Raw genomic sequence first — 144,179 nt, 5'->3', positions numbered from 1 at the left:
CTATATATTACATTCCCTCAGCGCGACCAATCAGATTTCAGATTTTAGATGGCAATTTTGCTTACTGAGGGAAAGCTGGTCAGTTGTGATTAGAAAATAAATGGCTGGCAGGGAGTTTTTTTTTTTTTTTCTTTCTATGCACAACGATGTTGGAAGTACAGCAGACTTTTCAGGTTAATGACATTTTTTAGTCTAGCATCACATTTATTTTATTGATGTTATTTGCATAGGCATAGAAACGTTGTCTGTAAAAAATACTGTCAATTTATGGTCCAATTACAAGCCTTTTCAATAGCGTTCAAGCATAAATTGTCATGGACATGGATCTGTTGATATGGAGGCTCAGTGACCAGTGGTCAGGTAATAGACACTGCTCTGTTACTCTCCTGTCAGTGTCTCAAACTGATGCACAAGGTGCTGTTTAGCGGCTGTATGAGACACACAGCCTATTTAACTCACTAAAAAAAGTGAAATGAACCCAGTTTGTGTAGGTTTAGGCACAAAAACTACTTGGTTTGGTTTTGGAAAAGACATCACATGAAACAACTCACAAGATGAAAGTCACAATGTCAATAAAGTAACTTTTTTGTGGGGGCTTTTATGCTTTTAATTTGTAGGACATGACAGGAAAAGGGGGAGAGAGAGTGGGGCAAAAGGTCACAGGTGGGAGTTTGAACCCACAGCCGCTGCAGAGGACTCACAGCCTCGGTGCACGGGGCAAATTCTCTACTGAAGTACCAGGCCAGAAGTAAAGTTCTTTCAATAACATATTGATTTCAAATGAGACACAAACTGCTGTCCCCTAGGACAAAGTCTTGTGTGTTTGACCCATCCTCATCAAACATTATCAGACACCTGACAACACACCTGGATGGTGAGTCGCTTTGTAAGTTAGCGCCTGTGGACTGTTAGCAAACACGTTTGGCTCAGTACGATCAATTATTTGACATTAGCTTGCTAGAGTCCTGTTTTTCCCACTCTACAGCGCGTAACCTTCGTCTTATCATCTGGCTCCTCTCATGCCAGTGCTAGCTCAACTGTGCGGTCTCAGTGCTTCCTTTCTTCTCATCCGCATTCGCTTAAATGGTCATTCTTGACCTTGGAAAATGCGGTTTCTCCAAACTCAACATCAGTAGCTTTTTTGCCCATTTAACCATGGTCGATTGTGTAATAAAGCTCAAAGCTCCTGGAGAAAACTAGCTCATGGACCTTGAGTTGAGTTTGCAATTATTTCCAAGGCCAAGAATGGACTGTTTGTTTAATAATTCTTGAGTCCATTCAGTGAGATTTAACTCAATTCTACCCCCCCCAAAATTCTTTTGGGCCAGAAATGAAATCTAATTAGTGAAAGTCATTAGCTAGCATGTATTACAGCACAGCTGATTAATATCAGGATGTTGATAAAGAGAGAAGCCAATACTTCATTAAAATGACTTCAGCTCCTGAAACAGAAGGATAAAAATCTGTTATTTCTGCACCAGCTTGCTTTTTTTTATTAAATTGTGTAGTTTTGGTGACTTAGCCAAGGCTACTTATAACCCTTTAAACAAAAACTGTCACTTGCTGACAGTGTAGCCTATCTCCTGAGATGAAGAAGAGTAGAAGATGAAGGGCACGTCTGAAATTGTTTGCACATTGTGTCATGTAGCAGTAGGTGTTTGTTCAATTCCACAGAGAGGAATATTGCTGTGACTGAACTTGGCAACCTTGTATACAGTATGTGTGACCGTGTGTTTGTATTGTGTTTGGTGTAGAGCCATTCTGGTGAATTGTGAGACTATAATGGCTCTTCACAAGACAGAAAAAATGCATTTTGATCTTTTATTAAAGTGGAAAACAGTATCTTCTAACCATTTGTAATAATAACTTCTTGTTTATGTAAGATTTTTCAAAATATTACAAGCGCTTCAGAGAAAAAGAAGCAGGATACTTTGAATAAAAAGATTATAAGAAATAAACTACTCCTGTCTATGTATACTTTACATTCCCCCAGGCAGTTTGCAGGATATGCAATTAGATTTCAAAGCTTGCTTAAAATTACTTGCTTCTTTATGTGGGTGTCAGGTGATTGATACCAAGCAGTGAGTAACATTATGCAGCACTGATATGAAAACACTGAAGCGAAATAGGGATAAAACAAACTTTCTCCTTGTTTGCCGTGATGGATTATCTCATTCTGTTGGAGCTGTGTTTCATGGTGAATATTTAAATATGTGAACAGCAGGAAATGGCTTCTTCTGAAAGGAGAAAAGTGTACAGTAACCTGAGACACTGGCACCAACTTCTCTCCCATAAAACCTCCTCTTGGCTGATTAGTTTTGCTTTATTTATCTGATGTGATCCCATAAGCCAGAGATTTCAATCAAGTGCTCCCGCCAACACACCATGGCGACATTATCCTCAACACAAAAGCGTGTAAACACTTTGAATCATTTACTCGTTCCTCGTGTTTTCACTTATTTGCATTCTCACGTTTGCAAGTTTGACAAAGTCAGATGTTGTTTAGCTAATTTGCAGATAGAAAATGGGTCTGCAGCTGCTGCTAATCACTCAGTTACTTGTCGTGAACAGCAGCAGCATTTTGTCTGTTGCTGATTTATTTGAAAAGCTCAGAAATACACTTACACTTAGCAGCAAAGATTTAAGATGTTACAGGAGGCAAACAGCCTGCCAGTTGCACCAATTTTTAATACAACATAGAGCTGATATACGTGGGCATATACACACCAAGGTTACTAACCATTCACACTCACAGCATAAGTGGAATTTTACCTTAAGTCAAGTAAAGAACTCACATCTCACCACGTGTCAGTTTTTTCCTCCTCGTGTGAAGGTGAATCTAAAACCGCTTTGAAAAAATAACCCTCACCTTTAACATCATCATGACAGGCATGTCTACATTTTCTGTGTACAAAATACATTCATGCAGCAAACATCTCATGTGCGTGTGTGAGTGCGTGATCAACAGACCTGCAGCTCGTCCGCGGCTGATCTCGAATACATCATCTAAATATTTGTGCACATTCATTACTCCATGCTGAAGGATGTCAGTGATTCACAATTTTTGAAAAACCTTGAACAAAGACGTGATGTTTTTGGGTCATTCTTGTGAAGGTGATGTATCTAAAGAGTGCCTCAAGGGAATTTCTTCAGGCTTGGCACAAATGTCCACTCAGACAGGTGAAATCAATCACTGTTTTCAAAAGGTGATGTCTTCAAATGTCTTGTTTTACTCACAATTCAAAAATATTCCGTTTATAGAATAGTAAAGACACCACGAAAAAAAAATCACATTTAAGAAGCTAAAATCAGAGACTTTTTAGTAATCATTTAATAATTTATTAATCAATAAATTGTTGCATCTCTGCTATCCATTATTTATCCAAACTGCATTAAGTATTTTACCTGTGTAATGTTTTGTTTGTCCAGAAATTTTAAATTAGCAGTTTAACATTCTGGGAAATGCTTCTTCGCTTTCTTTCCAAGAGTTAGATGAAAAGATTGATATCACTCTCATGTATGTGACATGGAGCGTGAGCCAGGAGGCCGTAAGCTTAGCTTAGCTTAGCCTGAAGTCAATAGCCTAATTACATCCAAAGTGGAGTCTGCACTCATTTTCTGGCAACCTCATGGTCATGTCTGCTACTGTAGGCTTATTTTTGAGGTTTAGGTAGATCTAAGTTCCCCCTGTTTCTATTCTTCACATAGAGCTAATCTAATCAGAAGTTACTGTGTGCAACTCGGAGTTGCTTACGGTAGCTTGTGCTTCAGTATCAGATGCTTGTTTTGGTGATAAACTGTCAGTATTTGACGAGTTGAAATGAGAATGGACTGATGTGACACATTCATCCACCCCGCCACCTCCATTCGGGGACTTTCTAACTCTTTATACAAAGTCACCTGACTTCAACCGCCCAAAACATAAAGCTAGAGGGGTGCCTCCAGAAATAAGGGGTTTAAATAGTACACTGTTAAAATTAAAAAGTTGAGAAACTCAGAATTTCAAGATAATGTACTGCCTTCTAATTCATTGAAGTTAAAGTGAATGATGATTAAAATTTTAATATCAAAACATTGAATTTTCAGGCACCAAAGTAATGACAAATAACAGCTCACTGTGACCAATTATTATTTTGTTTTTTGGTTTTTTTGTAAAACTCAAAGACTCAAGTGTCTTCAAGTTATCTGAAGAAGGAAAGTAATTATCTCAACTAAAGATTATAGGATGACAGAACAAGTTTGAGTTTGGCTCAAAACTCAAAAAATCTATTCTAGTACGTTTCCTTGAACTATTTTTTTTTTTTTACATCGCCCAAACTGTTGTATTCAGCTCATTGGGAGTGAGAACAGGCTGCTACAGAACGTACCTGTGCACTTAATGTTCTGTTTTCCTGGCATCTCTGGTCAATGTACAAATCAACTATTTATTCTTTAACTACATGGATTTTCATTTCCAAAGCTATATTTACTTTGTGAGCAGAAACACTAAATATAAAAGCAGCGGTAGGTTATGTCTTGCTAGAATTTTTTTTAAAAATCATGAGCTACAGGGTCACTTCATCCTAACCATTGGAAGTGAATAGAATTTGTTGCACCCAGCATTTTAAAATACCACCGAAAGTTTTTTGGGAAGAGTGTCCTTGTTACCCAGATTAACCAAAACACCTCACTGTGAATAGTTTTCTTTAGTAGAACACACAGCGATTTGAAAGAAAAATGTTGATAATGTGCGTGGATTATTTTATATCAAAGGTAAGAAACTGATTGAAGGTAAGAAAATATGTACTTCTGTAAGATGGGTGAACTGACCCTTTAAATAAATATGAACTATGTGTCATTTTTAGCCTGGCAAATAGAAATAGTGCATGATACAATCAGCCCATTTGTTTGCAGAAAGCAATAGATTCACTGTGCAGCCTTATTAGCTTCACATTCATGTTGCTTTCCAAAGATATCATTTACACTGTGTGTATGTGCACCATGATATAAATATATAGAATGAATTTTTATTGGAGGTGAGCTGTGTCTTTGGCTGATGATAAGCGCTGCAGCTCTACCTGTGGCCTCCTGTCACGGCTCTGCGCTGATATCGGCCGGGATGAAGGTGACTGAGGATGACAGGCACCCAAATGCCTTTTCACCTGCAGCTGATTTCCCGAACGCAAACGCCCCGGTTTAGACAAATGGGAACGGGACGCAGCAATTAGGCCTGACCTTCAGCTCTGTGATGGGGCTGTCACACGCTTCATGCTTGGCCCCTTTTACCTTTATCACATCCGCACTGTTTCCACGGTTATAACTAAAGAGTCCAAAGACAAAATATTTGCCTTGATACTTAGTCAAGTGATCGGAATCAGAGGCTTCATTTGGTGGAATTTTTCCCCTCAGAAAATGGCCACTTTGAGCTGATGATTCTTCTATTGTGTCCATCTGTAATGGGCAGAAAGGCTCTTCATCACTCTGCGCTTTGTGGGAAAATTACCGGGAAAATTTCCTCGACAGACAAGGGGAAAATGCAGCTAATAAATTCTGCATGTAATGATTAAATTTAAATACAGAGGTCAAGAGCTCTCATTATTTGCACTAAAATATTAAAATACTGTTAATATTTTATGTGGCCACATATGCGGCACTGAATTAATTTCCAAAGAAAAATGTTTGCCCAGAATGAAGAGCTTTTGGGGCCAAGCATGTAAGTGAGAAACTTTTATCCCGGAGCTGAATTTTTAATTTGTCCGTGCAGAGCATTGCTGTGTCCCCCCGTTGCTCCCACATGCTTCCTGTGCCAATGTGATGCATTGAATCATGGGTAAAAATAAATAAATAAATAAACAAGCAGTGTTACCCCATTTGTTTTCAACTGAATACCTCTACATAGACATATCATTCTTTATGTTGGGTTCAGATCAGGTCCTTTGGTGTTTATGTGCATATAATGATTAAAATGCCATCACTTTGAGTAGAAATCAATGTTTTTATACAAATGTATGTTCCTCTCCTCTCTCTATCAGATGCATAGTGCGGAGGTGATTCATTTTCAATTCATGTGAAATCAAATATTTTTTAGACGCTCATTACTTGCTAGTTGTTCTGGTTTATCTATATCTATTTTATCTTGCTAATGCTAGGACTGATTTCCACTCGATGTTACTTCAAAACTCAAAATTCATGAGTGGGATATTTACTGACATATTTTAAGTTCTAGAACAAAATACAAAAACCTCTTAAGCTTGTGTGAACCACAGACCTTTTTTTCAGGCATCTACAGGAAGAAGGAACTGGTGTGCTAATATTAATGACACTGTATAATGCATGAACACTCCCAAGTTGGAGGTTTTGCCTCTTCTGTTCACTCTGCTGACATTTTGTGAACACAGTATACTTTATTTATAGTTTTTCAACAATTGTGATGTGATGAGCAGTTCTTCCAAACCTAGCATTTGTTATACATTAAATAAACAAGGGGCTCTAACTAAGTCGACCAGCAACAGGTGACCTCAGCACTCTGAAATCATGACATGGAATAACTAATGTGTACGAAATCACAGAGTCATGTAGAGAGAGCTGAAAACACAGAGGGTACTAAGCAACGACTAACTGGGTTGGCCCCCAGCCAGTTAACCTTGTGCGGCTGTTAGAATTGAGACGGAATAATAAACTATTTTGGTGCACACAGAGATTGCACCAATCCAATTACCAGTACAGACATTGTTCGCTGGTACCACAATTTCACACTACCTGGAGGACACTGATGTAGGAGGTGTTGTCACAGCACAAAAATAAGTTACACTTTTTTTTAATCATTCCTGGTATAATTGCAATTTTGACCAAAAAGGAACAGAAGTGGGAACACCATGAATATTTTTATTTTTTATTCACTATTTTTATACTTTACTTCATTCACAGAAAATCAAAGGAAAATCCAGACTGTTTTTCCATCACATAAGACAACATGCTGGCTGACAGTCAGTATCTAATAGACTAATATATCAGTCTAAACCTGTTAATTACTATATAATTACCTCTTGATACACTCAATCACTCTTGCTGATCAATTACACAGAAGACAGATGAATTCTAACGGTGCGACAGATCGGCTTCCCATCAGCACATGGGAGAGGTTCTGGAAATAAAATCCAATTCTGCTGTGCTTCTGTTCGCCTCGTGCATACATTGGTAAGACAAGTCACGCATGGATAGCAGTGGGACAAGTCTCTTCTCCAGCCTGATTAGTTCTGCTCCAGAAATGTGGAGAGTGACAAGCTAATCGCAGCCGTGGCGGCGGTGAATGGAGGCCTCTGAAGGGCTGGAGGGACAGATCGATGATCCCCGGGATCGGCGACAGCAGGACATGCGCTGCGCCATCCAGTGCGATGTCAACACGAAGCTGGCAAGACATGCTGTGTGGAGGACGGGTTGTCAGTTTGGACGTTTTAACATGCTTCTGTATCCAATGACATGATTAAGTTGTAACAGTTTCATTACTTTTATAAAAAATAAACCATTTCACTGTTAAAACTAAAAAAAAAACTGGAATGTTGTGTAAAATGTAAATAAATACTGAATGTAATTCTTTCCAAACACTTTCAATTGATTGCAGTACAAAGACAAGATATTTAATGTTCAAACTTGATTGTTTTTTTGATTGTGTATATGTATACACTCATTTTGAATTTGATAAGGATGCTGAAGGGTACATGCAGGTTGTAGGATGTAGCCATTCAGACATTTTTATTTATATAGTTTACACTTTCAAAACTTGAACAGTTAGAGTCCTCAGTTCCCAAACACTTAGTGAGTGTTGTTAAAAGAAAAAGTGATTGAACACAGTGGTAAACATGCCTCGGTCACAACTTTTTTGGAGTATTCTGCAAGCATCAAATTCAAAATGTGTGTATATTTACAAAGAAAGTAAAGTTAATCAGTTTGGATATTAAATATATTGTTTTTGTACTGTATTCAATTAAATATAGGCCAAAAAGGCTTAGCAAATCATTGCATTCTGTCTTTATTTACAGTTCACACAGTGCAACAGTCGCAGCTTTTTTGAAATTGGGGTTTGTACATCCATTCAAAGCTTAAAACAAAGCCACTGGTATTTTGTGCCACTTGTCCACATAGTCCCACATATTGAGAAAATGTTCCAAATGTCCCAGTGCCTGTGGAAAATAGAGACACTGGTGTAAAGTCAACCTTGCCTCCTGACTGCGAGGGAACACTTACACAACTTAGACATTTGCATTTTACACCTTTATGGTCCCTAGACTCAAACTGGGTGCACCTGAACCTAGTCTGAGCTGTGAAACTCATTTGCTTATTGAGCCATATGATTTCATGGGCTCCAGGTCAAACTTGGATGATTTTTTTTTTAATATATCATATTTTATTTTGTTTATAAATTATGGTATCATGATACTTGAAAATGCTAAGTTGTTAGCACCAAATGCAGAGAATTTAGACTGAAAGAAATGGCTCAGATGTTGTTATTATTAATGCCTTATTGTTATAAATTAAATGATTATACTTTATCAAGGTGGAATTAAAGGAAAGTTTTGTTTTGGCCTTCATTTCTGTCAGTTATATTTTATTAAACAACTTCACTGCTTTGATCAGAAGCAACGGTGCTACTTTTAATTTGGTAATAGCAACTTCAAAAGGCTGAGAGGTCTTTTATTTTCTGGTGTCTTATGTGCTCATACAAATGTCTGCTGCAGTGCAGAAGAGGAAGTTGTGTGTGCGGAAAGGGGCATTGTTAAAGAAGAGAGCAGGGAACAGTGACCATGCATTGCACTGTATGATGTAATCCTTGTCAGACTTTAACTAAAACAAGTCTGCAAAAACACAGGTCAGTTAGGTGTGGAAGCCCATTTCCACCAATATTGACTTAGAAACTTAAAATAACAAGTTAGTATATCAAAATAATGTCAATATATTTCAAACTAATTACTTAGCATCTAGAAATAAAGACTTGGTATCTTAAAATAATAAGGAACTTTCTCAGAATAATGACTTAGAATATCAAAATAATGAGAAATATTGTAAAAATAATGACTTAGATATCAAGTCATTAAGTAGGGGCCAACCAATGCTGGATTTTGGGGAGCAATGCCAACACACATATTTATTAGGGAGTGAAAAATCCACTATTGATATATCAGCACATATTCTTGAGAATTAAATACACAGAATATAAAATATGTGCATAGACACTTTTTTTCAAAAGTGGGTGAAAAGGGATATTTTAAAGTGTAACAATAAACTTTATTGTCCAAAATGATTTCAGTGAAGCAGTAAAATTTCAGTGGTGTTTAATAAAGAAAAATAAATATTATGATAAATATTTACTACACACAGAATGCTGCCTATAAAGCTAACAAATAAAAAACAATCTCCATTATGTTCTATATATAAAACAAACAAACAAACAGACAAAAAAACAACTTTTCAGAACTTTTCATCAGATATGCCTGTGTTTTGTGTCCAATATTGGGCTGATAATACTTGTCAACTAAAATATCTGATATATTTGATTTTTAGATTATTTCAAGAAGGTTTCTCTTGTGGTTTTTTCATGATATTGGCAGAAATGGGCTTCTATAGATAAGAATATAGAATATAGCTCTAAAATCAAAGTGTAGTCTGCACCTGTAATGTTATCAGCATATATACCATGATCAAATGATTGTGAATTAGTTGACTTTAAATATTGAGACATATTAAGACACAGTCTGTGTTCTTATTGTCTATTACTGTACATTTAATTTAAAAAACAAAGATTTCCGTCAATATCCATTTTATTTCAATCTCAAGTGAGTGAAACAGCGCCCCTCTGGTTTATAATGGCTTTGTGGTCAAACGTGGTATTGCAGTCTGAGATTCCACTCAATCAAGAAGGCCGCAGGTGAAGCTGATTAAAAAGTCAGACGGAAATGGTCACTGTTGTCGTGCCTGTGAGAAACTGAATGGACGGGGGAAAAAAATTTGAATGGAAAGAAATTTTGCGCTATATTGTAACCCAAATTAGCTTTAATGTGGCCTCACAACATACAGCAGAAAGTTGCAACAAAGTTTAAGTGGAGATCTCGTTCTGCAGTATTGCTATTATCCGCCACAGCGTCAAGCTTGTTAGCTACCTGCCAGCAAGCTGAATTACCATCACAACAAGAGCAGCGGGACATTATATGAGATGGATATGGACCTCTTCACCTTCGCGAAAGAAAGAAGAATGGTCTTGAACGTCAAATCAAGTAAGTTAGATAAGCCCTCTGTCTTCCTGTCACTCTTTTTTCTGGTTCCTGTTGGTTAGATGTCTGTTTATGCCTGTCTGTCTCTTTGCAAGCTGGTGTCTCAGAGTATCAAACTGCTTGCTGTCCGGTCGGTTATGTATAGACATCGTGTTGTGTAACTAGTTTGTTTGGGCAGTAAAGCTGCTGTCCACAGTAGCAGAGATGGAGCCTGCAGGGCTTTGAATAATTAACCTCTTTCAGTCACCTGTAGGTTTGTGTGAGTTGTGAATAAACCTGTGCAAAATAGGTCTGCTAGTATCTTGGGAGATTTTGTTATCCTTGATTTGTTTGTAAATGTTTTAAGTGCTGTATAATGAATTATTAGCTTTGAAAGGACTGTGTAAGTCATGTATTTGATACATGCATTGATGCTGTGAACAGAACTTTTAAATCTGTGAAGCTAAGTCTTTTTAGCATGCAGCTTTGCAGTATGTTTTTGTATGCTAAGAAGATGATATGAGATCTTAAAGAGATAGTTCACCCAAAATCAAATCTAGCTAGTAGTGATTTATGTAGAAATTTCAGTAGCAATGAGTAGAGATCTGAGACTTAAACCTACTACATAATGACTATTTAAGTCACTGCATGATTAATACTTCATTAGTTCTGTCACACTATTAACTTTTGGTAAATGACTACAAAAAAACTAATCATTCCTTCACATTTATTATTTAATTATTACAAAGTGCCTACACATTTACTGCAGTGTCTTCACCCCTATTGGATTATTACTTCTGTCTGTCTGTGTAGTGTTGTGTCACTACTCATCACTATTGAATTTCTTTTAATTTCTACAAACGCTTTTGCCTTACTATTGAAAAAGGACACATTTATCACGCTTTGCCTATTCAGTGTTATGCTGTATTGTAGTGCATATAAATTATTCTTATGAAACAATAATGAGCTTAGACAAGCTTTACTGTATTTCAACATTTTTTATTAAATTGACCTTAGTGTCATCTAATTTATACGTGCACTTAAATCATAGCATTACATATCTTTTTTTCAAACAGATTCATCAAATATTTTTTGTTTCAAGTACACATGAAAATTATCATTATTATATTAGCCATAGAGATGTCTGCCTTCTCTTGAATATAATTAGTGCTCAGGTGACACAACAAAGCAAACATATAATTTTAGAGTGTAATATAAAATGACAGACATTTTTCTACCTTAATATGATATATATTATCTGCTGCCGTACCATCAGACAACAGAGCAGCTTCTTTCCTCAGGCTGTGAGGCTGCTAAATTCATCCTGCAACACTCCAGCATAAATAATAACTTTTCGCGTTGTGTGTAGCATAAAGGGACCACAGCTTGCATTTTGTTGTACAACCCTGTGTTGTAGAATGATAAATAAATGAACCTTGACCCTTGAGAGGGCCTTTTGGATGCGAAGCCAGAAAGTATCGGTAGGAAAAAAAAAGTTGTTTACTTGCCAGCACTATCCGGTGTGATCCTGCTTGAGAGTCTAGGCAGGCAACCTCTCCAAAACATGAAAATTTCACAGGAAAATAAATTTGACATGCATTCATTTTCCCAATATTACATGTCAGCTCATACCTTGGCTGTGACTGACAGCGTATGAGGAAAGTCTAATGAGATGCAGAGTGTGCTGCAGGACTCTCTGCCTGTGGACGTGCGCTGTAACAACAACTGTTTACTCCTCTCCAAGACGTAATTCCTGATATAAGGCAGGGACCTGCATTATGTAAGGTGCCACTTTGTCCTTCGCTGCCCGTCCTGCTTCAGATGAATTTACACGCTCAGAGTGATTTCCACACTAAACACTTTCTCGTCTCTTGTCAGGACGGATTTAGACAATGTTCCTCGACTATATTCATTTCTTTCTAATCGTCTTTCCTCACCTGTCCTTGTATTACCTGTCCCCTACTCACCTCCCCCTCCTTTCTCCTCCTCCCTCCCTCCCTCCCTCCTTCTCTCTCGGCTGAGTGACTCGTTGAGATGGACGTAATGAGACAGGTCCATGCAGGGAGGGAGATGGAGGCAGTGCCATGAAGGAGTGCAGCCGTAAACAAGGTGAAAAATAATCAGGTGAGGGTGGACTGTGGCTCTCTGAGGGCCCGCCGCAGCCATGGGCGCAGCAGGCGGCACAACCACGCAACAATACATCACTTTCTCCTTTTAGAAATGACTTTTTTACCTTCAGTCAGCTCTCATTAGCTCCCTTACAGTTCAACTTTCTTTTGTTTATTTGTTCTTATGCTGGTCCTGATTTAGCACTGACTTGCCTTATTACTTGTTTGCTCACAGTCGATTTGATTATTCCTATAAATCATTTTGTACATATGAGTCTGTGACCTTTGCAAGTGAAATTTAATGTTCAGTGTTTAAGATGGCAAGGTATCATTACCAACTGTTTTTTCTTCTGTACAATACTACTGAACACGGATGGATTTTTTTACTGTTTACCTTAAATTAACGAACAATAAATAATTAAGGTGGCTTCCATTCTTTGCCTTACCTGAACCTCAGATTTATCTCTTAAAAATTATGTAATCACAACTTGTTAGCAATCTGGAAAATGTCCTTATTATGGTGAACTATGGTGGACTATGAAACAGGATAAGTACTAGAACACGACCAATATATTGGTCAACAGATATTATCAGCCTGGTATTGGCCTATCATAGCTTTATTGATATCAGAATATGTGCTATACACCTATGTGAAAACTTTTTTCCCTAACCTATGCAGATTGATTTTATGTTTTAGCTTTATATGCAGCTTTTTATGTATATTTTATCCTTTTTCTTAATTCAGGTTTAATATATCAGGGCTCAACAATAAGGATTGCCCACTTGCCCATGGCAAGTAAAATGTCGTGTGTGGCTACTAAATCTACCAACTGACTTGGCCGACTGGACAAGTGGTGAAAAAGATTCAGCTATTTTGATTGAGGAGTTAATTAATGGTTTGAGTATTTTTTTGTGTAAAAATGACAGGAAATGCTGTTTTCAGCCTCTCAAATATGGGGATTCCCTGCTTCTCTTTGTTTAATATCATATTAAATTGAATATTTATGACTTTGAGAAACTGGATTGACCTTTTTCACTATTTTCTGATATATTTTATTGCAGCCCTAGATTAAATGTGATAATTAATTTCAGTCTTTGTTGTTATTTTATATCTGCTAAGAAATAGAGGCCTAACATTTTGTACAGGGGCAAGCAAAAATTTGCTTTGGCAAGTAGATATCTGACCCACTCACCAACCAAAGTTTATTGTTAAACTGTAAACTATCCTTCTTCCATTACATATTTGTCACAAGTGGTGACCACTTTGGAGAGACCATTTCAAAAAATGTGTGTTCATGTTATATTCTATATTGTGTATCTTCCAGAGCATCCAGAGTATTGATATGTCATTTTTTACTCTCTGGCATAATAACCATTCAGCATGTTGTAAAGAAAGCCATTTATTTAATTTTTTGTTGTGGGAGAAACCGGAGCACCCGGAGAAAACCACGTCAGATGAATGCGGTGTGTATCAAGATGTTAAAAGAAGTTGGGGGAGGGGGGGGGGGGGGGGGGATTGGCATAGATGGTCATTTAATCATGGCTCATGTGAAGAAGGGTGGCACAGTGAAAAAGGGGTTGATGTCTGCCATGTGAAGGGATTTCATTCATTTCTAAGGGGCCAGTGAAAAAGTGGTAGATGGTCATTTAATTGCCGCAGTTGCATTTTTTTTTGTTATGGGAGAAAACCGGAGCACCCGGAGAAAAACCCACGGCAACACGTTAAAGAGACGTTAAAGAGACTTGCTGTAAGGTGACGGTGCTGGTCAAGTCACTTCCCACCATGAGTAAGCACTGGAGTGGTGGTGGCTCTGAAAGTTGTGAGTTGTTGGATTAAGGGGGGATGGGGGGTGGAGGTTGACTTTGGGGATTGGTGGTTTGTGGCTGGTTCCGATGCTTCTTCAGAGTCTGGTATTTCAATGCAGACATCAGGAGGGGGGCTGTCGAAGTTGCAGTGTCTATTGGCTGGTCCTGCCGCATGATAGCCAGAATATTGTTGACTGAGTTCTGGTGTTTGCCCAGTGTCCTGTATCTCCATGCAGGTGTCAGGAGGGGGGCCATCGAAGTTGCAGTGTCTGTTGGCTGGTCCTGCCGTATGATAGCCAGAATATTGTTGACTGAGTTTTGGTGTTTGCCCAGTGTCCTGTATCTCAGTGCAGGTGTCTGGATGCGAGCCCCTGATGCTGCAGTGTCTGTTGGCTGGTCCTGCCGCATGATAGCCAGAATATTGTTGACTGAGTTCTGGTGTTTGCCCAGTGTCCTGTATCTCAGTGCAGATGTCAGGAGGGGGGCCATCGATGCTGCAGTGTCTGTTGGCTGGTCCTGCCACATGATAGCCAGAACACTGACTGGATTCTGGTGTTTGGTCAGTGTCCTGTATCTCAGTGCAGTTGTCAGGAGGGGGGCTGTCAACGCTGCATTGTCTGCTAGCGTGGCCTGCCATATGATAGCCAGAACACTGTTGACTGTGTTCTGGTGTCTCTTCTTCTGCTAGCTCTTTGCAGGTGTTGGAAGGGGGGTGCTCAACCCTGCATTGAAAATTCTCCGCTTCTACTGCCTCATCCGATGAAGACTGGCCACTGTGTTCCGATGTTCCTTCTTGGGGGTCTGGTGTCTCTATGCCTTTGTTGTGTCCTGCAGTCTCATGGTCAGAACACTGTTGATTGAGTTCACTTAGGGTGTCAGCAGGGGAGCTTTCAACCCTGCAGTGAACACGCAGTCTTAATATCTGATCAGATGAAGACCATTGACTGAGGTTAGACATTTCCTGATCACTGTGGTTTTCTGATCCTGTGCTCAGATACCCAGAGCCCTGCTGACTGGGTTCAGGTGTTTCCTCTTCACTGTCTTGAACTTCTTCAACATCTTCATTATTGTCCAAGTCGGCAGTATGAGAGCTCTGTGGGACACTTTCAGCAAAGAAAGGATGCTGCAAAACCTCCAGGGGTGTGATTCGATCATCAGGGTTCAGAGTCAGCATCCTTTTAATTAAGTCCACCAACAGATGTTGATCACTCTGGCTCTCTGTGTCCCACACCATGTGCTGCTTAAGTTCATCAAGACAGCTAAGAATGTCCCCCGATTCCATGCCATAGTAGCCTGTGTCCTCTGCAAACTCCTCTCGTGTCTTGAATCTCCAGCGCCGCTGGCTGTTTTTTTCTGATTTGAAATACAAGGGAGTTTGTCTTCCCAGGTCCAGCACCTCATCCTCTGGCTGGCCTTGAGTCTTTATTATGAAGTTTAGAACATCATAGTCTTTGTACCCAGGGTAGAGGGGTCTTCCTGTTGCCAGTTCTGCAATTGTTACGCCCAGAGACCATATGTCTATAGCCTCCCAAAAAGGAGCATGTAGCATTAATTCTGGCGCCTTGTACCAGGTGGTCCCCATATTGAGACCAGGCTTGAACTCTGATGATGGCAGCGCCAGGCCAAAGTCAATCAGCTTAACCCTCAATGGATGCTGTTGACGGTCCACAATCATAATATTGTCTGGTTTGAGGTCCGCATGAGCAATTCCCATTGAGTGCAGGTGGTAAAAGGCTGTTGTCAGCTGATGAACAATTGGTTTCAGCTCTGTCATAGGAAGTCCCCTGTAATTACGTTCGTGTGAGTAATCACGCAGACTTTCATCAAGGAGTTCAAAGTTGAGACATATTTGCTCCTTGTCAAAGAAAAATCCATTCCACTTGATAATATTACAAGTGTCGGGATCCAAACAGCGTAGCCGCCTTAGCATGGCAATTTCTTTTCTGGCAGTACGAACAACATTGGGGGCACTTTTGTTAACCTTGATGGCCACCCTCTCGCCTGTTTGAGTGTCGCGACATTGGGATACAAAACCAAAGCCGCCCTGTCCGAGGTAAGCCTCCACTTCAAAACGACGTCCAAGTGTAATGCCTATAGGCATAATATTTGCACCCTGCAATGCCATTTAGACAGATGTTTTATTATCTGTTTTTTTCTGTCTTTTAAGCTCTTATCCAAAAGTGATTATCCAAAGGTGATTATCCAGCAGTGATTATCCAAAGGTGATTATCCAAAAGTGATTATCCAAAGGTGATTATCCAAAGGTGATTATCCAAAAGTGAGTATCCAAAGGTGATTATCCAAAGGTGTGTGTCCAAAGGTGATTATCCAAAGGTGTGTGTCCACTTGCTGAGGCTATAATCAGTTTGAAGAGCTGATGTATGCTTAGTGATTATGTGAATTGTGATGTCATCAAAAGGAATGTGTGATGTCATCAAAGACATTCCTTTGGTGACATAGCAACCTGACATTTTTTTGTTAAACTTTATTGATCATTTTTGCATATCAATGACAACCTCAAAGTGAAAGTGAATATTTTTCAATATTTTAATTAAAACTGTTTTATTTCTGAGCACCCCAATAATGACAAATCAGTGCCACAGCTCACGGTGAACAATTTTTGAACCTCAAATTTGTTTTCTTCATGAGAGGAAATAAAAGCAATGAGTTAGCCTGTTAATTCAAACCAAATGCATTTATTTGTCTTTATTTCTCTCTCTTATTTAACACATGCGTATGTAACTGGGTATAATGATAGTGTATGAAAGTTCCTCATATGATTGATGGGCACATTTCACAAATGTTCAGCACGCAGTAAAAAGCTGCAGACAGGTCACCACCGTCAGCCTGGCTTTGATCCAGCATGGATAAATGAACAAAAACAGTGTTCCATTGCTAAAAAAAAAAATTGAACACAAATCAGTGTTAACTGTTTATTCAGGTCCAAATGCTCTGTAGTCATGCAAGGACCCCAATGACGGACGACAGTCCAGGCACCCCCTCCTCACAAAGCAAAAAAGTTAGGGGAAACACTGCACAGTGTTTACCATTTAGTCCATTTAGTCTCTAACTTTGTTTGTCTGGCATTTGGTGCTGAGCAGCTAGCGTGCACTTTGCTTGTCATAGCTTTTTGGCTGAAAACGGCTTCCTGCTGTAAATGGAAACAATGTGACTGAACCATAACCTGAAATTAAGTAAAATGGTCTGTAAGCACCTGTTTTACATTACACATAGTTGTTTGACCTGTAAAGCTGCTTTAACTAGAGAAGTGCACTGAGTAAAGTGCAGATCCCTGCTAGGCAACAGGGACCTGCACCTACTGCAGTGCCATCGCAACTGCTGGACACAGCCGGCATAGTCCAGAGATTTGCACAGTACCCCCTTCCTTAACATAACCCCCATATGTGTTGTTCCTAACTGAAACTAGGTTTCAACTAAGGCAGTTGTTGATCAATTAAGAAGAGCAGAAAGTCAACTGTCAGTGGTTGTCGCCATGACCTTGACTTCTGAAAATCAAAATCTAATAATTTCATCCTTATACCACGTTTGAAGAAACTCCTCACAAGTGTTTCTGGGATATTGCTTTTATGAGAAGGGGGTGGGCATGAGTTCACAGTGGCCTGGACCTTTGATTAAATTGGTAGAGTGCACAAATAATGATGTCTTTATATGGCTACATCATTGTTGTATAGTTATAGCAAAAATGATGTGTAACAACAACCTTTGCTTTTGTTTGTGGGACTAAAAGGGTCCTTTGCATGGAAACATGGCATTAGTAAAAAACATCTGAAAACAGGAAGTCCTAATTTGTCACTTCCTTGTGTTTCTTGTGTTGGAGGGCCGTGGTGGACTGACCAGACTGAGGTTCATTAAAGACGGTTTGATCCCGCAGAGAGCGATGTAGACGCAGCACTGAAACACAGTGACCGTCAACCTGCCCTAATTGCATCCAAAGGCAATTAAAAGGGTTTGGTGGGCGGCCTTTCAACTAGTAAACCCATGGAAATGTTAAACTTCAGAAATGTCTCCCAGAGGCACCATTTCCTCAGCACTGTGGCAGACTGTGAAGGTGGGGAGCTGTGTACAAAGAGGCCGGAAGATCCTCTGATGAGCCATGCAGGTGTTAAGTTTAACTTCAGAGTATTTGTTCTCATTTAAATTATCACATTTTTTATTCCACTGATCTGAAAAAGATCCAAGAAGACATTCAAGTTAAACTAATTTGAACAAAGTCTCATACCAAAGTGGGAACAAACTCTTGTTAGAGTTTCCCATTAGACTGTTAAACTAGACCCACAGTATGAAGCTGACTCTAAAGTCTGTCAAGGTTAAACTTAAAGGACGTTATTTTAAGGTCAGGGTAAGGTTTGTTAAAAATGTTTGTTTTAACAATCATCCACCACTGGGAAATAATTCTGTGAGCTAAATATAGAAATATCCAGTGAAGATAAATAGAAAAATGGATGTTCCTTGGTGTTGGCCAAGAGTCCCCTTTTAGGTAATTTAGCACCAAAAAGTGTTACTTTTTAATACAGACAGCTAGATATTGTAGTGATTTTCAGTGACCAGTCACCATCAGCATTAGTCAGTTGACACCTGTGGTGACTGAGCCCATAATAATAGTTATAAGAAGTGGCTGTTTTTGACTTGTAAACTGACAAACCTAATATAGGGTTGTGTCAGCCTTTGTGCAATTTGTAGGCTTATGCCCATATATGCTTTTTTCTTTAGAATATAATAATCATTAATCAAGCTTATGAATATCTTCTATTTGTGTGTGTGTGTGTGTGTGTGTGTGTGTGTGTGTGTGTGTGTGTGTGTGTGTGTCCAGAGGCAAATCATGTGAATTTCTTGAGGTCTGAGCTCTAAACACTACACTCATGAATTATGAATTTCTTTCTAAAAGCTTTTTTGTTGGACTAGCTATAATATAATAGTTTAGCTAACCATGGTCATGTTGTTTTGTTGTCAGATTTAATTAATGTTCACTGCCCCTTTTAAATAAACAACAAAATATCACGCTTGCATTTCATTTGACAGGTACAGTGAGGCCTTTGTGTTGCTTGTTTTGCACTTTGATCACACTTAATCTAATATGTGTTTAAGAGACTGGAAACCATGTGAGGGGTTCTGCAGAAGTATCCCATGGGAATGCAAAATTTATTGAAGCATTACAGTCTCCTTAGAAACTCTTAGTCATCAAATGTTTATTTCACCGAACAGCAGTCAGGACAACACTCCTTTGAAATTTTGCAAAAATTATCATCACAGAAATGGAGTCAATTCAAAGGATGCACCTGCATTCACCTTATTTGCAATTAATCATCTTCCACTGAGGTTCTATGTTTCTATGTTGGGATCAGACTACACAATATAACAACCTTTTAAGATGATCACTGTCACATTAGGCTATATACAAACATGACAGACTACACATGAGACTTTGGTCCATCCTAAATTAAAGTTACCCAACAGCAAATGTTTTCTTGTGAAAATACAGTTTTATGAATCAAAGTGATCCTGGAACCACTCATCATCAATCAGTGGTGAAGGTGAGCTTTGTCTTTTTCCCTCTTAGACAGAAAGTGAGTGTTGTACACACAGTAGAGCTGCTTCACAAACAACAAGCCCCTGAGTCCAACATGTTGACAGTTCAATCACCCAACTTTTTTAAAACTGTCATTGTATTACTGATCAAACCCCAAGATAACAGCAGGGCAGGGCAGGATATAAACCTTTACAGCTTTCTAAACTGAATTATGTTCTGCTATGTTAACTAGCAGCATTTGGTTCACACTATGTTTGAACCAAATGCTGCCACTGCTTCTTCTACAGCTGTTCAGTGTGGTAGATATTTTACCAGCATACTTAAATGAATTATGGCCAGAATGCACACTTTTCATATCTTTGACTGTGTAATCTGATATCTTCACATCACAGATTATGTGAAAAAGGCACTGAAATATACTATATCTTGTCATTTCTAACATTGATATAATACCTTAAAATATTGGAACTTTTGATTCCACAGTAAAAAGTTGAAGCAACATTGAGGGCATAACATTTACAAGTAAAATGTATATTTAAAGATAACTATAATGATACTATAACATGATGAGAAAAAAAATCTTCTCCTTAATTCTTGCTTTTAAAAGTAAGTATATTATCTAATTACTTTGGCTTTGAAAAATAGAAAGGTTAATATTACTGTGTGTTAAGCACACTGGCTTCTTTGTTAATTCACTTCTGACTATCATCAAAAGAGGCAGGCTGTGTGGGCAGTGCGGCCGTGTGTGTGTGTTAACGGTCTGTCAGAGAGAAGAGAGGATGAGAAAACATCTGGTATCAGTGTATCAGTACTGTGGAAAATGAGTATTGAAAGCATTTCAGATATTCAGAACTGAATCAATAAATCAATATTTTTTAACAACACCAGCTAAGTGTGGGCTGGCTCGCTTTGCAGGTGTGGTTGAACTTCCATAGTGGGAAGTATTGATAGATAAGAAAAGGAACCACCAGCATGTGACAGAATAAAATGCAATAGTTGTTGAAATATTCAACCCAGACTTGCTGCTAAGTGTTGATTTGGAAATTCCTTATTCAGATACAATCCTGGTAAAGGATATCCAGTTTACATACACATATGTTGATTTGGTTTGGCTCGGGACGTCAACACAGCATGGCTTAATAGATGTCTTTTAACTGAGGACGACCTCAGCTTGAGCTGAGTGGCTGTAAAATGATGAATAAACCCTAAATTTCCTATAATTTCTTCATAATTTAAGTGCCTTGTTATTTTGTTATTTAAAGGATTTTATTATGAAGCCGCAAAAAGTGGAAATAGCAAAGCCCCAAATGAGCATTTGTCATGGCCAGTGCTCATTTTCTTTCCTGATGCCAAACATCAGTATCTGATATTTCGTGGGCTAAATTTTGAATTGAAGTGACTAGTTTGGTTGGCTGGTTTATTAGTTTAATCGAGCCATCACATTCCAGTGACTCTCCTCCCAATATTAAATTAATCTAGTTGCTATATGTCAAATTATAATAATACTGTAAATTCATGTCACAGTGTTCAAGTTGATTTCAGCAGGATTTTGGAGGTTTAACAGAAGTGAAACTGGTATCTATGTTACTAAAGTTTGAAAAGCACTGATTAGTGCAGTGACTCAGCTTTTCTAGTGTCAGAAAGTGTTGTGTGTTGTCTATTCATCATGGTAAATGTCAATTGTAGGTGACTCTTTTGTGACTGATTTGGATTCATATTTATTTTTACATTTTACTGTATTTTCTGCAGTGTTATAAGATCTCCAGTAAGCTTCTAGTCTCAGTTTCCTTCCTGTAAGAGGAAATTGAGTAATGTGGTCGGCTTTGATCTTTACCACGCCGCTGTGCAACACTGCCGTGTAAATAATAAAGGTAAGCCCAACCAATCGCATCGTTTGGCTCGTCCCGCAGCCACACTGCTGTTTTTCTCCCAACTCGTGCTATAATCAAGGTTGCAGAGGCTGAATCGATCCAGTCATCCAGTTCTGCTGTTAAACCATTTATTAAAACATCAAATACTTTGCCCCGGTGGATGTGTGCCCAGTGATTACCTTTGCAAATCAATTAAGCCACCGAGTAATTGATTGGATACGAGTCCGCGGTTCCAGGATCTTGAGTTTTTGGAGCCAGTGAAGGTCAGCGCGTTTGTACCAGCTTTCCTTTGGATTCCTCTCTTTCTGCTGAAGGGAGTACAGTTAACATGAAGGGCTGAATCAATAGAGAAGGGATTGGATTTATGTTTTGGGCTCTCTCTGTGGGTAAAGGAATAGATTGTGAGCTTGTAATCAGTAATCGCACTTTCACTTTAACAGAACAGACCTGCACAGAAAGATTAAGATCTCAGTTTTCTGACTGTAAAAAAACATGCCTTTCACCATCAAAGAGAAATATTTACACAGAGATTCAGGCATTATGATTAAAAAAAACAGTTTTAGAGGAAGAAAACACAGATTTTTGGCAGCTCTGAAAAGATCTACTACGATATGTGACAGACTGGTTGTAGAAGAGCCATTCTACAGAACTGGTTCAAAATCAGAGTGGTAAACATGTTAAAATATAATATATAATAATATAATGTAATATAATAAGTCTTTTCCCCAGAACTTTGCATGTATATAAATTGTATAACATCCAAGCTACACATTTCTAGTAATTATACAGTTAATTCTCATTTTCTTATTCAGTTTCAGAATATTTTTTCTCTTGTCACCACTCTGACACAATAATATCATAACAAGTAGGCCTATATTGACCTATTAAGATTTTCACATTTACATTGAAATATTTTAAATGTTTTCACGGGTTAATTAATAAAAAACTTTTTAACATTTTTTTAAAGATAGATACATTGTGTTGAGTCCATTGAGTCCAATTTGTCTTTGTAAAAGGCATAAAATGGATAATTCCGATAAAAGCAAAAAAAGATGTATTAGTTTAGATACGCCGAACCAAACACTATAAAAACATCTTAGTTGATAATTTCATGTATTTTATTTTTGACACATCATCTCATGTTTTGATAGTGACTGTTGTAGTTGTGACAGTTTTAAAAGTATGTTTCAGCTGATATTCGTCACATTACAGAATTTTTAATGACAATGAGTTTACTAAAATACTTCTAATTAGCATAACTTGGCAAAAATTGTGTTTATTTCTGACAAATCAAGGATTAACGTTAATATGTTGTGATTGGCTGCCACCTTGTCCAGGTCTGTCTTGTAAAAGAGATTTTCAACCTCAGTGGGACATTGTTGCTTAATAAAAGGTACATTGTTCCCTTTTGTTACTGCTGAAACATCACCATCATCATCTTCTGGTAGTGACAATAGATGCCAGTTAGCACATGGTTTACTAGCACAGTTCTCAACATGTGTAAACACATAAAAATTAAAAAAATAAATACATATTTTTTTTAATGGGAGCCATCTGCTCACATGCAGCCATGAGACTTCCTGATAAAAAGTGAAGGAGTGTCTCAAACAGCTTTAATGAACAAAGTCAGTCTCAGCCTGTAGACTTACACTGTTTCTGTAGTGACATGAAAATGCATGAACGTTTTTACCTTTAAAATTCTTGATTTGCAAAGAAAGCTTAACTTTAAGGAATTGCAAAAATTATTTTAGTATAAGTTTCATGAGATGAAATTTGGGACAGGACCACCACCTCCCAATTCAAAGTATCCTACAAAGGATTATTTTATATTAAGCTGAGTTAATATGAGGATCTTTGTGAACATCTAAGATTTGCACCCTTAAATGCTTTTTGTTTTTTGGCTGTGGGGCAGCATCTTGTACCAGTTTTGACTGATGCACAAAATAGAATTCAGCCTTATAATGAATGTGCTAGACTTTATTTTTTCAAATACTGATGGGAGTTTGTGGTCAGAGGCCTTTCTCAAGCAGGGAACAAATTAAGGCAGACAGTCAATGAGCCTCATTCATCCTCTACAGTGTGAATCGGAAAATAAAAGCACCAGAGATCTCCAACAACCTGTTTTACAATAGCTGAATTCCCTGCAGCATGAAGATGTGAACGTCAATGCAATTAACACTGGTCCATCCCCACAACAGCGTCATGAGTTTCATTAAAAACAGGTAGCAGGAGTAACAGGAGCTGTGGTTGAACACATGAAGCCAGCTCCACATTAGTGGCCGTATCCTCCGAGGCCTTTGCCATTATACTAGAAGAGGCAGGTTTTCCAAGAAGGCAATTATTCATTAAATTAGTGTGGAAATGAGGTTCTGGTGGTTGTGTACTGATGAATTACAGTGGCCAGTAATTTGCACGGTAATTAAAGATTTGAGCTCCTCGGTGTGCCGTAAGCATAAATCACATTTGCAAAGATGTCGGCCGGAATCTGTGAAGCACTCCACCTCGTTACAGCCAAACTCTCCGAGTTTGAACACGGGTTGAACTTCAACCTTTATCACAAAGACTTTTCTACAACAAGATTTACACCAGTGGTTTTCTACCTGCAGTACAACTCACGGGAATGTTCACATCAGATGAAACAAATGAGAAGTCTCCCTGAATGTGTTTTCACACACTAATAATTGACTGAATTAAAATAACAGGCATTATTGAAATTGTCATGTCAATAGGGATGGGTAATGAGGACCAGCAGGACCAGACTAGAATAATAATTCAGACTGGAAATGTCAACATCACTCCAAATCGAGCTCCACACATTCTACAGACCCTGTATACTGCATCTGTTTTGTTGTAATATTTTTACTGTTTATGCCAGTAACATATCTTTTGAATTTACTACAACTACAAGTACCAGTCAATACTGGAGTTTTAGGGCTTAAGGATACTGATGCCGATATCAGGGAGTGTGAAAAAATATATTTATATGTCACATATTGGCTGATATTACTTATGGAGAGTAATATGGATAAGTAGAACTGGCACTAAACCTGTACCAGCTCTTGACTGGTCATTACTGAAATGAAGATATTGGACAAATTATACTGTTGTTGTTATTTATAATGTCACAAACAGCAGACAAGGTAAAATATTGAAAAGTGTAGGCTCACATTACTAAAGCTGATAAAAATGTAGCTCAATGCATTAACTGGTTGGTTAATAACTCTGTTAAATATGTTTTACATCTTTTGCATCAAATTATGGCAGTACAGTATACAGAATAAACAATATATACATGAACACAGTTTTTGCAGTTATCCCTCAAATGTTCTTATCAAACATGTCACACACACAGGTATGTAACGGAGGCAGGATATTTTATAGTTTTATATTTTTAAGTTTAACAAACTTTACTGTCAAATGCTACTCTAAAGTTGAAAAACTATAAACAGTCTTTACATTATATAAAAACAAACGCTCTCATATTGGCACATATCTGACAACATATGTGCTTTTACCAATATAGATACTGATATTGCTGTGTCAGTGCAATATCAGGCAGATAATATCGGTTGGCCAAAATATCAGTCAGGCTCTAATTACAAAATGCAGAAACTGAATTGTCTTTAGTTTCAGAAGTAAGTTAATTAGACTTCCATAACTATGACTGTTTGTTTTGCACCTGCCATTTCATTTACTTCCACCTGGCAGAGAAGAGTATATACACACGGGTCTTTATTTGCAATATTATTCCCATGTGTACACATCTCCTGCTTTCCTGCAGAGCGTGATTAAATGTTGATGACATTTAGTATTATTTTTTAAACCACAGAATTAACTCTGGAAGGGTAGTTGTGACATTATGATGTGCTGAGGGCAGCCCTGCTAGCATGTTTGTTTGTCTTCACACTAACCTTGTCCCTTGCTCATTAACATATCTGACATTTTGCAGCATTTAGCTGCACTTTCCTCTGGGGCTTTTCTGTCTTTGTTTTTTTTTTATGCGCTCCACCTTTTCTCTTTCTCTGCTTCTGTCTTGTTCTTGCACTGTTTTTCTTCCTCGGTGTATGGCCATGTGCACTCTACACACTGACTGAACATTGTGTTGATGCCTATGCTGATTGTCTTTGTGTCTGCGTGGCTGTAGCTGCCCCATTTTGTCTTCGCTTTGATTTACCTTTTTCATTTTGTGCTCTGGCCTCAGTCTGGGCCAATCAGCTGCTCAGGCCGCAGGGAATCCTCCTGGTGCTCCTGATCAGCAGTCCAGCTTTGACGACCAGTCTTAAATTGATGGTTTCTGTGCAGTCAGTGCTGATATCTCAACTTCTTTTATTTAATACTGGCATTTGTCTGATAATATGTTCATTAGCATTGCTAACCGCATTATGACTCTAGACATAGACAGGTGAAAATACTGTGAAAAGAGGGCTAACTGTGTGAAAATAAGCGAAAAAAACAAAGCTAATGCTACATGTTTGTGTATAACAGTGTGCAACTGGGATAGAGAAATGAGACATTTTCTATCCTGGGACCAGAAGAACACTTTCTCGATGTAACCCGGGAAATCCACTTGTTTTTAAGATATATTTTTGGCTCCCATCAAAACACATTGCTCATATTCCAGACAACAACATATGTAACAAGCAGAAATGTGAGTTTCAAACCTGACCACTTTAGTATGTTATCTGATGGTATTAACAATTAGAGAGGCAGAAGAACGCCATTTCGACATTAATCAACATTTTAATGAGCATAGTATAAATTAAATGTCCCATGCAGCTTGAACTTTGCCACAGCTGTAAAGGTTGAAATGCTGAGTTTGTTGCCTGTGATCTGTCACTGTCTGAACAACCTCGTGGAAGTGATATTTTACAATTCCTCATATATTAGAGTCTAACAAAATTTGTTAAAGCAAGTCCTTTGGTGTTTTCAAAGTCACTCTATTAACCTGAGAAAGATTTCACATTCTGTTCACATTTGGAGGCCACAGCAGAGAGCTCAAACCATGCATGCCCCGGTGTTTAATATATTTGGACAAATAAAGTAAGTGATCACTCAAAGTTAAAAAGCAAAGCTCTGAAAAAAGCTCTTACTCACTTGGTGTGATATTTCAGTCAGATTCTTGGGGAATTTTTGCCATTTTTCTTTAGTGAGAGGCTTTTCACCACAGCCAACTGTTGAAGGTAAGTCTCTACCAGTATTTCACCCAGAAGTGTTTCAGGTAAAATATGAATCCGCTTCAGGTTTTCACTTGGGATTTTTTTTTTCTGAGCTTAATTTACAAAAGTGGCAGCAAACCGCTTGTTAACCCTCAGTCCACCACATATGATCTCTTGTTGGAGTGTGCACTTTGCATCCTGTTTAATCCTTTTAAGTATTTGTGTTTAATTTAGATGGTAGAGCAACAAGTTACTGTTCTAACTGCATGAACAGTCAGAAATGTTTGAATTCATTTTGCAAACATGTTGCCTCATCCTCCCCTTGGAAGCATGTAGGAGAAAGTACAGTGGCTTGTATAAAACATGAAAGGCCGTATCTAGAGCCCAGTGTTTCGTTTGTCCAATCTGGGCTACTGTAGAAAGATGGCAGTGCAACATGGCTGCCTCCATGGAAGAGGACCTGCACGCTCTGTAGATATAAACAGCTCATTCTAAAATAACAAAAACACAGTGATTTATTGACTTATTTTCAGGTGATTATACACTATTGAAAACATATGTATGAGTATTATATTCTGCCAATAAATCTCTGTAAATCTTATACAGTGGACCTTTAATATTCAGTAACTCATTTGTTCAATCAAACCACAAACAGAAAACCTAAAAATGACAAATAGTGGTTTTACAGGTTATGAGATGTATTTATTGTTTGGTGGCCAGCCACAGGGACTTGCCACAGTGTTGTCGCTCCTATTCAGTCGCCAGGCAACCGACAGGGGACTCCAACCAAGCAACTCTGTGCACTTAAATGTATGTCATGTATTCTCACATGCTTTCCCAAACCCAATGTGTTACTTTTGAACAACTAACTACCTGTGCACATATAGAGAGTCACTGATCCATCTGGAGGAAGAGCCTTGTTTTTTCTTTCATACAGCCACTCGCTGATCTTGACCTCACTAATTCTCACCACCCCTCGGTGAACAGCAATTAAGGATAGTATGCCAGGATCAGTTTGTGAAAAAGTATGCCTCCTTATACATTATAATCCTAGTAAAAAAAAAGTAGTGTTGATTAAATCATGTCAGTGTCTGGATTATCCTTGGTAAGTGATTGGTTTTCAACACTTAAGTCATTTCTACTCAGTCTGTCCAATTTTTTTTGCAGTGAACGCCTTGGCTGGCTTTTCCCAACTGAGTGTGTCATCATCACCAGACAAAGGAATCTGGTGTTTAATTTACAAAGCTAACCACATGGCACTGTGCTGTGGAGCGGCAAGTGCTAGACCAGACTATTACATCATTTCATTGCACTAATAAGTGGTTCATTAGAGAAATCACATTACTTTGAACAGTGCAATGTTCAAACCCTGCCTGAAGCAATGGTCAGCATATACAGTATGCGAGCATGTAAATGTACTCAGTGTTGCAGCAAAGAAATATGCAGCTAAACCACAGTTTTATTCCAAGCTCATTATTCTGATTATTTTTCTGTTCTAAAGAGAATTCTAACTGGCGTTGGTTTGGATGGTTGCTGTTTGTAGAGGGCATTATGTACAGTTGTATATGCATTATTTGAGTAATGAGATACACTCAACAAAAATATAAATGCAACACTTTTTGTTTTTGCTCCCATTTTTCATGAGTTGAAGGAAAAGCTTCTATGCACAAAAAATGGTTTATTTTTCTCAAGTTTTGTTCATACATTTCTTCAAAAACATGTTAGTGAGCACTTCTCCTTTGCCAAGATAATCCATCCACCTGACAGATGTGGCATATAGAGATGCTGATTAAACAGCAGGATTATTGCACACGTGTGTCTTGGACTGGTCACAATAGAAGGACACTCTATAATATGCAGTTGTATCCTCAGAAAATACACTTATTAGACACTAAACTGTGCCTATTTCAGATAGCCCTACATATACTAAATTTGTCATGATCCGCACTACTCTGCCTCTGATTAGCTAGTACTCGTTGCCTTCATTGGTTGGGCTGATTAGGTGTAGACATGAGGAGTGACTGGTTAGAGTTAGGGTAAGAATATCAGGATAAACCAATCAGAGTCAGAGTAAAGGCGGTCATGACTTTGGCCTCCTGGGAAAAACGATGGTGGTAGTAATATTAGTAGAAGGAAAATTACGCAAGGCTGAAACTGAACGTTGGTCTGGGAAGCTTGTGTAGTTAGTGTAATGTAACTTGTGTCCTTCAACCAGTGTGGGGTACTGTAGGATTTTGGCTTATGACATTCACATGTGCAGCTGATAGATTGATGGACGGCCCTCCTTTGCATAATTTTCCATGATGCATTGCTGAGAGTTTAAGATTGCCGTTGTGTGTTTTTCCAGAATATGGTGGTTTATTGTGGTTTATTTTGGTAATTATGTTTATGCTGTTTTTTTGTTACATGATGAGTGTGGTGCCTAGAACATTTCTTCACTACAGCTGTATAGTGACACAGCAGTATGAAATGTGTTTCTCTTATATTACATGATAATGCAGAAAAATGTACATGTAATTATTTTCTGTTATCTATTATTAATTATCTATTGATTATATCTATCACATTCGCTAAATAGCCTGTTGCTCTTTGAATTCCTCGAATAGGTCGGCATGTCTGTTGGTGAGATACTTTGCCGAATAGGACGTCTTGGATCCCTTGGTATGCTTTGGTTTAAAACATCTTTTACAGACAGGCTTTGTGGTGTCTGTGTGGTTACCCTGACTGTTGGCTATGTAAGCGAAATAATGCCATATTTCACTCCATGTGTCTGCTTTGTCAGCAAGCCATGGGCAGTTGGTAAGACTAGTATGTGGACAAGTTAGAGGTGTCTTATTAAAACACTGTCATTCATAAAATATCAGTACTAATAAAATATGGTACTGTATCACTTTGAATAGCTGGGCACTGTACCTTTTTAGTATTGGTATACCATGAGAGTGGCCTTTTATTGTGACCAGTCCAAGGCACACTTGTGCAATAATCCTGCTGTTTAATCATAACATAGATTTTAACAAGTTTGTGAGCAATATTATATAAATAAACCTTTTGTGTCCATAGAAGAAATCTTTTTCTTCAACTGAAGCACAAATAAATGTGTTGAGTTTATGGTTTTTAGTGTATTTGCTGCTCCCTATAAACTGGGGTGTTCATAGACAAAAGGATCCTGGGATACATGGAAGCTGAAGCAAAGACACCATGTTGAAATGAAATGATCTCCAGTACTCACTTAAAATATAGTCAAAGCAATACTTGAAGCAATGAGAAGTGACATGCACAGTACAATGAGCTCCATCCAACTCTCCCTGCTTAATGAACTCACATCCTGTGAGACTAGGGTTGACTCTTTTCTATTTTCCTCCACACAAAGTTAATTTTCCACAGTTTCTGTCAAACAACGTTTTCAGCGCTTGTCATTGTTTAATTAAGAGGAGGTGTGCTACACAAGAGCACGCACACTCCGGCTTCACGAAGGAACTCCTCCGCTGGGACTTCATTCGGTTTGAGAGACTCGCGTGGGTGGAAGAGAGGAGATAGGCTTGCCAGAGAAACGTACAGTACTCCACCAACACACTGAATGCCCCGAGGGAGTTAAGGCAAAGAATTCCTCCTGGATTTTCTCTCGCTTTCTTGCACCCCCCCTGTCTCTCTCCTTCTCATTTGGTTGTGGTAATTCATCATGGAATATCAAAACCATTCAAAGCCCCAGCACAGAAATGAAGGCTTTGGAGCCCGTGCATAATTGGTTTCCGTGAGGTGCCACCATCCCTATTGAACCTTCTTGACTCCCTGTCCATAGCAGTGGCAGTATGTGTGATAAAGAGACAAGAATTAAACCCCTGGAGACACGGAGATCATGACGACTGCGAGAGAGAGGACGGAGCAGTGCCTCCAGAACATTCATGAAATTACAAGCTTTTGATTCGCTTCGTCCTTTTCATCTGTTTTGGGAACATGCATTCACATGACATCCTTTTGAACACACACCAGCGGAGATTGTAAGAGTCAGGAGGGGTCCTGAAGGCAGAAAATCGGATTGGGCCCTTCTGACTGACTTTCATTATATTTTTTAGACCTCTAAATACAATAAGAAATTATACCTAACGATGCTAATAATAGAAGCAAGACAGAAAATTCAAATTTTCTTCATGGGAATGTGGATCATAGAGATCTTCCCAAGAAAAAGGAAACGTAACAGTCATTTAAGCAAATGCCCAAAAACGACTTTGAAGTGACAAAGCCCTCTAGGGGTTGTAGGGTCGTATTATTGTCTCATGGAAGCAAAGAAGAAAGTAGGGAGACGTTATTTCACTGCTTTTCGTCATTGGTTTCTTTTATCCATGGTCACAGTCATTCCCAAGTGATTATTATTATTGTAACCATGACAACAAAGGTCCCCTAACCGGCCTTAAGCTAATGCTATTTGGGGGGGGCCTGGGCATGGAAAGGTTTGGGAACCCCCTAATTTTAGAATACGCACAACATTAGCATTAATTTGGAGATACATCCAGTAGTACTCCAGTATTCACCATCATTTGGCTCTGCTTTGGTCTCTGCCAACTCTAGAGAAAAATGTGTTTCTTTATCTGCTAAAGGCTCCATTCTTACCACTGTTCAGCCTCTAGTTAACTCACTGGTCAAGTAGCATATAGGGCTGCAATTAACTGATTTCATTATTGGTTAATCGTTTGGTGTGCTAATGCTCATCACAGTTTTCCAGAGGCCAAAGTGACGTCTTCAGAAGACTTCAGAAATCCAAAGACTCTTCATTTACTGTCATAAATGAAAAAGAAAAAGGAGCAAATCCTTACATTTAAGAAGCTGGAACCACCAAATATTTGACATTTTTGCTTGAAAAATTACTGAAGTGATTAATTGATTATCAAAGTTAATTATTAATCAAAATTATCGATTAATTGTTGCAGCTCTTGTAGCATGTAATCAGTTTTGAGAGCTTTTTCACAAAAACAGCTGCCAGCTGAAAATGAGATTGATGAGTCTGACCCAAGCAGTAAGTTTGTAGGCAGTCAAAACAAAACTATGAGCTGAAAGATGGGAGTAGAGTGGAATTTCTGTCTGGTGATAATTTTTTGTGACACCCTCCATCACATTACACATAGTCATTTATCCATTGGTGAAATAAAAGTATTGATTAGTGCAGCTTTAAGTAGTTTGGTTAAAGTAAGAAAGAACATCCCCATACCGGTCATCAAAACAGCATTAAAAACAAAGAGGAAGTCTAATATTCAATTAAATTGAACCTTTTTTTTTTTTTTAATCAGGTTAATCCCACTTAGCTTGGGAACCTCTTTTGCAAAGAAGACCTAGACAAGGTGGCACTGCAGAAAAACAATACAACATTAAAGGCTGCTTTGAAGTACTTGACCATTGTTATATAGTGTGTTAGGCTGCGGCTGTCTGCTTCTAGTTTTAACCACAACAAAGATGTTGCTGGAGCTGAGAGCTTCTTGAGCCTCTGTGACTGCAAAGAGCCAACGGCTCCGAACGCCATCTGTGACTTTGGCCAGACAGTTCCTGCTGCCTGGCGCAATCACACAGATCACACACTCAGCACCGCTGCACCGTCACCTCCAGACGAAATCCGACAGTCATCTCTCGCCAGCTCCATTCCTTCTTCCCTCCAAAATGCTGAGGAGGGGAAGACCGAGCATGCCTTCTGGTTTAAACCGAGAGCGCTGCTGAGATGAGAGAGGCTCTCAATTTACCATGGCATCTGCTCCCTCAGACAGCATCATCCACCTTCAGTCTGCAAGCCAGTAAAGCAATGCTCTCTTTTAATTTGCGTGGAAAGGTCCAGAAAGTTTGACTAACCCAGCACCAATCTTTACAGCCTGAACTGGTAATAACTGAATAAATGTCTGACTTGCTGGTAACACAAGACAAAATGGGCCCTGAAGTTACCAATGACCAAGTCAGGAACAAACTTGGAGCTAACTGCAACTTGATGAATAAATAGCAAATGGTTCCTGAATGTCTCTGAATCATGCCTAACAGGCTGCTCAATATGATAATGAGCCCGTGACTAATTATTAGTTTCTAGACATCTGTGAATCTGCATGAAATACAGTTTTACTGCCACTGTTTTTAGAGTAATAATTAAATGTTGAGTTGCAATGAAAAGAGACAACAAGACGAGTACTGTGTTTTTCTTAGAAGCTCAATAATTGGCTTAGGTATGAGCGACTGATGTACAAGCCGTCACTTTTGCCTCCATTAAGTGAAATCCTGTAAGTTGTGACTTCAGGCATTTTCAGGGCGTAATTTCAGGGAAACTTGGCCATCTTGTCATCATGGAAACAGATCATAAGATTGTGATATTAATCGTAACATTTGCAGTGTCTACTGACTTTAGCACATAACTCAGCTCGCTCATTGGAGGAGCTCCAGTCTCTTCGCCTGTCTTTATCCATGTATAGGGCTATGATGTTGATCACAATACTGCAGTCCTGCATTACACTTCACTTGATAGTGGCCGAGACCACCAGAGTGGAGTCTGGCATTCACACCAACCCAAATGAACCACACAAGTGGAATAAACTGTTTTCCAGGGTTAGGTACAACTTGACTAAACAAGGCCGGTGTGAACCTCTTCTACGACAAAACACAGTACAGCTAAGACTGATGGGAATGTCATTAGTTTTAAGTATTTGGTTGTAAAATAAATATTGGACAAATTAATTTTTTATCAGATGATGGCACTAAATGAAAAGTGAAGGGATCACTAAAGCTGTTACAATTCATCGTAAAGAGAACATGATTGTCAATACCAGATTTGATGGCAATCCAGCCCATAAAATGTGAATTAAAGTGGTCGACCGACAGTCTGACTGCCAACTCTAAAGCCATGCCGCCAGCATGTTTAAAAACCAGTTTTAACCCATTCTATATGACAAGCGCTTATTGCAGTAACATATGCCCAAAATCAATATAGCAAATACAGATCTGTCAATCCTTAGCTGTCAAATTAAGTCATAAATGAGAACTACCACTTGACACATTTGTTCTTATTACCTGGGGTGAAATTTTCAGTTTGCTGCAACTGTTTGAGTCAGTCATTCCCAACAATGCCAAAGCCCAGTTTGAAATCTGTTATGTTTTGTCGGTAGCATTTACCTGGTGGCTTGTTTCATGGCTCAAAAACTTATACTAAAATAATTAATTGAATACTTTAAACATGTTATGACTAGTTGCCTATTGGATTGAGCTGATGACTGGTCATCTAAGAAAATCTTTAATCTGGGTAGCTGTATTTGACCAGTAGGTGCTATCAGGTTTATCCAAAAATAAGCATTGATGGTTTGTGCTTCCAAATAGTTGTTGTATGTACTTTGTTTGGGGATAGCTTCCCACACTGCATACAGTTGAGTGCCGGTTCAAAAAATGAGGGAGTAGCTGGAGTATTCTTACATTTTTCATGGGTTCAGTCATTATTATATGATAGGTAGGACATATCCCGGTGAGCTCGGCTTTGGCGATATGGAGAGGGTAAACCATGAGGTGCAATTTCAGTGGCTGAGTGTGGCTTTCTGCCTTCAGCTGAGCTGCTGCTGTGTGTGTTGGTATTTGTGAGGATGAGGGGATATCCTGTCATTTGGCTGCTTACAGGTGCTTACCATGCAGCGCTCTCAATGAGAGAGCCGGCGCGCCGCGGAAATGAGCGGTCATTAATGTATCACAGTAGCAGCCTGATGTCCACTTCAGCTGTGCTGCTCGCCAAGGTTTCCTGTCTGCAAAACAAACAGGCTGTCTGCTGGAGAGAGGGGATCAGTGCTGGAGAGCTATGCCTCTAATAAATCCCATGGCTTCACACACTCATGAATAGACCGCGAACAAAGGGTTAGTAAAGGGGGGGGGGGGTTGGGATTTACTGTCATTCCCCCATATGTTGATTCGAGCAGCAGGGGACATATTCATTAGCAACCCTGTTATCCAACTCCTCAAACACTGTTAATGAGGTGCTGCCATGTTGTACAGTAGAACTAATAGCAAACATGGTTTCACTGGAGTGCATATTCATGCTGACATCAGTGCAGCTCTTCAAATTAATTGTGTCTTTCATGAAAATGACGTGTAGTTGCTTGCTTTTTGGACCAAATGACATGGTGCATGTTGAGGATTGATTAAACTCTCAAATCTGAAATATTCTAAAATATGATTTAAAGCTTCATTAGCAGAATCACACAAAACAGTTTTTTAGGAAAGTCAGTTTATTTGTGTAGTACACGACAAAGCAGAAACCACTTTACATGAGGCATAAAGGCATTTAAGCCTCATTGACTGTATAAAAGTGGACAATGAATCTCCACTTGCTCCCACTGTATAAAAATAAAGCCAGAATATCCTCGATACGAGCATTGCCATCTTTCGCCAATACAGCTGGCTGACTCAATCGCGAGTAGGGCCCAGCTGTCAATCATGGCATGAACCCCGCCTTTTTATAGCATCAAATAATTAATTTCTACCAAACTTATCAGAACAATACACTTGAATAAATACTGACATGATAAGAACTACCTAAAGTGACAGAAACTATCTATAGGAAAAATGTATTTGACCTGTACTTTGATGTTTTAGTTTGGCTCCTCTGCTAACATGAACAGGGTGATGTTGTAACCTATACTGCAGCCAGCCACCAAGGGGCAATTGAAATGTTTTGGCTTCACTTATGGAGAGCTGTAGAGGTGGAGCTAGTTTTAACTACTTTATATACAGTACAGCTAGTTTAGTCCCATGGTTCCCACCCTTGTGTTTTGGCCGCTCCAAGGGGTCACAAGCTACATCAGAGGGGTTGTTAGGTGTTTGGAGGTGTATGAATGAAGTAAAAAAATCTGCCACATAGATTTTTGTTTTCATTTTTTTGGACTTGTTGGAGATTAAGTGGCTAGTTATTTGGTGAAGTTTTAAAATAATGCCCCTCAAAATCTTTGAATATAAATCCTAGATTGTGTCATTCTTTTCTTTTTTTCTGAGGAAAGACTCCCATGACCCTGCTCTAATTGTGCCTCACAGAATTATACAGCGGTATTAACTCCAGCAGAGACATTATGGACCTTTTTCACAGCTTCTATTTCAAATCAATATGGTTACTGTGAAAAAAGGTCTGTTGTGCTGTTCCTGATCTTGACACTTCTCAACCATGAAAACTCACTGAAGGTGACAGTATTCACTTCTTCAGAATCTTCAGAATCACCTCTTGAATACATTTCACAACCCTGTCAATAAAACACCTTGCTGTTAACAGAATGTTCCTGTTAGTCAAAACAAATTAATTTTCATGTAGCCAGTTCTTGATAATGTACCACATCCCAGAGTACTGCTGTCTCTCTATTCTGCCTCTGCAGGTTGTCACTTGCATTCAACTTGTATCTCAGGTGCAAAATATTCCCTGATTAGCCAGTCAGAATGAAAAGCAGCAAGACTGAGAACCACTACATTACTGCTTATCTAGAAGCAAATTAAATATTTAATCATTTATATGAAGGTTAAGTGTTTTCCTTTATTGTTTTACACTCAAAAAAAATATAAAAGCAACATGTCTTTTTTCACAAGTTGAAGTAAAAGATTTTTGACGTCTGCTGTGCACAGACAAGGTTCATTTCTCTCAATTAAAAGGAGTTCTTATTGAATTCAAATCTGTGTTAGTGAACAGTTCTCCCTTGCCAAGATAAAAGACCACTCTAAAATGTGCACTTCTATTTTGAAAAAATAAATTTCTTTGGCACTGAATAATGCCATTACATTTTTTTTTTCTCCCAGAAGGGCAAAGTCATGACTTGCCCTACTCGCTAGTGTATTTTTGGGCAACACAATCAGCAACACAGTACACACCCACTGAACCAGAGGATGAGTGGGTGGAAAACCGGAGACTATTTTCACATCTAAGGTGGCAAATTAAGGATTTATTTTGACCACACCGCAGTTGGCGATTGTTGGAACACTGGAAAGATTAACCAAGATGGATTATGGTGTGTTTTATTTTGCTTTTGACTGTCGAGTTGTCAAGTGTTAAATGGAGTCAAATGGCAGTTAATGCTCGTCTTATTCCATGGAAGAGGGAAACTTGAATGGAAAAGGTAATTGGTATATAACTATAGGGGAAACACTGGAGGAATCTTTTTTACTTCAACTCATGAAAAATATGACAACTGATCAAAATCCCAGTCATTCACATGGGTCAGCAGGTCAACACACACACCAGTGTGTCCCTCTGGAGGACACTGAACCTCTGCTGCCTCAACTGTGCCAGCAACCTCTGCTACGCTCCCATAGTTCCTGCAGCAGCAGCAGCAGCAGCGTCCTCTCCTTCCTCCCCTCCCCTTGGCAGAAACCAGCCCTGCGTCCAAATAGAGTTGTAGCAACAAGAGAATCCGAGGGATTAAAGAACAAAAGAAGAGGCCAAGTTCGCGCTAGACGGAGAGACTCGGCGAGATTAGAGCCGTCAATCCCGGCATCTTTAGCACCTAGCGAGGCCTCCTTGTGGGATCAACCACAAAGTTGTAATAGAGGTGAAGGAACTTTTCTAGTCCACTCCCCTCCCGTCTCTCCGCAGCACCTGGACCGGGGGTTGAGGGAGGTTTAGGCGGGGTGAGTGGGTGGGTAGGTGGGGCGTTGGAGAACTTTCCCTGAACTCTTGCCGGCTTTGTGTCTCTTACTTTCATCTCAGGTCACTGTCAGAGGAGGGTTTATCTCGTTAAAAGCGGCCCTGAGATGAAACAGCGACCATTGCTTGCCTGGCTTGCGGTGCTGCTTTTTGTTCTTCAGACACCTCAGAGTGAAGTTTTTCTTTGTGTTAAATATGGGTCATTTAGTCTTGAGATGCAGGAACCCCGGCATCTCTACCTGATTAATTAACTTGTGACTGGAAAATTCCACAAGGCGTGAAATTGTACGGAATAAAATAGATTGTGCAGGGATGAAAAAGCGCCCTGAAAATATCTAATCCCACATTTCATTCTTCATAATTGAATGAGTAAAATAAGAAAAGCCACCACAAGGGAATGGATGGAGAAACTCCATTATGATTCTGTTGCATGGTGTTATATAGCAGCTCGTCACACTGGCAGAAAATATCTCAGCCGGGCCTTGATGAATACAGAGGCATACCTAGACGACATGTTTGGATCAGTCAGATAAAGACACTGTCAGGAAACAAAGACACTGACAAGACTGACAAAAGACACGTTTGTTCAGTTCTGATGTGCCACCAGAAATCTGACAGTTATTGAAATGACTTGCTTTCATGGAAAGCCTGTGTTTTCTCACTCACGTGTTATTTGGTTATTGTCAATCTCCACGCGCCATTGTTGTCGCAGACCTGGTTTTATGATAGCAAATTCATCCCGCGCTGCCCAGATAATAAAATCGTAGCAGCGATTGTAGACACAATGGCAAAGCAAATGACTATCAGAGTCTGTGCTTTATCTCACGGCTGTCTGCCTCTCCATGCTGCACACAGGTAAGTTTGATGACACTGATGGCTCACTCAAATCATCATTGCCATCCATTCCTCTGCTTTGTCGTAGTGGATGTAATGCTCGGCAACATCTCATTTGCTCCCGCTTTTACCAGTTTTCAACCAATTTTTAGCTTGACAATAGAATCAGAAATATGTGTCAGCAGGCAGACAATGAAAAGACAGCTTTGAGGAAAAATGATTTCTACAGACATTATGCAGCACCAGATGCCTTGGTGCTCATTGTATCTGTGACTCTTTAATTTGGTTGCTAAACCTCGCTGGAGCATAATGCAAAGCTGCTCACTTCTCTGAGTGCAAAGCTTTTTTTTTCCCCCCATCACACACCTGCAGCTGATATAAATCATTGTGGTGTAAAATTAACATTAATGGTGCTACATCTTACTAGTTTTTGACTTTATGTCGGTGTCGATGTTTGAGGTTAGCAGTAAGAGCTGTAATGTAAAGCTGCAATGATTAGTCGATTACAAGCTTTCACAGGCAGCACGTCAGTTTGCCTTCTGTCAACCCTATAGTAACATTCCCTTCACCTACAAAAAGTTTTGCACAGTAAGCTTGGTACATATTGTTAGTTTTATTAGTTTGTTAGTTTTATTTTGTGCCTGTCGACTTTGAATGAAGATGACGATGCTCGCTAACTAGCTAACGGTGCTAACAGTTATCTGAAACAATTAGATGGTGTTCGAAAAGACTGCTATACAAACTGAGCGGTAAATAATGAAAAATCAATACGTTGGTAGGTGGAGGTAACTTTAGCATTGTCAAGAACTAAACAGACATGCTGCTGGTAAAACAGATATATGTCAACCTACATTGTACAAGCAGAGAATAAGTTAAGTTCTGGTCAGTCTGGCAACACGTGTTGTTCTTGGCAAAAGCATGGTGAAAACATCTTAATAATACAGGTCCCAGAGTCTCCTTCACAATAAAACTTTTATGAATTACTGGGGGACAAAATCTGCTTTGAGGAGGGAAGAAAATTAACAACTTTCCTCTTTTAAACACCCATGACTGGCTCTTACAGATGATTTTATGACATGTGATGTTTGCGTATGAGTATAAATTAGATGAAATGTTAGCATGCACCAGCTTCTATCTTACAAATTTCATCCAGTAGTTTTTAAATTCCTATAAAACGGCAAGGGGAGGGAGGGAGTTGTTTAGGGAATGCCTACTGACCCCGTTTGTTTGTTTGTTTATTTTTTCTGTTGTCTTCTGTATTTAATTGTGTATAATTCATGCAACTGGGGATAAAACCATAAAAAATTGGCGACAAAAAAAAAAAAAATCATCCAGTACATGCAGTTGACAATTTAATGGTCAGAACAATGTAATTGCCAGCCCTGAAGAGTAAATTAGAATTGATATGATGAAAAATTAAGTTTTTTTTTTAGAACTTCGCTGCAGCTTCATCTACTACCTAGTAATAGACCCTCTCCTCACCATATGTTTTAATAAAGGGTTGTATCGTAAAAGAAAAGGAATGATTAGAAACATAAAACAAGTTGCTAATTGGCCAAAGTTTCAGATTGATGTCACTTTTTTTCACAGACTTCATTGTACTCCAGGAGTAAGTGTGTACAAAGTTAGATGGTGATTAGTTCATATAATTCTGGATATTCAAAAACAAGTATAATTGGCTACTCACTGTTTCTCTCAGTGTGATTCTCATGGTTGCCATGGTCATGGACTGGAAGAGTGGAGATTAGCTGTGCATATACATGAGAGCAGCAGCTGCGCTCAGCAGGCTTTGTTACTTTTTAGGTGTGATCACTTTTGGTTACGCTTTTAGATAAGTGCTTTGTATATTTATATATTGTAGTGATGACAGCGCTCCTCCAGATCTGAGAAAAATATTGTCGTAACTGCTTAGACTGACCCAAGTTGCAATCTTCAACCGTTTAATAACAGTCCCTGGGGTTTTTCACATCAGAGGTTGGTGTAATTGAGCAGGGTGGGGGATGTACTCACTTTACCACAGAGGCACAGGAAGTCAAGTGTTATATGTGTAACCAGGATGAATCCCTCCTGCTACCTTTGTCTCATCCACGTGTAATCCAACCCTGCGCCATGAGGAATGTTTCACACAGCTCAGGGGAACGCGGCAAACAAGCGTGATCCATCTTGGTGCTAATTAGAGACATCTCAGTTTTATTGGCGTGAGAAGGGCCGGATACCATTCATAACATCCGCTCCGGTCGTCGTATGTGCTCAGGGATCTATTCCTCATCAAATTTCCGATAACTAAATATAGCGATAACGCCCTGAGGGCGGTCTTAATGACATGAATGGGTGCAACTGTGATGCATCACTGTAGCACCTATAATAACGGTAAAGAATGTCCTCAGGGGCTTCGGCATTTATGCAGCAGTTACCAATGCATGTGGTCTGAATAAAAAAAAAATCTTTACAATGTGTTTCAGTATGGTGAACACGTCTTGTGCCAATTACATTGCTTGGGTGAAACTACAGCACCTGTTGATTAAATAGAGTAATGCCTCATATTTATTCTGAACATTTTTCCCCCATTCCAGCCTTTCACAGCTGCAGTAAGGCTTTACTCGCTGCTACACCATGGATTAGAGATTCATTTAAAGTATTGATTTAAGTTTTTCTATATCCTGTTCTGAACACTCATTTTTCTCTTTTTCTAATCCATATGTTTACAGAAACCAGAAAATTTAAGAAAGTCATTTAAGAAAGCCATCATAGGCCACTAAATGTAAAAAGCAGTGTAACGGTAGTAAGTGCTTGACATCAAAAATAGAAACAGACTGAAATAAATAAACAAATCATGACTCAGGTTAAAGACAGCAAACTTTTATTCCAAGAAAAACTCAAATAGTGAAAATCCTGTTCAAGCCAACGTAAACCCGCTGCACCTGTCAGAGGTAATTATAATGTACAAAGTGAGTGCGCTAATTTGGGAGCACTAATTTGCCGGATGGATGGTGTATTATGTATTAAAAATTCATTACCAAAGCTGTAATATAATCTAACCATTTGTTCTACATTAAACACACATAATGAAAGCAGACATTTATATCATATTCATTTGCACTAGCCAGACCCAAAGTGTTGGAGGAATAAGGTGATTTAAGATCATATGAAATAGTCTAAACTTGTATTTAAACCAGATTGTCTTCAGAAATTTGCAGAAATTAGTCTTCCACTTAATCCAAAGAAATTCTGTTCTCATTGCATTAACCTGGTAAATTTAAACCAGCAGGAATCACAAATATAGAGAGCTTAAAGCTGCACTAAACAATAATTTTATGTTTAACAATACATGAAATGATAAATTGTAATATGAAAGGGGTCACTTGAATTGACAAATTCTCAGAATTTTCACCCAGTACTGAATTTCTGCTCAACTCTTCCATGCTAAAACGGCCAAGCTGCTGACTGCTGGTCAAATTGTAGGATTTACTGCTGCTTTTCAACTTTGTTTGAACTCTAAACACACCAAATTGCAGCGTCAGAGTGCCTGAGAATGTCTCAGTCGTCTAACATGATCATTGCAGTGCTATTCTAAAAAAACACAAAGGATTATGGGTATAAGGAGAAAACTGAAGTAGCATGTAGGGAAAGACAAAATAAAAGCTGGATTGATGCTTTTGTGGAACTATGTGTTCACCTGTTCTTAGGGAAGAAGAAACAGACAATATCATCAAGCTGAGTAAAAGAGAAAATTGTATGAAATTTGATTTGATTCTGCACCAGCACTTATTTCTACATCCCTTAAAATCTCCTGTAAGGAAGACGAATGCAAATGTTTGAGATTTTAGCCTGTATTATCATCACTCCTTTATCTACTAGCCTGCAGTATTAGCAGTGATTAGTTGTTTGGTATATGATCACTTTAAAAAGCATGTTGCGGTATGAAATTATGTCCAGCCACTTTGTCATGCCTAATAACGCATCATAGAACCTCAGATGCACCCCATTTGTGCAGCAGAGTGCAATATCTAACATGAGGGGATGAAGGCTGGGAACAAATAAAGCCCACTGTGCTGAGAAAGAGGAGACTATGGTTACTGACTGTAACAAGCCAACAAGGAGCAGAGGAAGAACTGAACCAGCTGATATCAGTCACAAAACAATACAGAGTGACTCAGAAAAACAGACACATCACACAGAAATATTTTATCTGTATGGTGTCCAATCAGTTTTGACTTTTCCACCACATTTTGTGCATTGATTGATGATTTTAATGACCTCGTTTATGATCTAAGCTATGGTGTCCCTGGATGATCTGACTGGACTGCTGACATCATCTGTGAGTTTTAATAGCAGCGTTAACCTGCTGTTTTACCTCACTGCGAATGTCACAATTCAGATTCTAGTATAGGTTTTGTGACTCACAGATGATGTCACAATTCAGATAATGCAGGCAACCATGCTCAGTTGTCTCAGTTGGCATTCTTTTATAGGCTATAAGCCTCTCCTGTGACCTCATGATGATGTCAGTGGTTCAGAAGGTTATAAATGAACCTTGAGAAGATGATATCGACTGAGCTGGAGTTGAACCAGCTCTCTTAGATGGGATGTGTGATGCAGACCTCGCCCACATGTTTAGAAGTGAACAAGTGGAGTTAAGAATTTCCTGCTCTGGTCCAAAGTCAGCATGCATTAACCAGCCTTGGGAAAGCTCAGCTCAACTCTGTCCCCTCCTCTGGTGCTGCACCAGACACTCATTCCATCTTCCTAAGTGTGTGTGTGTGTGTGTGTGAGCGTGTGTTTTAGACATCTGTCTGTCTTTCATAAGTTGAAGCGGTTTCAGTTTTAAAGCTAGTGAAGTTGCCGGTATCATATGAAACTACAAGTCCAGTTCCAAAAAAGTTGTGACCCTGTTTAAAACATAAATAAACCCTGAATGCAATCATTTGCAAACAGTGGTCGACTTGTATTCAGTTGAGTACAGTACAAAGACAAGATATTTAATGCTCAAACTGAACTAAACTTTATTGTTTCTTGTAAATATAGTCATTCTGAATTCCCTGCCTACAAGGCACTAAAAACATCTGCATTAAAAACCCACCAAATTGTATAGAGGATATAATAATATATAAAGGTGTTATTGGTTATTTGTAATGCTGTAAATATGTTCTATATAAATGACAATGGTTAAATGTAGAAGTTTGGACTTATCATCATTTTTTCCTAATTATGAATGAAGCAGTCTCACAGCCTGAGGGAAGAAGCTTCTCTTTGGTCTGGTGGTACAGCAGCAAATACTTCTGTATCTACTGCCAGACTGCAGCAGGGTGTGGCTGTGGATATCTTCCTTTAGCTCTGTGGAGCCTGTCCTGGGCCGTGCACATCCCATACCAGTTTGTGATGTTTTTCTGGTTAGGCTGCATTCAGTTGCTTCTCTGTAGAAGTTGACAAGAACTTGGCACAGGAATTTTGCCTTCTTAAGTTACCTTAAGAAATACAGCAGTTTCTGAGTGCTGATCTCTTGTGATGTCCATGACAGGTTCTCTGTGATTTTGATTCCCAGAAGCCTAAAACTGTTCACCTGTTCCACCTCAGCTCTACTGATGTAGACTCTGGTGTTTGTATTTGCTTCCCTTCTCTGAAAATCAACAATCATCTCCTTGGTTTTCTGTGCACAACTCTGCAAGACTGTTGATTTTCTCCTGATGAAGTCTCATCATTGTTTGAAATCTGGCCGATGATGGCGGTGTCATTTGGGAACTTGACAGTTGATTTCTATCCATGTCGGGGGCTGCAGTCATGGCTGTACAGTGTGAACAGGAGTGGGCTGAGTGCACAGCCCAGGGGGCCTCCAGTGTTGAGCACTAGAGTGGAGGAAGTGAGACCTCCGATCTGAACTGTCTGGGGTCTGTTTGTGAGCAAGTCCAATATGCAGTTGCAGAGTGTGGTACTCAAGCCCAAAGATTTCAGTTTGACAGTCAGCTTCATGGAGGAAATTGTGTGCGAGTACTGCTGAGCTGAAATCAAGTTGATTTCTGCTCAGCAGTGAACACAATCAAGAAACATTCAGATGTAGGTGTTGTTTTCCTCATGGCCAATAAAATATATTAAAACTTGTGATCTTGCTGCCAGATTAAGTGTACCACATTTGAAGTTTAACAGCTTTCCAGAACAGAGAACCAAAATTAAAGAAACTCCTTGTCTTACAGAACAAATGAAGACACTGTTTCCCCTCAAACTATTGTCTCTCTTTGTTTTAACAGCTTATCACTTACTGATCAGTTAAGGCAATCTTCCTAGTAATGTGAAAGCTTAGACTAGTGATGTTACCTGGGATTTTTCCCCCCAGATCTTCAAGTTGTCTGAGGTGACATTTTATAGTCACTTTACTTGATAAATTCAAGTGAACTATAATTAAGTTTATTAAGTTAATTAAATATTTTGCAGATCTCTGCTGGTTTCATCTGGCGGTTGTGGTGGCATTCCAGTAGGTGCTTTGCCATCTGTTGCGTGGCAGAGATCTCCTCTCTGCTGAGTGCACTCCTCATTTTGAATTTTTGACTCTGACACCATATATTCTTCAGACTGGCATTACAGAGCCAAGACAGACTGGTTTGCAACAGATTGTTATTAAAAAAAAAAGCATGATGAAATTTTAATGTTTTCACTTCTGTTGTGATATAGACAGACTGACTGACTCTGAGAAAAAAGGGTTCTTCCTGAACGTCTGATGTTCTTCTCAGAACCATTTGCTTCCTTTTTGAAAGAAAATTTAAGAGAGTTTAAGAGTTGTTTAGATTCTTGAACACTTTTCTCAAGTGTTATTCTCATTAGAATCCCAGGGTGGGTTCAAGATAAACTTTGGAATGTGAAAGGGTCGGCGATAGAACCTCCTGAAAGGGTTTTAGATAAAACTCTTGGAGTATATCTGTGGTTCTTAATAGGTCCTCCTGGATGAGTTTTTGTCAGCACCCTAAGTGGGTGGGAAAGTTCTGCATGGAACCACCAGACAAAGTTCTCAGTAGAACCATAACACAATAATGGGGTTCTCTGTGGAACCTCTCATGGGAGGGGGCGGCAGGTACATTTACAGATGGTTTTAGGTGTAACCCTTTATGTTGATGTCTCAAAAAGGGTTCTTTATGGTTCCAGTTAGCACCTTTATGTGTGAGAGTGTAGATAGATGGACTAGAATGAAGACTTCAGACATAAGTTTCTATAAGCTGCTGTTTGTTTGCATTCTGGTCACGGTAGAGAGGCTGTAGATTCCACAGCTGAGACAAAGCAAAGTTTCAGACTGGAGTTCCCAGGCTCGACTTAAAAGGATTTCAGCACACAGCAGTGAGAAGGCTACTGTGAATCAACACCTCCAACAGCTCTAGCCTTTATTACACCCGCAGAAACATATAAATAATTCCACTACAGCAAGTGTCTCATTTGTCATTTGATGGCTTGATGAATGCATCACAGGATTTCCTATTGCTGGATGCGAGGTGCATCCATAAAAAAAAAAAACAGCATTCATTAGTTGCATATCACGCACATATTGAAATGTCATACAGACTTCTGCGTTGCACGTCGGGGAAAACAAATTACATGATCAGATGAAAAATTTCCTGTATGTCTGTACCTTTGCTTGACAGTCTCAACTTTTCTCTCCTCCGGCATGGAAACTTTTGAAAGACTCAATATCCGAGTGATTTACATTCACATCTGTAATTCTCTCTCAAACATGTAATTCTGACAAGTCCTTTTGTCATGTAAAATGATTAAATGAAAAATTAAAGTACAAAGCTGTTGATAGCATCAACGGTTTACAGTGGGCCCGTGTAATGAAATTTCTTTTCCCAGCGAATCGATGAGCTTCATTCCCCTGGTGGACTGTGTAATTACAAAACCCTCATTAGATTATGAAACTATACAGCATATGGTGAGAGGAGGAGATTTCTTTGATGTGCTCTTGTAATGACTGCAGCAAAAAGAAGGAGAAAAAAAAAGAAAAAAGAGAGAAATGCCTGCCTTTACTTCATTTGAATCCCTTGAAAGAAATCAAAGCTTTGAAAGCGAGGGTTTTTCAGTGTTTTTGCAGCTCCCCCACCCCCGGACACTCCTCCGACTCCTCTGAACTGACTCAGATACCAACCAGGAATCTAACGCTGACCCTGGAAATGTCAAACTGTTTTGACACGCTGAGGCCAGCGGTGTCACGGCCTTTTTTGATTCGCGGAGAATGTTTGTCGTTTTGCCAAAGGACGCCCTCGGTAAAGAAGAACGAAGCTTGATGTTTGAAGGAAGCACTCACTCCTCATGAAACATGAGAAAGGCGCTTCAGGCGGCACTTGTCTTCTGTTCTCGGTGCAACACATTTCACAGACGCGCTGTTTGGAAAAGGATAGCAGGCTGGGAAACAGAGTCATTCAGTGTAACTATGTTTGACAGGCGCAGACAAGCAACAGTGTCTACAGCAATCGCACAGGGTATGTTACAAAAAGAAAAACCAGGGTCCATTTAAAAAAAACAGAAGAAACAAAAGCAATTTCAAATCCTCTCATTTCTCAGCTTCTGTCAAGCATCTGCAGCTGAATAACCTCCTGATTATGCTGCTGCCTCCGTTGTGGAAACATATTTTTTTTCCTTGTAATTTCCCGAAAGAGAAGCATTTAAGAATTGAGATGTGTCAGCAGTGTAACAAAAAAGCATGGAAAATCCTCATCAGTAATCTGGAGCAGCGCTGCTCAAACTGTGGGTTGAAATCCAAATTGAGGCTTGTTGCTGGTGAGTCCCTTTATGACAAGGATATGAAATTTTTTTAATAAGCTTGTTTCCCAGAGCAAGCCAAGCTTATTCCTCACTGGGGTCCTCCGCTAAAAACATTTAAGAAGCTCTCATATGGACAACAGAATTATGTACAATATTGGAAATTCGAAGGTGAGATAATTTCATGAGTTATATATGGATTTATGGGAGGATTGATCAACAGCAGGTTGTAAATATATATTATAATAAACACAGTCCTTTCCAGTCAGACTCCAAGCTCTACTGTTAAACCTGTTACATCCGTTACACCCTCACTGTCCACCATAAAACAACAGCAAGCGCAGTACAAACTACAACTACCCTTAGTCCAGGGGATGAAAAAGTAATTTTTGTTAAACAGCCACTGTATGAATTATATTGTAAGTGATAACGAAACAATAACTACTGGAATTAAAGTAATAAAAACAAATTCTGCAAAAGTCCAAAATACTATCAATAATAAGGAACAAAGTACGTTCACCGAAGGGGTCAACCAATATGTTTTTTTGCGGGCCAGATCAAATAATCAAGAAAACCGATAATCAATATTTGCAATCGGTATGCATTTGCAGTAATAATAGTGTCAAAGTGTCAAAATTTTGAATTACAAAAACTCCAACACAAAACATTGTTGAAATGCTTTTAAGTCCATGTTCAAAGGAAAAGCCTTCTGTGTTGCTAGATTCTAATAAAACATAAGAATTCTCAGGCAAGTTGTGGAGTTATGAGTGTAATTTCCCTAAACAGATTCATGGAAATTGTTTTGCAGGGATAGCCTAATGACATCATCAAGTCATGCTGAGTGTTAAAAAAGTGTATCATGTCTGTGTGTACCACTTTGACCGAGTAAGGTATTCATACAAATGAGTAAGGAATTTTTATTAAGAAGAACTGGATGCTGGGTAGCCTGGTAACTCAGTTGGTAGAGCTTATGCTTATGCTTAACTACTAACTACTACATCATGAACTGAGGCTCAGTCCTCTGCGGTGGCTGTCTGTGGTTCGACTCCCACTTTCCTGTCTTTTCTTCAGCTGTCCTATCAGAATAAAAGCTGAAAAAAAAGAAAAAAAATCTAAAGGAGAACTGAATGCAGGATAAAGTTGCTCATTGGCCTGGAAAGGCCTCTGCAGGCCTCCTAACCTGTCTGTGTTTTTGGAGCCATACAGCATGGGCCCTAGAGTCTTTCTCCAGAAGGTCTCTTGAGACTTCTTCTTCCTGAGCTGCCTGACTTCCTGTTGGCTCCGCACACACATTAATGAGTTAAAATAATTTTAATCATATTGCTCTTCTCGATTTCCCAAATGTTATTGATTAGAATAGATCAAGTTCTGATTTTAAACAGCAACATTTTGGGGGGTTAAGGTTCTGATGCTTTACATAATGACCGTTTTACAGCTTTCCTAATGATTGCATATGGGAAAAGGCTTCTTGGGCTAGTCTACAAAATTATAATTGAACTTTATTGATTTTTTTTGCTGCTCAGATGCAGTGTCAACTGGCTGTATAGACAAAAACAACAAAACAAAACATCACTTTATAAAGCAAATAGTGAATGTCTTAGCAAACAGTTGCCATTTATAAATTGAGCAATGTTAGTATTCATTTAGAAGTTGATTTTCAGGTCATCCAACAATGCCAGTATTCACTTTTTGCTTTATTTTAGTCTCCACTTACTCCTGAGAAAACTGTCTGGCTAAATGCTCTAACTTTGTTTGTTGTTTGGTGGGTTTTTCAGAGCTTTTTCCTGAAAAACAGCTGCATGCTGTAGCCAGAAACATCACTGATGACAGCAGTGAGACTGAACTAAAGAACAGTTGTGGGCAGTAAAACCAAAACTATGAGCTAAATGATGCTAAAACACTGAGGTGAACTGTAGAATCAGGTGATAATTCTCTGTGACTTACTCATTTGATCCTTTGTTGATACAAAAATTTAACAGCTTTGAGTAAGAATCCAGCTTGGGTTCCTGCTGCAGCTAAAACAACCTGATGGTGCTGCTGTTATCTCCCATCTAGCTAGAAAATTGTTGCCAAAATGCAGTAATGTGTGTGTCTGTGTGCGTGTGTGTGTGTTTCTGTGATGAGCCATCAACTTGTAAATTTGAAACACTTTCACGAGTACTAAGATGCACCAATTCCTCTCAAAGGACAAGCAAAAAAATGAAGTCATTATTCACAGGATTGTTTCATTCTTCAAAGAAAAAAGATTGGACTCAGAACGGGTCAACAATGATAACAGATGGTGCACTTCTTGTGGGAGGCAGGGTGAGATAAAAAAAAAAAAAAGACCATTATTTGAAACAATTTAACGAGAAACTACAAAGTGGAGATAAATCTGTCACAGAGTTGTGCATTTCAAAATAAACTGACCATTCTGCCTGCTGATTTACATCAAAATGCTCCACTTCTGTATGCTGGGTGATTTCAGCCACTGTGATAACGAGTCATGAAAACCAACTTTGAGTGGCCATGGCGGCTCAGTTGATGGAGCGTTCGCCCCATGTCCTGAGGCTGTGCGTCCTCTACAGTGGCCGTGGGTTCAGTTCCCGCCTGTGGCCCTTAGCTGCATGTAGTTCTCCCACTCTCTCTTCCCCTTTCCTGTCATGTCTTCAGCTGTCCTACGAGTTGAAGGCATAAAAGCCCAGAAAATATGTTTTAAAAGAAGAGGAAAGCAATTTTGGCTGTAGATTTGATAACTTCAGGATCCCCTCTGAGGTGATGAGTTTGTAAAGGACCCTTGATGTTACTGGGGAGTTTGAAATGACAGGAAAGTAGCTGATTGAACTTGACTGAACTCGTATTCAGTCATCTGACAACTTGAAACACTTTCTGCAGCTGTCTGGGTCTGAAAAATATGCAGCTGTACATTCTGCACAATGCTATGCACTATTTATTTTTTCAGTAATATGCCTTTTCAGATATTAAAAAATTAATCAAATGCATGACATACAAACAGCAACTGAAAGAACGTGAGGTCTAGTCGTAGGTGGCCCTAATGAGATGAGTGTTATCGGGGTTGTCAGTGTGATAATACTGAGCAGTCCAATGCAACAGCCTTGTAGTACCTTTACCAAGGTTCTTATATTCAGGTTTTCATATAATTTCAGAGCACATGGTGGAGTAACATTGTGCTGCAAAACATTGAAATGTGTTTCCAACATTTTATCCACCATCTCACTGGGTACACCTTTCAGTACAAATCAGTCCAGTCAACACCATCACTGAGTAAAACCTCCACAATTAACAGCTGAATCAACACCACAGTGTCCTCAAAACCTGAACATGACGAGCTTCGTAAAGGTAGAATTTACAGCAGAACTGTTGTGTTAAATTATATTTAGGTAAGTATTCCTACCACTGAGGTAACTTACCTCATGATGATCAGTTCTGCAATGTCTAAGAGGGATGCATTGTGGTGGCATAGAGATGCAGAAGCTTACCATACCTCCTCATTTCCTGTCACCATCTTTCAGGACCATTCATCCACATTTAACAGTCTTTGCCAGAAGCACTTTGCTCAGTTTTTGTAGAACTGTAGACCTTTTCATTTACATGCACAAGCACTTTGAGCAAAATAAGGAAATCAAAAATATATTCTCACACTCTCAAACTCCATCTTAAACTAGTGGAGTAGCCACTGTGCCTGAAACATACATTTTTCTTAGACACAGAGTGGTGCTTAGAGCTAAATGCTAATCCGAGTCAACGTGAGCATGCTAACATACTCAACATACAGTTTGTTTAGCACCAAATATGTGGCTGTGGCTGATATGTTGCCATGCCAACCCTAATATTCCAAAAAATGTCCCAGTGGACCCACGGCCCATTGTCCCGAAATCCTAACCCATCTAATGACTTGGGTGACAGGGGGCACATACCAACAAGGGTACAAACAAAGCCATGTTTGTACAAAAGTTTGCGCCAGTCCACCCAGTGTATTTTGAGATGTTTCATGCAAGTAAAACTTTGACCTGCTGGTGGCCCGCAGGAAAAGTAATCAGAATTTATCCTAATTGGATCATTAGTACAATATTTCATGGCAATAAATCCAATATTTGTTGACATATTTCAGTCTGGAAAGTGCTGGACCAACTGGTATATTGGCATTGCCATTCCTGGAGCCATGCTGCTAACATGGCTAAAAAAAGATCATTGTTAGCATAGAGATTATTAAAAGACACAAGGCGTTAGTTACACAACCATAGTTTATTACTGATGTCATCACTTACACAGACAAAGGAAGTGTCAGCGATACCTACTGAAAGGTGGTCAGCAAATCATACTTGAGTAACTAGTTGAAAACAGTTTTGGGAACATTGCTGTCATCACCCAAACATTAACCAGATGTTGTGTGTTGAAGTGACACCGCTGTCGCCGAGAATCTGAACACCAGAGCTGGGATACAAAACCAAAATCGGGCAAATGTGGCAGGAAAAGGCAGAGTGATTTTCAGAGGAAAAATAAACCATGACTGGATCAAACTTAGTGCCTGTTAACTGCTGGTAGATTTGATCAGTTTATAGGCCTACATTTTTCACAGCACTGTGCATTCAGCTGTCTTTAAATTCCAAATATCTGGATTGAATTATGTTTATTCTCCCGTTCTGTGTTTTAGCACACAGTATGAATGGTACAGTGATGGATGTGGTCGTGTATTTCTTTGAAAATCACCCCGAATATCTGCTGCTCAGCCACATTTTTTCATCTATATCTGATCCTTTGAGACTACACTCTGTTAAGAGAAGAAAGCCACAACCGACTGATAAAACAAAACCACATTTTGTATTGAATATTTTCGAGGCTTACAGCAAACTGACCTGTTGTTCACCCTGGTCAACTTGTGATGCAAAATCCCCTGTAAATGACATAAATACTCTAGAAATTAACACATAGGCAAAGTTCACCGTTGTCGTCCACTACAAGCAGTACAATGTTGGAGAATAAATCCTGTTGTCCGGTAAGGCTAATCATATGGAGTCCTCCAAAAAGAAGTGCTGAATGATCAGCACTCTCAATAGGATCTACTCCCCTTTTTCATGTCCGTAGAGTTCAAGAAGAAGCATTCAGAGTTTTCCAAAGATTAATTGCAGTCCAGAAGAAAGGAAGTCTCTATTTACAGAAAGGTCCTTTGCATTACTCTCTTCTCCTTTGATGATTTGACTGTTGGTTCACCTGTGACAAAAAAAGAATTGCGTTAAAATGAAATCAAAGCCATCAAAGCAGGGGCAACATCAAAACACCATCTAATAAAGTTAACGCCACAAGCAACGCTGAATAAATTTTAGTGTGTTTCGGTAATCACTGGCAGTCTCAGGCTGCCTCAGGAACAGGGGCGAAAAGAGGGCACCAGCTGTATGCAGCAGGCCACCGGCACAAAGTGAAAGTCATATTATGTTTGAGGCGAAACAGTTCCAATCCATAGTTAAGTTTAAAATTGGATTGTAAATTTTATTAAAAGCACACACGGAACTATTTAATCATTTGAACACAGGCCAAATCATTTTCTAGCTGTCTATATGGCACTGCATCATGTTTTCTCCACTGGAAGAGCACCCTGAAGGGCACTTCAACATGTCTTATCCACTGGATGGTAACCTCAGAGAGCAGTTTATCATGTTTTGTCCATTGGAGGGCACTTTTACAACATGGGCCCCCATGTTGTAAAAGTGTCCTCTCAGAGATGGTGATTGACCCCGCTGCCCCTACCTTGAGTCCACCAGTGTCAATAATACTTAAGATCTTTTTATGCCAAAGGCATTATGTTTTCAGGTTGTAAGTCTGTACCTTCATATGTACATCTGTCCTGTTATTGCGATATCTTTTGATTGAATTACTTCAAACCTGGCACAAATGACCATGTGGACTCCAGGATGAACTGATTAGATTTTGGTGGTCACTATGACCTCATCAAGTGCTGTTTTTTGCCCATTACTAAGAATTAATATGCTAATTATGACAAAATTTCATACAGATGTCTAATAAGATAAAATGATGAAGCGATCATAGTGTACAGCTCTTTGTTTGTCCCTTGTACTGTAAGTAGTCTCTAAGTGAAGACAGCATGTTTTCTCACTGGAAATTATTCACCAGAATCACAAATGTGGTGATTAAAAAATACAGTTTTTATTACATTCCTTCAGAGTATTCACGTCATACACAAATCTGGACATCTTGACAAACATGGACATAAATGGCAACTTAAATCGGTTGGTGGAAGCATATAGTCACAAGTTGGTAATACTAGTGTATATGCAGACAGGTCACCACCGTCAGTCTGGCTTTGATCCAGCATGGCTGTCAGACTGTAGATACTCCGCATGGCTGTACAAGAGCGAGCTTGGTGAGTGAATTGATTAATGAAGATGGATGGATGGATTGATAGATGGCAGGCAGGCACAGCGCCAGGATTTTAATTTTGGGTGGGCCACAGTAACTTCGGTTGGGCCTTTTAATTACAAAAGTTAATACTGTTTCCAACTGGTAATCTCACTTTAACAAAACTCACTGGTATCATACTGTGGATGGCAACTAGCACTTCCAGTTGATTATGACACTTTTAAAACTTTTTAACAGTTTCAGTCTGCAGTTTATTTCAAATGGCACAGGATGTCTCCTTATCTATGTTTTCACTATGGATCATGTAGATCAGTATATCAGTTCATTAAGAAAACTGTCATTGTATTCCTTTCAATGCATTTTCATTTCATCTGGCTGGATTACTCTTTAAATTGATTGTAAGAAGAGAGAGAAACGAAGCAATCAGAATGATGGGTGAGCTACAATGACTTAAAACAGGAGAGAGAGCACGCTGCGATGCGCTGTTCATTCATAAACTTAACTATCTGAGCTGTGAAGGTAATCTGAAGACAATCAAGTCAAGCAGCAACATTCAGCTCTACCTCCTGTATTGTCTACATTTTATAGACGTTCTAGTTTTGATGAAAAATGCATTTGCATGTATAAAATAAAACAATGATAAGCTTTCCTCAGTACACCAGTCATCATTTCTGCTGAACAACCGCCATAGTGCGTGCACAAGCGTAAAATATCTGGTGTGATGAATTATGGCCCATTGTGATTGGTCCAGACCTCACATGTGATACTAGCCGAATAAATGTTGTCTTTTTGTTAAATGGAAACTTTTTTGTCTTAAGGGTGTATTAAAATGCTGATTTTAATAATTAAAAATAAAAGTTAAGAAAATATGTTCTCCCAGTCATTTAAGGTGGACCAGTTGTATAAGTGGGTGGGCCCAGACCCGTTAGGCTCACCCATAATGCCAGGCCTGATGGATGGATGGATGGATGGATAGATGCATAAATAAATAAATGAATGAATAATTAAATAAAAACAGTGTTCCACTGCTAAAATAAAAAAAAATTGAACACAAATCAGTGTTAACTGTTTATTCAGGCCCAAATGCTCTGTAATCATGGTAATGGGGTCCTTTGACGAGAGGGTCCCAATGACGGACCACACTCATTCATACATACATACATACGTACATACATACATACACTGTATGTATGCATGTATGTATGTATGTATGTATGTATGTACATACATATTGACATTCACAGACTGATATCATGGCTGAGCAGAAAAAGAAAAGAGCATGACCTGCAGTAATAAAACAAAAAAAATCCAAGCGAGAAGACGTGAGACTCCCGCCCACGCTGATTGACATGACAAAGATTTAGGCGAAGCAACTGCAGAATCAGACTCATTATTCAGCACTGAAGCCTCTTTTCATACTTGCTGTTTATTTTTCATGTTTTCCACTGTGAGAAAAGTTATTCTCATCTGAGGAAAAAAAAAAGGCTAAAGGTCTCAAACTCCTGATAGTGATCCTTAGAGACTGTATACTGTAGAAGAGTTAGATGAAACAAGCAGATTTAGAGTTTGAGTGTGGGCAAGTTTGTTTTTCGTGACCTTGACCTTCCTCTAGCGTTACCATCAGGTTAAAATTCAAACTGGCATTAATAGACGAAAGAAATAGCTCTGACATAGCCTTAAAGGGCCAATCCTATATTTTTTGTTTTGTTGAGGTTTCTATGTCATCCTGTAGTTTCTTCCCAGTAGTATTCCGCATATTCAAATTCAAATTTTGCTCAAAGAATGTTCATTAGCTAGACCCTAACTTTTTTGAAGCAGGGAAGCTAGCATACAGTGAGCTTATAACAGCTTTTTCTCTGAAAATAGCCATGACTAGATACAATGCTGTGAAGAGCTGTGACAGTGAAACACAACAGCTAGTTTGTGGGCCATAAGACCAAACCAAGTAGCACAAAGAAGCAAAAATGCTCTTAAAAGCTGAGGAAACAGCAGAGTTTGTTGATAATTCTTTGTGTTTGTCACTAATTGTGACATCTTTCATGTGATTTTTAGTGATTTCTGTCCAGACTCATATGTTTTAGAAATTTAGGGATTAGGGATATAATATAAGGTACCAGGTGTTATTTTTTTGTCAAAAACACAAAATTTACATGTATGATTCACTGTGATCCAGTGAATCTTATTAGTTCACCAAGTTCTCTAAGATATCACATTCATGAGAATGGGACAGCCATGAGGTCACTGTGACCTCAAACCTTTGACCATCTTAAAAGTTTATCTTTACATCCAAACAGATGTTTGTACCAAATTGGAAGACATTTCTGGAAGGTGTTTTTTTTTTTCTTCTGTTTTTTCCCCACAAGAATGGGATGTCCGTCAACCTGGAAACATAATGCCTCCAGCCACGGTGCGAAGACACACAAATATTAATCATGGTAGCTGTAAGGTTCATCCTCAGGGCACTATGAATCAGGTGTTTTCAGAAAAATAATGTCTGTAATTATAGTTGTCTTCCTCTGAACTGACTTACTGACTCAGCTTGTGATGCTAGGAGGGGAAAACATCTTAATTGACCACAAAGCAACAATTTTGGCAAAGAATGTTAAGACTTTGTATTAGACGGCAACATCTTTACAAGCACGAAAATATAGCTCCTCCACACCATCTACACAAATCACTCTCCATGTAGTGCAGGAATCCCATCAAGTCAAGTGTGAAGGTCAAGTTTTCTAACACAAAGACCTGTTGAATTCTTTCAGTATCATTGCAGCACCTAATAAAAGACGTATTGGCGTCAAGTATCAGCACAGCGATCTATCAGTTAGAATGTTATACAGTATTCAGGTTAAAGGATGCCGGCGAGTTGGCTTTGTGCTCCTCACAAAGGTTTTCTCTCTCCTCGTTCAGTGCTGTCAGATACTCTGAAGACCTCTGTTCTCCTTGAGATTAAATTGCCTGTCATGAAGCTCCGTGGCTGACTGGCAGCTCCTCTGCTCCTCCAAAAGTACATTCTGGAAAAGACTCTCGAGGAACATAACATAACAACCTTCATAACGACGTCCGCCATCGATTCCTGCCGTCTGTCAGCTGCCACGCAGGTTTGACGGACTGAGGGAAGCCGCTGGCGAACTTGTAAGGCTCCATTATCGATGCTGAACTTTTGATTGGAAACAGACAGCTCTGACAGCCCAGTTAGATTAATTCACAAATGGCTCGTTTGACACAGAACAGGCCGGAGCGGCAGCGCGGCGCTGCATAGTGTCATATAAATCATCCTCAATTATGCAGAAAAGCAAAACAACCCGAAAACCATCAGGCCATCACTTGACAAGAAAACCTGCATAATCATATCAAACACAGAGTAAAGAGTTCCCATAAATTTAGGTTGTCGCAGCACTTTCCTGCTCTCTGTACAGGCTGCAATAAATTCTTCCCTTTACAGAGTCATTTACATTCCGAGCTGTCAGTGTGATTAATGTGGTACTAATTTGAGAATAATTCCACGCTGAAAAGACAAAGAGCGGAGCCGCTTCTTGTCAGAAGAGAAAATGTCTTCAGAGATGGATCTACCCTGTGTCTCACATCGGGAGAGGGTGGAGGGGTTGGGGGGGTGGGGGGTGGAGTGTGGGTGTCATTAACAGTATTTGAGCGACTGTCTGAAACAATGCTAAAAATACTGAGAGGAAAACTAAGTCTTCAGTGGGTGTTGCGTTTGTTTAATTGGTGGCTGACAAGTGCTAATTTAACTGGCAAAGGATTCATTTCCATTTAGTGCCTGAAGTAAGGTTGGCTGAAAGATTTAACACAGCAGGTGCATGGGCTTGTGTTTGTGTAATTCAGCCGTGTAATTGGCGGTCCTCCTCAGCAATATGTTTTGTGTTGTAACAACCGACGCTGGGATTTTCATAGTAAGGCCGTTTTAAGGCTGCACTGGGTAAGATTTTTATGAGAGAATCTACCTGTAAAATCAGCAGAAACAGGCACACTGCAGATTCACCTTTAACCAAATGAAGTTATCGCCACAAATCAAAACTTATAGTGGAAGTTCTAGAGGTGAATCGTAGGTGAGATGTTGCCCTGCATTAATTTGAATGGTAGCATACGAATGTTGTAGATTAGCTTCATGGAGAACATAAGAGTAGGAGGAGAAGATACACAGTGTTCATTTATCAGGCACACCTGTTCCTATGACACAAACCTGCCTCCGGTACAAACACACCCACTAGGCAAACAGCACGAACATAGTGTTGAGAAGCATCGGGGTTAATGGTGAATATTCACCATGAAATTGTACCTTAACTACCCTCAAAAGCAACAGAAGAAAACCTTTGTTTACTTTTCAAAGTTTGAAACTTAAAGAATTCATTACTGTGAAACCTTTTGGTTTGACACAAGCTAACTAAATATAGGCTATTCTTTCCACAGGCAGGTTTTGGGTTCCATTTTGGATCTGGTTCCAGATTAGGAAACTCAACAAATTTGTTCAACTATAGTGTTAAAAAATCAAATATATGTTTTATTGTACATGTATTCTCATTGTTTACAGTGTATGATGTAAAATTAATGCCTCATAACTACTTAAATTTGAGGTACATTTGATTTTTTTGTGCAAAAGCAGCAATTATGTAAGTTATAAACCTTGTCTATTTTTTTGCAAGATTATTATTTTGTCTTTTGCCTGACAAGATAAGACTTTTGAAAGGTTATTGTTGACTAGCATGTTTTGCATATGATAGATGACCAAACTATTGGCCTTGACAGACGCTCTCTGATTGCTCTTATAGTTAATAATGTACTAATTAATTCATTGCCAAACATTTGAAAGTAGTCACAGTGTCTCAGATATTAGGATTTGATGTTTTTCCTTGTTATCTATGATCATAAACTGAATATCTTTCCAATACATCATCATAGGCTGTAGGAACATATTACTCAGTAAAAACAGATGCACTGATGTGAATTTGATGGGCAGATTTGGGTTTGTTAAATTGCCATGAAACCCCTGAAATTAAATTATGGAAATTTATTTTAAAGATTTTAATCTATACTATCTAAATTAGTGGGGATTTAACACTCACACTCTGAGTGCAACCTCAGTTTGTAAATAGTACGCAGCAGTGAAAGCTGCTCTCGCCTTTGTTAGATCTGTATTCTCTCTCATCCATCTCATCACAGTCTGCTGACATCACCTTCCAGGATTTCTGTATTTTCGGGTCCAAAAGACACAGTTTAAACTGTTGCCTCTCACTGCCGTTGAGGGGGGCTGCAAATGCACAAATTTTAACTCTGCAGCTCAACATCTCTGCACTTCCGACACTGCTCATCACTTGGAGATTTGTACCAAACTGAAAGACTGCATTCCCTGCTGTGTCCCAGGCTTTGTAGTCGCCGGTCACTGCTTTGTTTACACTTTGAATTCTCAAGGTGCTTCCAGACTGTATGAATGTCTGTATAATAGAGCGATGGAGGACAGTATAGCTGGTGATTCCAGGCATATGTTGTGCTGTTTTCCCTCAGCTGAGGTGAAGAAGAAAGTCCGACCCCCCGCTGCTTCAGGCAGCCTGCAGAAAGATTTGAAACTTAAGAAACGTGTTTCTCTAGCTGAGTTCAAAGGTGTGCAAGATAAATCCACCGGGTAATGCTGATGCTTTGAATGGGTTGTTGTTGTCTTTTTGAATCATACACGTCTTCTCGCTCTTCTCTCTATCTCTGGAGTAGTTATGCCACTGGGAAATGTGCTTAATAATACCATTTACTTCATCCCTTTTAATGAAAATGAAGTGACGCTGTACAGTCAATGATATGCATCCATTTTTTCACACAATCGAGTAATAATGAGACAGGAACTTGCAGGAACTGCAGCTGCAGCTTAACTTTTGCCACATGAGATGTTATACTGTAGCAACCTACCAAGTGAAATTCCAGAATGTTGTGAGGATGTTATTTTATACTGTGGTGTTGCAGGAACATAGTTACAACATTTGTGACGTGATATTTTAGCAATGTTGTAGCAGAGTGTTGTTGGCAGCACATTGTTTTCAACGTTGCAGTTACGTTGCAGGAATGTAGCTGCAACATAACTTTTGCAACATGTGACAACCTATCAAGTGAAAATTCCAGAGCATTGATGCCAGCATGTTATTTTAAATGGGTCAGCTATGTTGTCCTAACATTTCCACCACTTTGTGGAGATATTGTAAAATTTTAGCAATGTTGGAGCAACATCATTAAAGTACAGGAAACGTCTTGCAGAGGACATTCAACAGACTTTGCACATAATAAAATACGTTTTAACAGCATAGCATCAACTTTAATGGTAACATTGCAGCTAATGTTGCAGTAACATCATTACAACATCACAAATGATGTGACACAATCACAGCATTGCAGGTACATTCTGTGTTTGTAGGGTATTTGTTACATTGCGTTATGTTGTGTTAAAACAGGAAGGTAGGGAGGGACTCACAGACATTGATTGGTGCTTACAGAAGCCAATAGCACTGTAGACGGGACATTAGCCGACTCTTCCCAGACTGAGAGCTCCCAGCCAGACCAGGACCAAACCAACCTCCGAGACCAACAGAGGCCAGTTTGAGGACAGGAAGTAGGCTAGAGGTGTTTTTTCTTGTCAAGTTTGGCCTGCACCCTGGGGCTGAGTCACAGCTAACCAGGCTAACAGCAGTTATCTGCTACCTAACTTACTTAAGCAACAAGTTAAGCTATTTTTCCATTGTGGGACTCTGTAAACAGCCTCTGTTAAATATTTGCTGTTGGTTGTGTTCCCTGCTAATGACAGCTAGCAGTTATGAACAGCTACTTTAGTATCAAGCAAGCTAAAGCTATCTTGTCCATCTGAAAACTCAGTGATCAAATAAAATTTAGAAACACCCTCAAGTGCAGGATCAGTCATTTCTCAGAAAAATACCCAAGAATATCTGCAAAACGTCATCGTTGGCTCAGATACTGACGTGTAGGTGATGTATGTTGCAATACATGTGACAAAAACACTTGACTTCATGGGAAGTTGTACCACCCCATTGAGAATTTCTTTGCATTTTCATGTGGAAGATAAACCTTCAAATATCAAAGAAACAAAGCAAAACAGATGTATTACCTGGACTCTGCTGTGAAGCATCTGACGTTACCAAAGCTGGTCTCTGTCCGCGGAAATCTTTCCAGTCACACATGTTAAAGAAGACAACAAAAGAAATTCTGTTTAACTTTCATACTTGATGGTCTTTTGAAGGTCTGATAATTACAAAGTCTGTTTCAAGACATTCAGGCTTGTATCAGGACCACTAACAGAAAAACAAATTATATATATAAATATCCCATTTTGAGGTCCCGACAAGTCACTGAATCAATAGCCCCAGGCTCCAGGCTCCCGGCTCCAGGCAGGTGTGGTGCGGGCAGTTTAAATAATTAAGTACATTGAGAGAGACAGAACTGAAGTCTACGGGTCGTCATAACACAGTGAAGGATGCGGGCATCATGTTACAACGTTAAAAGCAGGTAATTGGAGTGAGTAATTGGCCAGTTTGGACGCTCAAAGTGGCCTCAAAGTGCTAAGGAGACATGGCAGCCCATTGATTACAGGTCCCTGGGGGGTCCAAGCACCGACTGCAAAACATAAGCTGTTTTTAGGTAAAGGCAGGGCAGACGACTGTAACAGAAGCCACGGCCCGTTGACCTTGTAGAATTGAAAGTGTGCAAGGTCACATTCAACAGGTTTGAATATGTTGACATGAAAGTGATAGGTTTGCTTCTCAAACTTACCTTGGTGGTTTTGATCTTGTTCCCTGTAGCGCAGCTCCAGCCCTTCAGATCAGGGAGAACTTTGCATTCCTCCCCGTCAAGGCACGGATGCATCTGACACCACCACTTCTGCTCCACTATTGAAGCTGGAAAGCAGACGTAGACGTGGAAGAGCAAATGGTCAGAAATATTTTGACACTATCTGTAGACCTCGTGTCAACAAAAACTATTGAAAAAATATTTGTTGACAGTAAGAGTAAATAAATAAAATAAAAATCAATGTTATTTCTTTTTAAAAATTTAAATAATTACTTAATATATTACTATTGACCCCTTCTACAGTAAGTCCAGCCTTTTTGCAACTCTTGTCAACTTTCTACTTTCCTGATATGTTATGTGCTACGCTCAGTTATCTTGAAAACAAAACCAAAATTTGAAGATGGTGAAAAGACCTGAAAAAGAAACATAGTCACATCTTAGAGTAGATGTAATGTTAGTGTTACTTTCAGTTGGCTATCTGTTGCGTTACTTGTAGGAATGAGTGCAGGATTATTCTGTTTTCTAAGACGATATTCTTATTTTTGTCCCAGCTGTTTTGTTGCCACCTTCACCAAAAGACTAAAACCAAATTAAAATCAACTGCAAAAGTCACACAGATTCATACTCAACTCTGAACTTTTGCATAAATTTAATTTGACTTTTTTTTTATTGTAAAACATTTGTGTTTATGTTTCTTGTACATTTCCATGACCCTGAAATGAAGCATTTACTCAAATACCAATCAAGTCATCAGAGCTGTGTCTCAGAGTCTTGTCATATTTTGACAGCTGTCTCAGGTGAGTGATGTAAGATTTGCTTTTGACTTGCAACACTCACTAATATCTGCGTAAATAATCATGTTCTCAAGATGGGAACTGGGAAAAGTTGGGACTCCAGTTACGTGAGGGGAAAACCACCAAAAGAGCGTATTAAGCTTCTGCTACTCCATTGTACAAGACATCATTTAAATTTGGCATATTACAGAGGTCATTATCTACGTTCCACACCCTCCCCTTCACCAGCATTATTGTTCTTCTTAATGAAGAGGATGGTTATTACAATCCTCACATAACACCGGAGCCTCACTAGACTAAATTGCAGAGAATGGATAGTTTATGACATGAGGGAATCAATTTGTACCACACAGCCGAGGTTATAGCAGCACTGTGGTGTAAAACATGCATCAGGTCAACTGCGAGCAGATGGTGGTTGTGTAACAGCAGCTATTAAAAAGCCTCAAAGGTTTCTCGTGAAATGAAATGGGAGTATTGATAACCAAAGATACATAAAGTGTATGGGATACATTTCACTTAACAGCTAATGATGCTTTAAAAACACAGAGGCAGCTCAGACTGGGAACATCTGGGAGCAAAAAACACATTCAAACTTTTATTGATTTTACTTTTTTATTTTAGCTGTAAAAAAAATGCCCACAAATCTGTGCTTTGACCTTGGGCTTGTATTCATAAATGATCAAAAGTGGGCTTTTTTTTTTTGCTCAGTTATTAAAGTAAAGGTCTAACTGCTCACTTCTGTGAGAGATTTGCCACTTGAACACACACAGAGGTGTCGTCGGTTTTATCCCCTAGAAAAACAGTTGAAAAATCACAGCGTTTAAGGCGTTTTAACTTGATTAAAAGATAATTACAATCATGTGCCAGTGTTGGAAGATTACAATGCGAGTGTTTTGGCTGAGTGACTCTGGAGCGTGGCCAAAGCATATACTTCTGGCAAGACTGTGACATTAGTTAGCTCAAACAGCATAGTGCAGAGTGAGATGTAATTTTGCTGTTAAGAACAAAATTGAATTGAAACCAAACTTGGCAGCTCTGTCAGTCTGTCAACAAGGGACTTCACAAATGTTCTTCAGCAAAAGTCGTGTAACGTTCTACATAAAAATTGATGCTCAATATAAGTTTCTCCTTCATATTTAAGCTTGTTGGATCTTACACAAAGGCTTGAACCTCTGGTATAGAGTATAGTATAGTACATTTACTCAAGTACTGGATTAAAGTACATTTTCAGGTACTTTACTACCAGTACTTAATGTGAGTATTTCCTCTTTCTGTTCCTTTATACTTCTACTACATTTCAGGGGCAAATATTATACTTTTTACTCTTTAGATTCAGATTAATAATAACAAATATAATCAACAAATAAATGATGTTGTATTTGTATGCATAAAGATAAAACGATTGATTCACAAGCATGCTGCTGGTAAAATATGCATGGGGCTGATAAATTTGCTTCACTCACCAGCCAAACAACAATGGTAATCTATTGAGTGACTGGTAAAATTTGAATTTTCACAAGCCATATGGATAGTGGACAAGAAAGTTAATTTTGCACTATGTCCACAAGCTACACATTAAAACTTTAAAGTTATGAACGCGTCCAAGACCTTTACTTGTGACAGTGTTAAACTGTTATTACTACTGTACTTTCACTTAAGTAAAAATGTGAGTACTTATTCCACCACTAGTTTGCTGTAGATATGGGAGAATGTCAGAGGCAGCTATGACTTACAAGACAATGGTCACCGTTCTTTACAGTTAGTAGCAAATATTAAACAAACAAGCTACATTATGTCAGTTATTGGACTTTAAGGATGCTGGTAGGTGTAATTTTCCTTTCAATAGAATCGGGCAAGCATCCCTTTGGGAGTATAATCCAGGCTTTACACCCAGTTAGTGATTCTGCCAGGATAAAAAGCACAGCTCCCTCTATAGGAAAACAATCACTCAACCAATGCACACTGGTTTTCTCATTCATGATATAGAAGCATTTTCATGATACAACTGAAGTTTTCTTTACTTCTGTCTCAATGGTTTGGCTCATCAGCCTCAACAGAATGTGCGTTTAAGTCAAAAGTCACCTTCTGATCAAGGCACTTCTTAAAAACTTCACTCAGTGAAATTTTCAGGCATTTTCTGTGGCCAAATCTCTGAATTACACATGCAAATCTATTCACGTTTCCTCAGATGTCTGGAGGTTCATTTATCTTCATATAAAGAGGACATTGTCTCACACAGAGTGGAGCTAAAGGTAATCCCTGGTTGTAGAAGAAAGAATAATTAAAAGGTTAAGTGCTGATCATTTTTTTTTCTTCAGATCACCCGTGGAGCTTTAAACTGAGGCCAGTGACTCACAGCTCTAATTTGCAGAAAATGTCAATACTAAAATGTCAAGGAATAGGTCAAACACGATCGGGTCCAGAGTTTAGCCAGAAACCCGCGATTTTCAGACCAATGTGAAGCAGCCACTTCGGCCGAGTCGGGGGTCTGACACATTAGCATGCTAAGAGACCCTCTGGGTCATTGACTTTACAGTCAGTGACTTTGCAGTGGACAGCTTCACATTCACAAGTGATTAAAAAAACCTTCAGGAGCCTCTTTGTAATGACCCTGGAGTCACCAGACAGTATCCACTGGCCGTATGCAGACAATTATAGCAAGGTGACGTCAGCCTGATATGTCTGGAATCAGACAGAATACTGCTGCTATACTAATGCTTTTATTGCTAGAGTTGTTTCTTATGCCACCATGGTGCTACTTGAGTTAATATTAACCATTGCTCCTGCTGTTAGTACTAAAAAGATCCTTACTACTGCTCCTGCTGCTGACCCTACTGCTGCATTACTACTTTCAATTGCTGCTGTACAGTATTAAACACATTATTTACATTTTAAAATATATCAGGCTGATGAAAAGATGCAAGGAAAAAAAAAACTACAGATATTATTTATTAATTTTTAAATAGACTTTTAAAGTTAGAAAAGCAGTTGTCAGGAGATTTGGTGAAAATTACAAATTGGTACTTTCATTGTAAGATCATAGGATGCTGAGATGTGCGCGATTTAGTCAACTACATGATTAAATGTCACCACCCTCTCTAGTCCGTACCAAAAATACAATTTGGTTAAACTATTTATCAATATTTTATTCTTGCACAATACCAATTAACTTTTGTCTCTCCGATGTTATCCAGCCATCCGCCACTAGTCGGGGCTGTGGCCCCATTGAATGCAGACTGTAAAAGAATAAACTAATATATAACCACTCGTCTGGAGCAAAGTGTGACCACATTAGGCACAGACATGGACATTAACCTGCAGGCAGAGCAGCTGCTGCTGCTAGCACTACTAATGTGTAGCAGGCTAGCTTAACGTCAGCTCTGGGTCATTTACCCGCAGACACTGTGATCTTCTTCGGTCTGAAAAGTTGAAGCATTTAGTGAGTTGTTATGTTTTATAGGTAAATGTGTAATGTTTGTATTGCACAGCGTAAAGTGACATACAGTTCAGCAGCATTTAAACTATGATTTGGTGATTATAGACTGTGGCCAACAAGCCAAATTTCAGCAATTAGTGTCCTCAGTTCCCAAATGCCTACCGCGTGTTGTTAAAAGAAAAGCTCATGTATCACAGTGGTGAACATGACCCCGTCTCATCTTTTTTGGAACATTTTGCAGGCATCAAATTCAGACTGAGTGAATATTTACAAAAAACAATAAAGTTAATCAGTTGGGATTGTAATTCACTGGATCTGTCAAGCTCAGAGACAATTATTGATTGTCATTTTACAGGCAAATTGCCAAACTCTCTTTTTCCAGCCACTGCTATATGCAGATTTGTTCATTTTCTTACTCCTCTATGATAGTTAACAAAATATCTTTTGTGATTTGGATTGTTGGTCGGACAAAGCAAACAATTTAAAACCTGTGAACAACCCACACAGGAGTTTTAAGCAATCTGGCTGATTATACCTCTTCTCAGGACAGTGTGGGGGTGTACAGACAGACTGACATCTTCCCCGAGTCTCTTCTTAGCTTTGTTGCACCTGTTTGGGCGGAACATATTAAACCTTCATCATTCTTACTGGTTGATTGAGTTTTGTTACATGCTAAATTTCCATCAGAGCTCCAACCCACCTTCCACCTGAGCAGAGATCTAATCAGCTGGAATAACTGGAAACACCTGTGTGGGTGTTGAGACATTTTAAATATGTTAACTTGGGCTCTGGGAAATAGTGATGGGCATTATTCACTACACTTGATATTTTACAGAGGTACAAAAGACAAGAAGGACTTCTAAACATTATGACAAACATCCTGTCGATCAAAACAGAGAACTGTTGAACATACAGAGTTCTGTAAGTCTGAAAAATGATCAGAATCTTTATCATAGCTTTGGACTATTTGAGTATAATGCTGTAATTTGATATATTTTGTACTTTTAAGGCTATAATATGTAACATTTCTGCATGAACATGTCTAAAAATGCTAGATCTATGTTATACATTTTGCTGCTTAAGATATTTTCAAAAATGTTCAACCACAGGGAAATCTGTAATTATTTCAAGGTAACAATGCATTCCTGTGAGCCGTTGCAGACTAGTTGGTACAACTTCCATGAATGTCAGCAAACACAACTTAACGCAACATAGATAAAACTTTATTACTTCATCCATTAACATGATCTCAGCCTGAGTCATGTCAGATAGATTTTCATCAGCTATGGTGGTGTGCATAAGACTGACATGATACCATCATAAGAGTCTTAATGAATGTTTATGACTGTTGTCATTAAAAGTCATTTGTCAGTTATGCTGTGTTTAATGCAAAGTTAGGCCTAGGGTTAACAAACTATGTTGACCTCACATTACAAATAACACAATACACCGAATGACAACAGTAATTAACATTCATAAATACTCTTTCACTGTTAATGACAGGTGTCATGTCAGTCTTATGCACACCCCTTCAAAGTGTTGTCTTGTATCAGATGCAGTTATCGCCAGTCCCTTCTACATGTTGCATAAAAAGATCTTTGAGTTCATATTTAAGTAATAAAAATCTTTTTTTCCTTGTGAGGATTCGTGTATAATCCAACATGTAATTATGTAATTGCTTAATATTTCTAAAAACAACAAGCTGACATTTTATAAATGATCTGAAGCTACCTTACTTTTATTTTATGTTACTCCCTGACGGCGTCTTCTAGAGGAAATTACACTCCAGTGAGTAAGTGTGTGCTGAAACACCTATCGATGATCTCAGCAAAACTAATCCACAAGATTTGTGGAAAGGAACATCAGCAAAAAAAAAAAAAAAAGAAAAAAAGATATCCCATGAAATATTCAGCTGGAGCGTACCATCTACACATGACGGGGCAGCTCTGGTAGTGCCGGCCACTTGCCCGGGAAAGCAGGAGCACTTCACAGTTTGTGACCTCTCCTCGATTTTGTTCTTGTTGCAGCAGCGATGCAGCGCCACCACTTCGCAGGTGCCTGTCCGGACATGGTGCGCTGCTGGAGAAATGACAGTAAAGATGGAAAAATCAGAAAGCATTCATTCCAGCAGTGATGTAATAGTTATTACCCTCGTCTACACGCCCACACTGCTGGCCTTGGATCGAGTCCCTGACGAATATCTCTCTTGGGTCTCTATTGGCTGCTCTGTATCCCTCTCATCAAGAAAAAATTACCAAGGAGAGAAGACTACCAATTTCCTTAAAAGAGGCCTTTTATTACACAGGGTTCAATTTTCCTCTTTTCATATGCATATATTCTTTTTAAATTATCACTTAACCATTTTGTCTGAGTGGCCTGATGTTTTTGAGAGTGAATGCTGGTTTTCATTGTCTTTAAATATGACCATTTACTAGGTTAGAGATTAAAGGGGTATTACACTGATTTAATTTCCATTTCTGTGAAGGTGGGGCTCTGAAGAGACTGAAAAACAAGAAGAACAATAAGAACAATCTAAGCAGCAGAGGCAGAGATATCCTCACCCATATGGATCAAGTTGAACTTGTAAACTTTTTCACTCAAGCTATGCCTGCGTTTGATCCTTTTTGTGCCCAGATCTAAAAAGTGTGTATGGCTTTGCTCGCAGCCAATCACTGCAAGCATTCTTCAGTTTAATGTGACGTGTGATTGGCCCACTACTGCAGCAGCTACAACCCAGGCAGTCTGTGGTGTGGTGAGGTCGAGCACAGTGGATTTAGCAGTTCAGTGTGCTGAGATGCCATCAAATTAAAATTAAGTACTCTATTGGTATCAGTTTAACTTTAAGCATACTGGCCTTGTAATATTTTGAATGATACCCAGACCTGTTATATTCAGACTTTTGAGAGCTCCCCTCAGACAAAAGAAACTGTACAATTCATGAGAAAACAAATACATACTACGCTTTATTCATAGAATAGTTGGAGTGTCACTTTATTTAACACCGTTTAGTTCTAGCAGCAGCTTTAAGCAGTGTAGCTGAGGTTCCCAATCAGGACCTGGCATTGTAAACAGCATTAAGAACATGATCAGTGTGTTTGATGAAAAAAGGTACCTTTTAAATAAATAATAACTCAAGCATGAGATGGTAATGATTGGAACTGATACCTCTCCACATTTCCCACAACAAGCAGCAGCCTTTAAAAAAATTCAGATATGTGAAGAGGAAAGTGCAGCGCTGCAGTATTTGGAGCCAATTTCCAGATCACGCTCCATTGTCTGAATTATTTAGAGCCCGAGCTGCTCCATTCTCTTTTAATTGCATGTGACATTTTCTTGAGGTGTCCTTCTGCTGAGACACTCACTGCTGCTGTGGTAAACAGTAAATCTGAAATGACTGCGTGGAACTGGTCCTAACTGTCTGTACTGTAGCGGCTCGACTAACCCCAGTTAATTACGTTTTCTCTTCGGCCTGTTCTACTGGTGGACAGCAACACTTTCCAGCTGCTGTAACGAGCAACCACCGAGACTAACAGTGATGGAGTCAGCTGCTCTGCTGTGACTGAGTGATATTAAATCTGACAGAGATGTTCAGCAAGTGTTGAGCATCACAATACCTCTGGGGTTTACCTGTTACTTTTTATGTTTAGGACTCGGGAAAACAAAACACATTCAAATTAACTGTGAATCTAACATTCCTCGCACCGCGGTTTTTGTCCTCCTACAGTGTTTGTGTTACCGACTCTCTCTGACAGGACAGCATCAAACGCTGCACTGACAGTAGGAATATATACACTCTTAGAAATAAGGCTTCCAAATCTAAGGCTGAGGTTCTACCCCAAATCTTCCTTGTTTTCATCCAGAGAACCTCAAGAATTGTTGAAGTTTGGTAGATTTTTGTCAGAACCTTAGAAAATAAAAGTTGTGGATACAGCTTCCTCTGTAGAGCCTCTCAGAAGAGGTTCTAGGTGAAACGTTTCACAGATGGTTCCAGGTATAATATGTTATGTTGAGCTCTGGGTAGAACAGCCAAAGAACCCTTTATTAGGGTTGCAAATTTTGTGCATTGTACCTCCATAATAGTAGAAAATATTAACATTCGATTAATCATTAAAGATGTTCCAAAGCTAGAAGACCTTGGTGGGAGCAGTTTCATGTTCCGCAGTAGAATCTACCAGAACTATTGTCTTTTTTTTTTTTTTTTTTTTTTGGTACAAGAAATAATGTTTCTACATGAAACTGCTCTTGAGAAATCAGGTCATAAATTTTGAAAAGAGACACTGGTTTTGAATTTTTCAAATGTATTTGTAGCGCCACAAGCCGAGTTCCATTTAAACACGCTATATTGGAGAGAAGGCAAATATCTCTATGGCTGATATCTCTAAAACTTGCACCTAAATAATCTTGATGGATAAACAGCACTACTGTGCATGCCAGGGGAAAAAATGTGTACTTTTGATTTTGGGGTGAACTGTCCCTTTAACAGCGATTCATCAATTGCTGATTAATCATAAACATCCCTGCCCTTTGTGATTCTGAAAAAGCAAACAGCAGGTAGAAAAGTCCTACCCCGTCCCCGTCCTTTCTCATACATCAGAAATAAGGCAGGTAGTCGTCCAAAACTAGCCGAATGCTTACTCATTCTCTGCCCCAAACAAAGAAAAGATATGAAAGACAAACACACAGCAAGCCGAGCTGCTTTAGATGTGTGAGGAGTGCTGCCAGTGTCTCTCTAAAGGACATGCTTCACACTGAGAGGCTGTGGTTTGTCTGACTGGATTTGTAGTTCTACTTGGATGCCTACTCAGCTTCCCCCTGCCAGCAGATCCAGAGAAAAGCATTTCACTCGGGAATCAGTCGGTCCGAGCAGAGTCCGGCTTTAAACCTGCTGCGCCGCCGCTGTGTCAGAGAAGGTCCCTCCGGCACTGGACACACCGCCGCTGCTGCTGCGGTCGTGTTTTGTGCATTTGTGTCTTTCAAAGTTTTATACGATGAGCATGATGCCATGAAATCTAAATAGCAGGATTCAGGGGCTGTGACTCAAACTGGCTGCAACATCACTATTTTGATTCTGGCTGTGGGGACCTTTTTTGCATATTGTTTCCTTCTTTCTCTCTTTGTGTTTCCTGTTTGCATCGTAACTGTGGCCATCCAAAAAAAAAACAAAAAACACCAAAAATAAAAATATCCATGCATGAAAAATTAGAGAAGGACATGCAACTAAAAGGTAAAGTGGGACGTTTACTGTATTTTAAACTCTGATGACCCAGTTTCATTGTGACTACAAGTTTGCTATACTTATTTTGATAAAGTGCTTTTATTATTTTAGTAGTTTAAACTGAACCACGTATCTGAAAGTGTCCAACACATGATTCTCATATTTCAACACCATTTTTTTGTCCACCTCAAATAAGCAACATATCACCGTTTGTGCTCATTCACAAATAATAAGATAGTCTTTGTATTTGTCTGACAGATTCTTCGAGAAACGTGGCTCCATTGATTGCAGCGTTGGTCAGCCAGGTCGGTCGTTTGGTCCACCACTTTCATCCAGACTGAATCGACGCTGGTTCCCACACGATGAATCCTGCTGACTTTGGTGAGCTCCTGCCTTTTCCTCTAGAACCACTACCAAGCTGACTTTTGTGGTTTTGAGTGAAATGTCTCATTTATTAGACTGATTGCCTTGAAATTTGCGACACACTTTCATGTCTTTGGGAAGAAAAGCAGTAGGTGATATACAGTGTTGGGCAAGTTACTCAGGAAATGTAATTTATTGTAATTATAATTTATTTTTTACTTAACACTCCTTTAAAAAGTAATAATAGTACTTACTTGGCATCAAGAGTAATTAGCTACATTGTGTGTTATATTACTATATTACTTTTGTACCTTTTTGGCAGCAGGCTGGACCATAAAAATGAACAATCTGATTAATGGCGTGCAGGAAAATGTGTCTCCCCGGAGAAAGACAGGCTGTGTGCACCTTCACACACAGGACAGCATCATAATTCTTTGGTTATTTAATTGCATTCTGTCAAATGCAGTTTACATCAATACAACACACAATGAAGAGTTCACCTGGGAAGCTTGTGCTTCTCAACATCATTTAAAAGGTAATATAGCCTTCAGAGGCAGGTACAGGTCTCTAAATTGGAGAAAATAATACATTCGGGTGTGTGGCAGGTGGATGTTTTATGCAGACATGCAGACTCAGATGAACTCTGAATACTAACATATTCAAATTGCAAAACGCAGTGATGCAGCAACTGTAACATAATTACTCTTTTAAAAATTGTAATCCCTTACAGTACTCATTACTGAAAAGCGTAATAATATTACAGTAAGTTATTGAGTGTGTTACTGCCTAACACTGGAGATATGAAGGGGGATACCATCCACCTTGTAAGCAAAGTGAGTGAAATACAACCTGCCCTTGTTTTTCCATCCCCTCGTAGCAGAAACAGTGTCGCGGCAGATGAGTTGTTTAGTTGAATGTGTTAGTCTGTTCTGCCTGTGTCATCGATTCTTTATCTGACTGAGCTTTGTGCAAGTTAGAACCTATGGCCCTGACCATGGCTCTGAAATATTAGCAGCCACACTGCGCTGTATATTAATTAATCAATGCCGCTGTCCACTGTGATCTGTATATTTAATAATTCAAGCTCTCTGACGCTGTCAAATTCCTTTGACTTGATTTAAAAAAGCAGTATTGTCTCAGATAAATATTTGACAAATAAAACAAACATTTTGCATCATGGGTATGGGAAAAAAAAAGCTTGGCCCTAATGGATAATTTACTACAGTTTTGTTTTGACACGATTAAACAGTTTTAGAATAAAAAGGAAAAGGGGAATTTGCCTTTGCAAAGAATTTGATGCAGCACCTCCAGTTAAAATCAAAAGCCCTCAGGCATGTTACACTGCTTTGCCTGCAGACAAAAGGCAGAAATTTTAAAGAGGTACTTCCAGAAAATAACAAGGGAACAAAAGAATAAAATAAAATTTGTCATGTCTCTTTTAATTATTATGTTTCTTGCAGCAAGAGACCAACATAGTTTTGGCAAACAACAGGAGAGCAGACTAAAACAAAATCTCTTGCAGATCGATTGAGCAGCCAGGTGCTTTTAATGCTCCCATCACGTCTCGCAACGAGGACATCACACACGTTGAGGTGGACACTTTCCCCTAAATTCCCTCAACACAGGTCTGCTGCAGCTCTGCTAATCCTTTAGTAAAAGTTCTCCTGAGTGGAAAGGCCTGATGGTTCTCCTATGATGACGCTCATCAACAGATTGTGTTTGAAAAATGAAGACACACTGTTTGCATCAGATGTGTGAGCTTTCAAAACCCACACCCAGCGAGCCAAAGCATCAATCATCCCGCCAAGAAAAGAAACCTGTTAAAAAATATATTGCTACCTTCTCATGATTAATCAGAGCAAGTGATAACACAGTGTTGCCACATAAACACAAGAAAGAATCAACCTGGGCTGCAACTAATGATGATCTTCATTGTTGATTGATCTGTTGATTATTTTCTTGATTAATCGATTAGTTTTTTGGTCCATAAAATGGTGAAAAATGTTGATCATTGTTTTCCCAAGCCCAAGATGACATCCTCAAATGTCTTTTTGTCCACAGTCCAATTTGTGTAGCACATTTCAACAAGAATGGAATTCAAAGTGCTTTACATAAAACATAAAAGGCATCAAGACAAACATTTAAAAAGAACACAAGGCCACAATACAATTAAAAGGTTAAAAATAGAATAAAAATAAGAAAACAGGAAAGTAAAGGCTACAGTGCAGATATTAATCAGAAGCCTCAGATGTGGTTTGATGAAAGGCAACAACAAATAGAAAAGTTTTCAGCCTTGATTTAAAAGAACTGATTGGCAGCAAACCTCCTGTTTCTGGGAGTTTTGATCCAGAGATGTGATGAATAAAAAACTGAATGCTGTCTCTTCACTTTGGGGACAGAAAGTTGTCATGTCCCAGACGATCAGAGACGACATCAAAAAACTAATTCACAATTAATTGATTGTTAAAATAGTTGGCAGATAATTTAATCATTGATTAATAACCAATAAAACAATTGCAGCTTTAGAATCAACTTACAGTAAGCCTCAGCACCCTGATGTTCTTTTAAAGACAAAATCTTTAAAAAGTAATAGAGTGAGTGCTTATGTTGCAGTGTATGACTTGCTGTAAGTGCAATATTTTTGCACAGACAAATCAATATGAAACATTATTACTTTATCAGACAAAGTAGTCCAAAATATAGACATCCTCTAAACTTTTACTTTAAAAGTTTTGTGGCCTCATTTTAGCCTCGATCAATGAACAGCGAAGCTGTCTTTTAAATTCCTAATCACCATAATATAAAATGTGTAAAAACATGTTTTGACTGCATTAAAATAGACAATTAATATGTAAGACCATGTTATATCTGCTATTTGTGGACAAGGTGTAGGTCAAATGATTTCTTGACTAGGTGCTGTGCTGTGTGACATGATTGCATAACTTCATTCTGTTTCATGACAAAACCCTAATTTCAAGATACATACGTTAGATCTCGTAAAAAAATAAGAACTGAAGAACTGAGGCCTGACTCTGAGAAAAGAAAAGAGAAGAATGCTGGATGTATCGTCCTCCTTTATAAATCATCCTCTCTACCATATATTGCTCTTCTTCCTGCCCTGTGCTCTTATCTTCAAGTTTAAAAAATCTTTTTACTTCTGTCCCCGGCTCTCATTTCTTTTCCTAGCACCTTTTTTTTATCACATAGTCATGATGTAATCCCAGGTGCTGTGACTGTGACCTGCACACTTTCTACCAAGTGTGTAGGTTTGTGTGTGGCCAGAAGGGATTTGTGTCTACCAGTATTTTGGGAGGACAGAATCTTCCCGACCAATATTTGAGCAAACTCGTTGACATTATCTTTTTAGGGAATTCATATTAGATCACTTCAATGTGCCCTTCCAGAGGCTACAGCTCCAGGATGACTGATCTAGGCACACTGTGCTATCATTTGATTGGCTGAAAGTGAGGGGGTCTTGAAGGCTCACATCACGTGCAAATTTGATATTTGAAATATCAGCTGCCAGACACAGAGGATGCAAGAGCTGATCAGTGTGCTGACAACTGTAACTTGTCAGGGCTGTCAGTCCATACCTCAATCATGAGCCAAAATATTGTCTTTCAGGGGCCTCCCTCTCCACTATTGGCTGCACTGCACAGCAGACATGATGTAATTTTCTCTATAGCAGAACAATGGACAGCGCTGCTGTTGTTTCAGGACCTTGGACAGCACAGAGACAGAGAACTGCAAACCGCAAACAGAAATTCACCTTTTTACTCTCAGGGTGAGAGGCAAATACCACTCCCTCGCTCTTTAAATATGAAGCAAAGCCAACAAAACTTATCTAAGCTTAGCTTAAAAACTGAAAAGATAAGTACAATAATAAGTTAAATATACATTTATTGGCACAGCACTTATCGATACCAGCGTTAAAAAAGTGCTTCACATATAAAACACAACAATAAATACACAATAATGTATGAATAAACAGACAAGCATAACTAATAGATGGTGATAGGTAATTATAAGAATAGATGGTTAAAGAGCAAGCCTGACTCTGTTCAAAGGTCACAAAATCCACCTACTAGAGCCTCTTAAGCTGGAATCTAGTGGTGAACTTTCAGATAGCAAACACAAAGCAAATCATTCTCCTCTTTCAAATTCATGTCTACGAAAAATATGAAAGGCAGAATCTAAGGCCTGTGTTTGGTTTGTCCAATCCTGGCTACTGTAGAAACATGGCGATGCAACATGGTGGCCTCTGCTTCCTCTGTCTCATTCTGAAGTAATGAAAACACAACAGTTCAATTTTAAGGTAATTATACACTAAAAAAACATATGTTTGAATATCATATTCAATTTCTGTCATATTCTGTCAATAAATACCCATACATTTTATACACTGGACCTTTAATCTGTACAAAAACCAAATTGTATGCAAAGAGTTCAGAATCACGAGCCAAAGAACAGTCCAGCACATAACCTCTTGTGAAACCACAGCATATTGTTTCAGTTAAGTCAAATTAATTCAGGATCAGATCCTGAGAACTTCTATAACATGAACACTTGATGATGTCTATCAGACGGCATCATGTGTTTACCAGCCGTTTGTACCGTTGAGTGAATCCTTTGAACTGGAGGTGCTTTCATCGAGAAGTGATGGGCCACTTCTGTCTGTGCAGCACTGAAATTAGTCTGCTTGAGAAGCTTTTGTACGTTGCTCTCTGGAGACAGAAGAAACTGCAAGTGATGCATACTTTGTATGATTCATGATGCTGTTGTGAATGATAATGTAATCATTGCTTTGCTTTATACGCAGCTGTGTGTCTGCAGCCAGAAACACCACCTCTCATAAGGAGAAATGATCGACAATGAGTGTAAATCCCTCTGTATAAACCTACATAATGAGGTGTAGAGCTGCTGTGTTAATTGTGATGAACAGATTTCCCCCTCAAACTATTTGTTAGTTTGTTAGTAGCTGTTCAACAGATGACAGACGAGGAAATGCTTCAGTCAAAGCGTGATTACAAATCCGATTCAGAGAACAAACTCGATGCAACTGTAAACACTGAGCGTGTGGATTGATTGTTCTGTTTAACATGGGGATCCTGTAGTGTCTCCGGCTGTTACTTACTGCTCTCTCAAGGGTGCGAGCAGTGTTTTCCTTTCTTGGCAAAACGCTTCTCATGCATCATATAAGTCATTTTTATTACAAAGTGCAGAAAGTTTCAGCTGCAGAGTAGGCAGTAATCTTTGACACGTAAGACAGATGTCGAGGTCATGCGTTGATGCAACCTTTCCAATAGTAAGGAAAGCACCTCGACCACCTGAGCGCTGCTAGTGTCTGAAAATACTGACGACAAACCATCAAATATCTTTCATTCCACTCAAGTTCAAGACCCCCCTCAGCAACCTGTGTGCTTTGATTCTTGCTAAGTGGTTTTCCATTGTGGATGCTGAAGGCTGTAATGTGTCTGCAGGGATCATGCTAGCATAACTTGAAGGCTGGAATTTAAAAGTCAGGTGGAGATGTATCCCTGACATTTTTCTGATGATGTAACATCTCAATCTATGTTGATTTTTAAATTTATATTTTTAATGTCGCCTCATTCACTGAGGATTAACTCTTACATGTCTGTAAAAGATAGTATCTTTACATGTCAAAATACACTTGGCAACCTGTTGACTCTCAGTGAATTTTTGTGCATCCATTTCTTAAACTGTTTGTTTTTTGTCTTTTCATTTTACTAATCTTCCTTCCCCAACCAGAATAGCAATTTCCTGCCCGTTGCTTAACACCAATAATGTGTAGAGCCTGATCAATATGGGATTTTTTTTGGGGGGGGGAAGGGAAAATAGATCAAATAAAATAAAACAAATAGAAATAGAATATTATACATTTTATTTGACATGTTAAATAATTTAACATACTCATCAAAGTCAAAGAAGACTGAGAAAATAAAGAATAGATTAAATAAAAAAATGAATCTAAATCACCAGAAGCATCATTTTCTGCATTATATGCTCTGGGGGAAAAAACAGTTGTCTAGTTTTCATCATAATTGAAAGCAACACTTCAAAGTCAACACAGTGTTTAGCGTGAGTATGAGATTTATCCACTTCTTTGATAGCTAGCTGCTAGATGAGAATAGCACTGATGGACAGCGAGAGTCTAAGTGTTGTTCACATGTATCCATGGCAACTAGCGTTTCATCCAAAATAGCCTTTCAGTGGTAATAGCCCTAATGGCCAGAACACTTCTTGACTTCTTCGTCTGTGGTGCCGGTAATTTGAAAGCAGAATTTAAAGATGTAAATGTCAGTTGTCAGGTCATAAATCCAAAGATCTGTTGATATTTACAAATCAATACTTGATTCCTAGATGGATGGATATTGAAAGTCAAATTGAATCTTGGATTTGAAGAATTGTGACATCTATGATGGCACCGCTGTTGCTTTCTGTGCTGTGATCTCAGAATCGATAAAATGGTAACCGCCTTGAGTGTCACCACGTTTCCTGTTAGCATCACGCAAATCTATGAATTCTCTGTAGGCTCTTTAGTAGAATCCGCCGATAGCACGCAAAGTACATACTGTAGGTGAGTATGTGAACAATACTGCTGACGTTGCAACCAGTTTTCTACTCGATTGCATGGTTATAAAGGAAGTATATCTCCAGCTTAGTGTTAACAGTTCATATGCAAAACATGCAAATGAATTTAAATACTTTTATTTTCTTCATACCTTTCTTACTTCTGAGATATCATCATGATACAACTTACAAATGTGTTCATAGATTTTTGTAGATTTATTATATAAACAAAACAGGCACCTTTTGGAGGTGACTAAATACTCTTACTTCCATTAAACATCAACACATTCAGTTCGGATGCCTTGCATAAACAGTAAGAAGGCTAACAAAACAACAAGGAAAGGAAAAACAAGTTAAATTCAAAGGGGGCATGTACAAGCACAGAAAGTAGGTAACAAAGGATCGATTACAATAGATGCTAATGAAAATAAATCAGATGTCTGTAGAACTTGTGAGGTGAGCCGGCCAGGGACTGAATCCTGTCTGACTCCTCCCTCTGCTCTGCCTGCCTTCTGGTCAATAAAGGACACGCACAAAGGCAAACAGAGTGACCGCTGACACTTTTTAAGTTTGTCTTGTAAACAGCCACGGTAGAAAAGGACAGACTCCTCTTTGCACTATCACTGTGTGACAAGAGAGAGCAAAGGCAAACCTTCTTTCTTCAAATATCAGAGAGGAAAATAAACTGAATTTACATAACTGTCAGAGAGCAGAAAAGCATGTTTGATGGTGCAAATGTGATCCCGTCTTTGCTGACACGAACCGGATATTTCAAGAAGTGAAAGCTCATATGTGCATTAGTAAATCAACTTGCCTGCTCGCTGAAATGAACTAAATTTGCCCTGCTTGTCAGAGAGTAGGCTTAGTTCTCGTCTCCTTCTTGTGTTCTCCGGGAAGAAATACATTTTCTCTATTTTGGACGTGTTCTGGGCTCATTTCATCCCTTGAATGATAACAGGTTTACAGCAACAGAAATAACACCCAGGGGAAATTAGGGGGCTGTGGTGGCTATCAGAGAGAAATTGAATGCGTGCGAGATTATTCTGATCCACTTCCTGCAAAAATGATGAGCGCCTTGAGTGGGGATCTCTGCCAATCAAAGGCACGCACATCAAAGCGCCGCGCTCCCATCTAATTGGTCGACAAAGAGAGGCAAAGTATGTGTGATTCGTATCATGCTCGCAAATGGACATCCTGTCCAGCAGCATCACTGCCTGCACACCACCAATTACCTGAGGCTGTGTATTGTCAGTGGGACTCCCGGTGATGAAACATGTGGGTCGGCCTCTACTTGTAATGTTGCTGAGTCGCCATAATTGATCTCCCTGGGTTTTACTAGTGACGACTCGACAACACTTTTAATGAGGCAAGGGGAGACAAGTTTGACTCATACCTCCGAAATAGCTGTTTCAATCCAATTACTCCCCCATTCACTACTGTGACATTTTATTTGTAGTGAGAAATTCTTTTCCAAACACCTCACAATAGAAGTGGCAGCTGCTGTGGCAGCGCTCCCTTGATGTGTGTGTGTCCTGCGCCTCTGCTTGCACCGGTGTGGCAGGTCACTCTGTTTTTGATGGAGAGCTGTGGGTTCGCGCCACGAGCGAATCAAACAAGCCTCCGCAAGTTCAGCTGCGTCCCACAGAGCTGTGTGAACAGACGGATGGAGACTCAACAAGCTTGTGAACAGAGGAAAGTTGTTTGTCTTGAAGTGGAGGAAAACTTTGGCCTATTTGGGCCATCCAATCTCGAGACCCATTGGCTATATTTCTTTCTATTTATTTGAAATTTGGAACAGGACATTGAACAATAATAACCACGTTAACACCAGTCTTGGCAGTTAATAGGATAGGAAGGCAGTTCATCCTCATTTGTACCAAGGTCACAGTGACCTTGACGTTTGACCACGACAATCTAATCGCTTCATTCCTTAGTCCAAGTTGTCATCTGTACTAAGTTTGAAGAAATTCCCTCCAAGCGTTCTTGAGATACCGCGTTCACAAAAACAGCATGACCTGAAAACACAACGCCTCCGGCCACTGCTGTCACGGGCGTTGAGCCATAAAAAGGGCTTTTTAAGGTTTTTCAAAAATTGTGAATCACAGAGGTCTGTCAGCACACAGTCATGAATGTGTACCAAAAATGAGACCCAGTAGTATTTGAGATTAGGTGTGGACAAGCTGCAGGTCTGTTGATCACGCACACACACACACAAGTGATCAAATGATTCCCGCCTGGTGTATAATAATGGCTAATAAAACCTCAGCTACAGCAACAGCAGCCAAAAACAATAGCGAAGAATGACAACAGGGCTTTATTCTTTTTGGCCTAACATCTTATTTTGTTTATTATTTCCTTATGGCTTTCTGATCAGTTTATTTCAAAGTATTTTATTTACTACTTTTATATGCAGTATAGCAATGATGCTGCTGAAATAAAACCCAGAGAGACTGACATGTGATGTGCATTGATGCTGGAAACATCAATCATGACATACAGTCTCTAGAAGTGTCTGATTCAACTTTATCTCATTGTCTAGTGATAAAAAAAAAAAGCAAACAAAACCGCAAAATCGCACTGCTTATAACTTTCAATGCTCTTTGTCTGTCATCAGATTTCTGCTACCTCCTTGTTTTCCTTGTTCTATGAACAGCGGTTCACTTGGTAGGACTCCTGTCATTCAAAGCTTTCCGGCTCCTTATATCTACTGGAATAAACATGTCAAAGGGGAACTCATATTCTACACATCAGTATCAGTTTACTCGTCATAGAGCGTATGACTCAGCCTGTGAAAGAAGTTGTTTGGTGTCTTCTCTAAGGAGCTTTTTTCAAGTCTAAGAAAATAACCCTTGATGACGCCAGTAGGCCTCTTTCAGCTTTGGCTTGCAGAATAAGTTTTAATTTGTAGAGTAAGCTTGTGTTAAAAATGCTGTGTGGAGATGTAGCCATTTATTAGGCAGTGAGGAACTACAAATAACACATGATACTATGACTCTGTCATGACAACACAGTTTGTGCTGCCATAGTGATGCTGAATCCCACTACACTGACGCAATAAAGCACTATGTATGAGTCTTTATGTGTTCATGTATGTAGTGATGGAGTGTATGTTCTGTACAATGTAACTATGACCTGGTGGCCTCAATAATGCACACTTTGAGGAAATTTCCCTTTTGAGGACAATAAAAACAAATCTATCTATTGAGTTGCATTATGGGATATGTAGGATGCAAGATTTCAGAATTTGACTCACACTGGGGACTTCAAGTCAGCACATCTCGGGCTCTGCTGCATCAATTTTGACCAGTCTGTTGTAATGTGATTCCCTTAACATCATTGAAGTGCAAATACCTATATAAAAACAATTCTTTAAAATGTTTGGACTGATGGAAAGCTCCTAATTCATTTTTAATTTAATTTTTAAAACTGCTGCTTGCTACACAGGGGCTCTGATAAAAGTAATTAGGAGGGGAAAAAAAGACATGGCAGGCTTTATCAAAAGTCTAAACCCATTGATTGTTGAATCCGTTCCCTACCCCATCTGTGGTGCTTAGCTTCAGGATCACTTGTTTCAAGTGAAGATGTGTGTTAATCTTTAAAACAAGTCACATATATGCTTTAATTAAAAAAAAAAAAATCTTTGTAATTTACTACAACAGCTGGGCACCGTATATTTTAGCAGATGTTCTCAAACAGGATTAAATAATGCATTTGTTGGGGACTAATTTCAGTTGTGGATTAATACACATTAATACACATTAGTACACACAGTGTGTGTTGGATTAATCCAAAATAAAGTATGGAGTGTGTGTTCATAGTAATGAAGTAATATGTCAGCGAGTACAACTGTGAGATTCGTTGTTGTGACTTTCTTTCTTTTTTTTTTGAACAACACTGCAGCTCCTTGGTGCAGAGGAATAACTTTTGTTACAACAGTTGTTGGTCAATATTAAAAAGAAAATACAGAATACAATCAGCCTTATCCTGTAATATTATGAAAGTAATTTCACATTATCAAACATCAGCACAAAATACAAGATTTTGTATAAATATGAAGCTTGTTTTGCTGTAAGTCTTATCACTCATTCTGATAGAAAATCTCAATATAACACATAAACCAAGCTGTTCACACTGTAAGCCAGGCAGGGAGGTCTGTCACACGTTATGCTAATAATGCTTCTCAACCAATGACTAACAATACAATAGCTTTTGAAACTCGTTAAGTGGTATCTGGAAGATATTTATGTTCTGAAGATGGTGTGGCAAGTAGCACAAATTGCATAAATACAGAAGCAGGAGATGACAGTTATAACCTTTTGTTAGTTTGCCTCATTTGTTCCCAATAGAAACAAGTGTTTAATCAGGTATACATACAGAGAGTTGTTTTGAGAAGTTACAGCAATAGGACAGAAAAAGATTCTTATAGTTTGGGTTATTTAAAGTGTGGTTGTAGGACATATTTATTGATAGTCAGTAGTTAAAGGTCATAATAACTCCCCCATTGTAGAGAAGCAGAGAGGAGTACCAGCATGGAAACAAGCAGTGAGCTGCTGTGAATTTTCCCTTCAAAAACAATGGCCATGAAAAAAGGAAGGTTTAGTTTGCTTGTACTCACCTGTAGTTGCTTCCATTGGTACAGTCATCTCCCAGACACTGATCACAAGCACCATTACAAGTAGAGCCCCTTTACTTCCGATCTGCGTGTATCGTTCACTCATCCTGGGAGAAAGGAAGATGAGTGTTACCATGAGCAGGTAATTTATTACAGTGTTAGTTTCAGCCTATTTCAGGTCAACAAATAGCATTCTTATCATTGGAACAGCATCAAACAAGGGATATGCATTTTAACACCAGATTTGGTTTATTTTACCAACACACATCCCTATTAGGCTCCTCTCTGTCATTTCACAGTGTGAGCCCTTCCGTTGGATTTAAAGGCTTTCTTGCTCACAACAGAAAGAGGGTGCTGTTCCACACAGTAGCTTAGCTTGTCTGAATGCATATTTGCTCTTATCAAGAGGAGATACAGGCTCTTATCCGTCGTCTTGCTTTTCAAAACAAACTACAGCTGTGAATGTGCCCTAGATCACCGTCTCCAAATCCTCTCACTCTCTCTCCCCTGCACCTCCACCCCTCTCTCCCCCCCAGCAGAAGGCTCTTACAGCGGGAACATGAACAGAAGGTGAAGACCCTCCGCTGCCCCAACAGACTTCGATAAGTCTCTTTAGGCTCCATGGCGGAGTGGAAGAGCGCGAGCGGGCCGCAGTGGCTAATCCATCCCCCTCCACAGTACCTTTCCCTCTGCACTGCCTCTCCCTAATGAAGTGCAGCGAAGCCGAGGCCACACTGCATAAGCCATCTGGCACAGTGTGTTAGCATTGACAGACAACGATCAGATTTCAAACGGGGATGCAGCAGCGGTACGGTAATTACTGGAAGAAGCATGGTATCGTATGGCGTGAGCATACAATGTTACAAGCTGCGTTTACGCCTTATTTACCTCCTCACGTCTCTTATCTGCCTGCTTCATTGACATATAGATTGGCTAAACCTCATTGGGGTTCTCAGATTATTTGTGTAATTAAGTTTATTTTGGCAGTGCGAACATGACCTTTTGCACAGATTTTTTTTCATACCTCCCAGCGTCACAAAGGAATTAGAATCGAGCGATGTGTCAAAATAGCACAGACAGGACTTGCATGTTTAGTGTGACCTCTAAAATTATAAATGTCTATCACCCAGACATGCAGGATAACACACACAGGAGAAACAATTTTCAAATGCACTGTGTGCACACATATAAAAACACCTCACAAGCAGTTGGAGGTGTTGTCTTGAAACTTTTCTGAAATTATGCAGATGAAGAAAGACAGACTGATATTCACTGGACTCGCTTGCATCTCCTAAGTATAAAAATTCAAATGCATTCAATGTCTACATTTATTTAAAATTTACTTACATTTATATTTTGAAGAAGGAGAAAAAGTTGGAGCGAGAATGGGAGATGGAGACCTTCTATTATAGTTCATTTAGGAAATATGGACAGCTTGAAACCATATTGGACAGGGCTTAAAGATGAATTGTTTTTGTAGCTAAATAGCAATTTGGAACAGTGCAATTTTCAGATCCCCAATTTTAACAATAAAAGTCACATCATTAACAGTGTCTTAATAAGCTAGAGCATTTGGAAGTCAAACTAGTAGGCTAACTAAATACAGTATACTGAATTTAGAAACCGTACTGGATTGGGCTTAAAGATGAATTGGTTTTATAGCTAACTTTAACTACAAAATTCACATAATCAACACTGTCTCAAAGTTTTAGCATGTTGAAGTTAGGCTAGTAAGCAAAACTTTGATGCTATCAGCTTTTGACATCTCAACAGTCATCTGTTTATTCCGCAAGTTGGCAAAGCAACAAAAGTAAATCTTGATTTATGAAGGATTTAGGCGATCGTCTCACATCAATTTCAAACAGATACCTAGCATGTAGCTTAGCAACTGTCAAATGTAAAAGACAGACCGCTGGTGAACGTTCGTCTGAATCTCCCAGTTAAACTTTTAAGCTCCTCATATCATTGGTAAAGCCTCTGAATTCAGGTTTTAGGACTGTGGCAGCTTATCCTGTCAGCCTGTGACGCTAACGTTAATGTTAGCTAAAACAGCTACAAAGCAAAGCTGTCAACTGTACCATTAAGTCTCAGTCAGACAGACATCAAAACCTTGTCACTATTGCTGTCAATACCATCCCAACGCGTCTTATCTGCTTCAATGAGTCATATACATTTCCCAGAATGCTCGCTGGGCGTGCTTGAAATATCTGGACATATATATGATATCATGTCATTTGGCCACTTTAGTTCAAGGGAGGAACAAAAATACGCTGAACAACTAAATAGACCCGACTGATCTTTAATGATTTCATGGATTTTTCCATCACCAAAATGACGTAAACCTCCATCGAGGCCAAGAGCTTCATGACACCAAACAGGGACAAGGCAGCTGGAGAGAGATGTGGAAGGAAATCCACTCAAATGTTGAGTGTCATAGCAACGTAATGGTGAGGTTTATGTATTTGCTGAAATGGACCTCAAATTGTACACCTAGGTATTTGCACTCGAGCGGTGGGTGCTAATGCTCACCTTCACTGTGACAGATTTATGGCCGCTGGTTTAGCCGAAGAATTGCAGGCTGGGTTGAAATGGTGGCCAGCCGATGTTGTGCTGTGCAATTCACATCGGTGTGTGTGTGTGCGTGTGTTTGTGTGAAAGAAAAAGGGTCATTGGTGACAGAGTGCAGGGCAGAGCACTACAGCGCCATTTGTTGGGTGCTGTCTAAAGGTGCAATTCTATAAATGACATCTCATTGTCCCTGAATGTGCTGTGTTGTCATTGGTGCGGCGGTGTGCTCGGCAGAGCGAGGCACCGAAGATTTGTTACAGTTTGAGGCCATTTTACATCTTGACCTTGAGGTGGAGGTCTTCGCAACTTTGTAGAAATACAAAAAATACTGCTGTGTTATCCGAGACTATATGCTGTTTAGTCATCAGTGCATTTTCTTATGAGTGAACGTCTGTTTAGCTGCTCTCCTCTTGCTTTTATAACACAACAAAGTGATCCACTTCATAAAGGATTGTCTAACTGCTTTTCTGCTGCACAGGGAGTGATACAGTTTATATTTTCCTTTCCATAACCATATGATTCATATCATAAAGATGTTTAGTGATCAGATGACCACGTGTAATCTTTAAAGGATCTCATATAATGATGAACCCACGGAGAATTATCACCTGACTTTGCAGTTTCTCTCAGCTCTAAAAAACGTTTTAGCATCTTTTAACCTCATCGTTTTTTATTTTTATGGCCAACAACTCTTTTGTCTTTGTTTTTTCATTTCATTTTTGCAATATCCAAAACGCAGAAGCTGCAATTTTTGATAATTTCTGGTAAAAATGTGTTACAACATACCATTATAAATGAAGCATTGTGGTGCTACAGAGACGCGTGGTCCTGTGAATCACATCCTCCAGATTTAAGGTTGTTTGGTAAAGACCCCAGCAGAAATCACATTATCATTTTTGTATTTTTGACAGTAAAAATTAAATGCAAAAGTAACCTTTCACACTAAAAATTGTGACTCATATGGTGATCACAAATCCAAATAATTGCAAAATGATTCATTTTGCATATCAGTCAGCCGCACTAAACAGAAGACAAAGATAGCAATTAGCCTCGTTGGTGAACATAGCGTTGCATGTAGCAGGCAAAGAGGCAGATGTTTCCCTCTGGAGGTGGTGAAGCTCAAACCAAAGCTCAAAAGATATGGAATATTGGACTTGCATTCATCTGGTAGGCAGAAATAATACCACATTCATTCTAATTTTGCTCTTTGTCTGCCCTGAAAAAAAACCCCATACAATTAATTTAATCTAACCATGAGCAGTAGCTTCCTTATCTGGGAGTCCACTTAAACGCTTTCACTGCACAAAAATGCATCAGCTAAGTGCTCAAATACATAACTCCCCCTAAAACTGTATTATATTTATGTGTGGGTTAAACAAACAACTTACTGCACCTTTAATGGACAGGCGAGATTGATATTGATCTCCTAATCTCGCTCTAAGAAAGAAAGCAAATACAGTAAGCGTATTTCCGGAAATGTTCAATTATTCCTTTAATTATGATCAGCTCGATCGTTAGGGGTTTTCATTGAATATTCCCTGGAATTTCATCAGGACAGAATAATAAAGATTATTCTCCTGGTTGTAATTACTTTGAAGTATTACTGTTAGAGGTTTTATTCATTTATTTTTGTTTGATAGTGGAGCTTTTATTGCCACTGGGGGTCTTTATATTGCAGGTTTTAACAAAGATTCAAATGGGTGTTTTGGGAAGAAACAAACCGACTTGGAAGATGTCTGCAGTGGTTGGAGGTTTTAATTGTGCGTTTTAGTCTTCATGTATAATGTACAGCCTACCTTTTGTCAGAGAATAGGCCTTGAAGTGAAACACATAATGTATACAGATGATCGCCACAGGCATGAAACATGAACAGCGCATTGAAGTTTGGAGGATAGCAGATGAAAAACAAATAGTAATAAACTGAAGCTTAAATGAAATGTAATTATCCTCTGATTGTCTGCAGTGCTTTATTTCTCCTCTTGCCAGCAGAGACAGGCATTCTCCTATCTTCAGTATATTGTGTGCTTCACTTGAGGACACTTTCAAATGCAAATGAACACCTTTATTAAGGAATAATGCATATTCTTTTCACTGGTGTCACCTCAGTAGTTCTCCTGGATTTGCGTGCTCAAATTTATCCAGAGATTGGACTTTTATCCCTTTGTTATGAGTTGGCTCTGTTGTGAGGCGTATAAGCCTGCGGTGTAGATCATCGGATTTCCTTTCAAGAGTACAAAGTGAATTTGTTTAAAACTGAATGAAGCAAGAAATCCCCATCTCTGACCTAAAGTCTGATCGTCTCAGTCGTTCCGTCCTGCCCTCCCACTCCCTTCCTCTCCGTGAAACAAATTGGATGGCAGCAGACCAATGAGCCCGCTTTAGAAAGACTCCACTCGAGGCGTGACCTTGGTGAGTGGACACACTTACTGAGGAACCATCGCTTCTAAAAAAATGTGTACACACACAAAAGATGAAAACATCTTACTGTTGCAACCACAGCAAATTCCTTCCTCAATTAAATGAAAATATATCATAAAGCATTCTTCAGTAATGCTGCCAACCCTTCCAGTGGACAAAGTGCCCTCTGAAGTGCCCTTCTCGTGGACAAAATGGGTTAAAGTGCCCTTCTAGAGGACAAAATGTAGTAAAGTGCCCTCTATAGTGCCCTGTTAGTGGACAAAACATGGCCAAATGCCCTCTAAGGTGTCCCTCAATTGGAGAAATCCAGGAATTGGAACTGTTTTAACTCAAAAGCGTAATGTTTTTCACTGCACTTGTGCCTCTATTTTTTTTCTCCACTGCCCCTCAGACAGTCTGAGTCTGCCACGGCTGCCAACTTTATCTGTGATTTACTGTAGCAGTAATGTCCCTGCACTGCACACACCTCAGTACACCCGTCCAACAACTCAACATAAATTATGAGCAAAGCATATTAAACCTTGTTTCGAATGATTTTCTTGTAATACTGAAAATGCATTAATTTTCCTTTACCGAGTTTTCTTTTAGAATACAGTTACAGTATTATAAATTAAATCAACATTATTAGGCAGAGCCGGTTTCCACTGAAGGTTTTTAAACTGCTGAAAAGAAAAAGAAAATGAATGGAAAAGTTTTGACAGGCCAAAGTGCAGCACTGCCCAGAGTCTACTTTCACTTTATTGCTGTCGATGGAGAAATAATAACATTTGGTTTACTGTTGCCTAGAGACACAGTGAACAACCCCCGAGCTTGACACTTTGCCCAATATGATTTTTTTCTCCCGTTCTGACAGCGAGACTGAACAATACATCAAAAAAGTTTCAAGTTATGTTCCCCTCTGTTATGTTCCTTTACTCTGTTCCCGGCGGCCAAACTGGGCTCTTTAGTAGCTCATTAGCATGCTAGTTAGCAAGTCTAGTGCCTATCAGTTCTTCATTGCATGTAAAGAACGCTACAGAGCGGTCTAGTAGCAACAGTGCACTATTTTGTTATCAAGTAAAAAGGAGACTGATGTGCTATATCATTTTGTGCTTACACAGTATAATGTAAACATATGCTAATAGTTAACTCCCACTTCATCCAGAACGTTTAGCAATTTCAAATTAGGAAATCTTCCAAATAATATCAAGTGAATTCTGTATTTTAAATATTATTTGTTCTTTTCCCTCTCAAACTATTGAGTAGTGACTAGTTCCTCCACCTTTTTTGGACTATTTATTTTCTAGACTTTTTTCAGTTGCGGTTTGGTGAGGATTAGGCACAAAACTACTGACTGACTTTATCAGTCACAAGCAGGTGTTGTTGAGGTGACAGGTACTAGTTGTACCACAGTTGCAGTAGCGCAGCACGGTTGCAGTAGCCAATCACAGCACAGAAGAGCATAACTAGGTGAAACAGCCTTGCTGCGTCCTGGGCTTAGCACCGCCCAAGACAATGTGATTAGTGATTGTGAATGTGATTAGTATAAAGAAATGGAAACGAGCCAGAACTTTTTTTGTTTCTTGTATTTTGTATTTCTGTAGAAGAATGATCATGTGTGGAGCCGTACTTGTGGGGATAGTTCTGGTTATGCAAGACTCCGGTTAGCGTTAGCATGTGAACATCAGGTTACTGCCAGATTAGCCTGATGGTCAAGTAGCTAACGATTAGTTTAGGTTATCGTGTGCTGAATTTTCTCAAAGCCAAAACTCAGACAGCTATGGTCATTTTTACATGGATGAAGTAACCTACATTCTGAAATAAAGTTAACTTAGCTTGACTCCCAGTTTAATGCACAGCACAGACACACCACAACACGCTTTGTTAGCTAACTCTCTGTTCCTAACATGGTCCTGGCTGTGTGATATAATTAACTAACAGTCAGTTCTACACTGATTTTCCATCACAGTGATAGACTTGGCTGGTGGCAGGTTTCTGACGTGTCTACAAACTCTGTGTTTGCATGCACAGGCAGGTGAGAGCTTAACAAAGATTTAGACTGTATTTTGTTTGACAAGAGCTGAAGCTAGAACACTGGTGCTGACAATGTATAAAAAGGTATTTCTGTACCTAATAGCTAAGATTTCTTAGTGAAAATTCAACCTGAAAAAGGACAGATTCAACGTGTCAGTTTGTAAAACATCCATAGGGAAAGATAAGCTGTATCATCTTATACAGTCATGCTTTATAATAGTGACCAGATGTAAGAGGAAAGAGGAATATAAATGTGTGTTTGCTTTGGCAGAACACTTTAGTACAATCAAGGACTGTAAGTAGATCTCCATTCTGACCTCTTTTCTCATTGTTGTCCCATTTGTGTCACTTATTTTGCTACTTTGATGAGCTTACACAAAGCCACAATACTTTTCATTAGTGAGTGAAGGACTATCGTCCTTGGCCTATTAATAGTGAATGTTGTTTGCAAAGGAGGGAGAAAAAAAAAGGAAATTCATCCTTCACCTGCTCTCTGCAGGCTGAGGGAGAATTTTTAAGGTGATTGTAACTGCAGTGCAAACCTTCTGTGAGACATTTTACAAGGTATTATGTCTTGTACAGTGCAATAATGTATTTCTCCAGGAGACATAAAATCAAAGCCTTTACTAAATGTTACAAATAGATTTTGGTCAAACTCCTCTAACAGTCAAAGTCTTTGGTCAACTAAAGAACATTGTTGTGGAGAGAGAAGTTACCAAACTGCTGTTGCTAGTTCTCAGCCCCAGCTGTTATCCTGAAAACAAAAGCCCGCTGCTCTGAAAATACATACTCTGGAGTTTGAGTTCAGTGATTGTCTGCCTTGCCGGTTGATTCCACCAAACACGGCACATCTGCGGCTGCAAGCCCCACCAGCATTTCAGAAGCGGAGTGTTTTGCCCGCCCAACTATGTTTAATTGCTCAGACTTTGTCGATTAGGTCTTCTTTCCTTGCTCTTTGTGCTTCTACCATGGATAAGAAGGCTGCGTGGTCAAATAGTTTCTTTTCTGTCTGTCTTTATGATCGTGGGCCTGCACGGGGTCTTTTATTTTGAAAATTAACTGGATTCTCCCTGCCTTTTCTGTGTCTGACTTCCTGCTGGTTCAATGTGCTCTGTGCTAATTGACGCGGCGTCCGTCGAAAACAGACTCGCCAAGGCGCTGCTGGTGAAATCACAAGGATTGTGTAGAATGGCTGCAATCAGCATCGGCTGACGTGGCTCAGCCGCCCCTGGTGGAATTTAGCCATTACTTTCTTCCAGACTCCATTAACATATTGCTCAGTTTAACCATTATAAACATCCACTCCTTCTGAAAGCTTATTAATGATTTCTAATGACTCATAAACAGACAATAGCACATTCAACACAACATTCATCACTGATTCCGAGTCTAGTTGATGTGAAACAGGCTGACAAAAAGAGGCGTTCAGACCAGAATGATGCAGAAGCTGATATTTCAACTCAGCATGTTTCCTTAAACTCTCCTTTAATAGTAAACCAAGATTGGCTTCCAAGCTAGCTGTGATGTTACAAATCCTGCTCAAAGTACAAATGTTGAACTTGAGTTTTAACGTGAGCACAGAGAAACTTTCCCCCTTCAACAGATGAATATGAAATCAGTTATCGAGTATCAAATATGCACATCCATTATTCTGCACAGTGAAGCTCAAACATCCAAATGAAGTAGCAATAAGATTTTTTTTAAGTGGAGGGGGACTTAGTGTCTAATTTTGTGGCAAGTTCCTCCTTGTTTCAGACATTTCCAGGCTTATAAGACTGGTGTCTATGTCCATAAATATCTTGCCTGTAAAGCAGCTTTAGTAGTAAACCATAATGTGTTTATTTTCATGGCAGTAATCATTTTAAAAGTGCAAGATTCAATTTTCAGTTTCCCTCAATTGTAAGAAGATGCACCCTTGAAGTGTGTAATCCACAGCATCACAGAGATTGCAGGGCGGGCGGAGGGAGTGTCACTAAACCATAAAAAGCTGGACTTTCCCTCTCTGTTTCTGCAGCCGGATTCGATACAGGGATTACCCCCTCTCTCCCCAACCCCACCCCCCCCCATTCCCGTTCCCCTCCATCTCTATCTCACTCTTTACTTGGACCGTGACAGAGACTGTCACCTCGGACGGCTGCAGGGAGCCGATTGCTCCGTCGCCGAGCAAACATCGCTCATTCGCCAAAACACAGATGTTCCCTTCTGACAGCTGAGGAGTGAAGCTCTCAACCCCGTCACGCCAAACAAGGGAGTTTGCCCACTCTTTGTCACGCGCTCCGTGAAGCATCTGCCACAAATCCTGCTCAGTTCGCTTCATAAACACGACAAGACAGCTGTCAGGGCCGTGTTGTCGTTGATGTATGAACTTAGGACTATAAAAGGAGTGCCGCTTTAGCACATTGTCCTGACGACTTGCTAATCAAATCATTATACACCAGCCTGCAGCGGGAGCGGGCTACTCCACCATGTGATTCACAATCCCAAATTCTGACATGAGAGACTGTAAGTGGCTCGGCTCGCTCCTCGGGCCTTTGTGCTCACTTCTGATTTCCTGCTCGTATCTGATTATTTTTGGATGAATGTTCATGTCAATTTTGGAATGCAATCCATATCACAAACCAAGGACCTGACAGCTCTCTGAAACATCCACGTGCAATAAATTTGTCTTAGTCTTTGTTTCAATCGTTGAGCTTTGGTAACACTTCATGCGAAGGGGTGTGCAAAAGCCTGTCATAACCATGTCATGACACCTGTCATCATCATAAAGGAGTCTTTGTGAAGGTTTTTGACATGTCATTCAGTCAGTTATTTCATTTTTAATTCAAAGTTGATATAATTTTAGAGATCTTTCTTACAACAACTTTATATTAATCAAGCCTCATCATCAATCATCAAAACTTATCAACAGCTCCTTCTGTTCCAGTTTAAGGCTTGCATGGCGCCGAGAATCACAAGGCTGGTGCCGTCTTCTTCTTTTCTTTTGTCACCCTGTATCCTTACATTTTTTGGGTTTGGGCTTTTATTAGAGTTTTCTCCTCCATCCATTTCAGTTTTGTCGATATTGCCGTCATCACACACCTCACGAAGCACCATCACCGTCATGCTAGCAGGGTTGTCGTCTCAATTGCATCGTAAACCTTTTAGTATTCCAGTACATTTGATCAATGCACTTGGATACTATGTTGTTGCATTGTACAATATTGGGTTACAGCACCAAAAGTTCACAATTCAATGAGGGGGGGGGGGCAAATTCTCTCACACACACACACCACCTCTGGTCCTTTACTTGGTCTCTCTCTTGTCTCATCGTCTCTCTCACTCTCTGTCCTTTTGGATCTGATTTCTTGACTTTCTTCTTTGGCAGGATCTTTTAATCAAGTCTCACAAATGACACAACTCACATTTTGGATTTTTTTTTTTTTTTTTAAACCCGTGATTCTGTTTTCACAGCAGCATGAGCGCTGCATGTGGAGGAGGATTGTTGTTAATGATAGAGCCAATTAAAATGATCGAAACCAACATGCTACCAACTGACACGGGCACCAACCAGGTGCACGTACAAGCTTTCACAAAACAACGGCATAAACAGGCCTCATTTAACAGGAAAGTCTGTGTGATAAGAGGGGTACAGCAGCATATATGGAGGGCAGATTGTGTATTAATTAATCAGCGGTGGTTTCACTTTCTCGGATGGATAAAAAAAAAAAAAAAAACTACCAAAATGGGTTACAAAATATACTTGGGCAGCCGGCCACAAGTGTGGGAAACCCTCGCAGAGTTTGTTCCACGTACACTTGTTTCTTATCGATGCTGTGACACAAGTGCATTCAATGCATATTATTATATTATGTAAAATTATATAGTTATGTTTACACTGATAGATTGAGGGGGATAATTCTGCTTTTCTTAGAAAGGGAGGGGTCCAGATAAACTAAATGTATTATTTCACTGCATATATGGTTTTATTTTCTTTTGTTTGATCATATTCTACACTGTAAAAATGAAAAAGGTGAAAAAAATTTAAAATTTTAAGGCAGCTTACTTAAATAGATTTTTGAGGTTTAAACTCAAGTCAACCACTTAATTTTTAAAAAAGTTTCACCAACTAATAATGGTTTTTTGACATAATTTACTTTTCTTCTTTAGGTAAATTTGAATCTTTGTGTTTTAGAAACCAAAACTTTGTCTTTAAAAGATTAAGTTCACTCATTGAAGTGAAAGTGAGTAATTGTCACTAATTTAATATTTTCATTAAGAACTACACTTGGGGGGCTTCTGAAACTCCAAAATGCAAATTTATGTAAAGACGAAAAGTAAATTATGTTAACAAATGATCCTATGTCAGCAAAACTGTTTAGTTTGTTTCACTTAAGTGTTTGAGTTTGATCTAAAACTCAAAAATGCAATGAAGACAGTTGTCTTGAAATTGAGTTCTCTCAAGTTTTTTTTTAACAGCATACTCTGAATTTTAATTAATTACCAGTATATATGTTGTGTGTGTAGCATGAAGGAACCACAACTGTCGTTTCATTGTGTAATGATAATAAATGACCTTTATGTCTATGTATCTTTTTCCATTTGTTACTAATAAATTAGAGGTTGAGCCTTTTACATGCATTTTTCCGAATGACACTTAATGACAACATTCATAAACATTCATAAAGACTCTTTCTTGTTCATGACAGGTGTCAAGACATGGTTATGACAGTGTAATGACAATCTTATGCACAGCCCCTCAACGAAAGTCTTACCAAACCTTTTTCCAAATTTCCTCCAATCACCAAACAAGCTAGAAAGTTTTCAGTTTTAATTGCAGCATCTAGCTGTCAAATGCAAATGTTTCTTTCTTGCTGCAGAAATGATGACTTTGTGAGATCTGCTTTGGATTCCAAACAAACAAAAATCATCTGATTCCGTCTGCTTCTGATCAAAACAGAAAAAAAAACTGCCACCACACAGCTTTTTACTGCTCGCACTGATTCTAAAATGTAGTCTCTGAGACACATGAGAGACGGGGGAAACTGATTGGGATGCTTCCAGCTACAGCATGAATAGATCCTGAGCAAAGGAAGGGCCTTGATTTCAAATTTCACCAAAGAAGCCCGGGCAGAGCAAATATCAGCGCTGTTACCCGACACTGAAGCTGAGTGCCCTTTCAGAGAGTTAACCACCAAAACGACCTTCCGTAACGACACGTCGAGATGCTATCTGAGAGGCCGCGCTCATCAAAACCGCAACAGCCAAATGGTCCCAACCTTAGTTTTCCTTTGATCAAAGTGTCTATGCATCACCGTCTCATGATCCAGTGTGCTATTTCAGTCCAACTCCACCTTCAAATATGGCCCGGCACCATCAGCATGTAGCAGCGTTCATACGGATCACAGTTTATCTCTGAAACTCCTCTTCTTTCTGTTTATAGTTAAGATCTCATAACACAACAGCCTGCTGTTTGCCCCCCTGTAATTGCTCTCTTAGCTGAAGCTTTATAAATTATCAATGAGTACAGTCTAAACAATTTAGTAAGAATAACACATTTGTGTCGCATCAGAGAGCAGAAAAACTGGGATTGGACTGATATGTTGGTCTGATGTCAATAATTAATGTGTTTGAAAGTACCTTTTCACAAGTACTGCACTTAAGCACAATTTTGAAGTACTTAATTAACAAGCATATTTAAGTTTTGGGCTAATTTACAATTCTACTACACAAATAATGTACTAGGTACACTTCATTTATTTGACAGCTATAGTTACTAATTACTTATTAGATTACAAAATAAAATCATACAGATTTAGCTCATCATGGCTGAGTGTTAGCTACTAAAATATGCTGCATTTTTACAGATTAATTTACCCAACATTATAAAGAAACTTAACTCCATCTTGAGCAAGTATGACAATATACAGTATACAGAATTATGCATTAATAACAATATAATAGATAATCATTTTAATAATAACACTGACAGAAGCCACTTTTCTTCATGTTGATAATTCTACTTTAGCACATAGTTTTCTGCACTTTAACTCAAAAAAAATAGTTTGGCATTTGGGAAACTTTCATGCTGAGACTGAGATGAGAAGATCAATAACTCATGTTTGTAAGGAGTGGTGTCAATCTTTAAAAAAAAATGTTGACAAATTCTGCTGTGTTGGTCTTTTGAGTAAAGGATCTGAATATGAATCTAAATAAGAATCTTCCATCACCGATCAAAATGTCATTTTCTCTGCAGATTTAGTGACACAGTTGACTATCAGTGCATAGTGAAAAAAAAGGAGGAAAAGTCCCATGATGACACAAATGTATTTCATGGGCTTAAAAACTTGACTTATACTGGAGTACTTAAACAGAATGGTTTTGATACTTTTTCTTGCAGTCAAGAAAAGTGCCTTTATAATCCTTTTACATGATATCCGCCGTCATGTTTTGCATCTATTTCCAAGACCACAGATCTCATTACAAGTTAGAGAGGACAGTGGGGAAATCCTTATCCACTTGGACCAAACTGTATTCTAAAAGCAGTTTTTTTAATGGTAGGGCCATATTTTTCACTGTAAATACTTTACTTGTACTATCAATAACACTCCTCTTTGATTCACAATCTGCACACATGCCATTTACTCAGTAACATCATTATAAACTAAGCTGTGGAGAAGTGTTTGCTACAGATGTGTGACTGTCCCAGCACTTGTACAGCGCTGTTTTTACCCCACGACAGGAGAGTGATGTATGCAGTTCAGATTAGTTCTATTATTTTCAATTTATGAGCTTATTTAACAATATATGCCCAAAAATAATCAATTTCTTTGTGTTCTTATATCAAAAATCAGTCATGTTTTCTTCGTGTAAAACAAATTATGATGTGTGCTTATGCAGGCTTGAACCAACCGATGATATCAAAACATCCACTTGTCAATCAGTGTTCAACTTTTAGCAGCACAGAGCCAATATTCATAGCTATCAACAGCATGGTGTGGACAGAAAAGGATCTGAAAACACATCTGTGTCGTGTACTGACAGAAAAATTGAAAACCAGCAGTGCAACTTTATTTCCTTTGCAAATTTAAAGGCTTCGACCATTTTCTACAAATGTACTGTAAAAAATTTAAAATACTACTGATGATAAATTATCTTCATTGGTCTCAAATTCAGTAAGAAATTGTGACACAATAATTTAAATATTTTTCTGCGACTTAATTTCCAGCTAAAACTTGGAGGGGGACAATATCACACAACAAAATAGACACAAATTGCCTATAAAAAAAAGTCATCATTAGCTTCAGTAGCAACATAAAAGTAAAAACTGAGCATAACTGTTTTGAGCACAGCGTTCACAAAAGTGCCCAATTTCAGTTACATGAAGGACGCTCGGGGAATGAAGTCAAGCTGTCAGAACTGCATCAAGGTCCAAAGTAGGTTAAATCACCAAGTGGCATTTTTGTCAGCTCTTTTAAAGAATATATCAATGTCACATTGTGGCGTCAACGCGTCCTCGTAGCTACTCAGTCCGTCCTGTAAGTGGAAGGACACGGGTTTGATCCCTGTGACAGCCCGCCGTCCTTGCGCGGAGACGCTGAATCCCTCTGTCCCTGCGCGTGGCTGTGGATGAGTGTGTCGGCTCAATGACTGCGGAACAACATGGAGGATAATAAATAAATGATGTATGAAAAATTATATTTATCCCTGACAGCCAGCCAGTCAGTCAGGTGTGTGGGAGTCAGCAGGAAGCTCTCGGTCTGATTTAATTTCAGTTTTGTGGGTCACAATTTCATGCTATTGCAGTTTCTAATGCGTCGGGATGTTTGATTTGATTAAACTCAATTGGCTGCAGTGCTTATTGTCTTCCTGCCATCTCTCTGACGCCTCAAAGACACCGATTATTACTGCATTTGTGGCAGTTGCTGGAGTTGTTCCTGCAGCGGATAAAAAGGAGGGATAACAGGACATGGCAACCTGAGTTTGAGCCCTTTTTTTTTTGCTGTCCCTCGGCTCAGCTGTCATTTATGTGATAAGCCGGAGCTGAATCACAGGCTTTTTGATTTTACATGTATCAGAATATTAAATGCTGTTTTTCTTTTGTCCCAGTTTGATAACTGCAGAGAAATTGCGTTCTGTATCAGAAAGCAGATAGAACAACTGTGTTTTTCATGTTAAATGTGATGCAAGTTGGCCTTCAGAAAATTATCTTTAAAGTAAAATTGTTGCTTGTTTTAGATTGGTTGACAGACAGACAGACAGGAAACAAAGAGGTGGTTACCGAAGATCAGATTCAAGCACTCTAAAATCCTTAGAGGAATTTAGTTGAATTAACTAATACAGTATTTTCTCATTAGTTCAATCTAGGTGTGCAACTTATTGTTTAAAGCTCATTAAACTTAAAATTTCTACTTTGTCTTTTCAGATCATTTCAAAAGAACTTATAAACTTAGACTTAAAATTTAATAAATTCACTTGGAGCTGTTTTATCTATTGTGTTTGTACCAGTGCTGGACCTGTTTCAAGTTAATATCTTAAGCATAATAAATATGTTTTCATAAGTTTACTTGACTACAAAAGTTTATTTTTAAGTTACCTCAACTTGTCTTTTCAAATTCAGTCAACTTAAAATTTAAGGCAGCCCTGCCACAACCTTTTCAAGTTAAACAAATACTTAGTGTTTAAAGAAATCTAAACCTTATTTGACCAGACATTTGTCGAATTATTAAATAATTACCTCAACTTGTCTTGTCAAATTCAGTCTTAACTTAACATTTTAAGTCAGCCCAGACACCAACCTTATTTTGATTTATAAAAGTACTGTTACTGACTGCTGCATTGTTTTGGTTTTGCAATATATTTTGAAACATAATTCAAACATTCATTTATTCACCGATAGCTGCTTTTATTTTGTTTTATTAAAGACTGAAAGCAGAGGCGCGTCAAGTTAAAACGAAAAACAAATTTTGTGTGACCACAAATGCTGTACACATCAGATTTATCAGTTATTTTTCTTTGTTTTTTAATATCATGATAATATTTTATTGCAGACTTTTTTCCTTGTTTTTTATGGAGTTTTTGGTATTGTTGCATCCTGACGGCACACTATTGGTTTATTAATGTACAGTGTTTTTCAATAATTATAACTTCTCATTTGAAGACATATTTGATAGTATGAAGACAGTGTTAGACTAAACTATCATTCATCATCTGTTTATACACCAGCATGCACTTCTGTGTGCCTACAGGAGGAGTTATAGTTGTTGACAAATACATTAATAAAGTCATATTAATTGGGGCAGCGGTGGCTCAGGAGGTAGAGTGGCCTGTCTGTCCACATGTGGAAGTGTCCTTCAGCAAGACACTAAACCCTGGGTTGCTCTCCACCCGCTGGGGATGCACAAGCCAGCACATTCCTGATTGCCAGTCCCAAGCCCGGATAAATGTGGAGGGTTGTGTCAGGAAGGGCATCCGGCATAAAAAGCCGATGCCAAATCAAATATGCAGATCATAAAATCAGACTCCCATGCTGGGTTGGACGGGGAACGGTTTGTCAGCAAGACACAGATCGCTGTGGACAGATGATCCGCTGTGGCAAACTCTAATGGAGAGGAGGCGAGAGAAGAGGAAGATGATCTGCTTACAACTACATTATAGTGTGTTACCCTTGCATGCATGGGTGTTTTGTGAAACATTCCTATTACAAACACCGGGATCTTTAGAAACCTCTTCCTTATATTTACACAGAGTGACCTACAAAATAAAACATTACCTTTCATAACATGGACATTTCTACCATTTTTTTGTAATTTTCACATAATTTATAGATGCAAGGAAATTCCACATCTTTCCGTGTAGCTTCTGTATTTCCATACAAATCGTGTTGTGTTACTGACAAATTAGTAAGCATGAATTCACTGTTGGTCATTGCAACATGTTTAGCTCTGACGCTCATGATCTCTCATCTAATATTATCAAACTCTGCTTCTAAATGATCCGATTGGTCATTTCACACAAGCAGATAATCCTCATAATCAATGTTACAGCCGTAAAAACCCTGCAGTATCTCAGATAGTGATCTCTGGCAGGTCTCTAAGGAGCTTTGAACGTTTTAGAGAAAAGGATTCGAAAAACATTTTTCAACACTTTGACACTTGAGAGTTGTTAAGAAACAGTTTGAAGGATTTTGAGGGTTTAACTGAATAAGATGTGGTAATCAGACAGGGTGTAATTTGGACCTGGGTCTCTAAAGAGTAGTACATAATAGAGATTTTAATATATACAAATGTAGTAGAGAAGAGTTTTTGGCCTTTGACCACCAAAATCTAATCATGTCATTGAGTCCAAGTGGACATTTGGACCACATTTGAAGAAACTCCTTCCTTCTCTCTTCCTTCCTTGGGATGGACATAAGGTCACAGTGACCTTTGACCTTTGACCACCAAAATCTATTCAGTTCATCACTGAGTCCAAGTGCACATTTTTACCAAGTTTGAAAAAAATTCCCTCAGGGTGTTCTTGATGTTTTCAATGTTTTTCATGTATACAGTCATGAATGGACACAAAAAATAGGCCGATCGGTCAAGTAGTATGCAAAATTAGCTGCAGACGAGCTCCAAGTCCGTTGATCACGACTGCACACACGTACACACGTACACACTCAAGCAATCGCATGATCCCCTAGAGGCTTGCACAAAGCGGAGATAATAATTGTACAGTGCTGTATACCATACGGTTATACCATGAAAATTATACTGTTGCATCCCTAGTCATTGCATGCCTTAGTAAATCGGCATTTTTAAATTCCTCTCCTCCACCTTTGAAGTATTTCTTCACAACATTTAATATTTGTTAATTATCGCCCACTTAATATCAGTGAGAAGCACACAGACATAAACTCAACAATCTCCCCTATGAATAGAGTAAAAGTGTCGTAACCTTGGCAGATCAGATCAGATTGTGTGTTCATGTCAAACTCACAAACTGATTGAGAAAAAAATAATGTTAATGTTAGTTTAATATTAGTTTGAATATCTTTGTCTTGGCTGATCAGGCCTCCGTGGCAAGAGTTTTGTCTTTTTTTCTTCAGAGTACTTTTTCTAGAACAAATAAGAACTTGATGAGATTAGCTTTGTTTGGGGGGGGGGGGGGTTACAATGTGGTTTATGTCATTTAAATACAATCAAATTACAGCTAAGTCTTGACTGCAGTGTGGAGGGACTGATCACCGCAACTGTAACACAACTGCTATTCATTTCAAATTCACAGCGGGTCCGACTTCTTTTTAAAAATACCAAAGAAAAGCTATTTAAGAAATCACATAGGAGAATAGGAATACATTACACTGTGAGCGAGCCGCCATTTATCATCATTATTAAACAAACAGCCAGAGCCGGAGTCCTGTGCCTGTACGTGTCAAAGCCTAATGCTCCCGGGATACTTCTTCTCCCTCTGCCCCTTCTTACACTCAAAGAAATACAACTGCTGACTCGAACCAGGGAGGGGTCTTCAGCTTCTCCCCATGGGAGAACCCTGTTTGGTTCCTGGTAGGACCTTTCCACTTGGAACCCTTTCAGTGAGTTCTACCTACAACCCAACATTAAGAGAGGTATACCTCAAACCATCTGTGAAAGGTTTCACCCAGAACCCCCTGAAAGAGGTTTTATGATGTAGTCGTTCCACCCAGAACGCTCTTTAGTGATCCCTTCCAGAACCCTTCATCCTTCTAAGGGTGCTAACAACATCCCACCCTACTGAGAACATGTTTATATCCCAAGGGTGTTCTAATGAGAATCTTTGTTTTATGTAGAAGCAGGCGAAGAGGTTCTATGCAGAACTTTTTTATATTCCAGGCATTTTATCTATAACACACTCAGGGCGTTCCATTGAGAACCTTTTTATATTCTAAGCATGTTATCTAGAATACAAGAACATTTTTATATCCCAAGGGTTTCATCAAGAATCAACCAAGAGGGTTCTTTGGAGAATCTTTTTATTTTCCAAGTGTGTTATCTAGAACACACTCAGGGGTTCTACCAAGAACCTTTTTATATCTCAAGCATTTTATCTAGAACCATCCAAGGGGGTTCCACCGACACTCTTAACATCCCAAGCAATTTATCTAGAACCAACCAACAGTTTCTACTGAGGATTACCAAGAACATTTTCATATTACAAGCATTTTATCTAGAACACACCAGCCTTACAAAGAACCCTTATTCTTCATAAAAGGATTCTTCAGAAAAAAAAATGGTTCTGGGCAAGAACATCAGCCCTACAGGAAGAACCTTTTTGGAACCCTTATTTCTAAGTGTGTACGTTTCGTCCCTGAGAAGTTAAAGCACCTTTAGGAGAGTTTTCTTCGCTCCATGAAGCAGTAATAGACCACATTATGAGTAAAAGAAGGGTTTCAAGTCAGGGCTAAACTGATATAATTGGCTTTAAATCCTTGCCACAGAGAGCAGGTGTTATGGAGCGCTTATATTCAGGTTCAACATGGAGCTGAAAGGAAACGGAAGGTATGAAAACACAGCAAACAGAGCCACAGACGAGGGAAAGTGTCAATCAAAACATTGTGATATTCGTGCACTCGGTGTGAAATGGCTGTCAGAGCAGCAGCCGCCTCGCTCCTTCTGAAGCTAAATAGAACAATAAAGTGAGCAGAAAGGAACAAGGAGAGAATTTGTGTCTAAATTCAGACGCAGCCGAAGACAAGGTGATATGAAAAGTAGCAATCGTGACTTCTCAAGTTTTCCGCCCATGTTTAAGAGCAATAATTGAGGCTGGTTTTCTTTTTTCCCCTCCTCTCCGCAACTCTGTCTCACTTGTGACTATAAATGCTTTCTTTGGTGACAGGTTCAGCACACTCAGCCCCGGTGCTCTTCCTTCCCAAAAATTCCCACCTCGGATTAGCTGCAGCCAATAAGCGCGAGGGGAGGAGGGGGGCATGAATAAAGTCATGCACTTTGATGAGAAGAAAAGGTGAGAAGCGAGGTGTTGGAGCACGGGGGAAATCTATTTTTAGGCGTCTAATGAAACTTTTCAGTGCCGCGCTCACAACGGGAGGGAAGTTGACAGGCGATTATGATACTCTTTAATTAGCTCCCAAGCTTGGGTATATCTGTTAGCCAATTATCATCACTAAATGCCATCTTTGATGCCTCCTTCCCAGGTTTTATGTCAAAGAAGAATGAAATAAGCACTAAATTTATGACATAGTACCTATTTGTGCAGGACTTTTCATGTGGAGACATGGTGACAAAGTGGCATGAGTTCCATCTTCAGCCGGCGTGAGATGAACAAGAGCCCATCAGCTCTCCCACTGCTGTCCCTGTCAACATACATGTGGACATCTACGTGGGATAGAGAGCTTTGACAGAGCAACCTTGACAAATTTGACATCCCGTCCAGATATTTTCAACAGCTACACAGGAGCTGTAGCAAAAAAAAAATGTTTCTGTGATCTAAAACGTCAGCCGTAAAGACCAAAGACATCTCTCCGCAGTCGGCATTTTCCACACTCATGCGGGGAGAGATCCATCGTAGAGGAGCCGTAGAGGCCAATTTACACACCCACAGAAGAAGAAAAAGACCGGCGAGCAATGCTGCAACTAGACAGGTTGGGTTTTGAGTCAGAGCCAGTTGGGAAATCTCTCAGCATCCCTGTCTTCTGTGGAAAACCTGCAGCTGATTGCAACAACTTCACACCACTTCTCTGTGAAGCACTCTGGGAAATGTAGGCAATCACTAAATAAGACAGATGAGGCAGGCTGAGGGTAACAATGCCGGACACCATTTAATACATCATTCTCATGTATTCCAACTTGGATCTTATTTTTAGGGAAGCAACTAATAATTATTTTCGGGATCAGTTAAGATGCTGATTATTTAGTCTGTTCATTGATTATCATTTAGTCTATAAATTGTCATCACAAGTTAACACATCCCAAGCTGACGTCTTATAATGTCTTGTTTTTCCAACAAACAGTCCCAAACCCAGAGATATTACATTATTAATGATATAAAATATATAAAAGTGTCTTTGCTTGAAACATTATTTAAATGATTTGATCATCAAAATAGTTGATGTTTCATTTTCTGTCAGTTAATTAATGTTTTAGTAATTAGAAATGGCTAGAGAAACTTTTCTTGTGCTTGCTGCTGAAGATTTACAGTTAAAAGATTTCAAATATTGAATGAAGTTGAAGTGGCAGTCAAAATAGAAGACTGCAGGCAAGAAACATAAACAGCTGGATGACAAAATAGGTTTCAAACAATCGCAAGATCAAATTATTTCAAAAGAGGAAACATTATATTGGTTGAAAAACATCTGTCACTTTACAGACTGACTTCCTGGTTTAACTTTGACCTTCTTGTCGTTGTGCTTTCTTGAGCCCTATTTCAGAAATGAATTTAGTGAGCACAATATTTACATCAATAGAAATGATGGCCGTAGTTGCAAAAATAAGACCCAAGTTGTGATGAACTGGAATTATCCTTTAACATCACATGTTCATCAAAGTATCATCAAAGTTCCCATGAAATGCGTAGCAAACGAACCAGTGCTAGTGGTCATTGCTTTATCACATTATGTGTTTCCTGCAAAAACAGGTAGCTATGGAAAGACTCGTCATGGACGTTAATTAGTGTTTACAGCAGCAGTGGCACTGAATGTGCGTTATGCATCCCGCCATGCAGCTATAGCCATCCATAAACGTTGGAGAACGTTCCTATTTGCTAACTATTCCCAGACTGACAGCTCCCGGTGATCCCTGTCAGACCAGGACTAAAACCAGCCTCCAAGATCAACAAAGGGCCAGTTTCACAACAGAGAATAGGCCTCAGTTTTCTTGCTGGGTTTGCCCCTTGGCACTCTGGGATGGACATGGCTAACCAAGCTAATGGCTGTCAGTGGTTAGCTAACATGCTTACTCTAGCTCAGGGGTGTTTGGTCCCTGTTCGGCCACATTCACTTGGAGGCTGCTGAGCCTCGTTGCACGGCTGCTCATAGTTACAGTTAGGTATTTTAGCAACAAGTAAGCTAAAGCCATCCGTTCTGGGGAAAATCTAATTAAATCAGCATGACTTGAAGCTGAACAGCCAGAGGACATGAGATTAAAAAACAAAATATTTTCTCTGTAAAATGTGATCCACTTTCTTTCTTATCAGTGCATAAAGTTATAAAGTTGTATTTTTATACAGTGAAGCTGGGCCCCGAGAAACACTCTGCTTTGGTGGCATTCAGCATTTCACCGGAAGCAAATTTATTATATACCCTCAAGTGAGTAATGAGTCATCAACATTTTTAAATGTATTTTCAGGAAATTACAAACTTTATAATACCCCAACCTGAGAATACCTACAAAATAGCACACTTAAACACTGATTTTGACTTCATGGCAACTTTAATGATCCCTGCTGAGAATTTCTTTGCCATTTTCATTTGGAACTTAAACTTTCAATTATTAAAGGAACAAAACAAAACAGATTTATTACCCGGATTCTGCTGTGAAGCATCTGGTGTTACCAAAAACAACTTTTTTTTGTCATTGTTGATACATCACATTAATTTTGACTTCATTGGAACTTTGAAGAGCAGCAACTTATCATGAGCTGTAAATCTAAAGTAATTAACTGACACAGGACGCTGTGACATCACCATGCTCTTCTGACAGTGGTAAAACAGACTGGAAACTTTTAAGCAGGGAGGACGATGAAACACTGCTGTTTGACCCTGGTGTTAGCTTAGTTAGAATCGAGTTGAAGTGAGTCTAGCCAATAGAATCTTTTGTAATTGTAGTAAGACAAATGTTTGTGTGTGTGTGTGTGTGTGTGTGTGTGTGTGTGTGTGTGTGTGTGTGTGTGTGTGTGTGTGTGTGTGAGGAAAAGTAATCCGACAAGGAGAAGGAAGAAATTGGAGAGAGAGAGGGCACCGCTGCCACCTTATCATAACTGATCCACACCCTCCTGCATGGGGTGGATTTACATTCCCACCATCTTTGTAGTACAACACCAGCGACGGTCACGAATGCACCACGAATGACAAGTTCCTCCGACACGAGCCATAAATCAACAGCCGCCCGCGTCCTCTTTATCTCCTGCTCTTTGGTGTCGACCTCTCGCATGTCAGCGGCGGCCCAGCACGGGCTCTGAATAGTGGCTGCCGCTCTCTTTCCGAAGGCCGGCAAGGGCTGCTGGGACAGACCAGCCAGGGCAAGATGCTGAGGAAGAGGAGGGGGGTAAAAAAAAAAAATCAATTTAATTACACAAAGCGATTGAGCAGAGCACACAGGCTTTAAAATTAAATTGCACCTGTTTTTTTTTTTTTTTTTTGGTCACACTCCTCTCTCCGCTGTTTTACATCACGGAACAACGAGGCTCAAGTTATTTTAGCCGTGGCCCTCGTGAGGCTTATAATCCAGGCTAAGTGACAGGCTAATTTGTGGTATTAGATTGCTTTCATCGGGTCGTTTGGGCCTGCTTTGAACGTTAGCGGTATGAAAAGGCTGCTGCTCTGCCTCAGCGGTCACATTGACTTGTATGCCGTGTGACTGCCAGGGGGGTGGAGGAGGGGATGAGTGGAGGAGGAGGAGGAGGGGGGGGTCACAGCGCCTCACGGAGACCACATTTCCTCAGTCGTGTTCAATCTTCTCACTGCAGATAGAGAACAAGCAAGGAGGATTGAGCCCAAGGTACGAAAAGCCGGAGTTGCATGGGGAGAAAACCTACAGCCAGGCCGAGATTAGTCCACTGTTCAGTCTAATCATAGTGTGAATTTAGTCTGTTTATAATGAGTTACATTGAACTAAAGGTCCATGGAATGAGAAAATAGGTTTTCCACAGGAGTGGAAATCCATCAAAAGGGACAAGAGGCGACTCCGGTGGTGTTAACATGGTTCAATAGTGAGACAAAAACATCCAGTTGAAAATCTCATGCAAGTAGAAATCAAAGAGAGTATGTGCGGTGTGAATGCCAGGCTGAAGCCTCAAGATACACCCTTAAACACAGACACAAGACCGTTTCCTTTAACAATAAGATGGGAGCCGTGCTAAGTCAACTTATTGCTGATGACCATTGAGAGTGTCAGAGGCCGGAACAAGTAATTAAAGGCAATAGAAAAATGGAGGATTAGTTCGAATTAATCCGCAACTTTTCCCATTTTCTTGCAGAAAACGTTGAAATGGAAGGATATGGAAATCTAGCAGAGCATAGCAGAACTAATGGCTTGGCAGCTCTCCCCCCTGAAATGAGAAGGGACTAATGGATCCGCGGGGCCTGGCTAAGATGGCTGAGCCAGATTGCATGTGGATTTAAGTGATTAAGAACATGGTGGCCCCGGTCCTCCTTTTGTCAGAGAAAATGTAATATATGACAATGAATGCTAAAATATGAAATTTCCTCATTTAAAGAATCCGTCGGCGCCACTGCAGAGAATTCAGGGTACAATCCACATCCGAGATTAGGGAAAATATGTGCTGGTTGAATGCATATCATGTTGGGAATGGCAGGGATGCAGAGAAGCCATGGTGTCTGCAAATGTCCATAAATCTGTTAATCTGTGAACTCACTTATATAATAGTTAGAATAACATTTTCACTCTGTGCTCGTGTAGTTTTTCTCTAGACAAGCTTTCCACTAGCAACTTTTAATAATTAAGTGTAATTTTTCCTGAAGCCATTAATGTGATGCGCCTCATTCACACTGGTTTTAAAACTCTTGCCTGTGACACAGTGTTGAAAACTTGTGGATTTATCTCACCCTATTAACAGGATATTTATTCCAAGATTAATTAGCAGGGAAATTAATACAGTTTCATGTCATGAAGATTGACATGATTTATTTCAGCCATTTATAGGAGACATAAGTGAGATTTTTACTGAATTCTGGGGACAAGATGATTATTGATTAAAAGTGCTAATTACATCAATGTGCGGTAATAATGATACAGCACAAAATATGACAGGATGGAAGAAAAAGGACCATTTCATTGCATAAGTGGCCCTTAATATGGTTGACATCATTATTGGCTCATCATTTAACATTATGTTATGCCTCACTTGGACACATGCAGGTGATAGCAGGTAATGTAATACTGTGATGTTACGTTATCTCAGAATGGATTGCCTCATCAAACTTTATTGCATTTTTAAGCCATATAAAGACACAATTTATTACATTGCACCACATTATTACATAATCTATCAACCAAATAAGAGAAGACCAGAGGGCTGTGTGTGTGTGTGTGTGTGTGTGTGTGTGTGTGTGTGTGTATTCTGTATGTGTGTGCTAGTTTGACACAAAGAAACTTAACTCGAATGCACAAATTACAAAGTTACAAAATTACATCCAAAGAACAAATTTGACCTGAGGCCATTCCGAGGACAAATTTCTTTCACCGTGCAATAAAAATTATTTATTCCAGATTCATACTCTGCCCAACAGGTTCTCATATCTAAACGACAAAGTGGGTTGTTTTTCCATTCATCCATCCATAGTCTGTACCCGCTTATCCCGACGGGTCACGGGGGGGTTGGAGGGCTGGTGACTGTTTGGGTGAGAGGCGGGGTACACCCTGGACAAGTCGCCAGTTTCTCACAGGGTGTCAATTCTCAGTGCTTTTCAAAAACAACTCATACGGTTAAAAGGATAGTGCACTCAAAAATGAAACTTAAGACATTATCTACGCACCCTCATGTCGATTGAATAGGAAACTAGTTACATACAGAAATTGTATTTTTACAGGAGAAATCTGACCTATAAGCTGATTATGGAAACCAGGTGTCTTGTTGAAATCAGCTCACCGTAATCTGATTAATTAATTGCAGGTAAATCTACTGCATCATAGGTATGATGTGCACAAAGTTCATGAGTTAATTAAGTTGATGTCCGTATTTGTTTATCATTCATTGTCTTTATTTGATTTGTTGCGTGTGAATGCAACAGTGCTCAGCAGGTGACTTGGAAGTCAACAACTTGAAAGTCTTCTTAAAACCTAAAAAAAGAAAAAGGCCACTAGAGAAGTGAATGCCTTTTAATTCATCCCTTTCCTCCTTTTAAAATGTACAATTCAGTGTGCTCGTGCCATAGCAACCCCCCCCCCCCCCATTATCGGAGAGTAGAGGACATACAGTAGAAAGGAGAGGGGTGGGACTGCATGCGTGCCGTCTGAAAGCGCCACTCCATACAGCCACAACCGACTTCGACAGGTGCTAGCGGATAATTGGGCGCCATGCCGGCTACAACCACAGCGCTGCTGTCTCCTAGAGCTCATTACTATCACTCAGAAGCTCCCCTTAAAAATCTCCACAGCCACATGAATCTATGTATTTGGTAAAGGGACGACTGAAATCTCTAGAATCGCTGCCATTAAAGGGCCTGTCACTCTGCGAGCTGTTGATGGGCTGTTTGGACGAGTAAATGATTGTCCTCAGCGTGTCGTAAACCCAGAAAGCATGGGGTTAGCCTCAAAGGTATGCACATACAAGCATATGATGAGATACAGTCAGACCTTTTATGAAACAAATGTATATCAACTGTATTAGCTGGTGAGGACATCTTTAAAGACTTTTTGTATCTGCCCCAAAGTTTTTTTTATACATAACTTGGTTGTTAATCAGCTTCGATACAAAACTTCTGTCTTTGAAATATCCCTTTCCACATATCTGTAGTTTCTGTTTAAAACTCCACCCTCAGTACCTGGTGGTTTATATTTTTTCTTGCTCGTTAGGTCATGTTTTAGACATTTCTGCCTTTATTAGATAGTCAAAAGAAGATGGAGACGGTAAGGATGGAAAAGCAGGCGAGAAACGATTCCACTAAAGAAAGCAGGATGTTGTGATTACCTTTCTGACTAACTGACCAACCAGAATGCCACCCACTAGGGTTTTTCAGGCCGAATATATCCCTCAGAAAATCACTGCATGTGTCTGTGTTGGTGGAGTTGTGCTGCCAGTGAGAAAACATGAGCCACAGAATCCACTCTAAAGGCTTGTCAGACATCAAGACAAGAACTTCAAGAACTTCTGTGTTCAGGATTTTATGGGTGGACGTACCAGAACAATGGCACCTCAACACTATATAAGCCCCACCATCGTCACTGCCTCACCCTCCTCAGCGATCAGTTATGAACATACCTTTACGGCTCTCAGTCCAAATCAGCCCAGCAGATCACATCAGCTCACTTCAGTTCCAATAACCCGACACAGAAGAAAAAAAAACATCCTGTCACTGTTTTCCAGCTCTGGTGGCTCAAACATGTCCAGTAAAGCTGCGAGACGGAGCGTCCTTGTTCAGGTGATTGACAGGTCATAGTGGTGCTCATTTTTTCATGATTTTGAGGAATCAATCATATTTGGCTTGCTGGTTAATAAAACATTTCTGTGGTGTGACAAACTCAGAACACACATTTATTGTTGCTTTACACAACCTTTAATGAAAATTATCCTGGAATTGCAGATCTCTCAGTTTATTTTCAATTTTTAAGGGGCATTATCAACTAACACAGACCAAAATGCCTCTAGACATATTGGATAGAACAATCAGAGCAGCAAAACATGTGACGTAGGACTGAACAACACATGCTATTTGGGCAGTGCTTCATCTGTTTTCGAGCAGGAAAAAATGTCAGTCTAGTGACAAACTATCTCAAAATACTTCTGAATAATACATTATAATTTGTTTGTGAAAACATTTTAAGCAAGATGATTCATACTTGATCATCACTGCCTAGTGCTGACAGTTTTATCTGACTTGGGCGAACATTGTCTGCTGCATGTCAGAAGTGTGATGTGTGACATCTCAGATCTGGACTGTTGGGGCTCATCATATCAAACCTGCGCCATATTAAGTAAACAGTGATGATTGGCCCAGCAAGAGCCTGGTGACTGGTGGAAGTCTGTCTGAAATGGAGGGTGACCAGATTTATCTGCCAGAGCAAATGAGCTAGCAGATTTGTCTTGTTTGAGTAAGAATAAAGTAATAGTGAGCTATAATTTTTTGCTCCATCTTGATGCCTACGAGGGCATGAAATTAGAAAAATCCTACAAACTACATGCTTCAATGTGTTCTATAGAGGTTTGCACATGATTCAGGTACTAGTGAGACATAAAATACAATCTAGGAAGTTTCTGGAAGGTTACCACATGGACAATATCATTATGTCTTAAGGGAAACCATAGACATACAATGTTCACTTTAGAAAGTAATTTACCAGGAATCTGCACTCATACTTGCTTGGTTGGCCAATCCAGTGTCTTGTTGAATGATGTCACATTGCAGCAAAAGCTGAGCCGTGTTCACTTTTTTGCAGATGATGCTTTGCTTTTTTTAAGAGATTTCTGATACTCTTTTTCCACCAAACCAGTTCTTGAAACCTTGGTGCTATCAGGTGAACCATCGCATGGTTCCACCAGTTTTGAGTGGACCCATTGTAATCAAGGATGCATTATCATGGCGGACGTTGCACAGTGCACATCGACCCTTTAGAATATGTGGTGCCCACTTTGGTGTGCACTTGAGGCCAGCTGGTAACCAACTTTTTGGCTTCCACACCAATTTATTTTTGGTTAGAATGCCCTGGACGGTCAGTCTGGACTTGACCTTTCAAGCTTCAAGTACTCAACAAAAGACAATATGACAAGACATGAAACTAAAAATAATTACTTTGGTTTAAAATGGTATAAAAAGAAGTATTTTCCCCCATTTTTGCTCTGATTACTGAACTTACTTGGTTTAAAACTCTTTGTGTCAAGCGACCATAGCCCATAGGGATTGAGAGGAGATTGTGGTGGTGGAGGTTTAGTGTTCTACAGACTTTTGTTGGAAGAGATACATTTAATTGATGTTATTGCAGCTCCTACTGCTGCCTATAGCAGTCAATAAAAGTGATAATTACTTAATTCCCCTGTAACAACTCCAAGAATCATGTCATGCTATTGCATCATGAATTTCTGATAACGGATTCGATTTCTGTGCACAAACAGGACTGTAACTGGGAGGCATCATTAAGCTTTTGAATAGACACCGAGCCTATGATCAGATAACAGTCCCGCACATTGGCAAGTCCTCTGTCTCTTTGTGATTATTTGCTCAGCATACAGAAACCAGGCAAAGACTGGAGGGGACAGACAAACAACATCCAAGTGAGCAGTCAAACTCTGTGGTTGAGCAATCACAGAATGCAATCTGATTGGTCACAGTTGTCTGCTCTAATCCTAATGATTCCCATAAAGAACCGCTAGTGGTGCTAAATTAGTTACTATTCCATCTCTTGGGATAACCTGGGAGCTAGTTACACTGCAAAAAAGGAATTTCAACAAAGTGAAGAAAGCTTTAATTCTGAGAAATAAGTGTTTTTTGTCTAAAAAGAAAAGCAATCTTGTCAAGCAAGTTTTGCATTAGAAAAGTCATCTAATTTTGAGAAAATATATCAGATATTACAGCTAAAATTGAGCAATATTCTGTAGATTATATATTATATATATATGTTAAAAATAAGAATGTGTCCGGTGCCTTAATTTAAGACAATGTCACTAGTTTTCATTATGCCTTGTAAAAAATAATAATAATTATGTCTCATTGTAAGCTCTTTTTTGCTGATTATGATCTCAGTTTACTTTATAGATTAAGATTAGATAGATTGCTAAGTGTGCATCTTAAATTAAGACAGAAATTCTTAAAATCAGCTCAATGAAGAGAACAAGTTTCACATTTTAAATAAGTGTTTCCTAAATGTAATATTTGGCATTTTTTCATAATTTTAAGGCCCATCACTGTTTTTAAGTAGCTAGATTTAAAAGCTAGTAAACTAAGAATACTAGCCAAACAAAATTGGCTTACCCTCATTGGCAGAAGTTTTTTTTTTTTTTCTTTCTTTCTTTCTTTCTTAAAACAAGACTATTTGATCATATTCAAGAATGTTTTGCTTTCTAGTCGGGCTGTTTTTGCAGTTTGCTTACCAGTTGAAGCACATTTTCATAAAAAAGTTTCTCCGTTTTGGAAGAGAAGGTAGTGTAGCTGATGGTTATTACTTCATATTTAATATTTAATAAACCAGATGATTACTTTCTTTGAAATGACATCCTCTGACGGCTTCAAGAGAGCAAACAACTTCAGCTGTGTTTGATATGAGTTTCACTTACCTGCCAGAAAAAAATCTGTCAGAACAGATGTTGTATTTGTATGTCTCTTCAAATCTCTTTAAATTCAAATCAGGATCAGGAAAAAATCACAAATCAATGGATCTGCATAGTTTGCCAAAATGTTCTTGATTTTTTTTATGAAATATCTTTTGGCTGTGTTCTTATTAACATGGCTTTCATGTACACACTCACACACACTTCCCTCGGCCTCATTACAAATACAGACAGTGCTATGCTGAGCAGATGCTCCTCAGTATGTACCACATCTTACACCTTTGAATAAAGGCTGGTGAAGAAAACCAACACCTCAGGAAGGAACTGCAAATTGCTGGCGTGTGCTGATACCCTGAGTGCTTTCATAAAGTGGATGTTGAGCGAGCATTTACATTTTATTAAAGCTTTCAGTCTTCTCTTCTGTTCTCAAATCACAGCTTAGGGATTTCTGGCACAACTTCATCTATTTCCAAGGTGCACGGAGAGGGCGAAAACTACGAAGGGGTCAAAACTCCAGTAACACTCACAGTGTACAAAACAACTTCATTGTAAATCTGAAGTGTTTTGGCTGGTTGCCTCAATCAGAGTGGTGACCTCTCTCTATTTTCATATCAAAACCATAAACTGAAATATTATCACGGTTTTAGTGAAATACTGCTTCTCTCAAGAGTTGTCTTGAATGAAGTTAAAGGGCACTCCTTTTAATATTCCACTTTCATGAAGCTGAGGGACTCACACGAGGCAGATTTAAAAAAATATGTATATATCTCTTAATTAATGTAGCAGAGGCAGAGTTATCCTGACTTAATCTCTAGTATGGGTCAATCCTACAATTTCCATTGTAAAATGTCTAAAAAGTTTGTTTATTAAGTTCCTCCAAAGTTTTCAGTAACTGCTAGTGCTGCTAGTGTCAAACTAGTAATAAATCAAGGTGGACCACTAAATATCTTTAAGATCTTAGTAATTACTTAATGGGAAAACAGTGTATTAAAATTAAAAGAAGCTCCTTTGTTGTTATGTAGGTATTATTTTTAACTCTTCAGTTATGCTGGGAAAATACATTTTAAAAGATCAAAGTCCTGGCTACAAACCTTGTAACTGGCCAACCTTCATAAAAAATTGATTTTAAATCAAAGTGGATTATAATAGCACATTTGCATACCTATGTTATCAGTAGGTTTTGTTATCTTTAGATGTTGAAGGCTTTTAACACATTAAAAGTCAGATCAATCAAGAAACCAGAATATTCTGTTTCAAGAAAATGTGTCGTCTTATAAGCTTGCTAACTGTCCATCTTAAATTAAGACAGAGACCTTATTTCATATTTTTAATGCTAATAGTAGCTGTTGTCTCACTGTAGCTAACGCGTTATCAAATATGTTGTTTTATCTTGAAATATTGCCCAGTGTCATCAAGATTTTCACTATCCATTGTTTTTTAAGTTACTAATCAATGGTGCGTCGGATTTCATAAGTTTATACATGACGTTATGACATTTGAGCTTCCCACCCTGACTGTGACATCAGAGGAAAATGGCTGCTGGGTGATGGACTGTGGTTGCTCCATTGTTCTGAAAGTACACCCTCTCCCTGGACTAACATCTTTGTGTAATGTGACATGACCATCAGGTGATCTCTGCTGATACTGTAACAATAGTCAGGTGACTTTGGTCATCATGGTAACCATAATAAACATGTGATTTAGTTTGTGAAATGGTTGTTGTTTGGTTAGGTTTAAGCACCAAGTTGTGTTATGATATGTATGTGCTGTAAGTTGACTATGTTACATGCGTTATACCAGGAGGGTGTTTTGGAAGCAGTCTGTGTTGTTTTTAGGATAATAGGCTGTGGGACAAATGGACTTTCAGTCCAATGGGACATTTCAGGACTATTTGTGTTTCAGAGTAATGGGCTATCAGAACAATGGCATGGCACCAACATGATGTAGTCATTACAGCAATGTATTTGCATAAAGATTCGTAAACTGAGCTTCTTGTGTTATTTGTGAACTTAGATTAAAACTCTTTCCTGTTGATTTTCATTGTCCAATCATATCGCCCCTTTCACTCATCAGTCTAAATGGGTCTTAGTTAGCTGTCAGTTTATTTAGCTGAGCATTTATTTTTCCAACAACTTTTCACTTTTCCTTCCTGCATGTTCTACTCCTTACATGTTCAAAACAGGCCTGTTACTTCAGTTTAAATGCATTTGAGTTTTTCTTTTTTATTTTGCATCATTTTGCACTGCATTCCTGACAAAGAAAAACAATTTCTTGGTGTATCCATCAGTGCATATCAAGCATGACAGACAAAAACAATGTAACAAGATGAAAAAGATGTAAAAAGACAAAGAAACAACAACGTAGCACAACAAATAAGAATAAAAGATGTAACAAGACTAAAAACAACATAACAAGAAAAAAATAATGTAAAAGACGTAACAAGACCAAAAAGGTGTAACAAAATAAAACCACATAAAAGACATAAAGACATAGCCACATAACCAGACAAAAACAAAAAAACAACGTAAAATATGTAACAACACAAAAGACATGACAAAAAACATCAGAAAAAAACTTACATAACAACTTAAGACAAATGTAACTATATGAAACAATAATAACATAAGACATAACAAAATGGAAACTGTGTAACAACATATAAGAAGCAACAAGATGAAAAACTACGTAATAGGCATAAGTTGAAAATGACGTGTTTGTCTTTTTTTAAAACAAGTATCTGTACTTCTACTTGAGTACAGAATGTGTGTACTTTTTCACCTCTGGTGTCTGGGTGTAAATGTATAGTAACAATTAATCTCTTCATAGAAACTAGTTTGTGCAGTGCAACCCATTTTAATTAGTAACAGTTCATTAGGTGTACTAAGAGTGGGTGTATTTTGGTGTTGTTGCTCATATTGATTAATAAATGACATTAGCAGCAAAGCAGAAGTGACCAACATGCCCTTTAAAGTTAGATTCATTCCTTTCTGTAGTCAGAGAGGCTTAGAGACAGCACCCGTCAGGAGGACAGTCTCCGCTGTTATAATTTAGACTGATAAGAGAGGTGTATTTTCACATACAGTAGTGCTGCCTTAATATGATGACTCTCAGCAGTCGGGTGTGCTGTCTGAAGAAGATAGACTGCTCATTGCAAGTGTTTCCTCACTCCGGGTTGTGTAATTAGCTGTCAACACCTTGAGCTTGACGATGTAATTGGTTCCTATGCTGCTTTAAACTCATTAAAGTTGACTATTTGAGAACTTGATTTGCGCCGTGTCCTTCAGAGAGACTGAAAAGGAAACATTCGGTTCACTGCACGCCTTCGAGCTATCAGGACCAAACCAGTCCTCCACCAATGTGTGCAAGCAGCTACAAAGGAAGAAGACGACAGCTGAGAAGCTTACTGGGTCATCCTTTTTTAACAGTCACATCCAGTACTGACTGGTCACAGGGCATTATGTGGCACTGCTTTTCATCTATCACTGACAAATGTGACACCTTCCATCAGTGCGGTATATCACTTATTTTTGGATTTGGATTTCACCACAGCCTGTCCAGAGGTGACATCTGCTGAACCAAACAAACAATACTGAAACTGGACCGATCAGATGTCAGAAAGTCCTGTCTGACGAAAGGTTAAGAAGCCAGGCTTCTGGTGTTGGATGCTGATATAGAAGGCACAAAGCACGAGGTAGACTTATTTAGCATTATACAACACAGTGTTATATAGCCAGATTAAAATGTAGTTACCTTTTCCTACTCACAAAAAATGGTAGTAGATTGGCTGAATAGATAAATAGAAGAGGTCACCCAGTAGAGTACAGATTCCTGCCAGGCAACAGATGGTGAAGCACCTACTGCAATGCCACCACAACTGCCAGATCTAACCAGCAGAGATTTCCACGAACATTAACATGACCTCCAGAAGTTGTTGCTCATGTGCTTGTTAAGAAGAGTGAGCTGTCAATGGTCCTATAAATCAGAGCAGTCAAAAAATAGAATTGCTGCCTTGCAGTTATATATGTCCTTCAACCAATCAAGTTACAGACTACATTCATGTCTGTCCAGACTCATATAATGTATGTAGTGAAGACTTTGAAGGAATTTAGAACTCACCACTATCTTGACCTGTAACTTTGAAGGAATATTGTAAAAGGTATTATGTGTATTTTTTTTTTCTTTGCCAAAATAGAAGTTCTCACTTTACATTTCTCACTCCATTAAATAATTTATAGGGAGAATATAGGGAAACATGCTGTCTTTCATTTAAAGACTGTTTTTACATAGGAGTACAGTGGACTGATGAATTGCTGTGAGCAAGTTGACCTTCAGAATGTAAAATGTCATCACCTCATCATTTTTTATTTGGAGAAGCTGTTATGAAAGTCTGTACGTTTAAAATACCCATTGTACTGTGTAAGATGTGACATGTTGCAACTTGGACATGAATGAAAACATGTATATTTTCTGAGCAGCTTTTCACTTGGGGATTTTGTCTGAAATCACTCTATAGGCCAATACACAGTGAGTTTGCCATGCAGTGCTGCACTTGTAGCGCAATGCATCGTGAGAAGTTAGGGTACAACCAGTCATCACTATTCAATCCATACCATCATGCATTGCACTGAAAGAAGAACAACAGCAATGGTGTAACTAACTGCACAGGGAGGAGTGTTAGAAATGCAGTGTTTCCCCTATAGTGTATTTGGGAGGGCACCCCCCCACCCCCCCCCACCCCCCCCCCACCGCCACCCCCCCAACCGACGATCCCGCCCTGCCAACAGCACCACCACACAGAAATTCAAGTTGTAGATTAAAAAAATAAAAAATCCATTATTTAATTTTTATTTTAATCTAAAGGGCCTATAACGTGTTCTTTTTATCAAATAAAAAAGCTAACTCTAATTTGTACAATGTCAGAGCCGGATGCGTTGCTATCATTTCATTACAATGGACCCTGACTCAGTGTTGGAAACTCCTGTGGGAAAAAGTTGCCATAAAAAGGAATTATGAGACAAAGCATCTTAAAAAGAATTCAGCTAATGAGCAGCATGTTCAGCCCATGGCTTTGTCAGCTTTAATGCACACATGCCAACATTTCTTTTAAGAGTCAACTTGAGCTTAATATTTATCACTATCTAAAACACAACATACAAGAAACATTTTTTAAGTTTTTTAAAAAATTGCTGAATTTTATTTATTTATTTATTTTATTTTTTGTTGTGGGAGAAACCGGAGCACCCGGAGAAAACCATGTCAGATGAATGCGGTGTGTATCAAGATGTTAAAAGAAGTCGGGGGGGGGGGGCAATTGGCATAGATGGTCATTTAATCATGGCAGTTGCTCGTGTGAAGAAGGGTGGCACAGTGAAAAAGGGGTTGATGTCTGCCATGTGAAGGGATTTCATTCATTTCTAAGGGGCCAGTGAAAAAGTGGTAGATGGTCATTTAATTGCCGCAGTTGCATTTTTTTTTTGTTATAGGAGAAAACCGGAGCACCCGGAGAAAAACCCACGGCAACACGTTAAAGAGACTTGTTGTAAGGTGACGGTGCTAGTCAAGTCACTTCCCACCATGAGTAAGCATTGGAGTGGTGGTGGCTCTGAAAGTTGTGAGTTGTTGGATTAAGGGGGGATGGGGGGTGGAGGTTGACTTTGGGGATTGGTGGTTTGTGGCTGGTTCCGATGCTTCTTCAGAGTCCGGTATTTCAATGCAGATGTCAGGAGGGGAGCCCTCGACTCTGCAGTGTCTGTTGGCTGGTCCTGCCGCGTGATAACCAGAATATTGTTGACTGAGTTCTGGTGTTTGCCCAGTGTCCTGTATCTCAATGCAGGTGTCAGGCGGGGGGCCCTCGATGCTGCAGTGTCTGTTGGCTGGTCCTGCCGCGTGATAACCAGAATATTGTTGACTGAGTTCTGGTGTTTGCCCAGTGTCCTGTATCTCAGTGCAGATGTCAGGAGGGGGGCCGTCAATGCTGCAGTGTCTGTTGGCTGGTCCTGCCGCACGATAGCCAGAACACTGACTGGATTCTGGTGTTTGCTCAGTGTCCTGTATCTCAGTGCAGTTGTCAGGAGGGGGGCTGTCAACGCTGCATTGTCTGCTGGCGTGGCCTGCCATATGATAGCCAGAACACTGTTGACTGTGTTCTGGTGTCTCTTCTTCTGCTAGCTCTTTGCAGGTGTTGGAAGGGGGGTGCTCAACCCTGCAATGAAAATTCTCCGGTTCTACTGCCTCATCCGATGAAGACTGGCCACTGTGTTCTGATGTTCCTTCTTGGGGGTCTGGTGTCTCTATGCCTTTGTTGTGTCCTGCAGTCTCATGGTCAGAACACTGTTGATTGAGTTCACTTAGGGTGTCAGCAGGGGAGCTTTCAACCCCGCAGTGAACACGCAGTCTTAATATCTGATCAGATGAAGACCATTGACTGATGTTAGACATTTCCTGATCACTGTGGTTTTCTGATCCTGTGCTCAGATACCGAGAGCCCTGCTGACTGGGTTCAGGTGTTTCCTCTTCACTGTCTTGAACTTCTTCAACATCTTCAGTATTGTCCAAGTCAGCAGTATGAGAGCTCTGTGAGACGCTTTCAGCAAAGAAAGGATGCTGCAAAACCTCCAGGGGTGTGATTCGATCATCAGGGTTCAGAGTCAGCATCCTTTTAATTAAGTCCACCAACAGATGTTGATCACTCTGGCTCTCTGTGTCCCACACCATGTGCTGCTTAAGTTCATCAAGACAGCTAAGAATGTCCCCCGATTCCATGCCATAGTAGCCTGTGTCCTCTGCAAACTCCTCTCGTGTCTTGAATCTCCAGCGCCGCTGGCTGTTGTTTTCTGATTTGAAATACAAGGGAGTACTTCTTCCCAGGTCCAGCACCTCATCCTCTGGCTGGCCTTGAGTCTTTATTATGAAGTTTAGAACATCATAGTCTTTGTACCCAGGGTAGAGGGGTCTTCCTGTTGCCAGTTCTGCAATTGTTGCGCCCAGAGACCACATGTCTATAGCCTCCGAAAAAGGAGCATGTAGCATTAATTCTGGCGCCTTGTACCAGGTGGTCCCCATATTGAGACCAGGCTTGAACTCTGATGATGGCAGCGCCAGGCCAAAGTCAATCAGCTTAACCCTCAATGGATGCTGTTGACGGTCCACAATCATAATATTGTCTGGTTTGAGGTCCGCATGAGCAATTCCCATTGAGTGCAGGTGGTAAAAGGCTGTTGTCAGCTGACGAACAATTGGTTTCAGCTCTGTCATAGGAAGTCCCCTGTAATTACGTTTGTGTGAGTAATCACGCAGACTTTCATCAAGGAGTTCAAAGTTGAGACATATTTGCTCCTTGTCAAAGAAAAATCCATTCCACTTGATAATATTACAAGTGTCGGGATCCAAACAGCGTAGCCGCCTTAGCATGGCAATTTCTTTTCTGGCGGTACGAACAACATTGGGGGCACTTTTGTTAACCTTGATGGCCACCCTCTCGCCTGTTTGAGTGTCGCGACATTGGGATACAAAACCAAAGCCGCCCTGTCCGAGGTAAGCCTCCACTTCAAAACGACGTCCAAGTGTAATGCCTATAGGCATAATATTTGCACCCTGCAATGCCATTTAGACAGATGTTTTATTATCTGTGTTTTTTCTGTCTTTCAAGCTCTTATCCAAAAGTGATTATCCAAAGGTGATTATCCAAAAGTGATTTTCCAAAGGTGTGTGTCCAAAGGTGATTATCCAAAGGTGATTATCCAAAGGTGTGTGTCCACTTGCTGAGGCTATAATCAGTTTGAAGAGCTGATGTATGCTTAGTGATTATGTGAATTGTGATGTCATCAAAAGGAATGTGTGATGTCATCAAAGACATTCCTTTGGTGACATAGCAACCTGACATTTTTTTGTTAAACTTTATTGATCATTTTTGCATATCAATGACAACCTAAAAGTGAAAGTGAATATTTTTCAATATTTTAATTAAAACTATTTTATTTCTGAGCACCCCAATAATGACAAATCAGTGCCACAGCTCACGGTGAACAATTTTTGAACCTCAAATTTGTTTTCTTCATGAGAGGAAATAAAAGCAATGAGTTAGCCTGTTAATTCAAACCAAATGCATTTATTTGTCTTTATTTCTCTCTCTTATTTAACACATGCGTATGTAACTGGGTATAATGATAGTGTATGAAAGTTCCTCATATGATTGATGGGCACATTTCACAAATGTTCAGCACGCAGTAAAAAGCTGCAGACAGGTCACCACTGTCAGCCTGGCTTTGATCCAGCATGGATACATGAACAAAAACAGTGTTCCATTGCTAAAATAAAAATTGAACACAAATCAGTGTTAACTGTTTGTTCAGGTCCAAATGCTCTGTAGTCATGGTAATGGGGTCCTTTGGCAAGAGGGTTAACTGATTAAATGTGGGGGTCAGAGGTCACTGTGACCTCACAAAACATGTTCTTGGCTCAAGAATTCATACATTAATTATGACAAAATTTCACACAAATGATGACATTTTAAATCCAAATGTTTAAAGGTCAACAGGTTAATAAAGTGTAAAAAAGACACTTAAACCTTTAATTAAATTTCTTATTAAAGTTTTCACTACATGTATTATGCCCACAGTAATTCTAGTTTCTTCACTATAAAGTGAGCTCAGTATGTACTCTGCATATAAATCCCTAAGGAGTAGTTAATGAGTGAATGATTTTGGACATAACTTTGTTCTACCATCTGCCATCACCAGAAACACACAAAGCTCTGGGAGAATTGCGCCCCCTCCCTGTTTTGTGCTGTAAAGCAGTACAGAAAATTTACACATTTTGTTCAGTACAAATATTTATAGAAACTATGTCTCTTTTTCGTTAATTGGAGGCAGCACAGCAACCTGTTAACACATAGCTGGTTTGGCAAATGTGTTGGCATTCTGTTGCCATCAGCAGACACAGAGCAACATTAGCATTCATTTGGAGTGTTTTCCCAACCTCTTGACATATTAAAGTCCAATATTCCCCTCTCCTTTTAGCTCTCGCTCAGAGGTAGAGCAGGTCATCCACTTGATGCTGAACCTGTAAAATGCCCCCAAAGGCTGCGCCATCAGTGTGTGAGTGTGTGTGTGTGAATGAGCATTAGTATTTCTTTCTGATGAGCAGTTGGCACCTTGCATCGCAGCCTTTGCCATCAGTGTATGAATGTGTGTGAGTGGGTGAATGTTGACATGTAGTATAAAGTTGACTAAAAAGCGCTATTTCTTGGCACTTGCCTCTCACAAAGCAGACATTGAGCCAAGTTAGCTAAGCTAACTTAGTGTGTCACTGCTGTCTGAGGCCACTTCTTCAGGTCACCCTCCTTTTATTATGATCACATTATCCTTTTTCAAGAGAAAGTTTTAAAGTTTGAGGAAGATGAGAACATCATCAACACTTTGCAACAAGCTGGCAAATACTAGAAATGAGGGGAAACAGCAAGCCAGGCTCTTTACAAAGGTAACAGAATCTGACTACCAGCACTGAGGGATGGGTATCAAGCTCAGGGCCAGTTCTTATACATCTACTACCAGACCAACTTGCAACGCAATTTTCAGTGTCTCATTTCATTTCTGATTATTGACACAGTTGTCCTCAGGTGCAGACTTTTCAGACCAAACAACATTAGCAGCACTCTCTCTACATGGCTCTGGTAGCAAGTCGCTGTAGGTAAGCTAGTAACTACCTTAAACACAGTTAAAATGCCAAGCTAGAAACGCTTGAAAGCACTTGACCCATCGCTAAGCTCCCCCTTCCTTAGTTACTGTTGCTACATCTGTCAAGTGTTCCATTCTCGCAATGCAAATATGCAGCTTGCAGTGATAATAGAGGCAGATTTAACACTGAACATCACATACATTAGAGCAGTTAAAGACAAAGTTCCATTCTCCTCACATGTGCTCTTGTGTTTTATGATTTTGAAAGACAACACAAAGGATGTCACCACTAGCTGGATGATCGGCAGTTCAATTCTCAGCTCCCTCAAGTCTGCATGTCGAAGTATCCTTGGGCAAGATACTGAACCCCAAACTGCTCCTGAGGCATAGCCTTCAGTGTGTGAATGTGTGTGAATGAGGCAGGTTCTAAGGAGCAGAGACATCTTGCATGCCAGCTTCTGCCATTAGTGTATGAATGTGTGTGAATAGGTGAATGTGACAAGCAGTGTAAAAATGTCTTGAGTAGTCAGAGGACTAGAAAGGCACTTTACAAATGCAAGTCCATTTACCGTGAAACACTGAGTATAGCTCATGTTAGAGCCCCCTGCACATGTGTTGAATATGTAGAGAAATCCAAAGCTTGACAGGCCTGCAGCACCCTACGCATAGTTGCTAATCTATGAAGGGGCTTGACAGAGGGTCAGTGGTGTGCAAAGGTAAGCATCTGGCAATGCACAGATACTCTTCAAAGCATAAGGATATACCATGCTCAAATACTTGTGTGACCCCATACAGAGCACATCAGCCAGCAGTGTGGGCATCCTCTAAATTTCTTTTTTTTTAATATTTTTGGGGGCTTTTGTGCCTTTAATTGATAGGAAAGCTGAAAATGTGACAGGAATGGGGGAGTGAGAGTTGGGGGACGACATGCAGGAAAAGGCGGACCCATGGCCGCTGCAGAGGACTCAGCCTCAGTGCATGGGGCAAACGCTGAGCTACCAGGCCACAGTCCCATAAATTTTAAGTCCAAATTTGCTCTAGCACCATCATTTTGTGCTTCTATTTTTAAAACACAAACTTTAGGCACTGGTGCTGTCTTAAAAGTATAATTTTAGCACTGGTATCAGCAAAAAACCCAAGCGATTCCCAGCCTTACCAAAAACTCTAAATCTCACTGATTATGACATTAACTCATTTGTTACAGAGTAAAAAATCTTTAAGAAAAGGAAATGCACCTGTATCATACGACTAACTCTCGCAGATACAGGTTCAGTGAAAGGAATAACCAAAAGCCGCACTTTATCCTTCTTGCAAGGTATCACAGGGCTGAGAATAACATGGATAAAATATTGTAGGAACATTAGATCTGCATAAAGATATGGGTGGATCTTTCTGTCTATACTTTGCATTCATTTCGTCTGCATATTTGTGGACATTTTCTGAAAGCTTACAGACAAAACAAAGGTTCTACTGGTAGTCATGGGTGCATTGTCAATCGTTTGAGCGAGACCCGACAGCAGTTTTAAGGTGTTAATTCTGTGTTTGTCACCAAAAGCAACAGCTGTTACATTATCATAGTCATTGTTAATATAGAACTATTGATTAGGGCAGATTTAAACCTTGCTTTACACATCAGCAAGCAAACCAGGTGCTCTACTGTTCAGTCTTCATAGTTCAGTCAGTTGTAGTTGTAGGGTTAAAAGCAAAAATACAAATCCTCTCTCTCATTCTGCAGTGTTATCAACAGGCCAAAACACATTGCTAATTGAATAATGTGAACATGAATCTGTCCGGCAACTAAAACAGATTGGCAGCCATCTCAAGTGGCACCTGCAACATCTGGCGCGTGCATCAACAAATCAACAGATCCCGGAGCCTTGAGACTAGAGCTCAGTGGGCTCTGCAGTCTGGAGGCTCGTTCTTACTCATTTCTGGCATGTTACTGTACTCGCAAGCCGATTTGACTGCATTTCTCTTTTTTTCCTCTCTCTCTCTCTCTCTCTCTCTCTCTCTCTCTCTCTCTCTCTCTCTCTCTCTCTCTCTCTCTCTTTCTCTCTCTCTCTCCCACAAGTGTATAGTAGCCTGACGTTGAGGCAGAGAGAATGGGGAGCTACAGAGGCAAGGACGTGATGTAGAGTTTATTCATCAGCGCCTCCACCGCTCCACATATTCTCCATCCACAAAGTCTGTTTTTTTCCATTAGATTGCAAGAATTGCAGCTGATGTAAAACCACAGGATCACACTTAAATATTGATTGTTCTCTCTGCGTGACATTTTATGAAACTCCATCAGCCTACAGTAGAGTATCACTCTACTGTAAGGGTTCCAAAAAGGTTCTTCTTGAAGGGTTGAGGTTGTACCCATTTGATTCTGAAGAACGTCATATTGAAGAAAGAGTTAACCAATGATTCTTTGTAAGACTAAGGCTTCCACTAAGAACCATTTTCATCCAGAGAACCCTTTTTGTTTGTTGAAATCGTTGTCAAGTGCTCTTTGTACTATAATTTAAAAGGGTTCTTTGTAGAACCCCTTGTGTAACTTCTAGGTGAAACCCTTGGAATATAAAAGGATTCTTGGTAGAATCCTGTGGGTGGGTTCTAGATGAATCTCTTGGAATATGAAAAGGTCTGGTAGAACCCACTGGATGAGTTCTAGATATGAAGGTCTTCGAATATAAAAAGGCTGTCTGTAGAACTCCCTGGGTGGAATATAAAAGAGTTCTACATAGAACCACCTGAAAATCATTAAGTATGAAAAGGTTTTCTTTAGAACCTCTGGGTGGGTTCTAGATGAAAGCCGTGAATTATGAAAAGGTTTTCTGTAGAACCCCTAGAGTTGGTTCTTCTTAGCACTAGAAGATGGAAAGATTCTGGACAAAATCCTTACAGAGGGTAGGGTTTAAATGTTCTGGGTGGAAACATTGCACCATAGAAGGGTTCTCCTTTAGAACCTCTCAAAGGGGCTTCTGGTGTGATGTATATGTTATGTTTGTACATATGTTGGGTTCCAGGTAGAGCTGTCTGAAAGAGTTCCAAGTGGAACCTTTCACAGATGATTATCGGTGCAACCTGGGAGGGTTACAGAAAAAACCCTTGTAATATAAAGTGGTTCTCATTAGAGCCCCCTTGGTGGATTCTATAAAAAAAAACTTGGAATATAAATAGGTTCTCAGTAGAAACCCCTACGTGGGTTTTAGATAAGTCCCTTGGAATATAAAAGGGTTTGTTCTCAATCCCCTGGAGTGGGTTCTTGTTAGTAGCCTTAAAAGGTGGAAATGTTCTGGAAGGAACCCAGAGAGAGAGAGTTCTGGCTGGAACCATCACACCATAGAAGGGTTCTATGTAGAACCTCTCATAGGGGGTTCTGGGTGAAACATTTCATGGATGGTTGTAGGTATAACCCTTTATGTTGTATTCTAGGTAGAACTATCTGAAAGGGTTCCAAGTGAAACCTTTAGAAAAGCTTCTACTGGGATCCAAAAAGGGTTCTCCTACAGGGACAAGCTAAAGAACCCTTTATTTCATAGAGAGATTTGAAGAATTTCTCAGAAGCAGAAATGCAAATATGACACACCATTTCAAGATCCAGAAATAGAAGCTTGAAAGCAAAGGAAAAACCCTGGTTCACATATATTTATACTCTATAAATGTATATATAAAAATACAGTGACTTATTTTATTATACATTGATGATCGTGTTGTTGAAAGGTCACCAAGATAGCAAACCAGATTACCTTGATAGCTGTGTTCTAATCCAGCTCGTCTGAACTTTAAAGTTCTGTTGTACTTAGCAGCAGAGCTCCAGGCTTCATAATATTAGCTTCCTGCTCACTGATCTTTTTTCTATACCAATACCTCTAGTATCAATGCCATCAGTACAAAGTCTTGTTTTGAGGTCTCTCCTCTCTGTTGTCCCCATTTTTCTTTCATTAAAGAGCGGGGAGTCTCACAAACAATGTTCTCTTGTCATCTTAGATCACGTTCTGGTTACGTGAACACACTTCTTACTTCATGCACTCTTTGCTGCTCTGCTGATGTGTACACATGTGCGGCAACAGTATTACCTTATTAGTTCAATGTTCTAGCAGCTGAACAAAATAGGAGCATCATTTGGAGTTAGTTCACATGCATGCAACTGACTAATTAACAAAGAATAGTAAAGGAGCTAGCATATGATTTAGCTCTGCACAGGAAAACCTATGAACGTGTTGTAGGATTTGGGATTGGTATTATAATGGTGTTTAGCATTAAAATCCATGAGCACCAAATTCACCTGTTTGCAGATCACATAATCTGTCCCCAAGTGTTTCTGTCATTTCTCCTCAAACTACTCATACTGTTTTTCCATGCTTGCTTTTCCATCTCACTTCCAGTTTAAACCACTGAGTTGTCCATAGAAATAGCTTATTTTGGCTAACAGCACAAGCATTGATGACATAACATAACTGATAAGGGCAAATACACAACTTGACATTTTTATTCTTCGAAGGCTGCACAGATTAAACAAACAAGATACAGGTTCTGGTATGTGGATACCATTAGGCAGATCCAGGCTAGCTGTTTCCCCCTGCTTTCAGTCTTTATGCTAAGCTAAGCTAACTTTCCACTAGTTGAAGCTTTCATATTTAACATATAGCTATAAGAGCAGTGTCAGTGCTTTCAGGACTTTCTGCCATCCTAACACAAAGTTAAGTCTATTTTAATGCACGCCATGATCTTTGCCTAACCCTAAACAAGTAGATTTGTTGTCTAAATCATCATATTCCCTGTGGATTTGTCACTAGCACCATTGTTTTCTTTGCACATAGTTTTTCCCCATTGTTGATATTAAAAAAATGAATTTGTGCGACTTTGACTAGAAAAAAAAATCAGTTTAGGCTCCACCCACTGAGGGTTTAGAGGCATCTATTGGCAAAATTGCAGATTGCAAATACCTCGCCTCAGCCTCCAGGACTCAACATTAATGTTTTTTTTAACTTGTCTGGTTGGGCAAGTGGGTTATAAATTTACTTGCCCAATCCCAATTTTTACTTGCCTTTGTACAAATTGTTTTATTTATTTGCCATTATCAAATAACAACAATGGCTAAATTAGATTATTGTGTTTAATCTAGAGCTGCAACAGCAATAAATTGTCCAAAAAATAGTGGAAAATGTCCATCCCAGTTTTTCAAAGATCACAGTAATGTCTTTAATTGTCTTGTTTTGTCAGACCAAATATGTCACACCCAGAGTTTAATGTAATAATAAAATCTCTGTTTGAGGGGCTGAAACATGGGAATTTACTTGCCACCAGCAAGCGGGCAGTCCTTGTTGTTGAGGCAGGCCTGCCCTCCCAGGCGTGTAGGAGAACCTACAGTGACAATAAAACGCCGCTGCAAAACCCATGGAAGAAAACCTGCACCTTGCGTCCATATAAAGGGCTCAGTCTAAGATAATGAAAAGACAACAGTTCTTATTTTCAGGAGATTAAACACTAATGAAAACATATGAATGAATATTGGACTCCATTATTCTGATCCCAGTAATCTTACACACTGGACCTTTAACACAACCAGTGAGGTCATTTCTGCTTCTGAGAGATGTTTGCAAACTGAAAACTAACATGTTTTTTTTTCCTCTGCTGCCTCTTTGCTTCCGCAGCTCTCTCTCTCTCTCTCTCTCTCTCTCACTTCCTCTGTTTCCATCTCTCGGCCTCTCTCCCCTCATATCTCCAGCTGTCGCCTGGTAGAATGTAAATGAGCCTCTCAGCACAGAGCCTATGATGGTGTCAGCCCTCTCCTTAGTCTCCGGTCTCATTAGAAGCCTAGTGTAGCTGACATTTACCCAGCCACTGTGTTGACTAGCTCTTCATGCAGGCCGCATGGGTCAAAACAATACACAGTGCAACTTCAACAATCCAAATCTCTTCGGAAAGGAAGGTCGCTGGAGCCTGTGAAATGACTGGATGTCAACTGAATAAAAAACGTTAAAATGACAAAATAAAGCTTTGAATGTAAAAAAGAATCCAAATGTTCCTTTCTAAATGACCCATGTGGTCTAATTTGAAGCATTCCTGATGTTCTGCGTCCTTGCTGTATTGTACGCTCTCAGAAAAAACGGTTCTAAATAGGTACTTCCTTAAGGGCTGATGTTCTACTCAGAAACATTAACTTTTGGAGATGGGTTGCTCAAGGGATCTCTGACAGACTAAGGGTTCCAGTTAGAACCCTTTTCATCCAGAAGTAAAAGTTCCTTAAGGATTGTTGAAGAATTAAATAACTCTTTTGTCAAGGGTACTTTAATATGCCATAATATAAAAGGGGTCTCAGTTGAACCCCCTCAGTGGGTTCTAGACAAAACCCTTGGAACATAAAAGGGTTCTCAGTACAACTCCCTGGGTGGGTTCGAGATGAAAACCTGGGAATATAAATAGGTTCTCTATAGATCCTTCTGGGTGGGTTCTTATCAGCAGCCTTGGAAGGTGGAAAGGTTCTGGATAGAGTTCTGGTTGGAACCATTACACCATAGAAGGGTTCTCTGTAGAACCTCTCATAGGGGTTCTGGGTGAATCCTTTCACAGAAAGGGTTCAAAAAGGGTTCTCCTGTGGGGGCAAGCCAAAGTACCCTCTGTGGTTTTAGGTAGCACCTTTATTTCTAAGAGTGTGCGTCCTCTGTAGGTTGTCAGTATTTGTGCACAAATGTCAGTGTGACAGATTCCTGGCAGCTGGACTAATTAAGATCCTGAATTAGCAGCAAACGCTTCACATTTTTCTTTCTTTTATCTTCACAAATGCACGAAAACACCTGAAGTTTTCAAGGTTGATTTGCACAATAACCTGTGCGACTTTACGCATTAGTTTCTCCCAGTCTGCCCATCGATGATGCCAGGACACTTTCTAAGGAAATGATTCAAATATGCTTTGATTCTCGTGAACAACAGCCGCCTCCAGAGCCTCGCAGTCAGCTGGAGAAAACGGCTCTGTGAGTTTGAAATTAATAGGATGGCCACAGCTATTTCCTGACTCTTCCTCCTCCTGGGATCCCGCAGCTCTGTTTTTCTGCGGTCCTCTCATCCTGTTACTAATGCCTGACTCTGTGTAACCCTTATCTCCATGCTCACTACACGGCCTGATAGGGCTCTGTGTGTAAGCAATTAAAACGGCTTATTTGCCAGATAAGTGAGGGAGAGCGGTCAGATTGAAAGCCACAGGCAGCCAGTATTGGGTCTTTAGGTTACAGCCCCCGGGTTAAATAGCCCGGGGGTTCAGAGTGAGCCAAGCGAGGCGTGCAGCTCCTCTCATGAGTGAGCGCAGGGGCTGAAACTCTGCCAGAGGGAAACACAGAAGGCACTCTGTATGTTTTCCACACAACCAACACACTTCCAAATTAATATTTAATCATCATCATAAATAAAGATGCATGGATACATAGACAGGATAACTTCCTGTGTTCAAAAAGCTGTTCATATTCATGTTGCTGCACACAGATAGACTATAATATATTCATTTTATAGATCCATATCTAACAAACGAAACAAATTCCCTGTGAAGTACTTCATGCCTGTACATCAAAGCCTCTTCTCAGCCCTGATTTCTAACAGGCAGACAGGTGCCATATGATCTCAACATGCTGAATAAAAGACTGAAACACACAGGAAAAACTTGCTTTAATATCACAATAAAACTAATCGCTGTACAGAAGTTAACTTAGTGCTCTGGCTAACGTACTAGAAGTCTCCAGCTTTGAGTTTGAGAATCAGACAGCTAGGGAAGGGCTTGACATTTAAAGGGACAGTTCACCGCAAATTGATAAGTACATATTTTTCTACTGGCCTATTGTGCAATTTATTCATGTAAATAGTCTTGGTGTGCGTTGCAGAGTTTTAGAGATATCAAAAGAAGAGATGTCTGCCTTCTCCCAAATGTAATGGGACTAAATGGCACTTAGCTTGTGGTGCTCAAAGCATCAAAACATGTATTTGAAAATTCAAAAGTCGTGTGACAGTTACTCAAGATAATCCACACAACTTCTTAACAGTTTCATGTAAGAACTATTTTCTTTCTAGTAGAAAATAAAGTAGTTCCAGTAGGTTCTACTGCAGAAAGATGGCCGTGCTCACAACAAGGCGTGTGGATTATCATGAGTAAGTGGGTCATGATTTTTGGAAAGCATGGTCTTCATGTGTTTGCTCACTTTCATGTGTACTTTTGTAATGCCTGAACAGTCTGGGGAGGAAGGTGGGGGTCACTAACATCAACCTGATTATTCTCGGGGGCCACGACTTGAAAAGGTTTAGAACCACTGAAGTAGGATACTACAGACTACACTGGAAAGTAAACAATCATTATAATATTTTTTTTAACTTCTGACTTATATTTTCTGCCATGCTTGAGATTTTTTCCTTAGGTCCCAGTAGAAACCTAGAGTAATTTCAGACACAACCACTGTCTTCTTGTTGATGAACAAGCCTGCCGGCATCCTATATTTTTCTTATTGTAAAAATATTCTATGAAAAGACAAAAACCAAACACCAGTGTCCCACTATCAAACAAGTATTGTCTGTGTAGCCAATATGGTTTATTTCTCCTTGAACAGACCACCAGAGAGCTTCATTGTTGTCCAAAAACTATTAAAAACACCCCAATGAGTCACACTGGTGCATTGGATGAGATGTTCCTTCATTATAATGAACATGTGCACTGTAGTTTATTTTAACTAAATCCCCCACATACCATCCTGCTGTGTGTATTAATCATCTGTTTAACTAGTCTGCAACTAATCCACTTTTTACACTTTTTGCACTGAATAATGCTTGCTAAAAACTACAGCGGCCAGCTGTTTTAGGAAATTCCTTTTGAAAGATCTATGTTGTGTGACGATTAGCTTGCGGCTGAGTGCCACGGGCAGGGAAGAGAAGCTGGACTAATAGTTCAAAAAATGCCCATTTGTCCCATTAGACCAAAAGCCCATTTGTCCGACAGCCCATTATTCCCAAGAACAAATGCCCATTGCTCCAAAAATGCACACTCTTCCTGCAATGGTTAGTTCAGTGATTGCCATTCTTGTCCATGGTGCTGAATCAGAAAGGATTTTGGCCTTAATCTCTCTGCCTTTATACTAAACAACAGTTCAAGCACTTTTATGAATTGAATGTCATTGCAGTATGTAGCATATGTGATGAAGCTGACATTCGTTAACACTGATGTAAGGTAAGTTTATTTACATGTGTTATGTGGCCTGAGTCATCAGTGTTTATCACAAGCAAAAATATAGCTTAGCTTGCTAGCTGTAGAATTACATACTACTGTGTGTTTTGTTTTGAATGCTGTTTTGAAGATGAACTCTGAGATCAAGACAAGACCGCGGAAAAATTTGTACTATCTAACTATCTAATTGTTAGCATTATTGTCAGCTGGCTAGCAGCAGTTTACTTAAGCAAACTAAAGGCTCATTTATTTTCAACATTAAATACACATAGATACAGACGTAGCTTTCTGTCTGCGTTCATTTTGTCCACATTTCTACATCTTTTCTGAAAGCTTACAGATACGGACGAAACAGCTTGCGGTCGCACAGACCACCACCATCTAAAACACTGCCTCTGCTTTTGTCTCTTTATTAAAAGGTACATCATTAAAACCTCCTCCAGCATCACCCTCTATTGCATAACATCCACATCAATGTAATGGACACATGGAAGTATGTGGGCAGTAATGTTATAACAGACATGTCAATTTCTGTATGGGGCATAAATGAGCCTTAGAGGAGCAATATTTAGCAATTGCATGTGCAAAAAGGAGTACTACAGTCCAAATAGTGAGTTGGAACCATATTAAATAGGTTGAAAACCTATTGAATAAACTATGTATGGTTGAAGAGAGTTGTTTCCCCCCACCGTCTCCTCCCCTGACTCCAAAAGCTCTGCAGGCTGCAGGAACACTGCAGGAGCACCACAAGACACGCAAAACCCTTGTAAATGAACACTAACAAGCAACAACAACTCTTCCTCTGCAAGTTGATCACCTGTCATTTGTCTGTAAATGTAAAGTTAAGCCCCTTCTCATGAAAAAAAATCCCACTGCTCTAAAAATACACGCTGGAGTTTGAATTTAGTGGCTGCCTGCCAAACTCCATTATCACGTCGCTCAGTTTAACCATTATAAACATCTACACCTTCTAAAAGATTATTAATGATTTCTTACAACTCATAAACAGACACTTACTCATTCGCTATTAATTTGAACTCTAATTAACATGAAACAGGCAAACTAAAATAGTTATTCCAGCACTGAATGGAAATATCAAAGGGGCAGCTGCAGTGTTGTTGTCAGAGAAGCGAGTGTTTCAACTTAACGTTTCCTTAATCTCTGATGACAAATCGTGGTCATCTTATGATTAATTACAATAAATATATTATAGATTTCTCCTTTTAGATGGCACATCTCAAGTGTCTTGACAGTAACCACCGAAGCCAATTTCCACTGTGTTCTACTGTAATCTACTCTTTTCCATTCTTTTCTACTTGATTGTCTGCTTATTTCCTGTCTGTGCAATATAGCCGACAGATCATCACCTTTTTGTCTATACAGTAGCTGACGAAATCCTCAATAAGCTAAAGAATGAAGACCAGAGTAGAGTAAAAAAAAGATCATAATAAAAGAGCATTGTGTAGAGACAGTCAGGGAAATACAGGAAATCTCCAAGTGAAGTTGAGGTTTTCAAGGCAACAGATGTACTGAATGAATGTTGGCTGAAGCTGCATTTTGAAAGAAATCCAGCACATCAGTTAGTTTTATTTTTCTAACATCATTTCAAATCTACAAATAGTATCCAATACCTATTTTTTTCCTGAGCTCAGTCAGATATCTAGTGGACCACCATTACAGCTTCAGATGTGGTTGCTGGGAGATTTTCTCGCAAAGCATGACACGAAAACATGTATAGATTGGAAAAAGAGTGGGGGAAAGCAGCGGTAACAGAGTCTGCCTTCTGAAGACATGATGGCAGAGTAACGGAGACGACTTCGACCTTGGCTGTGACCTGAACAAACTGTAATGAGTTCTGAACTTCTGCCTCAGCTCAGTATTGTTGTGGTTTTCAGAGTGCTGAGAGCTGGTAAACAGGATATTGAGTCCCAGATGGGTTTGGCTCACATCATGAAAGTACTGTAGGCCCACAGCTCTGCACAAACCATCAGCCATCGAAATGAAATGGAGGCAAGGAAGAGGATGGGTGGGAGAGAGGAGAGAACGGAGAAGGGGTGGAAAGAGAGATGTTTCTCCTGTCCAAAATGTGCGTTGGTGTGTTTGTTTGGAGGCTTTTCGGAGGCTGGAGTTATCCTGCGTGACGGGCACATGTTTATAAGCCACTGGGCCACACACAGAGCAACACTAAGACGCTGCTGAAGAGATAAAACGGCCACGCGGGGGGAAAACCTGGACACAGACCAGCGGATCTCCATTTTCTCTCACTGTCTTTTTTCCAGTTTCTCTCAGTCTTCTTTTCCTTCTGCTTCTTTTTCTTCCTCTGCATGAAATAGGATCACAGTTATCTGGAGTAAGAATGGTGGACGAGGGGGAGGACAGTGTCAACACGAACTGCAAAGACCTGGGCTGTCCCAGCAGAGGAGGATGGCAGTAGATGACAAGTAATACAATCCAAATCATGAGCACAGAAAGCAAAAGTGTGTTTAAAAAATGTCTTAATTTGTGGAGGCAGGACAGCCCCACACAGGTGATCACAGCCGTAAAACTCATTATTTAACGCCAGTTTGAATAATTTAAAGTAATTTAACTTCTTTTGTCATAATTTTATATACAACCCAAAGCCCAAAGGACCTTTATTTTATTAACCGGTTTCATTGCTGTTATCTGGGAATGCCAATAGCCATAGCTTTACAACTGGATTCAGTTGATGAATTAGGTACATATTAGACTGTTCAGCAGCCTACGTTTTGTGTCCAGTGCCAACATGTAGTGCCAGTGTAGGGAGTGGTGTGCCCTTTATGTTGTGAGGTGAAAAGTCAGGCTGTGGGTGGTGGATGGGTGTGTAACTTCCATCGCAATTTCCAATCATGTCTTTTTCCTTTAGATAAATGGTGACACTTTATTTCAAATACTGTAATCGGTCCCTCCAGGATTTCACAGCCTTTTGTTGGGATTGTTGCTGCCTGAAATGCCTGATTTCACATTACACTTCAGCAGTATCTGTTTTTTCATACCTTCATACCTTCCTGACATTTTACCAGAGTATATGGTATTATGTGGTGTTTGTGCAAAACTTGGGTAAAACAGCTCAATTTGACTCTTTTGTACTTTAGTACTCCCTCAAAATAGCCTGAGCTGATCGTGATAGCGACGCTATTCCCATGGCTGTGAAACAACACACACACACACACACACACACACACCACACACACACACAGGAGCTCTGCTTCAGTCTTCAGAGGCTACAGTTTTTATCCACTGACAAACTCAAACTAAAACCTAAAACAGTTTACCTTTGATAGTGGGACTAAATCCAAAATACTCCCAAACAAGGCCGAGCCATTTTCTTCTTTTTAACCAGTTAGTCCTGTAACTTTATCTCCCAGACGGCATGTTTCTCAGCTCAGCTGCACTGCAGCACAGAGACTGACACCTGGTGGTGTGTGCTGTGCACTACAATACAGTTAATGCAGTGTCTCCCTCTGGTCTGTATTTATAACAGTATTGAAAATCATGCCAGCAGGATTTCTTAACACCCTGGTATAACATAATACCTTTATGCTGCACAAGCCTATTTCACAGCATATTTTCTCAAAGATTGTGATGCATGTTGAAATGGCTTTAGGCATTTTTTTTGCAATGAAATTGTAGGGCCAAGCAAAGGTTGCAAAAAATGCCAGTCATCCTCAAACCTGAGTATGGCACACCAGCAAGAGCTAATGTGACTAAATGCAATGAAAACTTTGAAAGTAAAGCTAGCAAGCAAGCTCTGACCACCGACTGCTGGACAGCTCTCATAAACACAAGCTACATCACAACTACCTGTCACTTCATCAGTGCTGACAATGGTGTCCTCTCCATCCATCAGACAACCTCGCAGAGAAACTACAACGTACATCCATAGTGGTAAATGCGTAATATGAGGTAAAGTGATTACAAATGAACCTTAAATTATCCAATACAGTATTCAACATGAGCGATCAGATCTTCAGTTATCTGAAAGTGAAAGTGAACACAATCAAACCATCTCTGTGGACTGTAATGTCTCATTGCGCATTTTCTAGTCTGCAAATGCGTCAAACAGCAAATAAGAGCATTTGTTACATTAGTTTTAAAAAAATGAACTAAAAACATATGTGTTGCCAGGTTTGTGTCTGTACATGGCCATACTTATTTACAGCCACTGCAAAAAAAAAACAAAAAACATAAAAATCACTGCAATGTGATTATTTTTTTAGGACTGGACAGACCTTGACTCTCGCAGTGTGTGAGGGGATTCAGAGTTTCCAGTGGTGTGGTTAGAGGGTATTAAAGCGAGAGAAAGTAAAAATCAATGGTGGTCGTTACAGTCACATTTATCACACAATTGACTCAACAAAAGTCCAGAGCAGCCAAAATGAAGGATGGTGAAAGGACCAGTCAAAATAAAGCCCTGCCAAAAGCTGTCAGCAGGCGAGTGGGACAAAAAAAAAAATGCAATCAGGAGAAGAAGACGGAGGTCAGAGTGAAAAATGTATAGGAACCTTTAGCTATTGTTTTATCATTTCCTCAGAGCTCCTGTTTATTCAGCGGCTGGTGAATTTGTTTTAGTTGAAATGAAACGGAGGGAGAGCGGAGCGAGCCGCAGATCAAATAGAATGTGAAAGAGAGCGGCGGGGGGAAAAAAAAGCCCTCGCTTCCTCCTTACATCAAACACCCGCGCGGTGGAGGTGGCGGTGCCAATCGGCTGCCGATATTTTACACACATTTCATTGGTTTTCGGGAGAAGAGAGCACAAAGTCACCTATCAAGGCGGTACAGCCAAGCACCTGACCTCTCCTTGAGTCTTTCATTTGGAGCGGCGAGGAATAAATCCCTGGGCAGTTTACTGGAGCTCACAGGTTTCATCTCACACGTTCAAAAGCTTTTCAGACATCGCTGCAAAAAAAAAAAAAACGTCCAGTCTCGTCTTCAAGACAATTTTCTTAGAACAAAGAGGGAAAGCTGCCAGCGGTGGTGTCATTATTTCTTTGTTTCCAAGACAAGATGATGTGCTGTTGAAGGCAGATTTCTGCATCAGTATTAAGATAATGAGTGATCTAAATTTAGATAGAAAACAAAACCTGACTGACCCCGCTGTATTTAAAGAAATAGTTCAGAGTTTTGGGAAATACACTTACTGGCTTTCTTGTCAAGAGTTAGAAGGTCAATACTAATCTCATGGTTGTTTCAACGCAGAGGGAGCAAAAAGCTCTGTAAATTTATTCATCTCCTCTTGCTGTTTGTGTTTCCTGACATCAGTCTCAAACAACACATCTATACACCTACACACCAGATCAGGTCGATCGTCGATTACTCCCAACATGACATATATTACAGGTGGAGAGTACTGGCAGCGACCAGATTACAGGACCGTTTGACAGTTTGATTAGGTATAGGCAATTAAACTTCTTGGATAGGTTTAGGAAAAGATTGTGGTTTGAGTTTAAATAACTATGTTTTGTAGGTCATGTGACAGAAGTGATGTCATTGCCGCAGCGGAAATAATACGATGGATGTCACGTCCATAACAAAATTTTAAGTTACTCAAAACTTTGATTATTGTATGTTTACTTTTTGTTTCACACAGGGGTCAAACCTCGGTCTCCTGGGTGAAACCCCTGTGCTTGTTTGATCCATCCATCTACACCACCTGTGGATTTTCTCACTCCTTAAGCTTCTCCTCTAGTGTTTACTACGTCCACTAGGGGGCACAGCCGAAAAATTGACAGACATATCAGTCGAAATAAAGTGTTTGCACTTATGACCAACACACATTTTTCTGGTGAGGAAGGCTTGGTCTCGTAGCAGCAGACAGCTGTCAAACAAACACAAACTGAACATAGATCAGTTAATAAGTCTTTTCTCAGTTTTGTCCATTTTGTAGAGATATGACTGACTATGAGATAGCCAGAGCTAGCTAGGCTCTAGGATTTGTGGACATCTGGGGCTCAGCCTGAACTTCTGTTGGGGAGTAGTGGCACGACTGCTCACTGTTTTTACTGTCATTAAATCCTGAAAACAACACCAGACTGCTGCAGTGTAACCATACAGACCTCTACGCATCAGACTGGTTTGTTATTCTGCGGTTTTATGAGATGTCTGGTTTCTAAGCTTTATCATAATCTCTCCAACTTTATTCTTTTCTTTAAAGCACTATGTTGCCATGTATGAGGTCAGATACAGTACATTACAATAATCTATGTTGTCAGATTTATATTTACATTCACCCAGACCTTTTGAAAGTTGCAATGCTGCACAAACATGAACAAAAATAGAAGGCGCACATGGAGATGCACAGTCTGTGTGACCCTCAATATGCTCCCAGACTGATGCATATATGGACAGCTGCAGACACTACTGACGTGTGACCTACCATTTGACATTTATTATTCAAATTTCAGCTGAGGGTGCAAAATATTAAACTGAGGGTGCAGTGCAAGCTTTTGCACCCTCCTAGAACCAGGTCTGTAACCTGTCTTTGTCTTTTGTCTTTGGGGTTTCCAGCTAGGAGCAAAAAAAAGACAAAAAAACAGGTTGTTAAGCCACATAATTAGATTTTGGATACAAATGGGAGCTAGTAAAGGCACAGCCTCCTAGATGAGCAGCATTTTGAGATAAGTCAACCCAAGTCATTTATTTGAAATACTGAGTCATTATTTTGAAAAAGTTCTTCAGATGGGCAGAAATGGGCTTCTGTATCTTTGGTCTGTGGAAGGAAACACCCACTGAAAACCTATGAGGGAGCACCACCACGCCACCTTCAATTTAGGTATTCTGCACATTTTGGATAAAACAAAAAATTCTAATCTGTCGAATTAATCAGAAATATTGTCCAGTGTTGGTGAAAGATTAAGGAGGAGTCAAGAGATGTTAGCTTAGCTTAGCATAAAGAGGTAAAAAAAAAAAATGCACCTATAAAGCTCACTAACAGGACCTTTTTCACAGCAGACATCTTGACTTATCATAGTAGGAAAAGCACGGGTGTTACTCATTCAACATTTACAATTGATCTGTCCCATTCAAGTGCCAGGACCCTGAAACTGAAGCAGCCAAATGGGATGCAGCCATTGTTAATTTTATTAATTACACCTGTGCTTTTCCTACTGTGACATGTCAAGATGTCTTCCATGAAAAATTTCTAATAACAACTTATATCTCATTTGGTCAATCTGCACGCAAATAAAAATGTAAATATGAAACGTGGTTTGATATGGAGTTAAGTGTTTAATTTCACAGTAATAAGGCTTTTCTGTGATTTTTATTTTATTTATTTATTTATTTATTCAATTAATTTTTAATTGTTAAAATGTTAAACAGTTCCTTTGTGGCAGATTGGTGGCCTATAGAAACGCTGATGTGAGAATTCTGGATTGCTGAAAATGTGCTTATTTTTCAGCGTAACATTTTGGTATGTGTTTTTGCTTTTTAATATTGAGCTTACATTGTTGTATGCATTATTGTTCCTTCATTCGCTCCTGTCACTGCGCTTTTCAGTTCTGTTCCGATTTGAAGTGTCCCAGACTGTTCAAAGCACTTCCATGTAAATGTAGGCTCAAAATCTGCTATCAGTATGAAAAATTAAAAACGAAGTTTCATAAATAAAACCTGGGCACCCACAAAGACAGACTGATTCAAAGACCCCCCACTGCTGCTGTGTTGCATGTCACAGCTGTTCAGCACTATGTCGGCCTGGTTGGCGAGGGGCAGCGGACCATGAAGCCTCGGTGTCATCGCTTTGGATCGATGGTGAGGTGGCGCGAGGACGAGGTCACGTGACCCACGGAAAAAGGTGACATTGGCTGATCCGCCGGCGCTGGCCAGACAGTCGGCACCAGGTCGCCCAGCTGGAGGGGGACCGGCGTGACCTGAGCCAGGCGGCCCAGAGCTTTAAACTCGATCATTCACGGCGCAGGAGCTGCTGCTGACGCTTCCAGCTAATTGGGGACTGCCAGGGCTGCCACTGCTTCTGTGAGGGAGGCAGCTACTGGCTGCTAAAAAGTAGCCAGATGACGTCATCATGTGATTTGCTGCATCCCTCTGTTCTGTGCTGAGAGACTGAAGTGATGGAAGAAGTGTCCCCAGCCTTTGTTCAATAAAGCAGCACTTCATTCATGGAAAATTACTCTACTACAAGTCCTACAGTCAAAATCTTACTTACTAGGTAGAAATTTGTAACATTTTTTATGAGACGCATGTCTATAATCCATTCTACTGCTTTACAAATATAGTTATAATGCATTATACTGTGCTTATGAATGCTATTACAATCTACAATTTATAATTGTAATTCTAAGCATTCATAAATATTTATCATTATGGGTATTCCCTGACTTTTTTGGTAAAAATCATAGTGTATTATAATTGCAATATATTATAACTATTTTATAATATTTTTATGATGCATTATAAACTATGTATAATGTGTTACATGGTGCTTATAGCAATTTATAGTTAGAAGCATTCCTAAATATTCATGATGATTTATAACAATAACTATAATATATTATAAAACATTTTATAATGACTTACAAGGTCAAGTGTCATAACACTTAATAATTGCTGGTTAATGACATTTGTGATTGAAAACATTTCGCAAGAATCAATGTTTAAGAATTCTCATAGTAATTATGACATTTTATAATGCATTATAATCACCGTTATAATATTATAAAAGTATGTTTGTAATGCAGACTGTGTAAGTATTGACAGCCAAATGTACTTTAAGTATCAAAAATAAAACTTGTACAGAAAAACTGCCTCAGTGGCTGTTTTATGTCTAGTTTGAATGGCACCTTCACAAAGTCACAAGACAAGTCTAAGAGGTCGTGAGATGATTAATTAAAAGAAGAAAACACAAAGTTCTGATACACAAATTTATGTATATTTTTTAAACTTTTAATTGAATCTTGTTTTTTGTTAAATATTGAAGAGTTTTACCTCTTGGGGCCTTGAACAATTGTGTTAATGTCTCTGCCAACAACTCGTGTCATCTGCTCCCCTGTATACTTTGTGTTGTGTCGTTTATTTCCATCTATGGTCTGTTGCTGTCGTCCTCCATCCACTGTATCATCCCTGTATTGTGCACCAGTCTTGTAAACTGTCAGCATGTCCAATTCCCTTTTGTTCCTGTTGTATTTAGCAAATTAAAAGCATTAATTCTTTCTGCAGCAGCAGGTGGAGGAGGAAGAGTCTGGATGAGGCTGCTGGTACATCCTGCTGCTGTGTCACTGTGTTTCATCATCAGAGGACTCACACGATTTGCTTCAGGTGAGCTGACATTAGTCTCAGTGCAGGAGGCCAAATCGATACGTCGCTATTAAAATGACTTGACTTCCTGACAGCAGTTTGGTAGTTATACTGGTTCTGCCACGCCTACCAATAAGAGCAAACCATGAGCTCTGTCACACAGCTGAAATAGAGACTTGTGTTCCTGACTCCATTGCAGACTCTGTAAAACATGCTGATCTCTGTAAACTTGGCTTATGTACTCAAGACTCCATGGACATGAGTACCGATTTAGTGAAATAAATTCAGCTGAATTTATCGTAAGGCTCTATGACAGGGACCAGCAACTAGAAAACTGCACTTATCAAAGCCAAAGAATGAATTTAACTAAAAACGACTATTTTTACACTGGAGTTTGGTTTGTGAGGTTAAGTTTCACAGAACACTCATGGAAAAGTTTGAGGCATCACTGCCCTGTAAGAAAGTGCACTCTTAAAAAAAATCATACAGGAATTCAGTGGAATCAACTAATCTTTTCTCATTAACTTCACATAAATATACAAGTGTTATGTTAAGTTTTTGTTGTTTATTTTCACTATTTTAACACTTCAGAGCTTACACATCTTTTGACTAGAAGTGATGAGTTAAATAAATGTACTGTACAGAGTTCAATCAACTTATTAAATGAAGTTTCCAAGGAAACATGATCAGCAGATTAGCAGACTAGGCTTTCTTCACAGTAAGTGAAACACTGTGAAAAGTTAGGAATTTTAGTATAATTCAGTCCCCACTTATAATTAAAAATGAATAAATTCACTGTGAGCAGTTTCACATATTGTTTTTGTGCCAGGACTGGAACAAAGCAGCTCCAACAGGAGCCACTGCAGCTCCAAGTCCTTTGTGTGAAATGAAGAACCGACTTTTCAAACTGTGAGGATGTAAAAGAAAATCAAAATCGTTTTTAACATTTGTCATGTGAGTGAGTGTTGTCAACTTGATATCTTCAGCTTATTGAGCATGTTTTCTCAAGTACAACTGATTACAAAATTACCTCAACTTTCAGATTCAGTCAAATTAAAGTTTTACTGCAGCCGAGATACAAACTTTTTAAAGTTAAAACAAATATTTTAATACTTTGTACAGAAATTACTACAATTAAATGGCAGCGATGCACACTGTGTGTTAATGCAGGGAAGTGAAATCAACTCAGTTTTTCTATTTCAAGAAATATATTTTAGGAAGCAGTTACAGATAAATGAGTATTTTTCATTATTGCTTTCCCCAAAAGAATGGAGGAGTGACTGACAGTTAAGGCCTAATGCTCGTTTCTGCGGTAATTATTTATTCCAGTCCTGATTGGATATTGACGTGGTGCTGATTGTCTCCAAATCAAACACTTGCTGTGGCTGAGTGGATTTCTGTCTGCACTCACAGCGAGGAAACTCTTAACAGCCCCCGAGTAAGTGTGACGGAGGAGTTGTTGGTTCAACTTCATATCTTAAGCTTATTGGGCACGTTTTCTCAAGTACAACTGAATTAATGCCAAGTTTATTTGACTAGAAAGGTTTATTTGTTTGGAATCCTAGTGAAATTACCTCAACTTGTCTTTTTAAAATGAGTTAACTTAAAAATTCAAGGTAGCCCAGACACAAAATTTTTAAAATTGTCTCTAAATCAAACGCTGGCCATGACAGAGTGTGTTTCTCTGCAGTCACCGCCGTGTCAGTGTGGCTGAAGAGTTGCTGGTTCAACTTATTATCATAAGCTTGTTTTTTCAAGTGCAATGAATGAATATCCAGTTTTTAGGAACTAGAAATCATTTTTTAAATCATTACAAAGTTACCTTGGCTTGTCTTTTCAAATCCAGTCTGTTTAAAATTTTAAGGTGGTACTGACGCTGAATTTTTTGAGTCAAAACAAACAGAAGTGACTGTGATTAACAGTTGTCATGCAGACTTTTTGATGTCTTTTGATGGAAGAAGGTGAAATTAATTAATAATTAGTTAAAGCTAAATGAATGTTTTTCATTAGCGCCTTCCCCTAAAGAACGGGGAGTGACTGACAGTTAAATCAGGTCTAACACTTGTTTTTGCTGTAATTGTTTCGGTCCTTATTGGATATTGATGTGGTGTGGTATTGATTGTCTGCAAATCAAAAACTTGAGTGATGTTCTCTGCGCAGTCACTACAGGGAAACTCTTAACAGACATGTTTTCTCGAGTACAGCTGAAATTATATAAAAAACATTTTTGACAACTTTATTTCTTTAAAACGTTACAAAATTACCTCAACTTGTCTTTTCAGATTCATTGAACTTAAAATTTTAAGGCAGCCCAGACGCTTAACTTCTTTAAGTTAAAACAAATAGTTTTTGTTTGTTTATTTGTTTGTTTTACAGTGTACAGAATTGACTTCATTTAAACAGTTGCAGTGCGGACTGCTGTGTTAATGGAGGAAAGTAAAGGTGGCTTATTTTTTCTTTGTTAAGAAATATATTTTAGAAATCAGTTACAGATAAATGAATATTTTGCTTTGCTAAAAGGAATGGGGAGTGACAGACAGTTAAGGCCTAACGCTGGTTTTTGCAGGAATTATTTGTTTCATCCTGATTGGATATTGATCGTCTCCAAATCAAAGGCTTGCAGCGGCTCAGAGGTGTTTCTGCGCCTCACTGTGCGCACTCACCGGCTGGGAAAACTCTTAACAGCCCCCGAGAGAGGGCAGAAAAATGAGCATGATCGTGTCTCTTACCTGTAATTGTCCCACTCCCTTCCCGCACCTTAACGCCCTCTCAAAACCATCGGCGGGGCTGCTGCTGCTGCTACAATCCAGTGGTGTGTCTGTGATGTGGAGACATTTGCGTCCTGGGTAAAAACGGGAGTAGTGGCTTTTTTTTCTTTCTTTTTTTTTTTTTTTACCCCCCTGATCAAATCAAACAGCCTTAACAGAATCAGACACGATTCTTCTTCTGAGGCGGCAGCGTGAGCACCTCATCCGCCGCACAGCCGAGATCCTCCTGCATCCAAACCTCCCTTGGCTCTTTATTCCGAGAGAGTCCAGAAAAACCAGGCGGGTAAATGAGCTTTAATCGCGTCCTGCTGGTGGGCGACAGTCACCCAGAGGATCAGACCGCGCACTCACAGCGAACAGATGAATTTCTCAAAGTGGGATCGATCCTGATCAATCACTTGAGCCTCCAGTCTTCGCTCCGCCGCGTCTCTCCCCAGTCTGACAGCTCCGCTCTGCGCGCACTAACTTTTATGGAGACTCCGGAGCGCACAGCGCACCGCCGCTACCTCCGCTGGTAACGCGTTAGTGTACTCTGATTACTATTAGGGATTGTGCCATATTAACATCTGAGCTTTTCATTTGGATGTCACAATGGCTGATCCGAAAAGAAGGATGCGCTGCTTTTCTTTACACCTTCAAATGAACCTAAACGTGTTAATCAGTTTTAATCTAATTACATAAGAAAAGGCACAAATTGATGTTTAGATATTCTCACACTAATAAACTATGATCGTTATATTACAAGGCTCATTTAGACATTTGTGTAATAATGACACACAACAGATCAGACAACTGAATTATTCTGATTTTGTCAGAAGACTAACAACACAATCTGCAGTTTAGAAAGTGTAAAGCAAAAATGATGTAACAAAAAATGTCTTAAATACAGCACTGAAATGGCAACTAATGTATTAATAGCTGCATTTGATTAATTGGTTCAACAGTGATCATGTCCTTCTGTTACATAATAACTTCCACCCAAAGCAAGAAATTCACTAAAGACCAAAATATGATCATTCTTCCATCTCTCAGCAGCCTCAGCAGCTTTATAAACTGCAGTCACATTTAATCCTATTAAATGTGAAGGTGTGG

General features: G+C 39.4%; 1 protein-coding gene across 1 annotated transcript; it reads right to left on the bottom strand.

The window, feature by feature from the left end:
• Positions 1–51,189: 51,189 nt before the first annotated feature.
• On the bottom strand, positions 51,190–143,557 carry LOC146306629 (chemokine-like protein TAFA-2). Its single transcript, XM_084710894.1, has 6 exons — positions 143,049–143,557; positions 82,087–82,190; positions 67,226–67,381; positions 61,055–61,179; positions 60,393–60,449; positions 51,190–52,114 (listed from the first exon to the last, which is right to left on the bottom strand). The coding sequence occupies exons 2-5, from the start codon at positions 82,187–82,189 to the stop codon at positions 60,420–60,422; spliced, it is 414 nt and encodes a 137-aa protein (XP_084567020.1). The 5' UTR covers position 82,190; positions 143,049–143,557; the 3' UTR covers positions 51,190–52,114; positions 60,393–60,419.
• Between the last annotated feature and the right edge of the window lie 622 nt (positions 143,558–144,179).

This window comes from Lutjanus erythropterus, chromosome 22, assembly GCF_056507025.1.
Source record: "Lutjanus erythropterus isolate fLutEry1 chromosome 22, fLutEry1.hap2, whole genome shotgun sequence".
NCBI lineage: Eukaryota > Metazoa > Chordata > Actinopteri > Lutjaniformes > Lutjanidae > Lutjanus > Lutjanus erythropterus.
The sequence above is the reverse complement of the archived record's forward strand: the minus strand, read 5'-3'. Positions and strand labels throughout refer to the sequence as shown.

Coding starts and splice junctions, on each gene's coding strand:
- LOC146306629 (XM_084710894.1), bottom strand. CDS start 82,189: ATGAGTGAACGATACACGCAGATCGGAAGTAAAGGGGCTCTACTTGTA. Junction 67,382..82,086: donor ACCAATGGAAGCAACTACAG/GTGAGTACAAGC, acceptor TCATTTCTCCAG/CAGCGCACCATGTCCGGACA. Junction 60,450..61,054: donor ACAAGATCAAAACCACCAAG/GTAAGTTTGAGA, acceptor GTGACTGGAAAG/ATTTCCGCGGACAGAGACCA.